Source organism: Pristis pectinata, chromosome 40 (genome assembly GCF_009764475.1).
Source record: "Pristis pectinata isolate sPriPec2 chromosome 40, sPriPec2.1.pri, whole genome shotgun sequence".
In the NCBI taxonomy this organism is placed as follows: domain Eukaryota; kingdom Metazoa; phylum Chordata; class Chondrichthyes; order Rhinopristiformes; family Pristidae; genus Pristis; species Pristis pectinata.
The window spans coordinates 8,982,596-9,126,774 of NC_067443.1; the positions used below are offsets into that span (position 1 = coordinate 8,982,596).

At 45.8% G+C, this 144,179-nt stretch overlaps 3 protein-coding genes, 1 long non-coding RNA gene and 1 other non-coding gene across 6 annotated transcripts; 2 read left to right on the top strand and 3 right to left on the bottom strand.

Moving 5' to 3' along the window:
- The first annotated feature begins 18,886 nt into the window (after positions 1-18,886).
- Positions 18,887-27,799, top strand: ssr2 (signal sequence receptor, beta). Its single transcript, XM_052045797.1, has 6 exons — positions 18,887-18,968; positions 20,445-20,602; positions 21,240-21,338; positions 23,569-23,677; positions 24,352-24,429; positions 26,703-27,799. The coding sequence occupies exons 2-6, from the start codon at positions 20,445-20,447 to the stop codon at positions 26,811-26,813; spliced, it is 555 nt and encodes a 184-aa protein (XP_051901757.1). The 5' UTR covers positions 18,887-18,968; the 3' UTR covers positions 26,814-27,799.
- Positions 27,800-34,310: 6,511 nt separating this feature from the next.
- trnag-ucc (transfer RNA glycine (anticodon UCC)) lies at positions 34,311-34,382 on the bottom strand. The gene has a single exon. It is a non-coding gene; the product is annotated as a tRNA-Gly (tRNA).
- A 10,181-nt stretch (positions 34,383-44,563) lies between these two features.
- Positions 44,564-83,674, bottom strand: gabpb2b (GA binding protein transcription factor subunit beta 2b). Its single transcript, XM_052045806.1, has 8 exons — positions 83,302-83,674; positions 71,955-72,062; positions 68,533-68,700; positions 65,960-66,154; positions 64,586-64,727; positions 55,659-55,838; positions 52,304-52,416; positions 44,564-51,103 (listed from the first exon to the last, which is right to left on the bottom strand). The coding sequence occupies exons 2-8, from the start codon at positions 72,060-72,062 to the stop codon at positions 50,801-50,803; spliced, it is 1,209 nt and encodes a 402-aa protein (XP_051901766.1). The 5' UTR covers positions 83,302-83,674; the 3' UTR covers positions 44,564-50,800.
- A 3,719-nt stretch (positions 83,675-87,393) lies between these two features.
- Positions 87,394-95,627, bottom strand: mllt11 (MLLT11 transcription factor 7 cofactor). 2 transcript variants are annotated; one of them, XM_052045807.1, is made up of 2 exons: positions 95,468-95,627; positions 87,394-90,997 (listed from the first exon to the last, which is right to left on the bottom strand). In XM_052045807.1, exon 2 carries the CDS (start codon positions 90,989-90,991, stop codon positions 90,725-90,727), a length of 267 nt encoding a protein of 88 aa, XP_051901767.1. In that variant the 5' UTR covers positions 90,992-90,997; positions 95,468-95,627; the 3' UTR covers positions 87,394-90,724. The 2 variants fall into 2 exon arrangements, with proteins under 2 accessions (XP_051901767.1, XP_051901769.1); XM_052045809.1 differs by lacking the exon at positions 95,468-95,627 and adding an exon at positions 92,832-92,935.
- Positions 95,628-106,433: 10,806 nt separating this feature from the next.
- Positions 106,434-117,687, top strand: LOC127587384 (uncharacterized). The gene is made up of 3 exons (XR_007958775.1): positions 106,434-106,612; positions 109,068-109,130; positions 117,389-117,687. It is a non-coding gene; the product is annotated as an uncharacterized LOC127587384 (long non-coding RNA).
- Positions 117,688-144,179: the final 26,492 nt, after the last annotated feature.

Here is a 144,179-nt window from a genome sequence, read left to right on the forward strand (position 1 = left end):
GATGATGAGTTTGGATGGGATGATTGTGTTGAACGTCGACCTGTAGTCGATGAACAGCAGCCTGATGTATGAGTTCCTGTTGTCCAGATGGTCCAGAGCAGAGTGAAGAGCCAGAGAAATTGCATCTGATCTTGATCTATTGTGGCGGTGGGCAAATTGGAGCGGATCCAGGTCAGATCTGAGGCAGGAGTTGGTTATCACGCCATAACCAACGTCTGGAAGCACTTCATTATGGTTGATGTAAGTGCTACCGGACGGTAGACGTTGAGGCAGGTCACCATGCTCTTCTTGGGCATTGGTACAATACATGCCTTTCAGAAGCAGGAGGGATCCTAAGACCACAGAAGCAAGAGGTTTAAGATGTCCGTAAATACTCCAACCAGTTGATCTGCACAGACTTTAGTCCTCTCTACTGTGTTCTCCAATTATGTTAAATAATCTCTTGTGTAGCACTTGTTTAAAGGTCTTCTGAAAGACCATGCACACTTCATACAGTTGTTATTTTGCTGGTTACATCCTCAAAAAGTCCTCTCAGGCTCGTCAAAGATATCCCTTCATAAATCCACATTGACTTTGCTATTTTCTAAGTGTCAACCTACCACATCCTTAACGATAGATTCCCACATTCTCCCAACTGTTGACATGAGGCTAATTGGGTTTTATTTTTCTTTTCTTTTTCTTATGCAGAAAGGCTATATCTGCTACCTTCTGATTTGTGGGAATCATTCTAGAATCTAAATCCATGGAATTTTCCAAGATGACATCCATTATATCCATAGCCCTCTTTTCAAGTGTTGGAGTGCAGGTCATTGGATCCTAGGAATTTATTCACACTCGCTCTCTTGTCTTAGATCCTCAAATAAATCTCCCCTTGCACTCCTTTCTTGCGAAGTAAATGATGCAATCCTCAATTCTCCAGTCTGGATAAATGGGAAGTATGAGATGTTGAATTTTGGAAAGTCAAATCAAGGTAGGACTTTCACAGTGAAAGGTAGGGCCCTGGGGGGTGTTGTAGAACAGAGGGCAATGCAGAATAGGCCAAGGCTTTGAAGGACTATTTTGTGTCGGTCTTCACAGTGGAGGACACGTCTAACATGCCAAAGAAAGATATTATAGATGCCATGGGAGGTGAGGACCTCAATACAATTGCTATCACTAAAGAGGTAGCGATGAGCAAACTAGTGGGCCTAAAGGTAGACAAGTCCCCTGGTCCTGATGGAATACATCCTAGGGTTCTGAAAGAAATGGCAAAAATTATAGTAGAGGCATTTGTGATAATTTACAAAAATTCTCTGGACTCTGGACAGGTGCCAGCAGAATGGGAGAGAGCGAATGTCACACCACTTTTTTAAAAAAGGATGTAGGCAAAACTATAGGCCAGTTAACTTTATGTCTGCAGTCGGGAAAATGCTTGAAGCTATTATTAAGGAAGAAATAGCGAAACATCTGGATAGAAATGGTTCCACCAGGCAGACACAGCATGGATTCAGAAAGGGCAGGTCCTGTTTGACAAACTTACTGGAGTCCTTTGAAGAGACCTTGACATTTTTGAGGATGGCGTACAACAAGCTGCGACACTATGATGATGTGAAGAAAGAGGATGTGCTGGAACCTTTGAAAAACATTAGGATAAATAAGTCACTGGGGTCGGACAGGATATATCCAGGTTATCATGGGAAGCAAGGGAAGAGATTGCTGCGCATTTGGCAATGATCTTTGTGTCATTACTGGCCACAAGAGTAGTGCCACATGGTTGGAGGGTGACAAATGTTGTTCCTTTGATCAAGAAAGGGAGTAGGGATAACCCTGGGAATTATAGGCCAGTGAGTCTTACTTCAGTGGTGGGCAAATTACTGGAGAAGATTCTTAGAGACAGGATTTATGGCCATTTGGAGAAGCAGAGACTGATTAGGGACAGTCAGCATGGCTTTGTGAGGGGCAGGTCATGCCTCAAAAGCCTGATTGAATTCTTTGAGGATGTCAAAAAGCACATTGATGAAGGTAGAGCAGTGGATGTGGTGTACATGGATTTTAGTAAGGCGTTTGATAAGGTTCTTCATGGAAAGCTTATTCAGAAAGTCAGGAGGCATGGGATCCAGGGACACTTGGTGGTATGGATTCAGAATTGGCTCATTGATAGAAGACAGAGGGTGGTGGTAGATGGAGCGTATTCTGCCTGGATGTCGGTGACCAATGGTGTCCCGCAGGGATCTTTTCTGGGACCCCTACTCTTTGTAATTTTTATAAGTGACTTGGATGAGGATTTGGAAGGGTGGGTTAGTAAGTTTGTTGATGATACAAAGGTTGGTGGTGTTGTGGATAGTGTAGAAGGTTGCTGTAGATTACAACAGGACATTGATATGATGCAGATCTGGGCTGAGGAGTGGCAGATGGAGTTCAACCTGGAAAAGTGTGAAGTGATACACTTTGGAAGATTGAATTTGAAGGCAGAATACAAGGTTAATGGCAGGACTCTTAGCAGTGTGGAGGAACAGGGGGATCTTGGGGTCCACATCCATAGATTCCTCAAGGTTGTTGCGCAGGTTTATAGGGTTGTTAAGAAGGCATATGGTGTGTTGGCCTTCATGAGTCAGTGTATTGAGTTCAAGAGCCGCAAGATAATGTTGCAGCTCTACAGGACTCTGGTTAGACCACACTTGTTCAGTTCTGGTCACCTCATTATAGGAAGGATGTGGAAGCTTTCAAGAGGGTGCAGAGGAGATTTACCAGGATGCTGCCTGGATTGGAGAGCATGTCCTATGAGGATAGGTTGAGTGAGCTAGGGCTTTTCTCTTTGGAGAGAAGGAGGATGAGAGGTGACTTGATAGAGGGTATAAGATGATAAGAGGCATAGATCAAGTGGACAGAGACTTTTTCCCAGGTTGACAATGGCTAATACGAGGGGACATAATTTTAGAGTGATTGGTGGAAGGTATAATGGGGATGTAAGGGGTAAGTCATTTTACCACGAGTGGTGGGTGTGTGGAACGCACTGCTGGCAGAGGTTGTGCAGGCAGATACAGAAGGGACATTTAAGAGACTCTTAGATAGACACGTGAATGATAGAGAAATGGAGGGCTATGTGGGAGGGAAGGGTTAGATAGAGCAGGATAAAATGTTGGCACGACGTTGTGAGCTGAAGAGCCTGTACTGTGCTGTTATGTTCTATACTCTAACATGGAGGTGTTTCCTGTACAAGCTGTTTCTGCATTTCCTCACCCACTTTTACTGTCCAGACACGCCATGGCTGTTCTGCTTTTGATCTGTGGAAACCTGCCCCTCTTTTACCGGGGTCCTGGGGTGGAGAATCCTGCACAGTGGTCTCAAGCAACACGTTCACAGTCCCAGGCTGCCTGCCATTTCTACAGTTCCATGTATATGTGGGATGCATGAAGCTGTAGCCCCTATTTGAGTATTTCAAAGGGCTGGTCCTTAACTTCAGCCCACACTCCAGGTCTTTGGGCAGCTGTTGTAAGGGGTGGGGTGGGGGGGGCCGGGGTGGGGAAACAAAAGTTGGGTGAAGGTGAAGGAAGTCCTCATCAGTGTGCTCTTGGACCTGGCCGGTGTGGCTGTTCATGGGACCAGACAGCACGTTGTGTGTGCATCTGCCCATGCTCTTTTGAGGTTCGTGTGTGCCTGGGTGTGCACTGGCTGACTGGAGGTCTGCTGGGCACCAGAGCCTGAGTGCATCCTGGACACGGTGCGAAACATTTATAATTTGTGTTTCACTTTAAAACAAGTAACAAACCCAAAAGAGCAGGTCTGATACAGAGTAAAGCTCCCTCTACACTGTCCCATCACACACTCCCAGGGTCAGACATAGGGTGAAGCTCACTCTACACTGTCCCATCACACATGCTCAGGGAAGGGACAGCACAGGTTAAACACAGTAAAACTCCTTGTATACTGTCCCTGTCAGCTTCCACTTTTGATCATTTGGCTAGAGCTCTACAGTGAAGATGGATTCTCTTTGTATCTCAGGATGTCTGTGATTTGCATGGAGTTGAACATTCACTTTTCATTCCTATGGTCCTTGACTACTTTTGGGAAATGTGAATGGTTGGTAATGTCTGTGTCTGCGTGTGCGGTATGTGTCTGCGTGTTTGGTAGATTTACCTTTTCATTGTCCTTGACATCCCAGCTCTTTACTCTCCTGAGTTGTTGATCAATCCTCTGTAGACCCCAACTCTTATCCCTCAGTTGGGCTTGGGTAGTTCTGAATGTGTGAGTTTGGGGTAGCGGAGTAGCGTATCTAAGTTTGCTGATGACGCGAAGTTGAGTGGAAAATCAAATTGTGCAGAGGATGTGAAGGAAAAATAGAAGATCAGATTATTATTTAAATGGTGAAAGATTGCAGCATGCTGTTGTGCAGAGGGACTTGGGAGTGCATGTGCATGAATCGCAAAAGGTTGGTTTGCTGGTGCAACAGGTTATCAAGAAGGCAAATGGAATGTTGACCTTCATTGCTGGAGGGATTGAATTTAAGAGCAGGGAGGTTGTGCTGCAACTGTACAGGGTACTGGTGAGGTTAGACCTGGAGTACTTGCATGTATTTCTGGTCTCCTTACTTGAGGAAAGATATACTGGCTTTGGAGGCGGTGCAGAGGACGTCCACCAGGTTGATACTGGAAATGAGGGGGTTAGCCTGTGAAATTGAGTCACCTGGGACTATACTCACTGGAATTCAGAAGAATGAGAGGGAATATTATAGAAACATATAAAGTTATGAAAAGGATAGATAAGACAGAGGCAAGAATGTTGTTTCCACTAGTAGGTGAGACTAGAACTAGGGAACATAGCCTCAAGGTTCGGGGGAATAGATTTTGATGGAGATAAGGAGAAACTGTTTTTCTCAGAGTAGTGAATCTGTGGAATTCTCTGCCCAGGGAAGCAGTAGAAGCTAGGTTATTAAATATATTTAAGATAGCTATATTTTTGCATAGTAGGGGAATTAAGGGTTATGGGGAAAAGGCAGGTAGGTCGATCTGAGTCCACGGTCTGATCAGCCATGATCTTATTGGATGGCGGAGCAGCCTGGACAGGCCAGATGACCGACTCCTGCTCCTATTTCTTCTGTTCTTATGAGGGACCTTGGGAGTACAAGCACATGGTTCACTGAAAGTGGTGTCACAGGTAGACAGGATGGTGAAGAAGTATTTTGGCACGCTGGCGTTTGAGATCATGGTCTTTTACAATGCTGATGAGGCTGCACTTGGAGTTTTGTGTTCAGTTTTGGTCGCCCTGCTATAGGAAAGACATTATTAAACGGGAAAGTGTGCAGAAAAGATTTACAAGGATGTTGCCAGGACTTGAGGGATTGACTTATGGGGAGAGGTCAGGCCAGGACTTTATTCATTAGAGCATAGGAGACTGAGAACTTGAAGCAATGCTCTCTAGTTCTTGATTCCCCAACCCCGGGGAAAACACTGCGCATTCACCCTATCTATACCCATCATATTGGCTGTTTTACTCCCTGAGAGTACAGCCTGACCTCTCGGTGTGTCTCACATCCCTGCTCCTCGCAACACGTAACACATCTGGACAACTGTGAGGCACGGTAACTGGCCAGCCCGCTCCTGCTTCACCCGTGCAGACCCGGTACCGCACCTCACATCTCCTCGCCGGGTCCGTACGTTGCCCCGTCCACTTCCAATCACACCGTCCACCCTTCCACCCGTCCCTGAAGCGCACTGCTCATCCCTGCTGCCCGCGCCCGCTGCACTCTGCCTCCACAGCCCGTTGCTTCTTCACCCTCACTCCCTACGACCCGCTCCCCATGTATCATCCTGCGGGCGGATACTGTTCTCTGTTCGCTCTTCACCCTACACGGTCCGCCATGCGTACTCCCTCCAGGTCCGCTTCAGCTTCGTTCTGTCCGGTCCGCACCCCATTTCATTCTATCCGGTCCGCTCCTAATCACCCGTCTCGGTCCCCGCGCATCCCCGCGGCGTTCGTGTCGGGTGGCTTCCTTTTTGCTCTTCCTCCACAGCCTGGTCCCGCTTCACCTCGTCTGGTGCTTCACGTTACCAGTTCACCCACTTCGCCTGCCGGATCCACTTCACCCTGCCCTCTCCGCATTGCGCGGCGCCACCTCCAATCACCCGTCCGTTCCCGCTTCATCCCGAAGCATGTTAACACCGCGCAGTCTTGCTCCGCCGCCGCCCCGACCGTGATTGACCCTACACGGTCCGCATTGGTTGCATTCTGCCGCGTCCCCATGTATTTCATCGCGTCTGACCTTTTCCTTCCACGTGTGGCCCTGCTAGGTTCTGGTCGGATCGCTTCTCCTTCACTCTGCTTCCACAGCCAATTGCTACTTCGGTTCGCTTGGTGCGTCGCCGATTCACCCCACCCCTTATGTGCCAAACAACCTTTCAAACAGCCCGCTCCGCCTGCGGACCCTTCCTGCTGTTCGCCACCGCTTTGTTCTGTCCAATCAGCTTCTGATTGACCCTGCACGGTCTGCATTAGCATATTCCTTTCAGGTCCGCTTTAACTACATCCTTCCGCATGCGCACCGAGTTGGCCAGAGCCACTCCTTATCACCGTTTTTATTCTTTTATTTTAGAATACAACTTAATTGCACGCAATTACAACAGAGCGATGAAGGCATTCCACCTTATTTACAATGTCAAAATGGACGTAGGTTTTAAAAAAACTTGCAACTAATTTGCAAAAATCCCCAGCAAGCGTCACACGGCCGGTCGATACCCACCTGGGTCGCTACACTTCACTCTACAGAACCGCGTCCACTTCACCACGCCTGGAGCGCTCGGTCGTCCGCTCAGGCCCCATCTTATCTTCCTATATTACACTATTCCGACCACTTCTGCTTCCCTCTGCACCCACCTGCTCCACAACCACTTCACTTGTTTCGTCCTCTCCTAACCGCCCTCTTCAGTCCCCGCGCATCCCTGCTGCCCCCGCCCTCTGGTCAGATCGCTCCCGCTTTGCTCTGCCATCTCCGTAACCTCTTCACATTGCACGGTCCACCTCCGATCACCCTTTTCTCGCCGCTTCACCTTGCAGCTGACTACTGCTACGCGCTCTTGGTCCGCCGCCGCCTTACCTCGTCCACCTTGTCCGATGTTCACCCTACACGGTCCGCACTGCCGCATTCCTTTCAGGTCCGCCCCGGCTTCATTCTGCCGCGTCCGCAGCTACTTCATTCTATCCGGTCCGTTCCTAATCCCCCCTCCCGCATTCCCTCTGCCGTCAAACGCTGCCCTCATCGGATCGCTCCGGCTTCGCTCTGCCTGTTCTCTACCTCGGCTGGTGCTCTGGCTTTTAACGTTGACAGGTCAACATTGTCTCTGCATTTCCAGATTGCGCGGTCCCTGGTTCACCCAGAGGCATTTTACCATTGCGCCCTTATGGTTTTACCGCCGCTCTGCCCTGCACCGCCTGTTCTAGCCGGTGAATATTGCGCGCTCTTGGTCCGCCGCATCTTTCTTCTGTCCACCCTACCCGCGGTTCACCCTGCACGGTCCGCGGTGCCGTTTCCCTTTCAGGTTCGCTTCAGCTTCACTCTGCCGCGTCCGCTCCGGGCCCATCCCCGCCGCCCGAGCCGCTGCGCTCCAGCCGGATCTCAGCCGCTTCGCTCTGCTTGGCCCTCTCCTGCTCGCCTGATTCAGCCCGTTCCCGTTCACAACTTCTGAGGTCGGTGCCGGTCCACCCATTTCCCGCTTGTCCCTCTGTGCAGGAGGCGTTCCTTTTTACCGGAACCTGGCGAGTGTTGCGCCGTGCGGTGCCGCACAGAGCCGGTCGCCCGCCGACTCTGAGCTCTCAGGTCGTTCAGGTCGCTTTGTTCTGTCCAATCAGCTTCTCATTGACCCTACACGGTCCGCATTAACATATTCCTTTCAGGTCCGCTTTAACTACATCCTTCCGCATGTGCACCGCGTTGGCCAGGTAGGTCTCCGTGGGTAGAGTAATGGTGAGAGGTTGCTGCCCCTCTCTGAGCGTCTGAAGCGGCTCATCCTCCGTTTCTGGTGACACTTCTGCCCCACTCTCCTGATCTGTGGGCACCCGGTGCAGAGGGGGTGGAGCAGGTCGGTCGGGGCTTCTCCTCGTTGGGATGTTTCTGGGCCTGGCTAAATCTTTTATCCTATACCCGAAACTAGTGCCATGTATCTCATAACTGTGTACACTTCTATTCGCCTCCCTTCGCCCCAACGAAAAAAGAACACCCATCCCACCCCTCCTCACAGCTGAATATCTCCACCAGTGAATCTCCTCTGCACCCTCCGCAGTAGTGTCACGTCATTCCTAAAATGGTGACCAAAACCAAACACATTACTCCAGTAGTGGCCTGAGCAATGATTTCTAAAGCTGTACCATAGCACCCCTGTCCTGGCTCATGAAGGCTGGTGTCCTGTACACCTTCTTCACCGTCTTATCGACCTTTGCCACCAGCTGCAGTGATCTTTGGGCTTATCCCAGTTGCCCTTCTTGAGGAAAGATCTGTTTGTTGTCTTTCAGTCACCTGGCATCACAGCTGTGGCCGGTGAAGAGTTAAAATTCTCAGTCAGTGCCCCAGTAATCTCCTCCCTTCAGCAGCCTGGGATACACGTGATCAGGAGATGTATCTGAGATATAGCTTTAATCCTGCTGAAACATCTAATCCCTTCTCCTTTACAATGCAAATGTGTTCCAGAATCTCACTGACCCCCTCCCTCAATTCTCCAGCTGCAGTGTCAGGTGCCACACTGGTGCCCCTGACCTCATAGTCAAAGAGCCATACAGAAGGGAAACAGGCCCTTCGGCCCAACTTGTCAATGCCGACTGTGTAGGTCAGTAAACTAGTCCCAGCTGCCCATAGCTCTCTAAACCTCTCCTGTCCATGTACTTATCTAGCTTGCTTTTAAATGTTGATAATGTGTCCACCTCAACCACTATTTCTGGTAGCTAATTCCAAATACGCACCAGCCTTTGTGTGAAGAAATTGCCCCCAAAGTCCCTTTTACATCTCTCATCTCAAACCTGTGCCCTCTTGTTTTTAGCACCCCCTTTCCTGGGAAAAGGACTGTGTGCTCTCACCCTGTCTATGTCCCTCATGATCTTATACACTCTATCATGACACCTCTTCGTTCCAAGGAATAAAGTGCTAGTCTACACAACTTCTTCTTGTAACTCCGACCCCCAAACCAGGCAACATCCTTGTAAATATTTTCTGAATTCTTTCTAGTTTCATAATATCTTTCCTACAGCAGGGTGACCAAAACTGTACACAGTACTCCAAGTGTGGCCCTGACTGATGAAGGCCAGCGTGCCAAATGCCTTCTTCACCACCCTCTATACCTGTGATGCTGCTTCAGTGAACTATGCACTTATACCCTTAGGTCTCTCTGTTCCATAACACTCCCCAGGGCCCTACCATTTACTGCACGAGTCCTACCCTGGTTTGATCTCCCAAAATGTAATACCTCACATTTATCTGGATTGAAAGCCATTTGCCAATCCTCAGTCCACATACCCAGCTGATCTAGATCCCCCTGTAATTTTTCATAATCTGCACCACCAGCTATTTTAGTATCATCTGCAAACTTACTAACCATGACTTGTGCACTCACATCCAAATGTTTATATAAATTACAAACAACAAAGGTCCCCGCGCTGACCCCTGCGGTACACCACTACACGCTGCCCTCCAGTCCAAGAAACAAACCTCGACTGTCACCCTCTGCTTCCCAGCACTGATCCAACTATGTGATTTTTATATATAACTTGGATGAGGATGTGGAAGGGTGGCTCAGTAAGTTTGCTGATGATACAAAGGTTGGTGGTGTTGTGGATAGTGTAGAAGGTTATTGTAGATCACAACAGGATATTGATGGGATGCAGAGCTGTGCTGAGAAGTGGCAGATGGAGTTCAACCCAAAAAGTGTGAAGTGATACACTTTGGAAGATCTAATCTGAAGGCAGAATACGAGGTTAAAGGCAGGACTCTTTGCAGTGTGGACGCACAGAGGGATCTTTGGGTCCAAGTCTATAGATCCCTCAAGGTTGTCGTGCAGGTCGATAGCATTGTTAAAACGGCGTATGGTGTGTTGGCCTTCATTAGTCAGGGATTGAGTTCAAGAGCTGCCAGGTAACGTTGCAGCTCTATAAGATTCTGGTTAGACCACACTTGGAGTATTGAGTTCAGTTCTGTCCGCCTCATTATAGAAAGGATGTGGAAGCTTTCGAAAGGGTGCAGGGGAGATTTACCAGGATGCTGCCTGGATTGGAGAGCATGTCTTATGAGAATAGGTTGAGTGAGCTAGGGCTTTTCTCTTTGGAGTGTTATGAGCCAGGTTGCTACTTGGTGAATGTCCCTTTAAGGCACCTGGACAGTAGTGTGTGTGTGTGTGTGTGGTGTTATCTAAGGACCGCAAGACTATAACTGGAGCGTACTGGCTGTTTGCACAGAGTCGGGGAGAGAGAGAGAGAGAGAGAGAGAGAGAATCCCTGTATCTATTGATGAAGGAAAATAGCTGTGACTGTCACTATATATTCCATGTGTGCATCTTTGGACCAATCTGTGGAGTCCAGTTTGTCGTTAACCTGTACTGGAAAGCAGGTATTTCTTGGGCGGCTATGAATCGAGTGCCCTCAGTGTGGCAGATACTTCGGAACAAAGCAACGGAGATCATCGGTGATTGAGGTGCCGTATGGGTTCCATCGTGGAACATGTGGATTTCGTAAATTCTCTCTACATTTTCTCTACAATCCACTGTGGTTTTGCAAAAGCCTTTGCTCATCATTCTACCTTATGACTTGCTGAACTGAACCTTGAGAAGTATTCCTAGACTTGGGGTTAGGGAATTTGACACACACACACAGAGTATATTTTTGGGGTCAATGTTTAATATCGAACATTTTCATTTCTCTTATCATTACAAGTAGTTATTAATAAATAGATTCTAACATTTATACTTGGCTCGTTGTGTTTCTATTGTTGCTGGTATGTAACAGGAGAGAAGGAGGATTAGTGGTGACTTGATAGAGGTGTACAAGATGATAAGAGGCATAGATCGAGTGGACAGTCAGAGACTTTTTCCCAGGTTGAAAATGGCTCACATCAGGGGGCATAATTTTAAGGTGATTGGAGGAAGGTATGGGGTGAATGTCACAGGCAAGTTCTTTACACAGAGAGTGGTGGGTGCATGGAATGCACTGCCGGCAGAGGTTGTGGGGGCAGATACATTAGAAGCATTTAAGAGACTCTTAGATAGACACATGAATGATAGAGAAATGGAGGGCTATGTGGGAGGGAAGGTTTAGATAAATCTTAGAGCAGGATAAAATGTTGGCACAACATCGTAGGCTGAAGGGCCTGTACTGTGCTGTAATGTTCTATGTTTTATATAATGAGCACAGTGGATAGAGGGGAACAAGTGGATGTTGTATACTTGGATTTTCAGAAGGTGTTTGATAAGGTGCCACATAAAAGATTTATCCATAAGATAAGGATGCACGGAGTTGGGGGGTAATGTATTAGCATGGATAGAGGATTGGTTAACCAATAGAAGGCAGAGAGTTGGGATAAATGGATGCTTCTCTGGTTGGCAATCAATGGTAAGCAGCGTGCCGCGGGTGTCGGTGCTGGGCCCACATCTGATCACAATATATATTAACGATTTGGAAGAGGGGACCGAGTGTAGTGTATCTAAGTTTGCTGATGACCCTAAATTGAGTGGAAAAGCAAATTGTGCAGAGGATGCGGAGAGTCTGCAGAGAGATATAGATAGGTTAAGTGAGTGGACAAGGGTCTGGCAGATGGAGTACAATGTTGGTAAATGTGAGGTCATCCACTTTGGAAGGAAAAATAGAAGATCAGATTATTTAAATGGTGAAAGGTCGCAGCATGCAGTTGTGCAGAGGGACCTGGGAGAGCTTGTGCATGAATCACAAAAGGTTGGTTTGCAGGTGCAACAGGTTATCAAGAAGGCAAATGGAATATTGGCCTTCATTGCTGGAGGGATTGAATTTAAGAGCAGGGAGGTTATGCTGTAACTGGTGAGGCCACACCTGGAGTATTTCATGCATTTCTGGTCTCCTTACTTGAGGAAAGACATACTGGCTTTGGACGTGGTGCAGAGGAGGTTCACCAGGTTGATTCTGGAGATGAGGGGGTTAGCCTATGAGGAGAGATTGAGTCACTTAGGGCTATACTTGCCGGAATTCAGAAGAATGAGAGGGAATCTTCTATAAGATTATGAAAGGAATAGATAAGACAGAGGCAGAAAGGTTGTTTCCACTGGTAGATGAGACTAGAACTAGGGGACATAGCCTCAAGATTAGGGGGAATAGATTTAGGATGGAGATAACGAGAAACTGCTTTTCTCAGAGTAGTGAATCTGTGGAATTCTCTGCCCAGGGAAGCAGTAGAAGCTACCTTATTAACTATATTTAAGACAGCTGGATTTTTGCATAGTAGGGGAAGTAAGGGTTATGGGGAAAAGGGAGGTAGGTCAATCTGAGTCCACGGTTTGATCAGCCATGATCTTATTGGTTGGCGGAGCAGCCTGGACAGGCCAGATGACCGACTCCTGCTCCTATTTCTTCTGTTCTTATGAGGGACCTTGGGAGTACAGGTACATAGTTTACTGAAAGTGGAGTCACAGGCAGACAGGATGGTGAAGAAGGCTTTTGGCAGGCTGGCCTTCATAAGTCAGGGCATTGAGTATAAAAGCTGGGAGATCATGGTCCTGTACAATGCTGGTGAGGCTGCACTTGGAGTTTTGTGTTCAGTTTTGGTCGCCCTGCTATAGGAAAGACGTTATTAAACGGGAAAGTGTGCAGAAAAGATTTACAAGGATGTTGCCAGGTCTTGAGGGATTGACTTATGGGGAGAGGTCAGGCCAGGACTTTATTCATTAGAGCACAGGAGACTGAGAACTTGAAGCAATGCTCTCTAGTTCTTGATTCCCCAACCTTGGGGAAAACACTGCGCATTCACCCTATGTCCATCATATTGGCTGTTTTACTCCCTGAGAGTACAGCCTGACCTCTCGGTGTGTCTCACATCCCTGCTCCTCGCAACACGTAACACATTTGGACAACTGTGAGGCACGGTAACTGGCCAGCCCGCTCCTGCTTCACCCGTGCAGACCCGGTACCGCACCTCACATCTCCTCGCCGGGTCCGTACGTTGCCCCGTCCACTTCCAATCACACCGTCCACCCTTCCACCCGTCCCTGAAGCGCACTGCTCATCCCTGCTGCCCGCGCCCGCTGCACTCTGCCTCCACAGCCCGTTGCTTCTTCACCCTCACTCCCTACGACCCGCTCCCCATGTATCATCCTGCGGGCGGATACTGCTCTCTGTTCGCTCTTCACCCTACACGGTCCGCCATGCGTACTCCCTCCAGGTCCGCTTCAGCTTCGTTCTGTCCGGTCCGCACCCCATTTCATTCTATCCGGTCCGCTCCTAATCACCCGTCTCGGTCCCCGCGCATCCCCGCGGCGTTCGTGTCGGGTGGCTTCCTTTTTGCTCTTCCTCCACAGCCTGGTCCCGCTTCACCTCGTCTGGGGCTTCACGTTACCAGTTCACCCATTTCCCCTGCCGGATCCACTTCACCCTGCCCTCTCCGCATTGCGCGGCGCCACCTCCAATCACCCGTCCGTTCCCGCTTCATCCCGAGGCATATTACCACCGCGCGCTCTTGGTTCGCTGCCTCTCTGCTCCGTCCACCCTACACGGTCCGCATTGCCGTACTCGTCTCAGGTCTGCTTGATCTACACCTCCTTGTTCGACACCAAGTTGACCAAAGCCGCTCCAGGTAAAAGGTCCCAATCCGAACAATCGACTGTCTACTTCCCTCCACAGCGCGCTGACCAGCATATTATTTGTTGCTCCAAATTCCAGAATCTGTAGTCTCGTGTGTCCCCGTTCCTGGTCACTACCAGTGTTTATTGCGGAATAAATTGAATCGCAAAGTGTTACAAAATATACAACTACAGAACATTCAAGTTATTCCATTTTACTTACAAAATTAAAAAAAGAGCTCGTAGGTTTTAACACAATAAACAAATAATTTGTGCATCCTGGCGAGGCCCCAATACAACGTCGGGCGATACCTTCTTGGGTCGCTTCGCTTTGCCCATCCTCGTCCACTTGCTCCATGCCTGGAGCGCTCCAACATCCCTACTCACATTATCCGATCAGGGCTTCACCTGGTCCGCATCCACTTCGCTTTATCCGGTTACTGTTGCGCGCTTCTGGTCTGCCGCCGCCCCGTCCTGTCCAGCCTGACCGCGATTGATCCTACACGGTCCGCCCTGAGCGTCCCTTTCAGGTCCGCTTCCGTTTCGTTCTGCCGCGTCCGCGCGTATTTTATTCTGTCCGTCCCTTTCCTTCCCCCCTAGCCCTACTTGGTTCTGGTCCGATCGCTTCTCCTTCACTCTGCATCCACAGCCTATTCTTACTTCTGTTCGCTTGGTGCGTCGCCGCTTCACCCCACCCCTCATGTTCCAAACAACCTTTCAAACAGCCCGCTCCGCCTGCGGACCCTTCCTGCTGTTCACCGCCGCTTTGTTCCGTCCAATCAGCTTCTGATTGACCCTACAAGGTCCGCATTGCCATATTCCTTTCAGGTCCGCTTAAGCTACATCCTTCCGTATGTGCAACGAGTTGGCCAGAGTCACTCCTTATCACCGTTTTTATTCTTTTATTTTAGAATACAACTTAATTGCACGCAATTACAACAGAGCGATGAAGTAATTCCACCTTATTTACAACCCTAACCCTAAAGCAACTTGCAACTAATTTGCAAAAATCCCCAGCAAGCGTCACACGGCCGGTCGATACCCAGCTGGGTCGCTTCACTTCACTCTACAGAACCGCGTCCACTTCGCCACACCTGGAGCGCTCGGTCGTCCGCTCAGGCCCCATCTTATCTTCCTATATTACACTATTCCGACCACTTCTGCTTCCCTCTGCACCCACCTGCTCCACAACCACTTCACTTGTTTCGTCCTCTCCTAACCGCCCTCTTCAGTCCCCGCGCATCCCTGCTGCCCCCGCCCTCTGGTCAGATCGCTCCCGCTTTGCTCTTCACATCGCGCGGTCCACCTCCGATCGCCCTTTTCTCGCTGCTTCACCTTGCAGCCGGCTACTACAGCGCGCTCCTGGTCCGCCGCCGCCTTGCCCGTGGTTCACCCTACACGGTCCGCACTGCCGCATTCCTTTCAGGTCCGCCCCGGCTTCATTCTGCCGCGTCCGCAGCCACTTCATTCTATCCGGTCCGTTCCTAATCCCCCCTCCCGCATTCCCTCTGCCGCCAACCGCTGCCCTTGTCGGATCGCTGCCGCTTCGCTCTGCCTGTTCCTGCTTCGCCTCGGCTGGTGCTCTGGCGTTCAACGTTGCCAGGTCAACATCGTCTCTGCATCTCCAGATTGCGCGGTCCCTGCTTCACCCAGAAGCATTTTACTATTGCTTTCTTTTGGTTTTACTGCCAAACTTTCGGAACAGCCTAACAATGGAGCTTGTCAAAAGTCCATGTAAACCACGTCTATTCCACTGCCTTCATCACTCAGTATTCTCCTCAAAAACAATCAGATCTGTGAGACAGGATCTCCCTGCACAGACCGTGCTGACTCCTTTTAATCAGTCCCCAGCTTTCCAAGTGAACATAAATCCTGAACCTCAGAACCCTTTCAAACAATTTCCCTACCACTGACGTCAGGCTCACTGGCCCATACTTTCCAGGCTTCTACCCACCGCCCTTTATAAATAAGAGGACAACATTAGTTATCCTCGAGTCATCTGCAACCTCACCCATGGCTAACGTAACTGCAAAAATATCTGTCAGATCCCCAGCAATCTCCTCTCTTGATTACCTTTGCATCCTGGGACAGATCTTGTTGGAGACTTATCCATTCTGATGTGCTCTGATATTTCTAACACTTCCTCCTTCTTGATGCAGACATGCTCCAGAATATCAACATACTCCTCCTCTAACTCTCCTGTCTCTGCATCCTTTACCCTGGTGAGTACCTATGAGAGTATTCATTTAGGACCGTGGTCATATCCACTGACTCCACACTTAGATTAACAACTTTAGTCCCTGAACAAACCTACTCTTTCTTTAGATACCTGTTTGATTCTAATATACCTGTAAAAGGTTTTAGGATTCTCCTTAATCCTATTTGCCAAGGTCACTTCATGGTCCTGAGTGAAAAGGGTTAAATGCAGAGTATATAGCTAATGTGATTTATGTAAAAGAAACCACTGTGCAGACTTTAGAGCTTTTTCAGCAAAGATATCATTTGATATAAATATGTTAACTTGACATTACTTAGAACATGTGCTTAATTACTTAATTTAATTTTATCTTGTTTCTGAATATTTCTTCCTCTGAAATGAATGCTTTGAACCAGTGTGTACCAAGGGACCATTAAAGTTAAACCATTATTCTTTAAACATCTGCAGCTGTAACCATCAGTCTTTTTTGTAACTGAGAAACTTAGACAAGACAGGATGAGATGCTGTAACTCTTTGCAAAGAGAAGGTCATGAATCTTCATACTCACAGTCTTTCATTGTTCAAAGTACTTTCTTGTCTGGTTCTTGTCTGTGATACTTAACTCACAATGTATTAAAGGCAGCTTTGAATTACCATCAGGGAAGAGATGATTAGTGATCTCTCCTAATAGCCATTGTCTCAGTACTAATAAAGTATTATGTACTCTTTTCTATTGTCTTAGTTATTCATTTTCTTTAACAGTCCCTTTCTTGCCCTTCTAATTTTCTTCTCAATTATATCTCTCAAATTTCACTCTCAAGTGTATGTCAGTATTTGACATACACTTCCTTCTTTTTCCTGATCAAACCTTCATCATCCCTTGCTAACCAAGTTTCCCTGATCTTACCACCCTTGGTCCTCACCCTTACAGGACATGCTGACCCTGAAATCTTACTATTTCGCTTTTAAACACCTTCCATTTACCGGATATTGTCTTCCCCTCCAGCTGCTGCTCCCAATCTACTTACACCTGGTCCTGTCTTGCACAATTGAAATGCAGTTTTCCTCCAACTTAGGGAACTATCTCGAGGACCAGACTTAACATTTTCCATGACTACCTCGACTCACTGTTCCCAAAGGATTATTGCTTGGACATTTCTACCACTTGCCCATCCTCATTCCCTAAGATATAACAGAGCACCCTCCCTGGTATTTCTCTCCACATAAAGCTTCAAAAAACCATCTTAGATGCATATTACAAACTCCACCTATCTGAACCCCTTGCACCAAGGCAATCCCAGTCAATAATGGGAAAATTAAACTGCCCACTGCTTTTGGACCTTTCTGCAATCTGCCTACATATCTGTTCTTCCAATTCTTACAGACTATTGGGAGGCCTACAGTATAACCCCGATAAAGTGATAACCCAATTCTTATTCTTTAGTTCTACCCATGTTCCCTCATTGCCCAATCCCTCCAGGACACCCTCTCTGAGCACTGCCGGATTGGTCTCCCTGATCAGCAGTGCTACACCTGCTCCCCTTTTGCACTCCCCTCTGACACAGCTGAAACATATTTACCACAGCCCATGGAGCTGCCAGTCCTGCCCTTCCCTCAACCATGTCTCTGTGATTGCAGCTAATCATAATCTCCTGTGCAGATCCACGTTCTCAGCTCATCCACCTCACCTGTGAGGCTCCTTGCATTAAAGTAAATGCATTTAAGCCAAATGGCCCTCTCGTGCTTCCTCGCCAGTCTTTATCTGCTCTTCCCACTGGACTTACTGTTCTATTTCCTACATATGGATCAGCCTCCCCACCTGCAAACCTCCCTGCAAGGTTATTGGTCCCCCCTTCAGTTCAGGTACAACCTATCCCTCTTGTACAGGGTACCCCTGCCCCAGAAGAGACTCCAATGATCCAAGAACCTGAAGCCCTCCCTCCTGCACCAGCTCTTTAACCACATACAGGTCCTCCCCACGTCACGGCAGGTTCCTGAGAAATGTTTGTAACCCAAATGCTGTTTTGCGCTCGTCACTGTATTTATTATCACCATGTGTGCTGTTTACTCCACGAGCTTCACCAGAGCAAGGAATTTCATTGCACCCTGGTGTATGTGACAATAAACTAACCCAATCTGAGTTCACAAGTCAGGAAGGCGGCCATGAACCGGGTTCCCACACGACAGAAGATGTCTGCAGCCCCACAGCAGCCGGCAAATCCATCCCAATGGTCTCCCAACGCTGGTTGGTATGTATGGCCTGCACAAAAGCCGAGCATTCATAAGCTGGGGAGGAGCTGTATTATTGTCAGAAGCATTCAATGCAGACATCTCCTTCCACTGGAAGACCAACAGGTTTGGGGCAGTGCATGAGCAGATGATCTTCCAGCAGCATTTGATGTCTGTCTGTCTCAGTCTGTGTCCCGGTGATCACAGGCTCCTCTGTTCTGCAGCTGCTTGGGACGATTTTTGTATGATAGATTTTATGTTTTTGCACTGCACTGCTGCTGGAAAACAAATTTCACGTCACATGTCAGTGATAATAAATCTGATTCTGGACCAAGACCCTTGCATCCTTCTCCAGACCTTCCCGACCCTGTTTCACCCCGCCGGCCTTGGGTCATCTGCCCGCCCAGCGCCACGTCAAGAGCATCTGCGGCCGCAGCCCCGGAGCTGCCGCGTCCCGGGCGTCTCAGCTCAGCTGTCAATCAACCCGCCCTCCGGCGCGGCTCATTCATTGAGAAACAAGGAAGGGACACGTAGCGCCTTTTGATTGGAGCGTGTTCCGCCCCGCCCCTCAGCAAAGCATTTCGGGAACTGTAGTTCCTTTTGCGCCACGTCCGGCGCTGAGGGAGCCGGCCATGAACTACATCTCCCAAGAATCATCACGGCCCGAGCATGCGCAAGAGTACCGGTCAGCAACTCGGGCGGGCCTGATTGGAGGAAATGTCGCGGGAGGGCGTCATGACGCGGGTCGGTCGGCGCAGGCGCAGTGCCGCGTCCTTTGTGGAGCGAGAAGGGTGAGTGGCGGCGGTGCCGGGGGTCGGTGGGTCCCCGGCGGGAGGCTCCAGCTCACCGGGGGGTGAGGGGAGAGGAGGGGCGAGGCGGGGTAGGCCTGGGTTCCAGCGGGTTCACTTCCCCCGTCCGGCTGCACCGGGCGGACACTCAGCGGGTCCGGCGGCCTCCGTGGGGCGAGGACCCGGTCCTGCGGCCGCGGGCTGGGCCGGGGCTGCTCCCCGCTTCTGTCTCCACAGGCGCTGCCCGACCTGCCGAGTGTTCCCGGCATCTACGCAGTCGGTCATGCAGCGGAGAAACGGCCCTTCGGCCCCAGTGGTCCATGCTGACCGAGGTGCCCACCTGAAGTTGCCCGCGTTTACAGAGTGTTTGTGACCAGCCGGCCAACGAGTGAGGGAGTTCTAGTGAGGAGTCAGGATCAGGTTTATTATCACTGACGTGTCGTGAAACGTATTTTGTGGCAGCAGTACAGTGCAATGAGCCAGGGAAGACAACAGCCCGTCTTTGTGACGAAAAGCAGGTTTTCAACCGTTAATGGAGCAGGAGAACATTTGTTGTCACTTTCCTGTCTGACTTCTCCCAAACCTTTAACAGTTTCCTGGATAATGATCACTGCATTGCAAATCAATTTATTATGAAAACTCTTACACAATTGAAGCAGCCCCTCAGTACCACTGCACTGGTCAATAACCCCCTCCAACAAGAATTGAGCCATCTACTCCTTAAAGACTTTGTCCTCCACTGTTATCATCCTGGGGTTCCCATTGACAGAAACTCAACTGGACTGACTACATACATATCGTAGTTACAAGAGCAGTTCAGAGGCTGAGCAGCTGACACTCCAAGCCAGCCACAAAGCACAAGTCAGGAGTGTGATGGAACACTCCACAGGCTAGGTGAGTGCAGCTTGACACCATCTAGTACAAAGCAGCCTGATATGCCATTCCCCCCACCAAAGGCTGCAGTGCATACCATTGATAAAATGCACTGCAGTTAAGTGCCCAGGCTACTGCCAAACTCATAGCCTCTACCAGCCACAGAGCAATAGGGAAGGATCACCACCTGGAGACTCTCCCTCTAGTTGTGCACCATCCGGACTTGGAAATGTATCACTGTTCCTTCATCTTCACTTGCACCAAATTCTGGAACTCGCTCCCCAACAGCGTTGCGGGAGTACCTTCACCAGAAGGACTGCAGCAGCTGAAGATGAGGCACCAACGTCTTCTCAAGGGCACTTAGGGATGGGCAGTAGATGACTCCGAAAATGAACAAAAAACAAGTGACCCTCAATGAGGTTGGAGGCAGTTGGAGACAGTTGCGTGAATCCATGATGGGTGCAAGAGTGTACTAAGGGCTTTGGTGCTGGTAAGAGCTTGGGTGTAGTGTACATTCCATCATGGATATGTGGGACTGAATGGTTTGTGCACTCATCTATGTCCCTACCCTCGATAACTGATGTTCTTCCCTGGTTTCTTCCATAGATGAGGTTGCTGTTGATCACTGTGTGTACTGTGCTCCTCACTGCCGCCGGAGCTGAGGAAGGTGCAAGGCTTCTGGCTTCCAAGTCCCTGTTGAATAAGTATGCAGTGGAGGGTCGAGACTTAACGCTGCAGTACAGCATCTACAACGTAGGGTCCAGGTAGGAAGCGCGAGTCTGCCTTGCCTCATCCTGTCAGGGTCAACAATGAGACTGCAACCAACGTTGTCATCAATGAAAACTTGTGTTATCTGGCACCTTCAACACAAAATGTCCCAGACTGCTTCACTGAAGGGCATTAGACAAAAATTCAGCAACATGTTAGACATTAGGGCAGCTGACCAAAAACTTCGTCAAAGAGGGAAATTTCGTGGAATATCTGAAGGGTGAGGAGTGGAGGTGGTTCCAGAGCATGGGCCCTGGCAATACTGAGGGATGTGGCCCCGTGGGAGGGGTGGCGCTGGGGGGTGCTGCTGTGGGAGGGGTGGCGCCGTGGTGGCTGTGGACGATCAGTACTGTTTTTTTCTGACAAAAAGTGAAACCATTTGTCCTCTTGGGTAGTGTGAAAGATCCCGTTGGGAGACAAGTGAAGAATAGCTCCCTGGTGTTCAGTGCCAATATTTAATATTTCTCCCTCGCTAATAAAAAAGATGACCTGGTAATTGTCTGTGTGCCATCCGAGCATGCTAATGTTTTAAATGTTGTCTGGGTAAGAAGTGGGTGTGGGATAGAAGGGAAGGCTATCTGCCCCCAGCCACCGTCTCAATGTAACCCCTTTAACTGCGTCCATCCCTGACAGTGCTGCGTTGGACGTGGAGCTCAGCGATGACTCCTTCCCACCTGAGGACTTTGGAATCGTATCGGGAATGCTGACTGTGAAATGGGACCGGATTGCTCCGTATCCTTTCCACAGCCGTAGTGTGAATACAGTGTTCTCTCGTTAGCCACGTGAAGTTCCAAAAGACCAGCAGGTGGCTGATGTCGTACGTGGTTTAAGGTAGCAAAGACAAGCCAGGGAACTACAGACTAGTAGGCCTGACGTCAGTAGTGGGGAAGTTACTGAAGGGAATTCTGAGGGACAGGATCTACCAGCATTTGGATAGACAGAGTCTGATTAGGAGGAGTCAGCATGGCTTTGTGCGTGGAAAGTCGTGCTTGACAAACTTTTTAAAGAGGTAACTATCAAGGTAAATGAGGGTAGGGCAGTGGATGTTGTCTATTTGGACTTTAGCAAGGCCTTTGACAAGGTCCCACAGGGCAGGCTGGTCTGGTTTGGGTCTCATAGAATCCAGAGAAAGCTAGTTAGGTGGATTAAAAATTGGCTCTGAGGTAGGAAGCAGAGGGTGGTGGTTGAAGGTTGTTTCTCAGAATGGAGGCTGGTGACTAGTGGTGTGGCAAATGGATTTCAATACAGATAAGTGTGAAGTAATGCATTTTTGAAAGTCAAACCAGCGTAGAACTGTGAATGGTAGGGCACTAGGGAGTGTAATGGAACAGAGGGACTCAGGAGTACAAGTATATAGTTCATTGAAGGCAGCATCACAGGTAGACAGGGTGGTGAAAAAGGCATTTAGCGTGCTGCCTTCATCAGTCAGAGCATTGAGTGTAGGAGTTGGGACATTATGTTGCAGTTGTATAAGTCGTCGGTGAGGCCGCACTTGGAGTACTGTCTACAGTTTTGGCCACCCCATTATAGGAAAGACGTGGTTAAACTGGAAAGAGCGCAGAGAAGGTTTACAAGGATGTTGCCAGGACTAGAGGGCCTGAATTGTAGGGAGAGGTTGGCCAGGCTAGGTTTTTATTCCTTGGAATGTAGGAGAATGAGGGGTGATCTTACAGAGGTTTGCAAAATCATCAGGGGCATAGATAAGGTGGACAGTAACAGTCTCTTCCCCAGGGTAGGGAATAGGTTTAGCATGAGAGGGGAAATATTTAAAAGGGACCTGAGGGGCAACTTTTTCCACGCAGAGGGTGGTGAGTATATGGAATGAGCTGCCAGAGGAAGTGGGTGAGGCAGGTACAACAGTATCATTCAAGAACCACTTGAATAGGTACATGGAGGGGCGGGGCTTGGAGGGATATGGGCAGAACGCAGGAAATTGGGACTAGTCGGGTGGATACCGTGGTCGGCATGGACTGGTTGGGCCGAAGGGCCTGTATCTGCGCTCTTTTGCTCTATGATTCTAATGTCTATCCTTTAAGCTCTTCCCGTGTGTGAGGCAGTCCTGGTCTGCTCAGTGTGGCTCTGAATCTGGTAACCCATGGCCACCGTGGAAGGGAGAACAGGAGGGTTCTCCCTGGGACTGAGGATTACTTGATTCCACCCGGTTCGTTCCCCACCTGGGAAGGTAATTAGTGAAGTGGTCTTCTCTGCAGTTTATGCCAGGCTTCTGTGTGCTCCTGGTGCATTGCGGTTCTCAATATCATCCCAAGCATTCCTTCTGCCCTTGCAGAGGTTGTGGGGTAGAGATTGGATGTTGAACTTCTTCAAGGAGCTTTTGAGAATGATCTTAAATCTTTTCCTCTGTCCACCTGGTGATCTTTACCCATGACAGAGGTTGGATAGTTACAAACTATCTGCTGGAGGAACCCAGCGTGTCCAGCATCAGTCCTGATGCAGGGTTTCGACCTGAAACGTCGACAATTCCTTCCCCTGCCGCAGATGCTACTCAACCCGCTGAGTTCCTCCAGCAGATTGTTTGTTGCTTCAGATTCCAGCATCTGCAGTCTCTGGTGTCTCCTTGGGACAGAGTGTTTTTTTTCAGGAGTCTGTCAGGCATTCATGTAATGTGTCCTGTCCAGTGTAACTGAGTGTAACCAGGGCCTTGATATTGGAGTTTTGGCCCAGGAGAGGACACCCCATTAATTCACCCATTCTCATTTGTTGAAAAACATTACGAACCTGAATATGGAAGCTTCCTGTGCACAAGATGTTTGGCAATCACACTAGAAGGTATCTCTTTGATTGAAGTGTTTAGAATGCACTGAGGTGTTGTCTGGTGCTATGTAAATGCAAGTCCTTTAAGCCAGCACAGAGGAGAAAATTGCTGCTGTCTTTTTAAAATTTCTATTAAAAGACTCTTGCCCAGTACCCTGTGTGTCCAATTCCTTAACACATTTCCCCTCAGAGCCAGTAATGTTACCCACACCGTGGTGCTGCGTCCATTAAAGGCTGGCTACTTCAACTTCACCTCCGCAACCGTTTCCTACCTGGCCCAGGAAGGGGGTCCTGTGGTGGTAAGTGCAGTGTCTCATTCTCACTTCCACACTTTGATAAGGATGGTCTAAATCTTGGGGAAGGTACAGCTGAAATTTATTAGAGTGACACCCAGGGTGAAAATTGGGGATTGTTCTTCACGGAGCAGAGAAGATTCAGTAGAGGCTTTCAAAGTCCTGAGGTTCACAAGACGACTATCTGGTTCATGCTTCAGAATTAAGAATTAATGATCGAACTTCTATGTATCCTGGTAATGTGTGGTTTTCTCATAGATGCTGGGAGGTTTATGCTTTTTGCTTCCCCCTCCACTCTCCGTTACCTATGTGAAAGGCTGAACTGTTGTTCATGGAGGTTGCCAGCATGTGATCAGAAAGTCTTACTGAAAGCAAATAGTTTTGCAATTAGCAGCTACAATAGTCTCCATACACAGACTGTTTGGGAAATGTATCTTTTTGTGCAGACAATGGATTCCTCCAAATTAATCCGGTTCCAATTCACTCAGAATGGCTTCATACTTTTTATTCACGTGAAGTGGGTGTAGGTAGTTTTAAAGCAGATAAGATATGCAGGAGCAAGTGTCTAGTTAGGCTGGTGTGTCCACACACTCAAGTATCTCAGCCGTACTCGAACTGCCTGGTCGTGTGGGTTTAATAACTCCCAGCCTGTAATGATCTCCTTGTGTCTTTACCTTCAGATGGGTTATACAAGTGCTCCTGGACAGGGTGGCATCCTGGCACAAAGAGAGTTCGACAGGCGCTTCTCTCCTCACTATGTGAGTGTCTGGATTTTCTGTGATTCATTGAGGCGGGTAAATCTTCCTTTGGTACAAATGGTTAGTCAAAGGAGTGGAGCTTGGTGGTAGCACTGCCTCATTTTCCACCCCGCTCCAGCAAGTGACCTGAACTGATGCCCCCAGCTCAGTGTTGAGGACCAGTGCCCTGTCACAACTACAGTGGCGTGCAAAAGTTTGGGCACCCCTGGTCAAAATTTCTGTTACTGTGAATAGCTAAGTGATTAAAAGATGACCTGATTTCCAAAAGGCATAAAGTTAAAGATGACACATTTCTTCAATATCTTAAGCAAGATTACTTTTTTATTTCCATCTTTTACAGTTTCAAAATAACAAAAAAGGAAAAGGGCCCAAAGCAAAGGTTTGGGCACCCTGCGTAGTCAGTACCTACTAACACCCCCTTTGGCAAGTATCACAGCTTGTAAACACTTTCTGTAGCCAACTAAGAGTCTTTCAATTGTTGTTTGGGGGATTTTCTCCCATTCTTCCTTGCAGAAGGCTTCTAGTTCTATGAGATTCTTGGGCCGTCTTGCATGCACTGCTCTTTTGATGTCTATCCTCAGATTTTTGATGAGGTTTAGGTCGGGTGACCGTGAGGGCCATGGCAAAACCTTCAGCTTGTGCCTCTTGAGGTAGTCTATTGTGGATTTTGAGGCATGTTTAGGATCACTATCCTGTTGTAGAGGCCGTCCTCTTTTCACCTTCAGCTTTTTTTTTTACAGACGGTGTGATGTTTGCTTCCAGAATTTGCTGGTATTGAATTCTTTCTTAGAGGGAAGTGTTCCCCGTGCCACTGGCTGCAACACAAGCCCAAAGCATGCTCGATCCACCCCCGTGCTTAACAGTTGGAGAGGTGCTCTTTTCATTAAATTCTGCACCCTTCTTTCTCCAAACATAAATTTGCTCATTGCAGTTAAAATTCTATTTTAACTTCATCAGTCCACAGGACTTGTTTCCAAAATGCAGCAGACTTGTTTAGATGTTCCTTTGCAAACTTCTGACGCTGAATTTGTGGTGAGGACGCAGGAAAGGTTTTCTTCTGATGGCTCTTCCATGAAGGTCATTTGTGCAGGTGTCATTGCACAGTAGAACAGTGCTCCACCACTCCAGAGTCTGCTAAATATTCCTGAAGGTCTTTTGCAGTCAAACGGGGGTTTTGATTTGCCTTTCTAGCAATCCTACAAGCAGTTCTCTCAGAAAGTTTTCTTGGTCTTCCAGACCTCAACTTGACCTCCACCATTCCTGTTAACTGACATTTCTTAATTACATTACGAACTGAGGAAATGGCTACCTGAAAACACTTTGCTATCTTCTTATAGCCTTCTCCTGCTTTGTGGACATCATTTATTTTCATTTTCAGAGTGCTAGGCAGCTGCTTAGAGAAGCCCATGGTTGCTGATCGTTGACAAGGTTTGAGGAGTCAGGGTATTTATAAAGCTGTGAAATTTGCATCAGCTGGCCTTTCCTGATGATGACTGTGAACACGCCATAGCCCTAACAAGCTAATGAAGGTCTGTGACCTTGGTAAAAGTTATCTGAGAGCTCAAAGCTCTTGGGGTGCCCAAATTTTTGCATGGTGCTGCTTTCCTTTTTTCACTCTAAAATTGTACAAAATAAAAATAATACACTAATCTTGCTTAAAATGTTGACAAGTAATGTTTCATCTTTAACTGTATGACTTTTGGAGACCAGTTCATCTTCTACTCACTTAGCTATTCACAGTAACAGAAATTTTGACCAGGGGTGCTCAAACTTTTGCATGCCACTGTACCTCCTTCAGAATGTTGAATCCCTTTGACTTTACAGATTAAGGATCCCCCGTCTCCAGAACATGCAGATGAGGGCGTTGTTGCAGTGCCCAGGCTAACCAACACGACAATTCAGCCCCTTGAACATACTGAACCTCCGGCACACACTATAGACTAAAGAGTGAGCCAGGAACTGGACCATCAGAATTTCCCAGCAGTTGGATTATGGAAGTGTGGGATGGGAAGGGGCTGGAAGTTACAATACGTCCAGGTAGCTGGAAAAGCCACAAGCAAACAGCCTGTGCAACAGCACAAGCTTATTGTCCAAATGATTCAGTTCCGGTGTTGATTCTGAGTCAGCTTAATGCAATTGTACCTATTATCCTGCCCTCCTACCAGTGAAAGTGCAATATCTCCCCACCACTGCACACTGGCCATCCCTGCATACAATCTCCACTTTAGTTGCCTGAGTTTCCTTGAAGTAACTCTGATTTTTTTCTGAACCAGTTGGACTGGGCAGCCTTTGGGGTCATGACTCTCCCTTCCATCGGTATCCCTCTGCTGCTGTGGTACTCGAGCAAGAGGAAGTACGACACAGCCAAGTCCAAGAAGAACTGAGGTTAACTGGATCATTGGAAGAGTCTCGTCTCCCTGTTGTACACTGGAGCTGTGATAGATTGGATCTACTATATATTGACCTCCTTACTTAATCTCCAACTCTTTCAGAATTACAGTGGTAGACTGGTTGGCTTACTTTTAACATGAATGTTAATCAAATATTTTAACAGAAGTTTCTCAAAACAAGGAATGTTGGGAATCTGAGGTGGAAAGAGCACACAGCAGGTCCACAGCATCCTACAAAGGCCATTTCCTATGTAAACGTCACACTGTAGTTACACCTCTTGCCAGTGGTGGTGATGTGCCTTGGTTGTTCTGCTGAAATGCTTCACAGCTCCAACCAGCTTTGTTTCCCAGAGTTCTGCTGTTGATGAAGGTGGGACTTCATTTACAAATTTCCACTTCAGTTAGAATGAGCAGCCTTGAGATCCATCAATATTCTCTACTGCATTGGTCAAGAATAAACACTGATTGGGCTCTATAGTCAAATCACTTGTCTTCCTTCTCACACATGCGAACTGATACATTTCCAACAACATCCATCTTCCTGCCACTTGTGGTCCTTTTCCAAAAACTGATGCATCCAGACAACTGGTGATTCCCTTCTGTTCATCCCTTGTTCATTCTGTTTCAGAGGGAGATGCTGTGGTCACCACATCAAATCTTTTCTCCCCATCCAGTTTAGTTAGATCACTTTCCATTCCATAGTCATGTGATACTAGCTGCCTTTAGACCATTTCACTCGGGTTGCCTTATGTTTTGATTTTAAGAAAGTTTTGTAGCAGCAAATGGCACATTTATTTTTTTAAGCAGGAGAAGACTGCAGGACCACAAAAGAATTAATCTCATCCAAAGACAAACTGAAGGATGGGGTTGTAGTACATTGCTTTGGAGGTCAAACATTTTGCTCAATTTGTACAACAGGGTTACGTATATGTTCATTGTAAATTTGAGTTTTTTTTTAATAAAACCACTTTAAAATGAAACTGTCTTGAAATTCTCTTTTTAGGAAGAGAAGTCACATACTGAAGCAAATTTCCTACATTAGCCCAATAAGCCTATTTAAATTTAATATAACTGGGATTAAAAGCCAAGTATATCCATAGGACCTTTTGATTTCCACCCGAAAAACAAAAGTGTCTGTGGAGAAGGATGCACTAGTTGTCATCTGCCAATACTTCGTAGAATCTAGAATGGTTCCCACAGATTGGAACATAGCAAAAGTAACTTTACTGCTTAACAAAGGAGGGAGAGAGAGAAAATTGTGGAAAAACAAGTTAGCTCATCCCAAGGTGTAGGGAAATGCTGAAATATGTTGCAAAGGAAGTAGGCACTTAGAAAATAACAGAGTCGACATGAATGGGAATTGGTGTTTGATAAGATCCTTTACGTGAGGGCTGATTATTTGATGTGTATTTGGACTTTCTGAAGGGTTTTGATGAGTTGTCACACAAAAGTTATTTAATGATGGAGAATTAGTTAATAGGCCGAAAATAGTGGAACAAATGGGTCATTTTTGAGTAGGGAAGGTGTGACAAGTAATGTGCCACAGGGATCAGTGCAGGCCCCCAGCTGTTTACAATCTGCAGTAATGATTTGAATTCAGGGACCAAGTGGAACACATCTTAATGATACTAAGCTGGTTGGCAGTCTGGTTTATGAGAGGCTTCAAGGGGATTTAGGCCTTGGGAGTGGACAAGCACCTGCTGGAGAGAATATGTTGTGAAACGAGTATGATATCATCGACTATTTCAAAAAAATAGAAATGTTTTTAAATGACAACAGATAGAAAGATGTTGGTTTAGAAGGGCCTGGATGTCCTTGTACATAAACCATTTAATGTGCAGATACAGCAGGTAATTAGGAAGTTTGGGCTGTGTTATAGGAGGATTTGACTGTATGAATCAGTAGGCCAGGTGAAATGAACCAGCCATAAGTTGAGTCCTGGTGCTTTGCCCTTACTTGGTGTCAGTCATGTTAAGCCAAGGTCTGTAGGTCTAACAAACCCCTTACTTATGCCCCTTTTATATCAAATGAAAAAATTGACTTCTGGCCAGATAGAGAACTAGGCTTAGTCATCCAGTACAGAATCAGGCCATTCGGCCCACACGTCCATGCCAGCCACTTGGACCCATATATTTACAAATCCCATTTTCCAACCCTTGTCATGTACTCTTCTGTGCAATGGCATATCAAGTGTCAAAGTCAAGCTTATTGTCAGATGCACAAATCCATATTATGCACAGGTGCAGTGAGAAGCTTACTTGCAGCAGCATCACAGGCACAGCATCAGATACGCATAATTCACGAGAAAAACAAATTAATTATACATATCTAAATATGTAATATGTTCTGAAAGTAACTGCCTTCCCTGCAGCCCTCCTCCCCCCACATACATCTCAGGCAATGCTTTCAAGATTTCAATCACCCTCCGAGTGAACAAGAATCTTTCTCAAGTTCCTTTCAAACCTCCTTTTCCTTGCCTTAACCTATGCCCTATGGTTTTAGGCATCTAGTCTGTGGGGAAAGGATGTTATTATCAACCTTATCTTCGCCCCTTATAATTTTATATATCATAGAGTCACACAGCACAGAAACAGGCCCTTCGGCCCAACTTGTCCATGCAGACCAAATGCCCATCCATATCCATCTAAACCTTTCTGATCCATGTACCTGAACAAGCGTCTTTTGAAAGTTGTTACTGTACCTGCCTCAACCATTTCCTCTGGCAGCTCGTTTCATATACCCACCACCCTCTGTGTAACCAAGTTGCCTCTCACATTCTTATTAAATCTTTCCCCTCTCACCGTAAACCTATGTCCATCAGCCTGCTCTGCTCCAAGGAAAACAAACCCAGCCCATTCAGTCTCACCTCATAACTGAAATGCTCCATCCCAGGCAATGCTCTGGCAAATCTCCTCTGCAGCCTCTCCAGTGCAATCACATCATTCCCGCCATGTGGCAACCAGAACTACCCATGTTACTCCAGCTGTGGCTCAACCAAATATTTTTATTAAGTTTTGCATCATAACATTTCTGCTCTTAACTACCTTATCTGTCTGTGCTGCTCCCTTGCTTGGACTTGTGCACCAAGGTCTCTCAGTTTCTCAATACTCCCTAGGGCGTATTACAACCAGTAAGGGTCCCAGCAATAGGCATGTAATTACGTGGCTTATCTCTGCTGCCCTTCTTGAATAAAAATATGGCATTCGCTGTCTTCCAGTCATCTGGCACCTCACCTGTGGCCAGTGAAAATATAAAAATCAGGTTCTCAGCAATTTTCTTCCTTGCTTCCAGCAACAAAAGAAACACTCCGAGTCATGTATGTGTTTAAAACTACTTTATTAATAACTACTTATGATAATAAGAAAAATAAAAGTAAGAATGTTAGATTGTTAGAAGTAAAAATGTTACATCTTAAACATTAACCCCAAAAACTAAACTCGTCATGTGTGTGTGTGGCGAATTCCCAAACTCCAAGTCCAGGAATGGTTCTTAAAGTTCAGTTCCGCAAGCCATAAGGTGAAACATGAGCAAGGGCTTCTTCAACAACCACCGTTGTCTGAAGACAAACCGTAGATGTAGAGAGAAAATAGAGAGTAATTACGAAATCCAAATGCTCCACGATGGAACCCATACGACACCTCAGTGTTTACTCAGCAGTGACCACTCCACCACATCTTCCTCACCCCAAAAGGCACTCAAATCGTGGCTGTCCACACAAATACCTGTTTCCTTCTACAGGTCAACAACAAAGTGAACTCCACTGCTTCATTCTGAAGTATCTGTCACCCCGAAAAGCATCCAAGATGTGGCCGTCCACACAAATACCTGTTTCCCTCTACAGGTTAACGACAAAGTGGACTCCACCGGATTACTCCAAAAATCCATATGTGGATTGTAGTGACAGGCACAGTTACTGTTTTTCATCCATCGATAGGGACTAGCAAGCTGGTGTCGCGTGCTCGCTCTCTCTCTCTCTTTCTCTCTCCCCCCCCTTCAGACTGACTCCAACTGACTTCTTCAAAAACGTCATTACGTTCTTTATCTTCTGTCGTAACCACGCCAACACACACACACACACACACACACACACACACACACACACACACACACACACACACACACACACACACACACACACACACACACACACACACACACACACACACACACACACACACACACACACTATGCTCTATCTTTAAGGGACATTCACCAATAGTAACCCAGTTCATAATAGCTTCTCATAGCCTGGATATATCTCAACAGATGCTGAGGATTTATCAGCCCTTATCCCCTCCTCCTCTTTAGTGGCAACTTGATCTAGAAATTCACTATCCCCCACCCCCCAAATTCTCCATCTACAATGTCCTTCTCCTTGGTGAATATAGATAACAGATATTCATTTAATACCTCATTTAAGTGCTCTGGTCCATGCATTCATTGCTCCTTAATCTCCCCTATTCTTTCCCTGGTTACCCACTTACACTTAATGTACTTATAAATACCTTGGAATTTTTCTCAATCTTGTCCACCAGTATTTGGTTTCCCCTCTTTGCCCTGCTACTTTATTTTTTAATTTCCCCCACGCTTTCTATATTCCTGAAGCGTTTCTCCCATTTTCATTCCTCATATGCTCCATTCCTCCATATTACACCCACCATATGCTTCCTTTTTGTTTAGCCATCCCTCGAGATTTCTTGACATCCAGGGTTCCTTGGACTTGTCCTTACTTTTCATCCTTATCAGAACAGGTTTGGCCTGAACTTTCGTCACTTCACTTCCGAATGACTCCCACTTGTCCAATGTAGACTTAACTGTAAGTGGCTGCTCCCAGTCTACTTTTTTTTAACAAAATAAACTTTATTCATAATAAAAGAAACTATATACAATAATAAAACTGTTCAAACCTTTACATTCATGTACAGTTCCATTCTTAGCATTACCTTTTTATATATAAAAAACACAGCACCGATGCCACACGCATGGCTCCCTGGGGTGATACCCCAATCCCATATTTACCACATTTGAGGGGCTTCCTTGACTGACCCCGCCCCTCCTTTTCCTGTGGCAGAAGAACCCTAAACTGTCGTCCTCCCCCACCGAACCCTCGCGCTGGCTGCACCCAGCTTCAGTGCGTCCCTCAGCACGTACTCCTGCAGCCTGGAATGTACCAGTCGGCAGCATTCCCCTACGGACATCTCGCAGTGCTGGGAGACCAACAAGTTTCGGGCAGACCAAAGGGCGTCTTTCACCGAGCTGATGACCTTCCAGTAGCAGTTAATGTCCGTCTCTGTGTGTGTCCCTGGGAACAGCCCGTAGATCAGAGAATCCTCTGTTACACCGCTGCTGGGGATGAAACGTGACAAGGACCCCTGCATCTTTCACCACACCCTCCTCGCAAACCCACAGCCTGCAAAGAGGTGGGCGACCGTCTCGTCCCCAGCGCAGTCCTCCCGGGGGCAGCGCGCGCTGGGGGTGATGCCCCAAGCATGCAGGATGGATCTGACTGGGAGGGCCCCTCTCAATGCCAGCCAAGCGAGGTCTTGGTGCTTGTTGGTGAGTTCTGGCGATGAGCATTCTGCCAGATGGTCTGGACAGTCTGCTCAGGGAACCACACTAAGGCATCCATCGAGTCCGTCTCCTGCAGTGTCTGCAGGATGTTCCATGTTGACCACTTCCTGATGGACTTGTGGTCCAAGGGATTGGTCCGGAAGAACTTTTCCACGAAGGTAGTGCGGCAACGTCCAGCTGACTGGGACGCCGTGTGGCCACGGGGCCAGGCCCATCCTTCGCAACAGCCAGGACAGGTAGAACCTCGGTACGTAGTGACACTTGGTGCCCATGTACTTGGGTTCCACGCAGAGCCTGATGCAGCCACAGATGAAGGTGGTCATCAGGATGAGGGTGACATTGGGGACAACTTTACCCCCATTGTCCAGGGACTTGTGCATGGTGACCCATCGGACCCGCTCCATCTTGGATCCCCAGATGAACTGGAAAATGGTGTGGGCAATTTCCAAGCCGGAGGAGCGAGGAACAGGTCACACCTGCACCAAGTACAGCAGCCCTGAGAGCACCTCACACCTGATGACCAGGTTCTTCCCAGTTAGCGATAGGGAGCGCTGTTCCCACAGTCCCAGTTTCTGCTTCACCTTCCTAATCCACTCCCACCAATTTTTGTTGCACGCCCCGACCCCTCCGAACCAGATCCCCAGCACTTTCAGATAGTCAGGCCTGACAGTGAAGGGGACGTTGGATCGGTCGGGCCACTTGCCGAAGAGCATGGCCTCACTCTTCGCGCGGTTGACTCTGGCCCCTGATGCCAACTCAAACTGGGCGCAGATGCTGATCAATCTGCCAAATGACCTCGGGTCTGAGCAGAAGACGGCGACGTCATCCATGTACAAGGAGGTATTCACCTGGGTGCCCCCATGCAATGAGAGGGCATATCACCCCAGGGGGTCACATGAGTGGTTTTAAAAATTAACACTACTTAATGTATTGACCATGATTGTAAAAGCTTTGCACGATTTCTTCTTTTGTTTTTTTTTAGTACGAATAAAGTTTATTTTTGAAATAAAAATTAAAAAAAGCCCTGATGCCATATAATGAAGGGATCAATGCATTTACTGGGGCGAATTATCAGGTTAACAAAAATATAAACATTGGTCAATATACCATTTCTATTTCTCTTTTCTAGGGTTATTTTTACAGTTCCCTTCTGATAAAATTGCCCGTTCCCAAATTTCCCAAACTTGGAACATAGAAGAATGAGGGGTGACCTTATAGAAGTATTTAAAATTATGAGGCACAGATAAGGCAGATGGTAACAGCCTTTTCGCCAGGGTAGGGAGTCCAAAACTAGGGGGCATAGGTTCAGGGTGAGAGGGGAAAGATTTAAAAGGGGTCTGAGGAGCAATTTTTCCACGCAGAGGGTGGTGAGTATATGGAACGAGCTGCCAGAGGAAGTGGGTGAGGCAGGTACAACAGTATCATTTAAGAAGCACCTGGATAGGTACATGGAGGGGCGGGGCTTGGAGGGATATGGGCCGAACGCAGGAAATTGGGACTAGCTGCGTGGGCAGGGACTGGAAGGGCCGAAGGGTCTGTATCGGTGCTGTATTGCTCTACGAGTCTGGTCACCAATGCCATTCACTCACCTGTGTCGTCTCCAGACTCACCTGTAACATCCTTAACTTACGCCTTTTGCGTTCTTTGATTGGTCCACCAATTCACCAATTGGAAACACGAGACGGCTCACAGTCCCGGCCACCCTACCTGTCAATCATAACAGATATGCAAGCTGATTGGCGAATGCAGCTGAGTCAGTAAAACTTGCGAATGCTGGTAACAAAAAGTTCAAAGCTGACCTGAGTGAGGAAAACAGTAAGATCACTTTGTAAAGTAATCGGAGATAGGATAAAGGTGAGATCTTTCTGTAACTACATTACTATTCCTGAAATGCATAAAGTAGATAAATAAAAAAAAAGTTGCGATGGCCGGGAATCGAACCCGGGTCAACTGCTTGGAAGGCAGCTATGCTCACCACTATACCACCATCGCACTGCTGGTTCAGGAGCGACAGTACTTCCTACAACTGTCAACTCGCAGCAACTGCTTTGTGTAGTGTCTGTTCCAAGCCAATGGACAATAATGTAGGTTTATTATTTGCCTGAAATACATTTTATTCCAGCGCATAAGTTTCTCAAGTTCATATTTAAGAACATTTGCAATTTTTTAAAAAAGTTCTGCTGTCAAATATCTGAAAAACTCTGCCCGTTAGCAGTTGCCCTGTATACGCAGCTAAATTCTGGCACACATTTTAATCAAATGTTTACTTTTAAACATTTTTTGCAAAAAAAGCCATGGTCAAATATCTGGAAATTTTGCAATTAGTATTCGTCTTCCTTATGCAGTTAATTATGGCACATTTTTAAGAAATCAAATGTTCAGTTTAATTTTTTTAGTTTGTCAAATATCTGGAAAGGTCCGTTTTTATTTAGCGCCTTCTTCCTCTTTCGTACCGCGGGAACGGTAATGGCAGAACGATTTGGTGTCCTTAAACTTCTCTCCTCTTTCAAGATGCTCCCCAACTCCTACCTCTGTGCCTGAGCTTGTGGTGACATCTCGACATCTCCAACTCTGCTCAATGACTTGTGGAGAGTAAATCAGGTCAACGATTCTTCATCAGAAGAATCTTCAAGTACTGAGCCCACCGTCAGAGGGGCAGCGTTGGGGGAGCACCGCACTGTTAGAGGGTCAGTACTGAGGGAGTGCTGCACTGTCGGCGGATGAAGCGAAGTTAAGTGTTGCACAGTGCTGAGGATGAGCTACACTAACAGAAGTACAGTACTGAGGGAGGCTCATACCGAGGGAGGGTCACACCGAGGGAGGGGCGGCACTGAGGGAGGGGCGGCACTGTGGCAGGGGCAGCACTGAGGGAGGGGGCAGTACTGAGGGAGTGTTACTGTGGGAGAGGCAGAACAGGGAGGGTCATACTGTTGGGAGGGGCAGTACTGAGGGAGCGCCGCACAGTGGGTGGGGCAGTACTGAGGGAGCGCCGCACAGTGGGTGGGGCAGTACTGAGGGAGCGCCGCACAGTGGGTGGGGCAGTACTGAGGGAGCGCCGCACAGTGGGTGGGGCAGTAGTGAGGGAGCGCCGCACAGTGGGTGGGGCAGTAGTGAGGGAGCGCCGCACAGTGGGTGGGGCAGTAGTGAGGGAGCGCCGCACAGTGGGTGGGGCAGTAGTGAGGGAGCGCCGCACAGTGGGTGGGGCAGTAGTGAGGGAGCGCCGCACAGTGGGTGGGGCAGTAGTGAGGGAGCGCCGCAGAACACCCAGAACATGCTGAACTGTAAGCAGGTGCGGCCATTCACTCGGGTGGACGTCAGTGGTCCGGGGCCACGGAAAGTGCCTGGAGGTTATTATTAGGAATTCCGAAGAAAACATTACCTGGGTGGTCACTGCTGTCTGTGGGATCCTGCTGTGCGGGATCTGCCCGCCTCATTCCTCACGGTACAACACCCGCAGGGCAGCGACCTCGTTGGCTGTGAAGTGCTTCAGGACAGCCTGAAGATGCGACAGGGGCTGCACAAATGCAGGGCTGGCCCCTTGTCTTTGTTGGAGCCTGCCCGACAGATAGTTCATCCGGCCCCCCCCCCCCCGGCCCGCCCCCTCCTGTCCAGGAGCCAATGGCAAAGGGAGCTGGCGTTTGCCCGGAGACCGGAGTCTTTCTCTCGCCGGCTGCCAGGTCCGAGTGGGAAATTGACAGGGAATGAACAGCAGGCGCAGTTACCAGGACAACCAGTAACCACAGTGCAGCTGATGCAGGCATCTGGAGAACAGGTACATCCCTGCACTGATGTATTACGGTTTGCAAAGAATAAACGTTTCCATTCGGTTACAGTTTGCTCATCTTCAACTAATGTTCCTGATTCAGCGGCGTCTGTTTTTCATTTCAGTCCGGGACAAGCAAAAGAAAAACGTCTGTTCTTTTCTCTCTCATAAAATGTCTCTGATCGAAAATTTGTAATTTGTTGCTTCTTACTGCCGAGGGAATGAATGGAACGCAGGACGGCCTGATGCAATTATGTTTGTTCCCTCTCGGGACAAAGCGAGTGCACTGTGTGTGTGACAAGTGTGTGAGAGAGAAGGCAGCCTGCATTTATATAGCGCCTTCAGCATAGCAAACTGTCCAGCACGTTGTTAGGAAGGATGGCCAACGTCTCGGTCAAGGTGGGAGGTGTTAAGGAAGAGAGAGGAAGGCAAAGAGGTTGAAGGAAGGGTTCCCAGTACAACGGGGCCCAGGCAACCGCAGGCACGGGCGCCAGTGGTGGAGCGATGGAGGCTGAAGATGGTCAGCAGGCCGGGGAATGGAGGGGCAAGAGATCACTGAGGGACTGTGGGGCTGGGGGTGATTATGGGGGCAGGGAGGCGCCAAACCATCAGAAAAACAAGAGTGAGGGTTTAAAACTCTCAGTCAGTGAGTTGACATATTCCCAGTCCACCTCGTGGCTCAAAGGCTTTCTTTGCCTGGTGCTGCCTGAAACTACTCCAAGGTCAAAGGAACAAAGTTCGTATGATTGGGAATTATAAATCCTTCAACCGGGTGGGAAAGAAAACTTTCTATTTCTTCAGCTGCTCTCCCTGTCACATGCCTCCAAAGTAGCCAGTACCATTATCACATTTGGACATGGATAGGAAAGGTTTAGAGGGATATGGGCCAAACGCGGCCAAATGGGACTGGCTTAAGGTGGGCATCTTGGTCGGCACGGACGAGTTGGACCGAAGGGCCTGTTTCCGTGCTGTATAATTTTGTGGCTCTGCCGGTGGGCTGTTCAACTGTGATGTTTAGCGATCGATAAGGGGCCGCTCAGAGAAGGGGCGCAACTCATCAACGTGCTGAAACAACAATCTGCTAGAGGAACTCAGCGGGTCGAGCAGCGCGTCTCCAATATGCCGAAACAGGCTGAGATCACAGAGCAAACTCAAATGTGAGATTTAGAGCTGGCTCAGATAATTGTGAGGCCCAAGTAAAAAAAATAAACAAAATGCTGGAGGAACTCAGGGGGTCAGGCAGCATCTGTGGGGGGAAATGAACGGTCAACGTTTCAAGTCGAGATCCCTGATCTGGACTGAAAGAGGGGAAACAGCCGGTAGAAAGAGGTGGAGGAGAAGGGGTGGAACAAGGGCTGGCAACTGATAGATGGATCCAGGTGAGGAGGGGGGATAGGCAGATGGAGGAGGGGAGAGTGGGAATAGTGACAGAGGCGGGGCGGTGACACGTGGAGGCGACAAAGGGCTTCAGATGGTGGAATCTGATAGCAAAGGAAGGTTGATCATGGGACCAAATAAAGGGAGGTGGGGAACAGACGGGAACGGCAGGGAGCAGAGAGGCAGGAGAAGAGAGTGTGGGTGATGGGCAGATGGAACGAGTTAGTCCCATATCCCGCTAAACCTGTCCTAGCCATCTACCTGTCCAAATGCCTTTTAAATGTTGTAATCATACCTGCCTCAACCACTACCTCTGGCAGCTCGTTCCACAAACCCACCACCCTTTGTGTGAAAAAGTTGCCCCTCAGGTCCTCTTTAAATCTTTCCCCTCTAGTTTTAGAAGACTGTGACCATTCACCTTATCTCTGCCCCTCATGATTTTATAAATCTTTGTAAGGTCACCCCTCAGCCTCCTCAGGTCCAGGAAGAAAAGCCCCAACCGATCCAGCCTTTCCTTATAACCTAAGCCCTCCAGTCTCGGTAATAGCCTCATGAATCTTTTCTGCTGTAACCTTCTTCACTGTCCACTGCACCACCAATGTTAGTGTCATCTAGAAACCTACTAACCATGTTAAAAACATTGCATCCAAATCGTTAATATAAACAAGGGGACCCCATACTGATCCTGATGACACACCACTGGTCACAGAATAACTACCCTCCACTACCACCTGCTGGCTCCTTCCACCAAGCTAATTTTGTATCTAATCACTATTTTATGCTGGTTCCCATGTGATATAATCTTCTAGACTAGCCTACCATGCGGGACCTTGTCAAAGGCCTTGCTAAAGTACTCAGCCAATAGGGACTGTATGACTTTTTTCTGTGATGTGGGTACACTTATTTCATCAGGGTGCAAGCAGAAGTGTAGAGACAGCAAGGATTCTGATACTAGACAAACAAGCAAATCATAAAATGTGTCCTAACTCACATTTTTTATATATTATACATTTCAAAGTTATATATAAGAGAAAAGTTCTAATGAAACAAATTATTTATTAACTTCCATTCCAGGGTCACCAAAACAGTCACAGTAGAGAAGCTCAGATGATGGGCAGGCAGTAAACCAAGTGGTCAGAAATGACGGAAGACCTTTGGAGCACCATCCTTCCAGAGGCAGCCGCTGGATCACCCATCCATGCTGTGTCCCTGGAGCAGAAGACCACCTTTGTTTTGGTTTTCTTCCTCTTCATCTTCCTGTGCCTCCTGATTGTTCGCTGCTGCCGGATCCTGCTGGACCCCTATCGGAGCATGTCCTCTTCAACGTGGACAGACTACATGGAGAAAGAGGCACTGGACTACAGGATGGCATGAGCAAGGAAGGAAAGGGAAGAGGAAGAACAGTGAACATGGAGAAGAACGTGACATTAATTCAGCTTTGGGCCACGGATTGACTCTATGGTAGATAAGCCCCTTAGTCTATATTGGGACATTGGTTGATCCCACATGGATTAGCCTTCTGGTCTATAGCAGATCACCAATTATCGACTGTAGATCTACTGATATCTGTCAGCTATGTATCAGTCCACTGATTGAATCTACAGTAGATAAACTTACTGGTCTTCCTTATGCACCATTTATTCCACAGGCAGTCATCAGACCATTAACACTCTGCTTATGGGATAAATGTACCATGTTCAGGAAATGACAGTGAACTTTAAGAGAATGATTGAGTTTTGAGACCAGGTTTGACAAGAAGGTTGGAGTAATTGAAGGCCCATTCCAGTGAAATGTCCAGCAATGATTGTCCAAATTAAGTAATGAAACCTCAAAATAGGTGTCATATATATGTTTAAATGTTGGATGGAAAACATCAGAAAGTTGCAGAACTTGTTCATCAAATGTTAAAGGCTATCACTACAAGTGGAGGCATCAATCATTGGTGTGTGGAGCTCCCAATGTGAATACCATTCAGTCCTGAAACAGCAGGAAACAGGGACTAATGTGAATGAGGTGAAAATATTCTCTGTTCCACCCGAATTCAAAATAAATCGGAAAGTTATTTGTATTTATTTTCTTTTCCAATGGCTTTGATTTTTCTTCTCCCACCTAAAAAAGAAAACCACTGAAAGATCTTTGGTCTTCCTCCATTTCCTGAACTTCTGCTCCCCCCTCCCCACCTTTCAGCCCACCAGCCTCAGCATCCAGCACACCACCTTTCATCATTTCTGCCAGCTGCTCATCATCACCATCAAGGACCCAAACAGCCCTTCCAGAGATTCACATGCACCTCATCCACTGCTCCTGATATGTCCTTCTCTACATCAGTGAGACCAAGCACAGATTAGGTGACCACTTTGCAGAACGTCCACTTTCTGTGTGAAACAGCAATCCCAAGTTCCCGCTTGCCACTTCAACTCTCCTTCCCATTCCCACACCAACCTGTCTTTTCTTGGCTGCCTCCACCACCAGGGTGAGGCCAAACACAAACTAAAGGAACAGCCTCTTATTTCACATGGTTAGTCTACAACCCAATGGTATGAACTTTGAATTTTCCATTCTCAGGTGACCCGCACCCTCTGTGCTGCTTTCTCTCTCCTTCTGGTCTGCCAATGGTGCAGCAATTGACATCAGTAGGTGGTCAAAAGGCTCAAACTGGAGGAGCTCAGAGATCTGGAAGTGCAAGATCCCACTATCTCAGCAGATTACCCAGATAGGGCTGTAGAATAGTGTGGATTATTGGCACGCAAATAGGTGACAGCAACTGCAAATATGGATCTAGAACATAGAACAGTACAGCCTTGCAGCCCATGATGTCTGTTCCGACCATGATGCCTGTTCCGACCATGATGCCAAATTAAACTGCACATCTGCCTGCACATGGTCTATATCTCTCCATTCCCTGCTTGTTCATGTACTTGTCTAAATGCCTCTTAAACTTTGTTATCATATCTCCTTCTTCCACCTACCCTGGAAGTGCATTCCAGACACCTACCAATCTCTTTTGTAAAAAAACTTGCTTTGCACATTTCCTTTAAACTTTCCCCCTCTCACCATAAGACTATGTCCTCTAGTATTCGACATTTCCACCCTGAGAAAAAGACTTTTTACCCTATCTATACCTCTTGTAATTTTATATACTTCTATCAGGTCCCCCTTCAGCCTCCAACACTTCAGAGAAAACAATCCAAGTTTTTCCACCCTCTCCTTGTAGCTAATATATAACATATAACACACAGAATGAGTTGTCCAGTGATTAATGAAACAGCTCAGTCTCAGTAGCTCACAGTAAAGGTGGTCTTCTTTTTCCCTTTGTTTATCACCTCAGTCAACTCTAAATCTAGCACAGACCTCAACCTCAAAAGCTTTAAAGTGCCTGCTATCCCTTTGGAGGTTTTGCTTTGCACTCCATGCTTCTATGAATAATGTCTGGGGGCTGGGAACACTCCCAAATCAATCACCAACCTAGATACACCCCTTGATTCAATTATCCAATAGTGAGGAGGCAGCAAGGTGGTCTTTGTAGCCCAGAGAATCTGCCCAGGAGACTACCGTCTTATTTAGGGATCTTGAAAATACAGAAGTGAGTGTATTAGGAGGAGGCATAATCAAGATTTAGACATAGAGGAATTTGGGTTGAGAAGTGGTGGGAGGCAGGAAATAAACAGGTTCAAATCCAAAGATGGGAAGGGTGGGGGAGGTGGGGTTAAACAAAAAAGTTCAATGCAGAGACTGTGGGAGGAAAGTAGTGAAGATATCTGTGAGGAAACTTGAATTAAAATTGGGTGACCCAAATTACCATACCCACTATCACAGAGCAAGGCTGATGGACACCATGGCAACAATAAGGGGGAAACATTTCAAAGGCAAGACCTTTAGGGTGAAACACTGCTGGTAGGTAAAGTAACAAACAGTAGGAAGAAAGGCATTTTGGTGATCACAGTCACACCTCTAGAGAGCCAACCTGAGAGGGAATGTGTGGAAGCCATTGCTGGATCACTCAGAGCAAAGGAGTCATCACATCTCAGCCAGGTTTCCAACAAAGTTCTGATGTTGATGCAGTCATCCAGAATAAGGCCACAGCCAATGACTTGGGATGTAGAGGAGAGCGATGACAGCCAATCCTTTCACTGAGGCCATAGAGTTAGCACAGGGTAGCAACCCATGAGAGGGTGGAATGACAAGTTAGAGTCCAGGATCTGAGGGGTGACCCTTTAAAACTGAGATGAGGAGGAATTTCTTCAGCCAGCTGGTGAATCTGTGGAATTCATTGCCACAGAGGGCTGTCCAGGCCAAGACATTGGGTGTATTTAAAGCAGAGATTGATGGGTTCCTAATTGGTAAAGCAGGTTAAGGGTTACAGGGAGAAGGCAGGAGAATGGGGGTTAAAAAACAAACAGCATAGACTCGATGGGCCAAATAGTCTAATTCCACTTTTATATCTTACAACTCACAGACATTTCATTTTAAAAGTGAAGTCTTCCAGGTGAGTCAGTAGACAGAGGTCCCATCTAGCAGCTGGTGGTGAATACAGAAGGTCTCACGGGCACAACCAGGGAGTTCTGAATTCCTCCAGTGCCTGACCCAGAATTTTTCACCAAACATTATCAGGAGAAAAACAGGAGCTGAGAGACCAAGGAGCAGCAGGTCCCTCACAGGTACGGTCTCAAACCCTTTAAAAAGATTGTTTTATCGCGGGCTTTTTGCTGAGGAGAGAAACAGGAGCTGAGAGACCAAGGAGCAGTGGGTCCCTCACAGGTCTGGGCTAATTTAGAAGGGGCAATAAAAAGGTCAAGCCAGGTGGAGCGGCCATTTTGGAACAGCCAGAATTAGAGTGAGTGGCTTTGGCAACAAGAGGCGGAGGCCATCGGCAACAACACTGGTGAGTAGCTGGTAAGGAAAGGTAAGGTTTACTGTTATTGTTATAACTTTTAAGTAGACTACAGCTAGGTAAGAAAAAAATAATTCAGATGGAGGGCAAGGGAATGTACTGCAGCTGCATGATGTGGAAGCTAGTGGACCCGGGCCAGCATGGCTTTGTGAAGGGCAGATCATGTCTCACAAGCCTGATAGTGTTCTTTGAGGAGATGACTAGACAGATTGATGAGGGTAGTGCAGTAGATGTGGTCTACATGCATTTTAGTAAGGCATTTGACAAGGTTCCACATGGTAGGCTTCTTCAGAAGGTCAGAGGGCATGGGATCTAGGGAAGCTTGGCCATTTGGATTCAGAATTGGCTTGCCTGTAGAAAGCAGAGGGTTGTGGTGGAGGGAGTGCATTCAGATTGGAGGGCTGTGACTAACAGTGTACCACAAGGATCGGTTCTGGGACCTCTGCTTTTCGTGATTTTTACTAATGACTTGGATGGGGGTTAGAAAGGTGGGTTGGCAAGTTTGCAGACTACACAAAGGTTGGTGGTGTTGTGGATAGTGTAGAGGATTGTCAGAGATTGCAGAGGGACATTGATAGAATGCAGAACTGGGCTGAGAAGTGGCAGATGGAGTTCAATCTGGAGAAGTGTGAGGTGGTACACTTTAGAAGGACAAGGCAGAGTACAAAGTTAATGGCAGGATTCTGGGCAGTGTGGAGGAGCAGAGGGATATGGGAATCCATATCCACAGATCCCTGAAAGTTGCTTCACAGATGGATAGGGTAGTTAAGAAAGCTTATGGGATGTTAGCTTTCATAAGTCGAGGGATCAAGTTTAAGAGCTGCGAAGTAACGATGCAGCTCTATAAAACTCTGGTTAGACCACACAGAGTACAGTATCCAGTTCTGGTTACCTCATTATAGGAAGGATGTGGAAGCATTGGATAGGGTGCAGAGATTTACCAGGATGCTGCCTGGTTTGGAGGGTATGCATTAATGAGGAGACACTAAAGGAGCTAGGGCTTTACTCTTTGGTGAGGAGGAGGATGAGAGGAGACATGATAGAGGTGTACAAAATATTAAGAGGAATAGATAGAGTGGATAGCCAGCACCTCTTTCCCAGGGCACTGATGCTCAATACAAGAGGGCATCTCCCTTGAACTTCCCACCCAAAGTAATGGGTGGGAAGTTCAAGGGAGATAGCAGAGGAAGGTTTTTTTTTACCCAGAGAGTAGTTGGGGCATGTACATTGGTCAAATTCAAGAGATTACAAGATAAGCATATGGAAGAATTTTAATCGAGGGATATGTGGGAGGAAGGGGTTAGATAGTCTTAGGCGAGGTTTAGAGGTTGGCACAACATTATGGGCCAAAGGGCCTGTATTGTGCTGTACTGTTCTATGTCAAATTACACATTCTATGTTACTAATACAGGAATCTAGATCTTTATCAAGGTAACTAAAATTACATGTTTTTATTCTAAGGAAGTGATCAAATATCCTGAAATATCTCCAATCGGTGTTGATAACTCTAGGTTCAGCTCCTGATTTGAGGTAGAGGAGGAGGAGGACGGTGGTGGTGAAACACTGCAGCCAAGCCTCCTGCTCATAGTTGCTTCAAGTAGGGTGTCAAGGAGAAAAGGGATCAAACCCACTGAGAGCAGCCCTGCTGTTGAGTGAACTGACAAGTAATGCAATGATCACTTGGTTATGATAGATTAAAAAAATTGCTGGAGGAGCACATGGGATAGGCAGCATCTGGGGAAAATGGATAGTTGACATTTCAGGTCGAAACCTTTCCCCTGGTTGTGGTGGTGTTTAATTGGCCATGGTACTTAATGATATATTAGAATGCAAAAAAAGATTTCAAAGCAAAATCCATTTACTCAGCTTATTTCAACAGCAAACTACTGTGGTCTACAAAGCCTACTTAAGCAGCACCCCTCCCAAAAGTGTTTTAGTGGAGATTAATTCCAGAATGGAAGTGTATTTTTGACACGCATAATATTCGTCCCAGGCACGTTCAGTGTGCAATCCTGGCAAGATCGATGGTCTGAGCAGAAAGAATAATGCCATGTTGTTGCCAGTACCAGGGGAAGGATTGTTCAATAACATTATATTCAAACATACAACAAAACACATGCAATAAAACAAGTTTTTTTTCGCATTTTATTAGGAAAGGTATGCCTTTAATAATGGTACAAAATGTATATACAAGATTTATTTAACAATCTGTATCATTTTCTAAAAACACGGCTAGTTCTAAAGGAATCCTGTACACAAGATACTGAAAATCTGTAACAGTACACGGTACTAAAGGCGCACCAGGTATAATTCAAGGCTTCCTCACAACCACAGGCAATGAGAATTCATTCCCTTATTGGGCCACCGATAATCTTAAAGAAAAGGTCACCAAAAACTGCAAGCTTTCTAATTGGTAAACAGAGGTCAGGATAAAACCCTAGGAAAACAAATACAGATATAGATGCCTTTCCTGAGCAATGTTGTCTGGTAAAGCAGGATTAAAATCATCCAGACACAAAGTGGATAAGACCATGGCTGAAGCCACTTATGCTAGAAATGCAATGGGTGGATGGAGGATGGTAAATGGGGAGGAGAGAGCTGCTGAGAGAATGCATCTGCCCCAAAGGTTTGAGGACACTTGCTTCAATCCACTGATCTTTCAACTATATTTAAAAGCAATCAGCCCAGTCACTAAACCTCACAGATCATTGAACACTGTTGAACACTGCAGTAAGATATTTACAAAACTAGGTAAAAGGTTGAATTTTACTGGAGTAGCATGGGGAAAGTAATTCATGTGTCTATAATATATCTGGGAGGTGCGGACAGTCTTGGGACACATTTGGACACTGTTATTGCCCACTTTCACACCCTCTTTCTGCAGTGAAATACGCAACTCCTATTCTGATGAACATTAGAGGAAATGCTTCCAGGCATCAACACTGCTTTCACTGAAAATCATCGCCCTCCCCAACCATAAATGCAATTAAGAACATGATCCTTGAGGATTGCTAGTTACTTATTCTCCCATCTAAACCCTACCCCTTCCACCATCCTGAACCAGAAAGGAGATTATGGAGTCTCAATTTTTGAAAATCTTCCTGTGTTCTGAAGCCTCCTCACAGCCTGCTCTTTACCCACATTAATAATGACCAGGCAACAATGACCTGGTGAGAGCCCTTCCTCAAACACTGTAACCGCATAATCCTTTTTCTTCCCTCTGCCATGCCTCAACTCCAAGCCCTTCCAAAACCCACAGTCAATGACATTTTTGTAATATGCATTGGAACCAATTGAATGGGTGTTTCAGACAATCCTGGCAGTACTTTGATATAGCAGTGCTTGCATATAGCAAATTTGTATTTTCAGCAACATTTTGTTTTGAACCACACCAGCTACTGGGCCCACACACACCCACCCTATGTTTTATGACTGAAGGATTATAAGCTAATGAAGACCAGCTGGCTTTCCCACTGCTACAGTATCCCACTGACCATGATGCAGATAATTTTCATTACACAAGGGTAGTCAGAGTCATGGCCCTAAGGCAGGTAAGGTGCAGCTTGGTCATCATCTAAATAGGCCAGAGGAACATATGAGGCAACTGTAACATACATGTAACATTCTTCTGAGTCAGAGACAGTTCTCTAATTGGACACAGGCTGCTGTGTCCCATTTTCTGCACTTGGAACATCTAACCTTGGCAAGTTACAGTCCCAAGTTACTCAGCAGGCAACTGAAGCAGGTCCCAGCTTTACTCTAAAGTGGTACTGAATGAGTTCATCTTGGCCAGGCTCCATCCCAGCTTTGGTGTATTTGGCTAATGCCTGTTTTATTTACCCCTTCAACCCTACCCCTAACTCCTCTGGGTGCTGGGCAAGTTGATCTCAGCTCAGCCGCCAAGTGTAGGAGGGGAGAATTCTCTAGGGTTGTTCCCGAACACTGGCTGGAAAACTGCTTGTTAAAGATGATTGGGAGGGTTGAGGGGTGGGAAGAAAGGGGCAGGGTAAAAGAACTTTAAGTATCAGTCAACGACAGGACTAGGACATGTATTATAGTCACTGGTCTTCACATAGGAAGATGATTTGCAGCACAAAGTACAGCAGGATTTTAAATCCTCCAAAGTGTCCCAAATACAAAGAGAAATATTTTCACAAATGGAAATACAAATCACACACGTTATGCTGGAGCTCCTGACCTTGGGGAACATAATAAACCTATCTCCCCATATGATAAAGGTTTCATTACTGCCGAATAACACAGCACATCCTGTAGTTCCTTGGTTATCAACTATAATGAAGCAATTGCCCCCTTTCATATTCTAGCAGTCTATGACTGTAACTTACACAATAATTTCTAGCTTCTACTATGTGACACACACCCGAAACCTAATGTGTGATGAACATGCACAGAGCACTGTGCAAGGCACCTATTTGTCTCTCTCTGGCTTTCAAAATTGTTTCACCTGGACCAGTGCAATTAATGTTTCAATGCTATATGGGCACAGGAAACAAGCAAACTATTCAAACACTGGGAGCAGGATATGAAACCACTCCTAGACTGGCTGCTAACATTAGGAGAATGAGGAGTGGATTGGATTCTCACCCGGAAAGTTAGCAGAAGACATGTGACCAAAAAGACCTTAATGAGGTAGGAAAGGTATTCAAAGGTGAACTAAAGCTTCAAGTGCAACATCCTTGAGCATTTAGATTCACTGGACTGAGAGGTTCATTGGTGAGAGGGTGGCAAAAAAGGAAAACAAACAAGAAAGAGAGAGAGCAAATGGGGACCATCTCCTGCTGCTGCCAGTATTATAATAACAGCATTAGTGCGCATCAGAATGGCTCTGTCAAATACAACTAAAACTGTGGCTGTATGCTCTGTAGTGCCCAACAACTTGGTTCTTCCACTAGTCCAACAGCACCCTCTATTAGGAGAAGAGAACACAATTATGTAAAGAATAACTTGGCAGTAAACACTCAAGGGAGTAATAGGTAGCCTGGATTTTGAATGTCAGCTGCTCACTATGTATTCTACAGTAGCCAATATCTCTCTTGCCCAGTTACTGTGCTCTTTTGGTTTGAACACCTAACTCTAGCACCTTGCTGTATTCAGATATTTCTCATGATGACCAGGTCCAGTCTGACCTGGGTAACAAGACAGACAACTAAGCTGATATATGGCCAGACTGATTGCTTCTTGGAACCTAAGAGCTCAGAGGATTGAAGATTACCAGAGCGGTGAGCATCCAGTCACTATTTATCCCCTCCAGAGACACCACTTAAAAAGCAATAGACAAATGAAGCTCATTCTCCCAATCATTTTACACAACACTCACAGCAGCAATAATTAGTTAACAACTGAAAGCCAAAAACCAGAAAGCATAATCATACATTACCAAGGAGGAACTCCAGTTATCACAAGACCAGGTAGGAAGAGAATGGGGACCACTAAGGGAGAGTGGACGAGGCCATATCTGCCCTATGATCTTTCCTGTTAGAATGAGCAACGAAGCTGCCAGAATAGGACGAGTGGGAGCTGAGTATCCTCAATGATCCAAAGACTGTTGATCTGGATGGTGTAGCTCCTTAATAATTTATTAACGGTGGCAAAATTTTTCAGTGTTTAGCGCAGCCTTTTTACAAAAATATATACACTGTGGCCACCTTCATATCTGGTTTGAGCAACTGGATAACATGTCTGAACAGGGATTTTTCTCGGTGGGTAGGGATAGCGGGTCAACACTGGAGCAGCAGCAGCAAGATGGATCATGCACTGGTAAGTCGACATTCACTAGTTAAATGTACAAGCAGCCAGCTTGAGCAACGATGTAGTCGGATCCCAATGGCAGATTGAAACAGCCCACTAAGCCTGTAAGAACAATCCCCCACTTTACAAAATTCACCAATCTTGCCCGATACCAAAACCAGAGGATAACCCTAAATTTACATTGGATAAAGAATAGGCACCATTTTAAATGGTGCTTTAATACCAACAATCAGGTAAACTGAATATTCAGTTTTAAAATAAGTAAACCAGGCACCTTAGATGACAATAAAAATAATTAAAAAAATACAGTTCTTTTCAAATTATAAAAAAGGGCTAAGGAAATGAATCAAGACCCTGGTTGTACAGCTAATATCCTGAACACTTCTGCTAATAAGAAAAGCAAACCTGTCCACAGCAGGTTCATTAGAAAATGAATAATCAAAAAGTCAGCACCCTCTTGAATGAAATGATACTAAGTATCTGAAGTGCAGTTGTTATTTAGCCTTTGAATAGGAAGTGCTTTGGGAAAGCACTTTATAATGTTTAAATAATCCACTCTGTCAGCAAGTGTGTTACTGATTAACTCTGTGGTTCATTTTACTGATGGATATCTGTTAAAAGCAGACCTTGGAATTGGGGGTAGTGTGGGCGCAGCAGGTAGAAAAGTGGGAATTTCTCTCAAAAGGTCCCCCTCCTTAGGGGAAACTGCTTTGAGGGAATCACCCACTTTCCTGCACCTCGTGTGCATAAACATTCTGTGGACTATTCCACCACCTGGCCAACACAGCACAGTGGAATCTCATTCTTTGGGACTGTGGGGATCCCTGCAACTTTATTTCTACAGCAGGGTTGACATTTACCTCCAAATCACTGAGAAACTTGCAGTCTACAAGCTCAAGGATGAAGCTAGCCTGGATGTGAGGGGACTTTTCTGCAAATGAAACAAGCATGCATAAAAAGTTCTGATAAAATGAATCCCAACTTCCAATTCTACAAGCAGTCTTCAGATTCCCTGGCCTTGTTCCTGACCTCATCACCTCCATTCAGTCAATTGGGATCTTTGGAGATAAAGGTGCCCAGCTGGCAAAGCCAACTAGCAAGGGCTTCTACAATGACCGTCTTCTGTGGTCCAACAAGAATTGGATCACAGGTACCAAGGACTAATGGCTGCAAGCAACACCTTGAAGAATAAAAGTATTAAAGACATTAAAAGTGTTTTCCAATTTTTTTTAAGACAAATCTTCAAATTAGTTTTAGACTTTCTGCAGGCAGTGTGTGAATGTAAGTTCATATGACTGGATAAAGTGGTTAGAAAGGTGAATTTTCTAGGCATAATTGGCATTTGTAAGAAGCTCAACTATAGAGTCATACACCATTCACCTATCTAACAAGAGGATGGGTTCCTCCCAGAGCTGTGCCAGAATTAAAAAGGTTAAGCTTGAAAACAAACATCAGGAGATGTGAAAAATGAACAGGATTGGGGACAAGACACTACACATAAACCTTGCCCTGCATCTCCTCCACTTTACAGTTTCCCAGAAAGGAAACTTTCTGTGAGACCAACTCCTTCCTCTTTTCTATTCATAAAGATTAGAAACACTGGCTCAAAGAGGACCAGGCAGTATCCAAGCACCATATTTTACTGGTCAAACATTGCCTTCATAACAAAAGTAATCACTACAGTTGGTGTCCTTCAAGACATTTCTGAGCAGTGTCAGAAACCAATATAAAAATACAGATCAAGGGTGCTTTATAAACTTTTCCAGAAAGAATAACAGGAAATAAAAAGTTTGTTTCCTACCCATATTCTAGGAGGAAAGTACATTTAGAACACAGACAGCTCTGAGGATATCAACAAACAAACATGTCTTTGAAACAACCAAATACCATTCCAAAAACATTTGTTTAAAAAAAAGACTAACACTGAACTCTTTCCCCGATCTCCCCCATCTCCCAAATAATATCTCCCTCCCAAATGACTGCATCCTGTACAGTGGAAGATTTTGCATTTGAAAATAATTTAAAATTATCCACCCACTTTTCTCCATAATTGAGGCAAGAAATTTCTGCATTTTTGGTTTGAAATACTTAAAAAGGAAAACACATGCTCACATTACAGCTGACGCTGAGAGAAGCCTGTTCCTGGTGACCAGGAGTATGGGCACATTAGTTGTGGCTGGGCTCGGCAACATTTCCTTGGCCTTCGCTTCAAGAGCTTCCACAACTAAAAGAAAAATCACTGGCCACAGTGAAGAGGTTTCCCTCCCCCACCTGCTTTCCAGCTCCTGGATTTTTCTCCGCACAAACAGGAATTGTGGATTAGACTTCATGAAATGCTGGTCCCTTTTTTTATTCCCAAACCATTTATGGCAGAACTGTTCCTGCTAGTGTTCAGATTTCCTGGCATGGAACTCCCAAAGGGGTTCCTGTACAATCAGAAAATGAACGTCTCTGTGCGGCATGGCAGTTAGCAACAGCCTGACCCCGAGCTGCTTTTGCTTTGCTCATGTGTCTGAGAATGTCTTAGAGTGTGCGTGCATCTTAGAGTGTGTGTGTCCACGTGCACACAAGAAACAGGGCGTCAGGAAAAGAGTGCGAGGCAAAGGGTTTTTATGAAGTCACTGTTTCGGTTGCCATGTCAAGGGGCTGCTCCATCGTTTCTATTGTGGTCTCGGGACCCTCTACCTCTGTCGCCATAGTGATGACTGGGACAGTCCCATCGTCTGTGACCTCCTCCACGACAGTGACTTCCTCAGCTGTGGTGTGGAGTCGGGCAATGGCCTCCAGTCTCATACGGTATTCCTCTGCTTCCTGCTCCTTTTTCAGCAGCTGCTGCCGATACTCCTGGGCCTTCCTGTTTGCTTCATGGAGCTGCTTCTGAAGTAGTTCCCTCTCCATGCAGTCATTGGCATCCTGCAACAACAGACCAGAACCCACGAGGGTAGCTTACAACTAGATTCGCTTAAACTAGAGTTAACTAATCCCCTCTGCAGATGGTTTTCACCATTTGAGGCCTGCCCAGCTCAGTCAACAATTGAGACATGAAACAATTAAGGTTCTAAGTGTCCACCGAACATAGGGCTTGGAGTTTTTATTTAAAAAGCACCAGTATGCCCCCAATTGGAGTATTGTCCCCAAATCCAAATGCCACTCTTTGGAAAGATTATTGGGAAGGTGCAAAAAACCACTTACAGATGTCACTCCAGAAATATCAAGTTAATTGAAAGCAGCGATTTCTGGTTGTAGGGAATTGCCCAGCTGGGCTCCTCCCAATGCTCATCTCCATCCATTCCTTCATCCTTCCATTCCCGTCTCACTTGTGTTTTTCCAGCCTCACCTTCAATGCGTTTTAACTGCCTCAACTGCTTCTTTACAAACATTATGAATTCCCCACAGGACGTATTTAGGATCACCATATCTTTATGCTCATGGTCGAGTCAACTCCTGCCACCAACGCACCTGACTCTACAAGTGGAGATATTTCCTCTGCACTTTCTCAAAGCCTTTTGTAACCTTCAACACCTCTCAACCTCAGAACTTTGAAGATTCAGGACACTGGAGGAAATTATTCCCCCCCACAGCATCCACACTGGCTGTAAAAGAGTTATCCATCTAATCTACATTTCCCAGCTCTTGGTCTGAAACTTTGTAGGTTATGGAACTTCAAGTGCTTGTCCCAGTGAAGCTAGGCCAAACTTGGACCCAAATTCTCCTAAAAGGTAGACTCCCTCAGCTTTGGTATCTATGTTAATATTTATTTGTACCCTCTCTGTGGGTTGCACCAGTTATTGTAGAAAGGAGACTAGAATCGTCACCTAATCAAGTTTCTATCCACTTTAACATCTTCTGGAGCTTTTAATTTGATAGCTTGCAAACTGATCCCAGGTGCTTTCCCTTCTTTTAATGACCTCATTAACCTGCATCTCTACTTTTAGATAATTAGTATCATCGGTTTGCAGCAAAGACAGCCATTAATTTAGTTTTATGCGTCCCACTGCATCAGCTCCAATCATTCCTGCAGAATTTTAAGCTTAAAGTTCCAATTGTATCTGTTAAGCTGTAGATATTGGGAAAATTTTCTTCCAAGATCAGATCAAGGGGACCTTACGCTACCTTCTCCATTGGCTCCGAGTGGTTGAGGACCGCCTCCAGACACTGCTTCTTTGTCGGCATTTCTTCCGTGATGATGGTCTCTTCTTCCACATGGGAAGTTGGGACTGTCAGAACTAAGGAAAGCACAGGATTTGGTAAACCATTGTCCCTGCCATTAGAACACAGATCAGATATATCCACATGCACTCATTTCAGTCTCATTATAAAGTTCTCAAGCACATTTTCACTAGTACACTGATAACACCCAGTCCTCACCACTTCATTCATCCCCACTAGTCTTCAGACTGTCAACTGTCTGTGCAACATCGAATACTGATGGAGCAGATTGGGAAGACTAAAGCCATCATCTTTGTCCCTATCACAAACTCCATGTCCTAGTTCCTGATACTGACTGTCTTCTTGTGGATCTTCAGATGCTTGTCCAGGCGAAGCTAGGCCAATCCTGAACCTGAACTTTTCTTATACTCCCTCAGCTTTGGTCTCTTCCGGTTAATATTTATTTGTGCCTTCTCTACACCTTACACCCTTTATTGTAAACCTAATCAAGTTTCTAACCATTTAACACAATCAGCTGTTTGCAATATTGTTGTAATATACCTCTGACCACAAATCCATGCCATGCTTTAAAAGCCCAAATTTCAACTTCTGTAACATTGCCAGACTTTTCACCTGCCTCAGCTCACTAGCCACTGAAATCATCTGTTTCTTTGCCAGCTTTAGACTTGACATACTCCTGGGCTGCTCTCCCACATTCTGCCCTCAGTAAACTTGAGGGTGTCCATTTTCTGTTACCTAATCCCATCTTGCACAAGGCAGTGGGTGAACTGGATTCACAGTTCACAGTTAAACCATCCCTTCAATTTGTAATGTTTACCCTTTTCAAGAGCCTTGCTGGGTCTCTTCCTTTCCCATCAACGTAACTTCCTCCATCTCGATAATCTTAGTCATCGAGTCCTGAGTACTACAGCAAAGAAACAGGTCCTTCGGCCCATCTAGTTCATGCCGCCTGATCTTCTGCCTAGTTCAATCTATCTGCACCTGGAGATATCCCTCCAAACCCCGCCCATCCATGTACCTATCCAAATTTTCCTTAAATGTTCCAATTGAGCCCGCATCCACTATTTCCGCTGGCAGCCCTTTCCACACTAGCACCACCTCAGATTCCCCTTAAATATTTCACCTTTCACCCTAACCTAGGTCCTCGTTCTAGTCTCACGCAACCTTAGGGGAAAAGCCTGCATGCAATCATCCTATCTGTACCCCTCATAATTTTGTATATCTTTATGATTTCTCCTCATTCTCCTGCACTCCAGGAAATAAAGTCCTAACCTATTTAACCTTTCCCTATAACTCAGGTCTTCAAGTCCCAGCAACATCCTTGTAAATTTTCTTTGCACTCTTTCAAGCTTATTGATATCTTTCCTGTAGGTAGGTGAACAGAACTGCACACAGTACTCTAAATACGGCCTCACCAACATCTTGTACAATTTCAACATAACATCCCCTGTACTCAATGCCCTGATTTATGAAGGCCAAAATGTCAAAAGCTCTCTTTATGATCCTATCTACATATGATGCCACTTTCAAGGAATTATGTATTCCTAGGTCCCTTTGTTCTACTGCACACCTCAGAGTCCTACCATTCACTGTATAAGTCCTACGCTGGTTTGTCCTCCCAAATGCAATAACTCACACTTGTCTGTATTAAATTCCATTTTTCAGCTCATTTTCCTAGCTGGTCAAGATCACACTGCAAGTTTTGATAGCCTTCCTCGCTGCCCACTATGTCCCCAATCTTGGTGTCATCTGCAAACTTGCTGATCCAGTTTACCACGTTATCATCTAAATCATTAATATAGATGATAAGCAACAATGGACCCAGCACCGATCCCTGAGGCACATCACAAGTCACAGGCCTCCAATCAGAGAGACAACCACCTACTGCCACTCTCGGGCTTCTCCCGCTAATCCAAAGTTGAATCCAATTGGCTTCTTCACCCTGAACGCCACATGACTGATGTCAGGCTCAGTGGCCTATAATTTCCCGGCTTATTCTTAGAGCCTTTCTTGAACAACAGAATAACATTAGCTATCCTCCGGTCCTCCACCTCACCTGTGGCTAAGGAAGTTTTAAATATCTCTGCCAGGGGTCCTGCAATTTCTGTACTAGCCTCCCACAAGGTCCAAGGGGACACCCTGTCAGGCCCTAGGGATTTATCCACCTTAATTCGCCTCAAGACAGCAAGCACCTCCTCTTCCGTAATCCAGATACGGTCCATGACCTCACTACTCTTTTGCTATGTTCTATAGTCTGTCTGTCTCCAGAATAAATATGGATGCAAAACATTCATTTACGATCTCCCTCATCTATTTTGGCTCCAGGCATAGATGACCACGCTCATCTTCAAGAGGACCGATTTTGTTCCTTGCTACCCTTTTGCTCTTAATATAGCTATAGAAACCCTTGGAATTCTCTTTCACGCCGTCTGCCAGAGCAACCTCATGTCCTCTTTATACCCTCCTGATTTCTCTTTTAAGTGTTCTCTTGCATTTTTATACTCCTCAAGCGCCTCATTTGATCCTAACTGCCTACATTTGATATGCACAACCTTCTTTTTCTTTACCAGGGCCTCAATATCCCTCAATAACCAAGGTTCCGTAAACCTGCCATGTTCTCAAGACCTCTAATGCCCTTTCTGATTCTGCTTCTAGAACACCTGAAGCTGCGACTTTATATACTGATAGGGAAGAGCTACAACCCCTGCATATTATCAGAAGGGAGATCATGAAATGGGATTGTGATGAAGCAGGGCACAGTACTGGATGTCCTCTCAGCCTTTGTGCTTTTATTAACTGTACTTTAGAGAATTGGATTGGCCATTCATGTAAATTACTGAGCGTTCAATTTTTCCCACAAACTCTGGGACCATACTTGTTTCTTTATAATCCTGGAAGTTCAGCAGCTCTTTGTATTCCAAGTTACATAGAACATGGAATAGTACAGCACAGGAACAGGCCCTTCAGCCCACGGGAGCTATGGACTCTAAGATCCCTCTGTACATCAATTCTGTTAAGGGTTCTGGCTTTAACTTTATGCTTTTCCCTTACATGTGCGCTCCCAAAGTGCAACAATTCACAATGGCTCGAAGCTGTGATATTGAGCTGGATGGACTAGGGAAGTTTGTAGCTTTGTCGCATTGCTGGTGCCCTCCAGCAAGAGAGACTGAGGGTTACAAACTGCATATTTAACTGGCTGAAAAGAGGAACACTTCATTCCAAGCTGTCCAGAATGCCCAAATACCCCCAATAAAACCCAACCTTGGGCTGATTTCATTTTTAGCTTGAGCAGACTTACCTTGCTGCCCATCTTGCATGGTCACAATGAATGGCTGACCAGTACTTAGGCCGGCCTGAAGGTTACCCAGCTGTACGCCACCATCAGTCACTATGGTGATGACCCTCTGACCTCCACTCCCTACAACTTGTTGAATGGCGGAGTCGACAGAGTCTGCAGTTACTACCTCCTCTGTCACAGCTGAAATGGAGAAAACAAAAAAGTCAGTTAATAAGATATTTATTTATTAGTCACATGTACATCGAAACACACAGTGAAATGCTTCTTTCTGCGTTACTGAGAATGTGCTGGGGGCAGCCCACAAGTGTCACCACTCTTCTGGCACCAACATAGCATGTCCACAGCTCCTAACTTGTATGTCTTTGGAATGTGGGATGAAACCGGAGCACCCGGAGGAAACCCGTACAGACACACGGGGAGAACGTACAAACTCCTTACAGACAGTGGCGGGAATTGAACCCGGGTCACTGGCACTGTAATAGCATACAGAAGTACGCTCCTGGGGAACGTAGCATAGCAGGACACTAGATAGCAAAAGCAGACTGTAAGTTGTCAAAACAACAAAAAATGGAAAAGCTGGGAACCAGAATTAAAAAACAACACTGTTAGAAACACACAATGGTGACATGCATCTTAAAAGAAGCAATTCCAAGTGAAGGGCTCATAGATGAGTCTTTAATGCAATCTCCCTCTTTTGTTTTTTAGGTACTACCAATGGGACTCAAACATTCCAGTACAGATGATGACAGGTCACACTGCTGCAATGAGACATTGTCCAGAAATAAAACAAACATTAGGTCAAAACAGGAAGGTTGGATCACCAACACTTGCTTTGACTGACCCAAGAATGCTGTCAACTATTATAAAATTCTTCATCTTGATCATAAATTTTGAAATATTGAAATGGTGCAGGATAAACTTTATAATGAGTGGACTTCCTCCTAAATTGAAGAACAGTCTTAGTTCCACACCTAAACATCTCCCAGAATAATACATAGTATATCCTGTTCTTACAAGGTGATAAAGGCAGGGAGCATTACAATAATGACCCTAGTAGATTACAACTGTTATGGTCCAACAGACACTTGCAGCCACATGAGGAGGCATGTGGAACCATTCATTTAAAGGGTTTGCAGGGTTTGAAGCTTCAATACATTGATCACAAAGTGGGCTTGTGGTTTCAACACCAGTCCTTGCAGAATTGATATCAGCTGCAGCACTTGGTGGACCAAGGAAGCAAATAGCTTGTGAAATTAATGGCAGCATAAGAAAATACTGCATGGAACAATGCAAATAAAGGGCAAGATACCACACAAGCCACAATTTATTAAACATAACTAAAAGTAGAGACCCCAACCTGGGAAGAGCCCAAGTTCATAATGGAAACATTCAATTTCTGACTGCTACCTTGCAAACAAAAAAGCACATTAAGAAACAATTTTCATAAATACATCCAGCAATATTAAAATCAAAACAAAATATTTTCATAATTCTAGATAAAGATTCTTCCAACTGAAAATGCTTCCCATACCCTGCCATAATACTAGATACAGCATTTACAAAGGTACAGCTCAGGACAAAACTTCAGTCAGACAGCATTCCAAATGAGAAGGCTGCAGATGATACTGGACTGGAGGACGTGCACTATTAAAACAGCTTCAACATTCACAAATGTAATTCCTCTGCCAGTCCAATATTCTATTCCTTGCATTATTCCCTCTCACCCCCACACAAACCACTGAGTGAATATAGTAGCGGAGTGTAAAAGAAAATAATCTGAGATGCAGTTCTCAAGACACCAAATGTCCTCTGGTATCTCACCTTGGAGGCTATGTTCTGTATGTTACAGCTGACTACTAGTATCAATAGATTAGCCTACTACAGAGGGCACCTCTACATGTTAAGTCCATATCCCAACAATGTCAACACTTAGGTCACCCCAAGCTGGGGCTGTAGAGGCAAGCTGTCACTCTAGAAATCATCTGGATGGAGCAGAACTATGGACTGAAGCTAGGGCTTATGCTGGTTAGACTTCATTTCCACAGGGTTTTAAGGCCCTATCACTTTCACAGGATGTGAACTTAAAATGTATACTGCAGCATTTCAGTATCAATAAGGCACCCACAATGGGCAACATTTACAAGCAGTGTGATAACAAAAGTTCAGGTTGCACACTTTCAAACTAAAGTGTGGAGCTACCTCATTAATTTTATCAGTTCCCTGAGCCAATCAGTTTTGTTTGTCCTCAACTCTCACAGTGCAATCGCAGTACAATAAACAAATAACCACTTGGGCATTAAGAAACTATAGCTCACAAGTAAAGCCAGAAAGACTTTGAAAAGCTCTGGTACAATGTTACTCAGCTCCTGGGAGAGAAACCCAAGTGCCCATATGAGGCATAGATTGGGTAAATGCACTCTGTCTTTGTCCCCCCAAAGTTGGGGAATCCAGAACATTCTTCTCCAGCATGATGGGTAACAAGAAAAAGAACCTCTTTAATAAAGGGGACGTTTCAAAGTTGTCAAAATATGATAGGCACATGCTTGAACCCAACTATCATCACCAAATTTTTTCCACTCGGGGGTGATTATAATCTGGAACCCACTGACAGAGTTGGTGGAGGCAGAGACTTTCACAAAATTTAAGAACTTGGATGAACATTTGAATCGCCAAGGTATCGTAGGCTACAAAGTGCTAGATTAGTATAGATAGGTACTTAATGGTTGGCGTAGACATGGTAGGCTGAAGGGCCTATTTCTGTACGACTCTATGACTCCATAACTTCTTTGTTTAAAAACAAAGAATCCAAGCCACTGATTATGCTCTGTCCAGAAACTTTTTAAGTTTGAACAGTGACTGCAGAGAATACTAACAGAGCGGGACTGGGAAGGAAACAAGGATAATGGAAGTGGGTGGAGGGATGGGAGTGGGTGGAGGGGGGTTGGGGGTGGTGGTGATGATATTTATTTAGCAAATTTTTTTTTATTTTACTTTTTATTGGCAAACCACAGAAATAAAATCGGTCCCTCTTGCCTGCATGTAACCTAACACATATGGAGATAGCTGGTGGAACTCCCCTACACAAAGCGTTGGCATCACCGTTTTTTGTTTAATCACAGGTTTGCTACATTCAGCCCCATCTGGTTTTGCTAGTGGCTCTCACCATTTAAGTAAAGAAACTGCAGAAATAAAGATAATGGGAGAACGAATTCCTTATAGCTCAAGAATGGCAGCATCCAAACCATGTGGCTGAAGTAAATCACAAGTGTTTGAGCATCCCTCCAGTGATCCTGGTTTCAGACCATGAATGTGAAACAGTTTGCACCATGGTCGGCATGAGCTCATTGGAATGAAGGGCCTGTATCCGTGCTGTATTGCTCTATGACTCCAAGACTCTATATGTGAAAATACCATTAGCTCGTGTGTGTGTGTGTGTGTGTGTGTGTGTGTGTGTGTGTGTGTGGGTGTGTGTGTGTGCGCGCGCCTATGTGTTGAATTAAAATCCACACACTACAACATTTCAGTGAAATTACCTGCAGTTCCGGTTGAGTTTGATTGTGGCCCTGAAGCTTCTGCTAAAGCAGCCAACATAGCCAGTACTGAGGTTGTGGAGTTACCACACTCCACTAAGGAGATATCAGATACACCTGCAGAGGCAACGAGGTGTTAAACTCAGTGCCGAGGAAAAAAAAGGTGCTCAAATCCAAAGGACATAGATCTGAATCGAAACCACATCTCCTCCTTTAAAGCTGCAGCTGTGTATATTGTGCCACCTTGTGGGAATAATATTAACCCAGTACCAGGGCCTCACAAAGAACATGTATAGAAACAGAAGCTGGCCACTCAGTCCCTGATATCTGCTCCATTCAATAAGACTATGGATGGTCTTTTATATCAATGTCACTTTACTGCATGAACCTCATATCTCTTCATTCTCTTAATATCCAAAAATCTATTAGTCTCCATTTTGAATACACTCAGTGATCAAGATTTACTGTGCTCTGAATGAAGAAGTTTTTTCTCATCTCAATCCTGAAAAGCCAATCCCTTATTTTGAGTCACCTCTAGGGAACATAAATATCTCAATCTTAATTATTCTGTTAGTTGCACCCTCCAAAACTCAAAGTTTGTCAAACCTGATTTTCCCTTCATTCATCCACAATGACCCTTCCCAACTCTATTACTGTACAGTATCCCAACTGTACTGTTAACACTTCATTAGAAATATATTCTAGCAATTTCCCTACTATTGAAGGCAGGCTAACTGACTGTGGTTCACAGTTTTCATTCTTCCTCTGTCCTTCAACAGTGGGGGTTACTTTTGCCACCCTTCAGTATGCGAAACCGTTCTAAGGTCTGTGTTATTTTGGAAGCAGATATTATCTCCATAGTCACTTCTCAAAACCCTTTTATGTGCAGACCATCAGATATATCAAAAATGTTATTTCTGCACCATGTTTTTTTTAACTAATGTTAATTTCTTTCAACTCCTCATTACAGTTCTCCACTATTTTCATGAAGATGGTCACAAAATAATTTATCTGCTATTTTCTTGCTTCTCAATACAAAACCTGTCTCAGCCTCTAAAGGCATCTCTAAGGCTTTAGCTAATCCTTTACCTTTTTACTCACTTACCCATGCTCTAAGTCAAGTAACATCATATTGTATCTCCTTTTCAATTTTAGTAAATAGATTTTTAATAAGGACAAATGACAATTTAAAGCTAGACATTTCCAACTCCAGGCAGTTTTTATTTCTTTCTGCTTTCCAAAAGAAAGGCATTTCAGGCCTTTTTTTTAAAAAGAAAAGCAAAACTCTGTATGGCCATAACTCAGACTCTTGGTCTGAAGTGAGCTGGAACAAGTGACAGCGCTCCAGGCCAAATGATGGGGCGCTCTTTTAAAAAAAGCTCTATCATTAGTCTACAGAAAATACTGGACATACTCAGCAGGGCAGGGAGTACCTGCAGAAAGAAAATCAGAGTTAACCCTTCATCAGACCAGGTGCGAGTTTGTTTTGTTTTCCAATTTTCAGCACCTGCAGTGTTTAATTTTTATCTATCATTGTCTCAATGCCAATGCATTATTCCACCAGCCCATCACACATAAATACTAGGGTTTTGTTTGAGGAACAGAATTGAAAAGTAGGGAAGTTGTGCTCAAGCTGTAACAAATATTAGTTGTACTATACTTAAAGAGCACTGCACACAGCTTGGCCTTCATATGATAAACAGGCATTAGAATGAGTGTAGAGAAAATTTACAATGATAATACCCGAAATGCATGGGTATATACATCAGAAAAGGATGAACAGACTAGATCTCTTTTTCATTTTGAATAAGGGCAGACCCAATAGTCTCTAAAATTATGAACAGTTTTCTTTACTGGATGCAGAGGGGAGATTTCTACTTGTGGGAAACAGTAGAAGGAAAGCCTTTTACTGTAAGATAGCCACCAAAAAATCTGATAGGGACTTCAGGAGACACTTCTTTAACTAGAGTGTTGAGAATGTGGATGCTCTACCAATGGAAGTGGTTGAACAGTGCGGATACATTTAAGGGAGGCTGGATAGGCACACAAGGGAGAAAATAAAGGGTCACATTGATCAGAATTTAGATGAGGAAATCTGGGAGGATGCTCAAGTGAAGCCCAAATAGCCTGTTTCTGTGAGTGTACCCTATTTGATCTGATGTCCTCACCCACCCCCCCCACCTTTGTTCAAAAATTTTAATAATACCTTTTCAGCCTATGAGGTGGTAACTAGCCATGTAACAAGGCACCTTTGAAACCCTACCCCACTAAGGATCAGCATCCTTCGCAATGGAGATAGAGAGGAAATGTACCACTACAGAGTTAGGCACCTATGGAGGCAACTGATGAATGCTGCCTCGACTGCAGCAGTTTAGAAAGTATCAGGGAGCACTCTGGATACCCATCCCATCCAAGGCACATTTAGATTTTAATCAGAGGTTTTTTTTCACATTTCACTCATTGCTTTACGTAGCAAGAAACACTGCATGGCAAAGCAATTCACTGCAGGCACAAGTTAACCTACACCAGGACACTTGAAAAATTACTTAACAACACTGCTGAGTGAAAAGCCATGTTAAATAGAAGCAAAAAAAAAGACACAAACTAAAATAAATTTACCAGCAGCTACTAAATGTAGTCTAGCTAACATTATGAACAACGCCGAGCATTAATCACATGTGCAACCTATTAACCCACATGGTCTAGAAATTGCTTCACTACATTCTAGTGGCATCAAAAGAGCAATTGTCACACCACCTAAACCTTATCTTTAAGTAAAATAAAGATCCCAGAACAGCACTGAATTTTCCCGTGTTAATTTAATCATATGCTTTTGCTTTGAGGAACTTAGTCTAGCAGCTGTAACATCAGCAGCCAGCCCTTAAAGGGGAATAACAATAAATAGCAGTCTTCTAGCCACAGTAAAACTCCAGCATCCTTGGGACTTTGGTAGTGCTAGTCTAGCAGATTTTCCAGACTAAATGCTACTCCTATTAATACCCAAATATATCTTTGCTTCACCCTCTTTACATATTACAGTTGTTTAATAAATTTACCAGTAAACCTGGGGAAATATGAAAGCACTCAGATCCCAGCTCCAGACATAAACTTACCCATGTTCCTAACTCCTGTGTTTCAGACCCTAACCACACTTGGCCACACTTCCAGCCCACAGTCTCAACCTGGGTCCCGACAGCAGTCTGGAACCTGGCTCTGGCTGCACAAACCACTTGTACTCTGGACCCATGGCTCATATTCTGGATTAATGAGAGTGCTAGATAGCAGACCATCAGGATTTCTGAACAACTGGATGCCAAATTATCAGAGGCTTAATGTATTGGGGCAGGTGCTGCAGCAAAGGGAATTGGAGGGGTGGAAAGAGCAAGTTGGGAGTGTGCTCCTGGGTGATAAAACTATCCTAAAGAGGCTGGTAAAGAAAAATACCTACTAGAGGCCGTGGATACCCTCCAGGACTATAGCCAGGAAGATCTCCGTAATTCAGACAATGATTGCCTGCACTTTGGGAAGCCTGTAGTTTTTGCACATCCCCACGCATGCTCAGTGTGTGCTGAAAGAAAATACCTTCTCTCCTTATGGACATTAGATAGAATAGTTTGAGGTGAAACAGGGTCAGCAAAAGCTGGTTGTTCTGCGAATGCAGCTCTGAATACTGCAAAGTTGGGATGGGAAGCATGAAGAAAAAAAAATCACTGGAGCCGAAATTTGGGTGCTGCACTATTGTGGACATCGTTAAGGGAAATTTATGCTGGAAAGAAATTATTGCAAATAAAAATCCCACAAAAAGGTTAGGTATATTACTCTACGGGTTAAGGTGACTTGCCACACCTTTCTTCAGAGTTATTGAAAGAATTTCTAGGTTGATCATTCATGTTAATCACAAGTGCAGCCTGTACAACTCACAGCATCACTGTGTGTTAATCATTTACATGTGCAACTTATATAACTCACCTCACTTTTGGTAACCAGAGTACAACTGATAGAATTCACACCATCAATCTACATGAATCACATCAGCAATGAGTTTGAACCCTAGTTGGTTTTCCCTTTTTAAATGCAGGGAAACTGCGGCTAAAGCAACAGCCATTAGCACCAAACAGAATTCACTGACCAGTTCTGATGAAAGGCCTTTGAGCTGAAACGTTAAACCGGTTTATCGCCATAGAAAGTACTTGATGAACTAAGCATTTGCCACCAATTTTAGGATTTATTTCTAGCACCCTTCAGCTCTATACTGCCTAGAGATGGTAACTTGACTCGAGTATTGCAGCAGCCTCTGGAAAGCTCTCCGAATACCGACACTAATAGGGCTCCCTCACCCACTGATATCTGTGCACACAAATTAGAATATGCCACTGCCACTGCCACTGCTTTATAGTGACTGAGGAAGCTGAATGACATTATGCAGCACTGCTAAAATTATGCTGGTGGAAAACAAATGCAGTAAGCTTGATCCAAATCAGTATAAAGAGGCTAATGTACATACAATTATGTTCTACAAAATAAATTAACAATTGCCAGAATGCAAATGTTGCTGTGGAAGGGGTTGTTGCTGGCCACTTAGTTATTTCAAGGGTACAAGTTTGTTATGTTTAAGTTTGAAGCCAGATGTTCCTTGACAAATGGAAAGGCAATGATTCAGCAGTTGTGAATTTGAAGGTGCAGTTATAAGTGACTTGCAGAGATGGGGAAGAACCTTGCCAATCATCCAGACGGTTGATGCATGGAAGGTAGCAGAACTGTTCAAGTATAGGGAGGAAGATTTATAGGGTATCTTAGGATGATAGTTATCAGGAAATTTCATGGAGGCAAGAGGCATTGAAATCTGGTGTTCAGAGGAGAATAAAGTGCTAGAGAGTTAGGGAGAGCACACTTGATCATAGCAATTTGAATAGGTGAAATAGTAGAATGTGTGATTAGGTTAACAATTTTGGCAAAACATTGGCAAGGATGAATCAGATTAAGCCAGGACATCAACACATTATAAGGACAATTTTTTGGAAAATTAACATGCATTCTTGAAATAAACACAGATTGGAGTTTGATTCACTGACAAAGTAGATGGTAATAGATGGAGTGATTGAGAAAGCAATGTTGGAGAGGTCAGCATCCAGCAGGAACTCCACAGACTTCTGCCAGTCACAAGCAACATCACCTCTGCCAAAGCTCAGATCAGCAAGCTCTGTACATCTTGGGCTGAACATCTTGTTATTATACAGACTGAACCACCAAGATACAAATGTCGTAATGCAAGATTACAGAAACAACCCACCCACTAGAAAGCACTAATAACTCATGATTGCCACATTAGGTAAATTAAGGCCCACGGCTTTCCTAAATCACCCCTTCAAGCAGAATCCACAAATGTCCAATACAGACCTGAGGTCGTTTTGGTAGATGCTGAAGAAACCAACCCGGTCAGGTTCATTACTCCTGCTGGTGCGATGATGAACTGTGGTGTGGCAACAGCAGCCGAGTTTGTCCTCTCTGGATTCGTGTTCACTTGGTTCTGCATGGCTTCCTATGAATGACACAAGCTGAACCATTTACAGTGTTCCATGGCAGTGTGTTCACTGGGGGAGCACCTTCATGGATGCAAACCTACATGCTACAAATTCAAGTATAGGGTAAGCAATAAAACATTATGTGAATGGAACCCAAAGTACCTCACTGACAAATGTACCCCATGAACAACCTTACACAGAACGAGGCCACTAACTGTGGGAATGTCACACTGATTCAGTACAAGACGACAGTCTGAAATATGCAATGGAAACATATCAGAGGGTCAAGATATATGAACTGGACACGTTGGTGCATGATAGGAATTCTGCAACACCAGATCAGAGGTGGGTTTCTCCTGTGCTGAAACATGCAGGGTGAGCAATATGGAGTATTCATTCTCAGAACCAATATCCTTCACCTCCGTGACAGCAGCAAGATAAAATTTGGATTAAAACCGAGATACACCGGTATTTATGAGCATTCTCCTCCATCTTCAACAGCAGATCCCCTGGATTCCATTTTCCCTCATGTTTATTCGGCTTCCCCTTTACTCAGTCTCAACCAATCCCTGTGGGATATACTTCCACACTCTTCCCAATCCCTAGAGAGAGAGAGGTTTCTCTTAAATTCTGTTTTGGACTAATTACTGCTAATCTTATATTCATGTCTTCTGGCTCTGTCTCAACCACAAGTAGAAATAACATCAAAATTATCCTGTAATTTTAAAGTTTTCTATCAGATCAGCCCTCAGCCCTCTCTTAGGAGCCCCAGTTTATTCAAACTTTCCTAACAGACGTAACAGTGTTAGTGATGTGTAAATTCTGAGTTGCCTTATTCTTGAAATGTAGTTCCACATTTTTCCTTTTTTTGTTTTATAAGACATACAGTAATTACCAGGCTTACCAAAGGCTACTGCTCAACAGCAATACATAAGGGAGGCTATGGATCTGGACTGCAAACGTTAACACACTGATTAGATATAAAGCAATGCCACCAAATTGGAGGTAGTTTCAAAATACAGTCCGGGAACTGCAGGGTTCCAACTACAGCAATAATTTATGCCTTGATCTGATTTTGATTCTCTTGAATCTACAAAGGACTTTGGAGCATCCAAGGTACACTCCACTTTGACCCATTTATTAGTCAGAATGGTGCAATTTCCAAACTTTAAGTGAAATGGAACAACACTCTCCTAAGCAAGATGACAAATCCACACAGTCCTGCGTAGTGAAACTTATCTCCACATACCTGCAATATTGCAACCAGATCAGGATTGTGCTTGTCAAGGGCGATGTCAAAGGCATTTTTATCAAACTTGCTCAGAGCATGAACATCTGCTCCATATGTTAGTAAAATCTCCACCACCTCATGATGATTGTGCTCTACCGCCCAATGTAGAGCTGTCATCTTCAGCATGTCTTTAGCATTAATATCTGCATTGTTCTGTGTTGGAGTAGAAGAGCAGTACTTTCAGAGTCAAAGCACAAGACTGCCTACATATATAAACATCTCCACAACAGATTAAAGTTACAACACAGATGCAGCAACAAGCCATCCAGTCCTTTGAGCCTCTTCTATCCCTTCAATTAGATTATGGTTAACCCATATCTCTATTCCATTTACCTGTATCCCTCACATATCTCCACCCAAGGAAATCCATTCAACTGCTTTGAAAACAGTAATTCAGCCAGCATTCACTTCATTTTGAGAAAGTGGCTGGCAGATTTCCATTACTGTTTGTGTGGGCATCTCACCTGAAAGGCCTGGCACTGTTTATTATGCTCTTTTGTCTTGGTGAAGTATGCCATTTCCCCATACCGTATCAAATCTTGCTATTATTTTAAACACACACAATCCTCCACATTCTTCTGAACTCAAGAAAACAGAAGTGTAATGAACACTTCGTAATTACTTAATTTCTTAAACTAGGTTATCACGATAGAAGATGTATGATGCTCAAACACATCTTTTCTCAGATATGGCACTCAAAACTGAATGGATCACCACAAATCTTTGCACAAGGATTATTTTCTTGCTTCCTTATTCAAATTCCCAAGATAAATGGCTAAATTTCACCAACCTTATTGACTTTTTTTGACATGCATAACATTTTTCACAATTTATGCACGAATCTATTTGCTCCTCCGTGATTGTAATCCCTCAAAACTTAAAGTTCTGCCTCGCTCAGATCCAAAGATCCTTCTCACAATAAAGCCCATTCAGAGCAGTATAACATCGTCTTTCAACTGGAATCTCAATTTTGCACTGCAGAATTTCAGAAAGTGACTGGGAACGAAGGGACACTAAAATCAACTCATGCAAAGCTGGAGAAAATTTTGGTTTTAGAATGCTTTTCTATTCAGTAAACGAGAAGACATTTCATCCCTTTTTTGGTCTCTTCCTGGCTTTCTGAAATTACTATATACAAGCTAGAAATAGGCTATTATTTCTTCTAACAGGTCCACGATGGCATTTATAATCCATAGGAATATCCTTGAACCCCTCTTCACCTTGCCTTATTAACATACCATTCCATCCTTTTCTCCTGAGCTCATCCAGCATCTCTTTAACTACACCTCCACCATTTGCCTCAACTACTCCCTGGGCTTCTTCTTGTTCCTTGGTGGGCAACAAACTTTCGTGCAGGTTCCCTGTTGGATGTATTGGTGATCATTTCCTCGCTCTGCTGTCCCCAACTTCTGTGCATCAACTCTATCAAATCCAAATCTCAGCATCTCTATTAGATGAACCCTCAGTCTTAAAAAGTGCAGCCTGCTCATTATTTCCTGGTGGATTTAATCAAGCAGTACTGGTAATATTGTAGTAATTTTTTTTCTTTTTGTACCATTTTTCGTAATTATAGTTGATAGAACAGGGTCACAAGAGTGGTCTAACCAAAATTCTATATGTTTTAATACATCTTCTGCTTTTCAATTCTAGCATGCTAGAAAACTTACTTTGCTTTTTTTAAATGCATTTTGCTACCTACCTTTTAATTACAAGTATATCTGAATTTCAGATAATTCATTGAATATTTCCCTGTGAATGTACTTAGCGCAAACACTCTGCAGTATCACTGGAGAAGGAAGTAGTGCAAACCTTTCAGATCAGGGACCGTTCATTAGCTCCGATGAAATGTACCCAACATCTGTTCTTCTAACTTTCACTGTTGACATTTCTTTTCAGGTACATGTGATGGAGCACTTCCTAAACAGACGGAACTAGTTCTGTTCAATTGTTCAAACTGAAAAGTAACCTGACTATTTACTTGCAGATTTGCAATTGGACCCATTTTTCATATAACCCCCTTCACCACTGCCTTGAAACTGTGCAGCACTGCAATGAAATTCAACTTCAAAGACTTGTAAAAGCAGCAGGGGAATCTGAGTGTAGGGAGGAGTGAGATTAACACATCAGAGAATGAACTAAAAGATATTCGAACTTAATGCTGAACATTAGCAGCTGTGGATGAGCAAACTGATCTTTTGAATATTGGCTGATCTGACATAAAATGCAAAGCCAGTGGGATTACAACCAAAGAGCACTGCAGTTGAAAAATTTTAAAAATGCCGATACTGGAAATCTGAAAAAAGAAACAGAAAATTTTTGAAACACTCAGTTGCACCTGTGGAAACAGAAACAAAATTAATATTTCAGGTCAAAGACTTCTTCCGCTGGTGGGTATTTGACCTGAAACGTTAATTCTGCTTTTCTTTCCACAGACATTGCAGGACCTCCTCTGTATTTCCAGCGTTTTCTGCTTTTATTATTAAAAGCACAGCAGTGTTGCCATTAGGCCTCAGCGATTTTGGAGAGATTACCCTGATCAGCAGTTCTACAATGCTTGCATGGCCCTCAGCTGCTGCCATGTGTAGTGGTGTCCTGTCGACTTTGGTGCGAGCGTCTCGGCTAACTCCGGCTCTGAGAAGGACTTCTGCTGTGGAGTAATGGCCATATTGTGCTGCAAGGTGAAGAGGAGATGTGCCGAGCTGGGGAGCAAAGAGAAAGATACATCAATTTCCAGTACAGTGAGATACCCATGATAGCCCACATCTCAAAGTGTAGTTACTGTAAAGGATCAACGAGAACACTTCGCCACATGAGAAATCTCATGCAGGTCCACTCTCCCTTCACCTTCTTCCTCTTGAAAATCACCAGTATCCCCTGCCCCCATCCCACCAACTGTCCATCTTCATGCATCACCGAGAAACCTCAATAGGCTGTGCATTCACAGGGGATTACCACACCTTCCATGATCCTCCTGTGAGATGTGAGAGATCACAGAGCATTTAAGTGTCCCCAGTGACTACGTCTACAGGAAGTGTGTCCAACAGCAGCTCCTCTCAAGACCGACTGGATCGGTTGGAGCAGCAGTTGGACTCACTGAGGAGGACGCAGGGGGCAGAGAGTGTTATAGACAGGAGTTTCGGGGAGATGGTCACACCAAAGGTTCAGTCAGATAGATTTGTGACCACCAGGAGAGGCAGGCAAGTAGTGCATGATACTCCTCTGGCTGTTCACTTCTCAAACAAGTGTACAATTTTGATGAGAAAGTCTGCCTCTCAGGGGAAAATGACAGCAGCAGTCAGATCAGTGGCACCTCAACTGGCTCTGTTGTATGGCAGGGTAGGTCAAGGACCACTCAAGCAATAGTGATAGGGGCCTCTATAATAATCAGGGGCAGAGCTAAGCATTTCTGTAGATGTAAGCAAGGCTCCAGAATGGTGCGCTGCTTCCATGGTGCAAGGGTCAAGGATATGTCAGAGTGGACGAAGAACATTTTCAAAGAGGAAGGTGAGCAGTAGGAGGTTGCAGTCCATATTAAAGTAAAAAACTGGGACCTGTACGGTTGTAATCTCAGGATTACTCCCTATGCCACATGTTAGCAAGGCAAGAAATAGGAAGATAGTTCAGTTAAATGTGTGGCTAAGGAGCTGCTGCAGGTGGGAGGAATTCAGGTACATGGATCATAGGGCACTCTTCCAGGGCAGGTGGGACCTGAATGGGGGGGGGGGGGGGGGGGTGGCACTAATATCCTCAAAGGAAAGTTTTCTGGTATGTGAGGGTTTAAATTATTGTGGCAGGTTGGGGGGGGGGGGGGGGGGGGGGGGGGGGGAAGGGGCGGGATCCTCAGTAGTCAGCAAGTAAGTGGAGGGATTGAGGGGAAGGTGGAGGTTAGATCTGAAAGGAAGGACAGGCAGTGCCAGGTTAATGAGCAGGGTGGAGCTGATGGGCTGAAGTGTATTTACTTCAATGAAAGGACTATTATGGGCAAGGCAGGTGAATTTAGGGCCTGGATTAGTACATGATGGAACTACAATGATGTGGCCACTGATTGAGAAAGGGGCAGCTCAGCCTTCCGAGGTTTGGATGTTTCAGACACAAGAGAGGGATGTAAAAGAGGTCACTACTGATCACAGACTATGTTAGAGCGGCACTTAGAAAGGACATCCTGGAGGGGTCACCCAGTGAGGCAATATGTGTAGAGCTCAGGAATATGAAAGGATGATGGGATTATAACTATAGGCCTCCCAATAGCCAGTGGGAGATAGAGGAACAGATATGTAGGCAGGTTATGGAAAGGTGTAAAAGCAAAAGGGTAGTTGCAGTGGGTGAATTTCCCCAGTATTGACTAGGACTCCATTTGTATCAGAGGCTTAAATGGGGCAGAATTTGTTAGGTGCATCCAAGAGGGTTTCTTGACACAGTATGTTGAAAATGCAAACAGGGATGGGGCCACATTAGATCTTGTGCTGGGAAATGAGCCTGGCCAGGTGATTGGACTTTCAGTGGGAGAGCATTAGATTAGATGAGTTTATTGTCAGGTATACTAGGGTGCAATGAAATTCCTTGTTAGCATGAAGATTTTGGTAACAGTGATATAACTCCATGAGTTTTCAGATAGTTATGGATAAGGATATGATTGAACCTCAGGACAAATTGTGAAATTGAGGAAAGGCTAATTACAACAGTATTAGGTAAGAGCTGGGGAGAGTAGATTGGGAGCCACTATTACTGAGCAATATCTGACACGTGGGAGTCGTTTAAAGGCCAGCTGGTCTAATTCGGGATGGACATGTTCCTGTGAAGAAGACAGACAAGGATGGCAAGGTTTAGCAATCTTAGATGATAGGAGATGTTGCAAATTTAGTCAAAATGGAAAAGGTAGCATATACAAGGTTTAGGAAGTTGAAATTGGACAGGGCCTTTGAAGAATTCAAAGGAAGCAGGAAAGAACAAACAGGGAATCATTAGGGCTAAAAGGGGCAATGAAATATCCTTGGTGAGTGTCTTTATCAGTTTTACTTTCCCACTTAATTTGCATCCTTCCCACACTGCTACACCTAACCACACAAATCCAGGCATCCTGCAGGGGAATTCCTGGTTTATTTCCCCTCAAGAGTACACTCCTTTACTCTTGAAAGTGTGTGTGCAATTGCTCATGAGCGCTGTTAAAAACAGAACCTTTATTAAAAGCAGGTTAAGATATTTGGATGTAGGACACTGTCTTGTGGAAATTCTTCTGTGACGTCCTGGGACTGGGATAATTGATCTCCAATAAACAACCATTTTCGCTTGTGTCAGGTACAACTCCAACTACTGGAGCAGTTTCCCCTTGATGCCCACTGAATCAATGCTGGAGCTGTCTTAAATGTTAAGGGCAGTCACTCTCACCTCACACTGAAATTTGGCTCTCAGGACAGTATTTGGACTAAGGGTATGACAAAGTGTGGAACAAGTGATCCTGGAGAAACCCAAATTAGCACTGGTGAGCAGGATATTGAAAAGTAAGTCCCATGTGATATCAATATTGGTAAGAATATAAAAATAGGAGTAAGCCATCTGGCCCTTGCCATCTGCGTTACCACTGTCGTGTTCCCTTCTCATGTGGGACTAGAGATTTGCTGCCCACCCATTGTCTTCCTTTGGCCAGTTTTCAGCTCCTATAGTATCCAATTCAGCACCACTCCTGAACCATCCAGTTTATTTCTTGTGCCTCTGGTATTCCTGTCCTCTTTGCTGTATTCTCTCACCTCCCTAATGACTAGTTATGCATTTACTGCGCACTGCAGTACTACTAGCACTTAGACAGATTGTTGATAGATGCCACTCTTTCAGCACTCCCCTTGGCTGGATCCCATCTAGGCCACACAGGTCTGTTCCGCCTTTTAAAACCATGAGCAAGAACACAAAAAATTCCTCCCCATGCCCACCACATCCCCCTCACCAGAAGGGTACATACCCAATCCGTGGTGAAGGGAGCGCCATTTGCCATTAGTGTCCGAACTTCATCATCTTGTCCCTTTCGAGCTGCCTCCAACAACCTCTTCCCCAAATCCACCAGGGACATCTGATTGGGCAAAAGGGGAAAAAATCCATTGATCAGTAAGTACTGCAAGACAAAAAAATGAAACTCATAACACTGCAGTCTTCTGATAGCTGACATATACTTTAGTGAGGGTAAATCTTAAAACATGTGTTTTCAATCTCATAGCCTCAGTTTCGAGAACATTTTGGCTGTGATATTCCATCTAGGATTAAATAAAACTAGATGCTCAAAAATTATCAGCTCTTCCAATAGCCATTAAGTATGAAATGAACTGCCAGAGGTAGGAATAGTAACAACATTTGAGGCATCTGGACAGGTACCTGAATGAGTAAAACAGAGGGTTATGAAATTAATGCAGGCAATTGGGATTAGTAGAGATAGGCATGAAGGGTTGGCATCGATGACGTGAGCCAAATTTCTATGTTGTACAACTCTAAGACTCTATAAGGCAGAAGGACCATATTGATATATATGTACACCACACAATTCAGGACAGTCCCAGGTTTGACTCAAAGTCTGTTCTGAATTAACCAATTGAACATGCTGTTGAATGAAAGATATCATTACTCCTGCTAGAAAGTGGAAAACTAAATGAAGTTCCTTCTGCTAATTGCCATTCAAGGAAGCACACTACCTAACCCCACCCAATAAAAATGGACATGGGAGTGAAAACTCAGTTACCAACATATCATTGGGATGTGGGAGATTGGATCACTGGCAGAATCCCACAATGTCACGGTGAGAATATGCATCCTCCACATACACACCACCCCATTCTGAATTTATTTCTCAGGTTTAGATCACTGGAAAGCTTCCCATGCTCAAGTGTCACTGCTTGCATGCAAAAAATGGCCATTTTAACAAGGTACCAAAAGACTTCAGCATCTCAAGATCCAGTCTACTTTATGCAATCAGCACATACCTGGGCAATTTTTCCCATTGTCAGGAAGATACCAGTGATAGAACAGTTCAACTAGGGACACAGTTAATTCAGGATCAGATCTTCAGCATTACAGCTGAGGGTAAGGGAGCTGTTGCTGCTTCTAATGCATTCAGTTTGATATCACATAGATTGAATCAAATTGGTTAAAGACCTACTGATCCAAAAGCACGACAGCAGGAAGATGGGCCATCCACTCAGCATCCCTGACGGTATTGTGGAGGGTCGCGGTTGTCACGTGACAGCACTGCCCATTACCTGGTCGAAAGTCACACCACTGCCAATCAAGGTTTGGCTCCACCTCACCCATCAGCGCACACCTGACCACTGGTCCCTTTAAGCACCTTTGTACTTGGCCTTGGGCTATTGGCCTTTGTGATCGATTAGTCCTTGCTGGCACCAGGCCATTGGCCTTTGTAACTTACCTGGGCTGGACCACCCAGCCCTCCAGCACTATAAAGAGTGGCACATGTGCTTGGCTCTTCCTCTTTGCAACTTTCAAGGGATCACCCTGCTTCATTCCAGGCTGAGGACCGTGGGATGGCGCTGGAGAAATTGGTGAGGTGTGCACTGTTATAGGGTTGGGAATGTCTTAGTTAGTGTCCCTAGTATCATAGAGCTGTGCCTGCACTGAGTCAAGGGGTGGTGGGTATTGTATTGTCTTTCCTAGTCTATACCTAGTTTGTTGTGTGTTTATTTTACCCCCCCATTGCGATTTTCCCATGCTCGCTATAAACTGTGCATGTGTGTTATTCCCGTTACCATTTTCCCTTGTTTGGCTTTTGTAAATAAAACATTCACTGCCAGACTGTGTTCAGAGTCCTTGCCTCCTGAAACCCAAATCTGTTTCACAACATTGACCAGCTTGGTCTTTTGTACTCTTGCTGGGTTTTATAATTATCAACAATAGAAATGCTCACAGAGCCTCCTTTACACATTGCTCTGCTAATGGTCTGCAGCATCTCATGGATAGATATTTCAGCTGCTGGATGTTCTCACATCAAACCTGATGGTACTGCCACACTACATGATGGAAGGTGTGGTGATGGGACTTCATCACCGCAAGTGTTTTGTACTGGTCACTCTATCCATTATGGAAAAGTATCTGTAACAGAGCAAGTTAGGTCAGTGTTTCTTTCTGCCAGAGAATCATAAAGTTATAATGCAGGAGGTCATCCTACCCATCATGTAGTGTCACTGTACGCTGGTCACAAAGAGCTCTCCTGACTAATGACTGAGTCCACCAACTTTCATGCTGTCTGCAAACTTACTAATCCCACCTTCCAGCACTTGGCACTGGTATCCGAGCACAGATGTAAATGTTTATATGCAACAAGAGCTTCTGCCTCTACCATTCTTTCAGACAATGAGTGAAAAATTGCACCCCCACCTCCGCAACCCCCCCCCCCCCGGCTCAATCCTTCAATTGATTGGTTTAAATCTAATTCCCCTTTTCATAGAATCATACAGCACAGAAATGGGCCCTGCTGACCCTGATGCCTATCTAATCCCATTCGCCTGCATCAGGCCTATATACCTCTACCCCTTTCCTATCCAAGCACCCACCCAAATGCCTTTTAAACATTGTAATTCTATCTGCCTCTACCTCTGGCAGCTTATTCTAGGTAACCACCCTGTGTGAAAAACTTAACCCTCAGATCTCCTTTAAAATTTCTCTCCCCTTACCTTAAACCTATGCCTTTAGCTCTAGATTCCACTGCCTGGGAAAGACTCTGACTACCTATCCTATCTATGCCCTATGTGATTTTATAAGCATCTATAATCTCACCCCTTAGCCTCCTACCCTCCAGTGAGAACAAACCCAGCCTGTCCAATCTCTCCTTATAACTACAGTCCTCTATGCCAGGCAACATCCTTCTGCACTCCCTATTGCTGCCACATCCTTCCTGATGTGTGGCAACCACAACTGTACACAACTTCAAGTGAGGTCTAACTAATGTTTTGTACAGCTTCAACATGATGTCCCAACTCTTACACTCGATGCCTCAGCCTATGAAGGCAAGCATACCAAATGCCTCATTCACTCCTCTATCCAGCTGTGTCACCACTTTCAATGAGCTCTGTAAACCAATGTTCTTAAGGTCCTTACTATTTACTGTACATGTCCTACCAGAATTCAACTTCCCAAAGTGCATCACCTCACACTTGTCTAGATTAAATTCCATCTGCCACTGCACTGCCCAACTTTCCAACTGATCCACGTCCCGCTGTGCCCTTAGACGAACTTCTTTATCATCCAAGGCTCCACCAATCTCCGAGTCATCTGCAAACTTACTAATCAGACCACCTACATTCTCATCAAAGTATATGTATTACAAACAACAATTGTCCCAGCATCAATCTAATTGACTAAATACAAGGCTGTACTAGTGTCAGACTATAATCAAAAAATGTGAGAACAGTGCAGAAGGACAGATAGCACACATAACAGACTGGAATGGTTCAAAGTCTGTTGCTTTGTCCTGTACTGTGTCCAGTTCTGGTAGCCTTATTATAGGAAGGATGTGGCAGCGTTGGAGAGGGTGCAGAGGAGATTTACCAGGATGCTGCCTGGATTAGAGAGTATGGATTATGAGGAGAGACTAAAGGAGCTAGGGCTTTACTCATTGGAGAGGAGGAGGATGAGGGGAGACATGATAGAGGTATACAAAATATTAAGAGGAACAGATAGAGCGGACAGCCAGCGCCTCTTTCCCAGGGCACCAATGCTCAATACAAGAGGGCATAGCTTTAAGGAATGGGTGGGAAGTTCAAGGGAAACGTCACAGGGAGGTTTTTCCACCCAGAGAGTGGTTGGTGCATGGAATGCGCTGCCTGGGGTGGTGGTGGAGGCTGATACGTTGGTCAAGTTGAAGAGATTGTTAGATAAGCATATGGAGGAATTTAAGATAGAGGGATATGTGGGAGGAAGGGGTTAGATAGTCTTAAGAGTGGTTTGAAGGTCGGCACAGCATGGTGGGCTGAAGGGCCTGTATTGTTCTATGGTTCTATGTTAGTGTCCTGCAGCATAGAAAGGAGGCCTTTTGGCCCACTGTATCCATGCTGCCCATCAGGTACTTTAAAGGGAGAACTGATAAACTAAAAGTTTTTGTGTCGTTTGACGAACCTTCAAATCACAGCTATAAAGTGGCAGAATACATAAACATGGAAGAGTGGAAGTGCATATAATAAATGCTGAACATTTAATATTTTAATATTCACTTAGACTAGGAAAAGCAGATTAGCATATGTAATAAAGATAGTGAACAATTCTTGAATTGTTTCATAACTTTTTGCAATGGTATTTCAGAGTCATACAGCATGGAAACAGACTAGCTTGTGCCAGTCATCAGGTACGCACCTACTGTATACTCGTCTCATTTTTGAGTACTCAGCCCGTAACCACCAAATGCATAGCATTTCAGGTGCTCATCCACATACTTTTTAACGATTGTGAGAACACCCTCTCAAGAAGTGTGTTCCAGATTTCAACCATCTTCAGTGAAAATATTCTTCCCAACCATCGAGGACCCTTATAAGGGGCGATGTCTCAGGTAGGAGATATCCATCTTCAGGGGCCCCCACCACCCGGGTCACACCCTCTTCTCGATGCTGCCATCAGGCAGGAGGTACAGGAGCCTAAAGACTCACACCTCAAGGTTCAACAGCAGCTTCTTCCCTACTGCTATCAGGTTCTTGAACCCACTTGAGAAACTCCAACACTACCTCTAATAATATTTCTTTTTCTCTTTCTCTCGCTCAATTAGCACTAGTGTTGATATGTTTATTTTGTTGTGCAAGTTATTTGTAATTTATTTCGATTTGTTTATGTTAGTTTTGTTTGTAATGTAGTGCTGCTGCTGCAGAAAGCTAATTTTCATGGCATTTATACCCTATGTATGATTATGACAATAAACTTGAAATTTTACTCAAATCCCTTTAATCTCTTAATCCTTACCTTAAACCTATGCCCTCTGAATGTATTCATATTTGCTAAGAGAAAAAGTTTCTCACTATCAATCCATGCTCCTCAATTTTGTACAACTCAATTAGGTCCCCCTTCATCAGGACTGTAAACCATAAGATGGATGGCCACTTCAAAGGGGTTGGAAAAGAAACTGAATGAGAAAAATAAAGGATATCCATTCCTATCTTTGTCTTTACTAATTGTGATTAATATGTGCAGTTCAAGCATCTATAAGCTTTGGTTGAGGTACACATACTTAAGGGCACAGTCAGATGCTGTTTGGCTCTTAACAAATTTGTCCCAGACCATCTCCAATATCTTTTGGTGGAATTCCAACTGTGGTACACCTTTCATACCCCTTCAGTAAACTGACATTTTTGAGACGTGTTAGTCTTCTTATAGCTAGCATAGGAGTAATTACGAGGGGGGAGAAAAAAGACGGCAGACTATTAGGCTTTGACATAACTTTTTGCTCAGTGAGATCTACAGTTATTAAAATGCAATAAATTTGAATAAATGAGAGAACTGAAAGAAGTCATCTGCTTGCATTAATCACAGCCACAGCAAGGCTTAACGTAACAACACACCAATGGAAAAGGGCATTCTGGTCTCCCATCTGGAAACAGTCAGAGCTTCTGCTTTTACATAATCACACCATTTTCACCTTCACCACTGAAGTACACGTTACACTTCCATATTGAATCTTTGAGTCACAGAAAGAGCACAGACCTACAAATCCATGTTAACCATCGACCACCTATCTACTGAATACTGAAAGGCCTGGATAGAGTGGACATGAGAGGAAGTTACCATTTGTAGGATAGTCTAGGATACGAAGGCACAGCCTCAGAATAAAGTGACAGCCGTTTAGAACTGAAATGAGGAGGGATTTCTTCAGCCAGAGGGTAATGAATTATGGAATTCATTGCTACAGAGGGCTGTGGAGACCAAGTCATTGGGTGCATTTAAGGCAGAGATTGATGGTTCTTGATTGTTAAAGGGCTACAGGGCGAAGGCAGGGGAATAGGGTTAAGAGAAACAAAAATCAACCACAAATGGCAAAGCAGACTCGATGGGCCAAATAGCCTAATTCTGCTCCTATGTCTTCTGGTCTATTTTCACTAATCCTGCACCAATCCCAATTTTCATTCTCCACACTGCCTCCTTGCCTGTCAAGATTCAACTTGAAATGGTGGTGTGGATTTAAAACTTCCAAATACAATTAGCTCTTACTTAACTATAAAAACTTCAAGTCACTGCCTTTCAATTCCGCAAAGCCAAAATTTATATGGTTTCCCCCAACAACACTGCCCACAAACTGAGAACAAGAGCCAGAGTTATCTAGATGGGTACATTCCATCTATGTTCTTATCATTAGCAATAGAAAAGATGAAAAATAATAAATACATCTTTCCCTGTAGTGATCATTTTGTTTTAAAGTGTCTTTTGAAAATCTTTGACATGCTCAGTACGTCTCAGTACAAGTAGACGTTTAACAAGCTCAACGATATAATGACATCTTTCTTTTCTTAACCCAAGGCCCCTTGTTGCCTTGGAAAATGAACAAGCCTTAGCATATCCCTAACCAACATTCAACCTTCAGCTGATACCAATTACTCTACCGAGCCATGCATCAAGCAGCTTCATCTCAGAAAGTAATTAGCTGCATACCTGGAGAAAATAAAAAGCACTATATAAACGCCACCTTTCTTTCATCTCTGTCAAATAAATCTGACACAGGACAAGTAGCAACATAAATACTGGTAAGTAGAATTAAAGAGCATCTCAAGCCATTCTATACATACATCAAGAGGATAACTAGGGAGTGGGTAGGACCACTCAAGGATAAAGGAGGCAATGTGCTTAGAGACAGAGGATGTACGTGAGGTCCTAAATGAGTACTTTGCATCAGTATTTACCAAAAATAGGGAGAACAGTGTAGAGTCTGCTAATAGGCTATGGCACTTTGAGATAAAGGAGGTAGTGTTGGGTCTCTTAAAGAACATCAAGGTGGATAAGTCCCCAGGGCCTGATGACATATACCCCAGGCTATTGAGAGAGGCAAGATATGAGATTGCTGAGGCCTTGACCAATATCTTTGTGTCCTCTCTAGCCATGTGAGGTCCTGAAGGACTAGTGAGTAGCTAATTTTCTTCCATTATTCAAGTAGGGAAATAAGGACAATCTTGGAAACCATAGACTGGTGAGTCTCATGACAGTGGTAGGGAAATTACTGATCAAGATTCATAGGGATAGAATGAGTATTTGTAAAACCATGGCCTAATTAGGGACAATCAGCATAGATTTGCAGGGCCACTGATGTCTTACTAACTTGAATGAGCTTTCTGAGAAGGTGATTGAAGGCAGAGCTGTGGATATTATCTACATAGATTTTACTAAGGTGTTTTGACAAGGTCCCTCATGGGAGGCTTATCCAGTAGATTAAGTTGCATGGGATCCACAGTGAAATGTCTGTTTGGATTTAGAATTGGCTTGCCCATAGAAGACAGAGTAGTAGTTGAAGGTCTATAACTTGCAGTGTTATGCAGGGATCCATACTGGGACCCCTGCTGATTGTGATATGTATAAATGACCTGGATGGAAATATGGGTTATTAAATTTGAAGATGATACAAAGCTTGGTGGTGTTGTGGGTAGTGTGGAAAATTACCGAAGGATACAGTGGGCTATAGATCCCTTGAAGATAAGGACAGAGAAATTGCAGATGGCGTTTAACCTGGCCAAATACGAAGTGCTGCACTTTAGGTGATCAAATGTAAAGGGACAGTGTAATGTTGATGTGCAGAAGGATCTTCAGGTCCAAGTCCATAGCTCCCTGAAAAGTGGCTACACAGGTTGATTGGGTGGTAAAGAAGGTGTATGGCATCCTTGCCTTTTATTAGTCAAGGAATTGAGTTCAAAAGCTGGGAAGCTGTGTTGCAGCTTTATAATTAGGCTGCATCTGGAGTATTGCATTCAGTTTTGGCTGCCCCATTATAGGATGTGGAGGCTTTGGAGAGGGTGCAGAAGAGGTTTACTCGGATACTACCTGGAAAAGAAAGGTGCAATCACTGGGATTATATTACAGACCACTCCTCCCACCCCCAATAGCCATTGGGACACTGAGGAACAGATATGCAGGCAGATTAGGGAAAGGTGCAAAAACAACAGGATTGTTGTCATAGGTGACTTCAACTTCCCCAGTATAGACTGTGACCTCATTAGTAAGAGGTTTAGATGAGGCAGAATTCGTTAGGTGCATCCAGGAGGGTTTCTTAAATCAGTTCAAAGAGGAGGGGCCATACTGGATCTGGTGTTGGGAAATGTGTGGCCAGGTGACTGACTTTTCAGTGGAAGAACATTTAGGGAGCAGTGACCACAAGTTTTAAGATAGCTCTAGATAAGGATAAATATAGACCTTAAGAGTTTTAAATTGGAGCAGGGCAAATTACAAAAGTATTGGGCAGGAACTAAGAGTTAACTGGGAACAGCTGTTTTTGGCAAGGCCACATCTGACATGTAGAGGGTCTTTTAAGAACCAACTGCACAGAGTACAGGACAGGTATAGTCCAGAAAGAATGACAAGGTCTTGAACCACAGAACAATACAGCACAATACAGACCCTTCAGCCCACCAGGTTGTACTGACCTTTAAACCACACCTAAGACTATCTAACCCCTTCCTCCCACATATCCCCCTATTTTAAATTCCTTCACATGCTTATCTAACAATCTCTTGAACTTGACCAATGTATCTGCCTCCATCACTACCCCAGGCAGTGCATTCCATGCACCAACTACTCTTTGGGTGGAAAAACCTCCCTCTGGGAGCCTTGGAATGTTGAGAGAGGTTGTGAATTTAGTCAAGAAAAAGGAAGTGCATGTAAGGTTTAGGAAGCTAAAATCAAACTGAGCCCTTCAGGATTATAAAGAAGCTAGAAAAGAACTTGGAATTAGGAGAGCCAGTGGGAACCTGCTTGAAGGCAGAGGATGTGGGTGAGGTCCTAAATGAGTACTTTGCACCAGTATTTACCGAGGAGAAGTATGTGGAAGATAGTGAGACTGTGCTAATATGCTAGGGCATTGAGGTAAAAGAGGTGGTGTTGAGTCTCTTAAAGAACATTAAGGTGGACAAGTCCCCAGGGCCTAATGGATGTACCCCAGGTTACTAAGAGTCAAGAGATGATATTGCTGGGGTCTTGATCAATATCTTCACATCCTCTCTAGTCACAGGCAAGGTTCCGGAGGACTGGCAAGTAGCTAATGTTTTTCTATTATTCAAGAAGGGAAATGGGGATAATCCTGGAAACTAGAGACTGGTGAGTTTCACATCAGTGCTAGGGAATCTATTGGAGAAGATTCTTGATGAAAGGATTTGGAAAACCATGGCCTAATTAGGGACAGTCAGCATGGCTTTGTGGGGGCAACTAGTGTCTTACTGAATTGGTTGAGTTTTGAGGTGATTGAAGGTAGAACTGTGGCTATTTGCAAGGCATTTGACAAGGTTCCTCATGGGAGGCTCATCCAGTAGATTAAGATGCATGGGATCCATGGTGACTGTTTGGATTCAGAAGTTTCTTGCCCATAGAAGGCAGGGTAGTGGTCAATGGGAATTATTCTGGCTGGAGGTTTATGACCGGTGGTGTTTGGCAGAGATCCATAATGGGACCTCGTGTATATGATGTATATAAATGGCCTGGATGAAAATGTAGATGGGTGTGTTTGTAAGTCTGTAGACTACATGAAGATTGGTGACATTGTAGATAGTGTAGAAGGTTGCCAAAGAATACAGTGGGATATAGATTAGTTGCAGATATGGGCAGAAAAATGGCAGATGGAGTCTAATCTGGCCAAATGTGAGCTGTTGCACTTTGGGAGATCAAATTTAAAGGGACAGTACACTGTTTATGGCATGACCCTTGACAGTGTTGACGTACAGAGGGATCTTGGGGTTCAAGTCCATGGTTCCCTGACAGTGGCTGCACAGCTTGAAGTTATTTTGGTTCCTTTCCCTATATCACCTTTATCAAGTATTATTGGCATGTTTGAGGGGTTCTTTTAAACAAGATTATTCTTTCCTTTGTAGCTCATCCAACAATAGATGAATTAGGCAATTGTTAATATAGCATTATACCCAAGATCAGCATTGACCAAGAATTTGGTGGGAAATTGTTCTCAATTGACTATTAACGTATTGGACTTTCCTGCTTGAAATGGGTTGCAATCACCACTGGGTCTTTTCATGTGAAAGTGGAATCCTACAGTACTAGATCACTGTAGGGATAAACTGCCACAAACTTTTGTGCTATGTGAAGACACATGAATCAGAAGCAGCAATTTGTCAATAAAAACAGCATGAAAGACATGACCAATTCAAGGTCCATACCCCTGTTGCTCAGTGTAAACATACCAAGCCCATCAGGAAGCAGCCCCCCAATCCCATCTCAGTTCCAAGACCCCACTCGCCATTTGAAGTTTTGTGACAGCCTTTTTGCCAACAGCACATAAATAAGCAGACGCACATTTCGTTTAAAAACGTAATAATTGGCCCAGAAGCAAGAATAAGCCAAGGGTCTCAATGGCAAGTACGCTGGGGAAGTAAAGGCACGTTTCATTTCCCATTATCTGCAAATGAATCCTACAGCGGGAGGGGGTCCTCACACAGTCCAGGAGCGCCAGAAAACGGTCCCCACTGACACTTAATATAAGGAAATGAGTTGTAGCTGCAGAGCAAGAGAAGAAATTTACGTTGAGTGTCTGGGGCCGGTGGTGCTGGGGGGGGGGGGGGGGGGGGGGGTCCCGGTGTCTGGAAGGAGGGGGGATGCCGGGAGGGGAGGAGGGGGTCCCGGTGTCTGGGGGAGGGGGCGCCGGTGTCTTTGTGGGGGGGGGGGGGGTCACCGACTGTCAACAATCCGCCGGTCCCGGAGCACCGGGGGGGGGGGGGGAGTGGGGGAGGGGGGATAAGGGGACCCGGCGGTACTGCCTGATAGGTGTGGTCCTCCGGGATGGGGAGGATGGAGGGGATCGGTACAGAGAGGTCACCGACTGTTAGCGACCCGCTAGTCCCAGGGCTGGGGGTGGGTAGCGGCCGGGCGGGAGGGTGAGGCTGGGGGGAGGCATCGGTCCTCGGCGGGCACCGACTGTCACCGAGCCGCCGGTCCAAGAGCCCCGGGTGCTGGGGGGATGGAGCGGCGGGCGACCCCCGAGTCCGGCGGGGGACCGGGGGCGGGCGGCGGGCGGCCGGGCGGAGACAGGAAACGGGGCCTGGCGGCGGTTCCGGGGGAAGTCGCGGAATTTGCCGAGACTTCCACATCCGGTGGAGAAACCTGGAATTAAAACGCGCGCCGACATTTACCTCAGCGGGCGCCGCCCGGCCTGGCCCCCGATCCCGCGCTCACTGCCGGCCCGCGCCGCCCGCCCGGCGCTCCGCCCCGCTCCCCACACCCGCTCCGCTGCGCCCGCCGGCCGGCACCACCGCACCTTTTAAATTTTGTTTAAAAATAAAAGGCGCCCAAAATGGCGGCGGGTCGTCGCCGGAAGTGGACGGCCCCGCGGACTGATATCCCGCGGGATCGGGGTGGTGAGGCGGCGGACTGACGGTTGAAGCCGCAACTGCCGCGCTCTTCTGACGCTCTCCGGGCCTGGTCGCTGAACTTGCGCCGGGCTTCCCCCGTCCCCTCCTCAGCTCTCGGTGCGTCCGTTGGGTTCATTCCACGGCGCTCGGCCACTCTCCCGGTACTCCTTCTTTGTTCGGATGTGTTGCTCGACCCGGAAGGTGAAGCGGTCGGATGAAGTTCCGGGCGCCGGTTTTGGCGCGCGGTTTGTGCCAAGTTCCCGGGAGGGGAGGAGGGGAGGGGAGGGAGGGGAGGGGAGGAGAGGGGGGGGAGGAGAGGAGGGGAGGAGAGGGGGGGGGGGGGGAGGGGAGGGGAGGAGAGGGGGGGGGGGGGGGGAGGGGAGGGGAGGAGGAGGGGGGGGGGGGGGGGGAGGGGAGGGGAGGAGAGGGTCTGTGGGGGGGGGGGGAGGGGAGGGGAGGAGAGGGTCTGTGGGGGGGGGGGGGGAGGGGAGGGGAGGAGAGGGGGGGAGGGGAGGGGAGGGGAGGAGAGGGGGGGGGGGAGGGGAGGGGAGGGGAGGAGAGGGGGGGGGGGGGAGAGGAGGGGGGGGGAGAGGAGAGGGGGGGGAGGGGAGGGGAGGAGAGGGGGGGGGAGGGGAGGGGAGGAGGGGGGGGAGGGGAGGGGAGGGGAGGAGGGGGGGGGGGAGGGGAGGGGAGGGGAGGAGGGGGGGGGGGGAGGGGAGGAGAGGGGGGGAGGGGAGGAGAGGGGAGGGGAGGGGGAGGAGAGGGGAGGGGGAGGGGAGGGGAGGGGGGGGAGGGGAGGGGAGGGGAGGAGAGGGGGGGGGGAGGGGGGAGGAGAGGGGGGGGGGAGAGGGGAGGGGGGAGGAGGGGGGGGAGGGGGGAGGAGGGGGGAGAGGGGGGGGGGAGGGGGGGAGAGGGGGGGGGAGGGGGGGGAGGGGGGAGAGGGGAGAGGGAGGGGGGAGAGGGAGGGGAGAGGGAGGGGGGAGGAGGGGGGGGAGGGGGGAGGAGGGGGGGGAGAGGGGAGAGGGAGGGGGGAGAGGGAGGGGGGAGGAGGGGGGGGAGGGGGGGGAGAGGGGAGGGGGGGAGGGGGGAGAGGGGAGGGGGGAGGAGGGGGGAGGGGGGGGAGGGGGGAGAGAGGGGGGGAGGGGGGAGAGAGGGGGGGGGAGGGGGGAGAGGGGGGAGGGGAGGGGGGGGAGGGGGGAGGGGAGGGGGGGGAGGGGGGGAGGGGGAGGGGAGGGGGGGAAGGGGGGGAGGGGAGGGGGGGGAAGGGGAGGGGAGGGGGGGGAGGGGGGGAGGGGAGGGGGGGAGGGGGGGAGGGGAGGGGGGGGAAGGGGGAGGGGGGGAGGGGAGGGGGGAGGGGGGGAGGGGGAGGGGGAGGGGAGGGGGGGGAAGGGGGAGGGGGGAGGGGAGGGGGGGGAAGGGGGAGGGGGGAGGGGAGGGGGGGGAGGGGGGAGGGGAGGGGGGGGAAGGGGGGGGAGGGGAGGAGGGGGGGAGGGGGGAGGGGAGAGGGGGAGGGGAGGAGGGGGGGAGGGGAGGGGAGAGGGGGGGAGGGGAGGAGGGGAGAGGGGGAGGGGAGGAGGGGGAGGGAGGAGGGGGAGGGAGGGGGGAGGAGAGGAGGGGAGAGGGAGGGGAGGGGGGGGAGGAGAGGAGGGGAGAGGGGGAGGGGGGGAGGAGGGGAGGAGGGGGGGAGGGGAGGGGGGGGAGGGGAGGGGAGATTAGGCGGGGGAGGGGAGGAGGGTGAGGGGAGGGGAGGGGGGAGAGGGAAGGGATGGGAGGAGAAAGATTGTCATGGCAGGGTGAAAAGGACGAGTGCAGAGACGGAGTGATACAGCACAGTAACAGGCCCTTTGGCCCAACTGGTCTATGCCGACCACAGCAGCCTCCCTGCTTGTCCTAGTTTTTTGCGTTCAGCCCATAACCCTCCAGCCCCTCTGCTCTAAATGCCTCTTAAATGTTGCAATTGTACCCATCTTAACCACTTCCTCTGGCGGCTCATTCCAGGTGCTCACCCTCTGTGTAAAGAAGTTACCTCAGGCCGCTTTTAAACCTCGGCCCTCTTATAGTTGTGGGATGATGTAGTGATGCAAGTGTGGGTGTAGGGGCACAGAAAGTGTGTGAAGCATTGGGGTGGGATGTGAGGGTGTGATTGAGAGTAGTGGGACAGGTGATGGTGTTGGGGCTATTTGGATCTTAAATGATAGCTGGCCACTAGCCTCTTGTCTCTGTTTCCCCATTCAGCAAGATCATGAATGCTGCTCATCCTGCAACCCTACATTCTTCCCATCCCTAGGTTCCAGATTTCACACCCCTATCACCATAACCATCAAGCCTTTGGAGCTGTCCCTATTTCTGTAACTGCCCCACACCCCTCTGTAGTCTACTCCAGACCTAACACCTCTTCTATTGTATTTATTATTTTCTCATTCTGATTGGGAGAAATGCAGGAAATGGAACTGATGGCGGAAGGAGAACAATTGTGGAGAAAGGAACAGTGTGGAATGGAATCCTTACAGGACCAGGGTTGGAGAAAATGTAGTCAAGATTCGTGTAGGAATTTGGCTGGCTTGTGATACTATTGTTACCTCTCCCTGTACTCTCTCCACTTTGATTCTCACCAAACCTCTCTTTCACTCCCTACCTTCTCTCCTGCCTCTGCTCTATCCTTTCCTCCATCTCTCCCTCCCGCATCTCATATCTCACCCATTTCTCCATCCCCAGCAGCCTTGCCCTCTCATCCCCTTTGCCCACCTCCCACCCCCCACCCAAGTATCTCACCCTCCCCTCCTCTCCTTGTTGCACCTACCCTCCCTCTGCCACACAGTAGCTCGCCCTCCTCTCTTGCACTCCCACTCTCTCTCTCGTCTTCTTCCCACTGCTTAGTATTCCTTTCAAAAAGACAACCAATTCTTGAGAATAGCCAATCAAAAGCATTTTTTAAAATTATCTTGTGAGAGAAAGGAGTTTCAGACAAGTCCAGCATTTATTGCCCATCCCTAACTGACCTCAAGAAAGTGGTAAACCTTCCTGAACTGCTGCAGTCCATGTTGGCAAGGTGTTCCCACAGTGCTCTAGGTAGAGAAGCATCTCAAAGCACTGGTAAAATCCATCATCAGTGTCTCTGCAAAATCCCCCCAAACTCAGAGGAAGGGTAAGCAAAACAATGTCACTGTGCTCTCCCAGGTCAATGTCCTCAGTAGACAGTGTCCTCAGATCCTAGTTATACTCTGGACAATGTTGAGCAAGTCATGTTGTTCACATACCTGATGCCAGATTCACAAAGCAGACAGTTTATTTCCAACTGTCATGGGAAGAAATAAACAGACAGAAAAAAGATTCTAGTGTACACACACACAGCCCTCTTGGAAAAATGCAACGTCTGCACTGGCTCCTGGGAATCCCTGGATCATGATGACTCAGTGAATGAGCATTGGAATGGTGCTGATAATCAAGGCCACACATTGGCAGAGTAAATGCTGCACCACCTCACAAATACTCAGCTGCCCTCCCCATTGGCTGCCAACTGCTCCATCTGTGGAAGGGTCTACAGTTTCCAAATTGGCCTCATCAGCTAACTATGAAAGTGAGTCATCTTCAATCTCAGGAGATTACCAAAGAAGGAATAAGGCATGTGGTGATGGATTTTATGATACAGGTCAACTATGATAGATCTGAGGGGCTGAGTTATGTCCTGTTCTAATGGAGTCCCTAACCTGATAGTAATCAGTAATCCCAGGAAAATGATATTGACTACCAGTGACAGCTAACCCACGTGCTTGCAGTAAATAGGACAAAATCTCAGTAAACATTCTGCATTGCTGTGATGAAAACAAATTTTAACGGTCTGTCATCAGAAAATAAACACAAACTTAGACCATATTTCTTTAATGAGTTCAATTTATTGTTGGTTCTGTGACATTCACATGAAGCATCTACAATCAGTGGGGCAGCAGGGAGACACTAATAGGACTGTACAATCGTCTTTCAATGATTGCTTTCTCGGGATTGTTAAGAGTCAGAAGCGAGCTGTGTTTGAAGGCTACTGTGGGATATGGGAGAAGGGTAGGATCCAATGGGCTTAAGGACCTGGCTGTGGAAAGAGGGCTGTTGAGTGAATCTATTCAAAATTGATTATCAATAGACTTTTGGAGACATACTGGGATCAGGTAGGAAAGTGCTGAAGGTCCATTTAAATGTTGGAGCAGACCCGAGGGTTGAGTGGCTCCCTATATATGCACAGTTCTTGCTGTTGGCCCTGGGACACGTGCCAAAATGAGTCACACCCTAAGTCCAGTGTCTAGTCTCCAGTGCCTGGTATCAGCCCACAGAGGGAAGTCTCTTACCCTGCAGTGAAGACTTCATCTCTGTAGCATCGTTTAATTTCATTGGAGATGGGAGAACTTTCATGGCTCTTTGTATGGCAAGAATTCCACCCCGCCCCCCAAGTATTGGGGTGGGTACCCATGGGAGCAGCTGCAGCCTTTATTAATGTGTATTTGTAACTGGCAATCCCTAACCAGCATAATTCCCAGTAGAGGCAGGGGAGACAGGCCAAAGTGGACAATTCTCTCGCAAGCAATAGAAACAGGAGTGAGCCATGTGGCCCTTTGTCCCCTGCTCCGCCATTCAACAAGACAGCGACTGGCCTCAGTGTCATTTCCCTTCACTCGCCCCATATCCCTTGATTCCCTTCATGCTCAAAACTTGATACTGTCTTGAATCCAAAACAAACCTAGAAAATGCCGGAAACGCTCAGCAGGTCAAACCGCATCTGTGGGAGAGAAACAGTTAACGTTCCAGGTCAGAGACCCCTCGCCAGTTGTGACCGGACCTGTTTAGCATTTGCTTTTTTGAATGCGCTTCCATCATTCTGTGGGGTAGGAATTTCCAAATATTAGTCAACCTCTGACCAACTCCAGGTCCGAGACATCTCAGTCGGGGGCACATCACCTCTGCCTCTACATTCTCAAGCTTCTTCAATACGATCACCTTCATTCCCCCAAACCCAAGAGGACTTCATAGGACAACTACCCACTTCTCCATCCTCGCTAACCCAGAATACATGGTCAACCGAACGATGACACAGTGGGCAGCAGGTACCGCCTCATGGCTCCAGCGACTCCCATCTAGGATCCTGCCGGCGGGAGAAGTTGGTGTCAGCTCGTGTTCGCAACCTCTGGGCTGGACGAGGTACCGTGAGCGCTGAGCTCACAGGGATCCACAGGGGTAACAGACAGGGTGGGGTGATTTGCTGCACTGTCTCAGTGTGTCCCAGAAAGAGCGGCTGTGGAGCGGCAGGAATTTGTCAGCTCCCACGGGCGCCCACCCCAATACTGAGGGGGAAATCCTTGCTGTATAAAGAGCCATGAAAACTCCCCCACCTCCAATGAAATGAACCAATGCCACAGAGACTCTGGGGTTCTTACCTCCCTCGCTCCTTTCCTCCACCAGAGACCCAAGATGAACATGGGAGGGGTGCCCCTTGCTGAGGTTACCCCCTCGGCTAACCTGGCGGAACACATCCCACCCCCGGACTTGCCGGAACGTCACAGGGAAATGTTTTCCGTTTCACAGACGCCTTAAATATTTAAAAATAAATATAAATAAGTTAAATAAATAATTCATTTGAGTCACAGTTTTTTTTTAAATGCACTGACCTCCACCGCATTTGCTAATCGATATATTGATTGATAGGAGGCACAGCGCCCCATTTAACGGTTTTCAAATTCACATTTAATGTTCTGGATGGATCAACGGTGCATCAAAGCTGCGCGGGCTGGGACACGGGAGACACCAACTGCGATTCCAACCGAATAGCAAGCCGGGGCAACCCTCCAGAAGATGCAAACTTTAACCATTTCTGTCCTATCCAGGGAGGTACTGTGATCGCCCCACTTCCTCCCGTGTCATGCCATGTCCCCAAATCTATGCACCATTCAGACAACCCCCGGGCTCAGCAGCGATGACCCCCGACAGCAGAGGGCTGTCAAGAGACAACGGCTGCACATTCAAACATCGACAATGTAAATAACCAAGAAGCCACGGCAGCAGAAAGAGAAATATATCAGGGCGTGGTTGGCAGGTCAACGGGGTCTTCGATCGCCTTTGTTCTGCGAACCGCACAAGCCCCGGCACGACTGCAGCTGGGTCGCTTGTGGCCACTGCGACAGGGTGGGGCAAGTGGTTGCCCAGGGCTACTGTCACTGTCAGGCCACGAGAGGCAGTTCGACAGCATCTTTGCGGTACTCGCGGGCAATCGCTGTTGCCCGACCCCTCCCCTACTCCCGTTGCCGTGGGTTGCTTTACCTTGGTGAAGATAATTTGCTTGTATTTTCCTCACTTATGGTTAAAGAATTCTACATGACACAGAGAGAGAAAAAAAAACAAAATGCCGGAGGAACTCAGCGGATCAGGCAGCATCTGTGCGGGGAAATGGACAGAGGATGAGGGGTCTCGACCTGAAATGTCGACTGCCCATTTGCCCCCCCCCCACCACAGATGCTGCCCGATCTTTGTTTGTTGTTCCAGGTTCCAGCATCTGCAGTCTCTCGTGTCTGCTTCTGTAGGACAGAGAGTGGGCGAGAGAGAAAAATACAAGGCTATGCTCCAAAATAAAAGGGAGACCCTTAAAATCAGAGCCAGGGTAACAAAGCACTTCCTCACACAGCGGGGGTGGGGGTGTGGGGAGAGGGGAGAAGACGTGGACCTCTTCCCCAGGAAGCTGGGATCCATAGGTGATGTAAAAACTGAGGGTGACAGATATTGAAACGTTCAGATACAGATTAGCCGCGTTCTAATGGATGCGGCTAAATGGTCTTCCTTTCTCGTTAATGTCAGAGGAAAGGCGAGGGGAGTGTTTAAGCGAAAAATAGGTCAGTGGGAGCCGTTTCACCATTGACTTTCAAAAAAATGGTTAAACACTTGAAGGGGATTTTCGTAAATCTGTGTGGAAAATGGGGCAAATTAGGTGGTTGTTGAACGTGCTCTTGCGCAGCATCTTTTGATTAGGGAGCAAAAATTAATTGATAATCTACGTTGCAATGTGGACAGGGGAACCATAGCAACTCAAAATTTACCTTGCTTTTACTCCCAAAATATGCTGATCAAGGATTCAATGTAACACTAGATGGAGGCTGCTAAAGTAATTGGATCTGTTGGTACAGGAAAATTTATAAAATGCTAACAACATGTAATCAACATTGCGGGGGGATTAAAGCAGTTCCAGGTCGATTCCACTGAAGCTCGCGATAGGGGCTCTCCAGAAATTGAAGGAGTTGTACTCGGCCAAGATGTGCTCCTCCTCCTCCTCCTCTGACACGCCCTGAGACGCGGGGGATCTGGATTCTGGGGTCTGACCTCCGGAGCCTGATTTCGCGATGTTCGGCACCAGAATCTCGATTTCGGCCAGGTCGATCACAGGGATGGGGGTCCTCCAGAACAGAAAGGAATCGTACTGGGTGCTGAGCAGGTCCAACATCGTCAACTACGAAGAAGATGCACAGAGATGGTTTCATGCAACTGCAGGAGATGCAACACTTTCCCCTTCACCCCTTCCTGTCCCGCCCAGTGACCCAAACACTCCCTCCAGGTGAAACAGTGATTCCCCTGCACTTCTTCCAGTCCATGTTTCGCATTCAGTGCTCACCATGCAGTGTCATCAAGCAAACTCAGATTGGGTCCCTGCCCTGTGGAACATTCCCATTCAGTCACCAAGGATGACCCTTAACTCCCATGTCATTTTAATTCTCTGTCCTATTCCTACCCTGAGCTCTCTATCATTGGCCTCCTATGCTGTTCCAACAATGTCCAAAGCAAACGCGAGGAACAGCAGCTCATCTTGCAACCCTTGGAACTCAATATTGAATAGAATTCAATATCAGCAAAACATTGTGGGGCGAAGGGCCTGTACTGTGCTGTAAAGTTCTACATTCTAGAACAGTTTCAGATAACCAGCCTTTCCTGTTTGTGTCAGAACTGGTAGAGTCAGAATTAATACAAACTCAGGTGCTCTCTGACCTGCTGGGTCTCTCTGCCCTACCCTAACTGATTTATTCTCTCCACATTCTATCTACATTTTACTACTCACCTAAAAACTAGGGGCAATTTACAGCAGCCAATTAACCTACCATCCTGCATACTTTTGGGATCTGGGAAGAAACCAGAGCACCCAGGAAAAACCCATATGGTCACAGGGAGAAGGTGCAACTCCACACAGACAGATGTGTTGATGGATTTGTTTTAGTGTTATTTTAACACACAACGACAAGCTAAGTCATGCAAAGGTTTCCGCTATCCCACAGTTAAGAAAACCTACTGAAACAGTGGCTGAGTGTGCAGCTGAACTAAGGAATTTATCGCAAAAACTGTTACTGTGCAACACACTCACTCAGATAAAAGGGATGGATTCATGTGCAAAATAAGTGAGACCAGATTCAGAGAGAGTAGTTATCAGAGATGGATCTGAAGATCGAGAATACACTGAGAATTGCCCAAATAAAAACACTGCAAGTGAACCTGGCAGTTCTATGTAGCAGCTATTCCCAAAACAAGCTCAGTGTTGTTTTGAAAGGGTAAACAGAAGCTGTTACTTCTGTGCAGGGAAACATTTTGTCCAAGTGCTGGCTCAGGCAAGAAAAAAAAAATGACATTGCCAGAGCTGTTGAAATAAACAGAAAGTTGTACAAATAAAATGAAAGGGAGGAGGAGGAGGAGGAGGAGGAGGAGAAGGGGCTGAAATTGTCCAAGGTTTCCGCCATTCTCATCACAGAAAAGGAGCCACTGAAATAGAAGTGTTCACGAAAAGGGGCTAAATTAACTATCATTGAATGTCACTATAACAGTGAATGACATTTGAGTTTGACACTCGGTGTAACACCGGTGAACTAGGCGGGATATGCAGCTGGGTGACCAGAAAGCTTGAAAAGGGCACAGCTACTTCTGATAACCTGTACAGGTGAAAGCACTGAAGTACTTGGAGTTGGTGATGTGGAAATACCAAGGACAGGTTAAAACATTATCACTAATAGTTGTTGCAGGCTCTTGACCAAACTGTTGGGCAGAGACTGGCTGAAAGAAATACCTATGGATTGAAGGAAGATTTGCCAGGGCGGAACATTACAGGAGGTGCAGGGAGACCTGGGGGGACTTTCTATGATGTGTTGGGTGGATTAGAGGCATCCAAGCCAAAATTCACGTTCAAGGTGACGCCCCACCACAGCTCTTCAAGCCAAGGTCAGCACGTTATACAATTAAACCAAATTTGGAGGCAGGAATCAACAGACTTGTCCATGGAAAAAAAAATTGAATCTGTTAAGTACCCTGAATATTCAGCATCCATTATGCCAGTGTTGCAGCTTGAGGATCCATGAGGAATCACAAAAATTACAAGCTGTTAATTTCTTGAAACAGGATCCCATTCCTGAAATAGAAGACCTACTTGTAGTTTTATCTGGAGCACAGTAATTCATTAAGTATCATCAGTTTGTTTCAGGGGATCCGTTTAAGGGTTATTCAGATATAACCAATTACCCCACAGAGCTTCAGCTGCACCTGAATTCTTTCAGAGAACAGTGGAGGGGTTGCTGCTGTGTATTCCCACTGTCACTGTGGACTTGCATTGATATCCTGTTTACAGAAACCCTGCAAGAAGAACCCCTGCAGAATCAGGAAGGCTGGAAGAGGCAGGCCTACAGTTAAAGAGCTGAATTTCTTGTCAAATGAAGTACAGCACTGGGGCATCCCCTGCACACTGAAGAACAACACCAAGTTCAAGAGACTATTAATGCTTCTACTTCAACTGATGCAACTGAGCTGAAGGCCTATTTGGGTTTGTTGAATTCTTGAAGTGGAGGTGGGCTAAAACCACCTCCACTATTACCAAGAACTGCCACAGTCTGATGTACCAGTCCACCATTCAACAGTTCATTTTGTGATACATCACCACACGTTGTCAGATCTGTGTGGTCCCATCTGATGGAAGATAGTTCTGAAAAGCTGATAGGATTTATGTCTAGAACACTGAAAAACTCCTCTATGAATAAAGAAGGTTCAGCATCATGATTGGTGTGCATCTGCCCATAGGTACAGACGTGATGGGCTGAAGAGCCTTTTTCTGTACTGCACAGCTCTGACGTTAATGGGCATCACTTCACCATGAACTCCTGACTTCCCTGTTCCAAGAATGGAAAGCAGTGCCTCAAGTGGTTTCCCATAAGTTTGAAGATGGGCTTTGATCTTGAAAGTGTATGAATATAATATTGTTGTCAAGGCAGGGAAATTCCATAGAAATGCAGACACTCCCAGTCACCTTCCAGTGCCAGAGACTAGTCCTGACAAAGGAATAGTTGGCCACGTGCTGCTAAAGGATCAGCTGAACTACACCTATGAGTATGGTACAAATCAGACAATGGACAAAAAAGTTCCTGTACTGCCTCATGTGGAGAGAGGCAGCTCCACCCGAGAGAGATCTCCAGTGTGTTCAAAAGATTTGGTTAAATAATGTTCAACTTGATGAACTAGTGGGGAAAGGGGGAGGTGTGGTTTGCAGTAATGTATGTAATTAATGTACAGAGTTGTAGTAGTTGCCCCTAAGCTAGCAGGGTCCTGGTGCGTTTGAGAGCTGAGTACTGGTGGTCCACAATTTGGCTGCTCTCTGGGAAGGCTGCATTATAAAATGTGCACCCTGCAAGCTGGCAAAAAAAAACCCTTACACCCCAGCCTCCCCTTCTCATCCTCCACATCCCACTCCCTCTTTTGCCTTCCTCACAAATAATAAAAAAAACCTGCCAAAGTCAGTTTCCCCCAGTATCTCCTGCACTTCATTCTTATTCCACCTCATCACACCTTGCCTCAGTCCAAACCACTCCAGAGAACCTCACCCCAGACTGACCCCCCATACCATCTCACTGCCCCAACCCAGCAACCCCTCCCACCCCATTCCAACACCCCCTCCAAATCCATCCACTCCACAGCCCAGCACACATCCCCACTGGAATCCCAACCAGCTCACCCCCCCTCCTCAGCCCCCACACACCCACACCATTTCCTCACCCTCTACCCATGCCTCCTATTCCACAAACCATTCTGTCCTCACAGCCCTTGTATATCCCTTCCCCTCTCCCCAGCCCCCTCCTCCTCCTCTCTGTTCCCAACATCTATGTTGCCACCTCCCCAACCTACACTCTCCAACCCCATGCCTACCTCTCCAGCCTCCTCTGGAGCCCCACCCACTCCACTCTCCAGTCCATATACCCCACCCCCAGCTCCAGTCCCTTTCCACCTAATCCTCTCCTGACACCCCCTCTCGACCCCACACTGCCTCTTCCACCTCCCCAGAGTCACCTTCACCCACAACCCTCCTCTCCCCATCACCCTCCATCCCTACACCCCTCCGCCCTCCCTCACTCTTCCTCTTTCTGAGCAGCTCCATCCATCACCCCCATCTCCCCAACCCCTTCCACCCTTCCTGGCCCCTTAGCCCGATGTCCCCACGCCCTGAACTCCAGTCCTGACTGACCCCAGCCCACACCGCCTCCACCACCAGCTCCCACAAGCTGACCCACCCACTCATCTCCTGCCGCCCGCGGGATCCAACTGGAAAACCGCGGTGTCGAGGAGCGGGCGGGGTTCGGGTTGCGGGATCCAGTGCGGCACCGCGGGCTGTCCCACCGACCCCCTCCTCCTCCACAGATGCTCCAGTTAGACCGATGCGCAAATCCCAAAATCAGCCGCAGAGACTGAGGATCCAGAACAGACCGCGGAGAGTCCGAGTTCTTCAACCTCACGCCCAATCCCGGCTTATTTAACCCGCAGGAACAGCGTTACCCGTGTTCAATGGTTAACGGGAGGTTATCACATCTCCCGCCCCAAGGAACAGTTAACGTGCGGGAAACCTCCAGACTCGGGGAACCCTGAAATAGACAGCGGGTTAGAGGCGAGAATGGAGGACACTGACCTGTGGGTGCCGGGCGCTGACTACTGCGGACAGGCTTAATGTGGAACGGCTGCACGCCCAGTGCTCCGGGAACCAGCTGATCTGCCGCAATGCAGCCGCAGCCCAAGGTGTCACGCCTGAACTACTTCATGAGCCGCCGAGCAGCGGCGTGTGTTCCTCCGCCTTTGTCCGACCCCTCCCTCCATCCACCCACATCCCCCTCCCCCTCTCCTCCTCCCCTCTTCTCTCCCCTTCACCTCTCTAGGGAGGGAACATCTCCTGAGCCGCTTGTGGTCTGTCACAGAACGGTGCATTCGGTAGTAGCGAGGGAGCGCCGCGCTGCGGTAAGGGCACTGCAGAGGGAGCGCCGCAGTAGGGAGGTGTTCTGAGGGAGCGCCGCGCTGTCTGTGGATCGGTGCTGTCTCTGTCCTTTGGTTACTGAAGCTGATGATCTATCCCTCCTGATCTGAACCACCCCAGTAACTCTCCCCTGAGCTCGTTGCGGTTGCTGCAGCCGCCTGGACGGCCGCGGCCCCCGATACACTCCCTGGGATCCACAACCCGAGGTTGCACCTGTCAATTACACAGCCTGCCTTAGCCCAGCACTTTGCTACGATTATTCGGGTGTGTTTTTACAGAAAAGGTTCTTATTCCCTATCCGTGCATAGAACAGAGAACATTACAGCACAGTACAGGCCCTTCGGCCCACAATATTGTGCCGACATTTTATCCTGCTCTAAGATCTATCTAACCCTTCCCTCCCACAGTGCCCCCATTTTTTTTTATCATTCATGTGCCTCTCTAAGAGTCCCTTAAATGGCCCTGATGTATCTGCCCCCACAATCTCTGCCGGCAGTGCGTTCCACACACCCACCACTCTCTGTGTGTAAAAAAATACCTCTGACATCCCCCTTATACCTTCCTCCAATCACCTTAAAATTATGCCGCCTCATGTTAGCCATTTTCACCCTGGGAAAAAGTCTCTGACTGTCCACTCGATCTATGCCTCTTATTGTACACCCCTATCAAGTCACCTCTCATCCTCCTTCTCTCCAAAGAGAAAAGCCCTAGCTCACTCAACCTATCCTCATAAGACATGCTCTCCAATTCAGGCAGCATCCTGGTAAATCTTCTCTGCACCCTCTCTAAAGTTTCCACATCATTCCGATAATGAGGCAACCAGAACTGAACACAATACACCAAATGTGGTCTAACCAGAGTTTTATAGAGCTACAACATTACCTCATGGCGCTTGAACTCAATACCCTGACCAATGAAGGCCAACACACCATACGCCTTCTTAACAAACCCTATTTTCTGAAACCTTTTCAAAAGTTCCAGCACATCCTCTTTCCTCACATTGACATGTTCTAGCGTATAAGCCTGTTGTACGCCATCCTCACAAACATCAAGGTCTCTCTCACTGGTGAATACTGAAGCAAAATATTCAGTAAGGACCTCCCCTACTTCTTCTAACTCCAGGTGCATGTTCCCTCTTCTATCCCTGATCGGTCCTACCCTCACTCTAGTCATCCTCCTATGTACATAACAATTCAGTCCCTCAGTCTTACGTTAGAACTTGCCATCAGAGATTAATCACCTCAGTATACGATTTAAAATCAAACTTACTTCTGAGTCACTGTCAGTTAAAATGATGTCATATGACGTGGTGTCAGCTCCACATGACAATGCCACTCTAATGACATCAGCAATGTTGAACTTAATGATTCCATGCAGTGTGAGAATCACAGGTTGTGCCAGAACTTAATGCTCCCAAGCTAAGCCGGCCATTTCAGAAGGCAACTTTGTCAACCTTGCTGGAGATGCAAAAAGGCCAGACCAAGTCAGGAGAACAAATTTGTGAGAGACGCCCTTTGGTTTGCCCAAACCTTGTTGGTCTTCTAGCACAGCGAGATGTCTGTAAGGGAATGCTGCCGAATGACACAGTCTAAGCTGCAGGAGTATGTGCTGAGGGACACACTGAACCTTGGTGCACCAATGCTAAGGCTCTGTGGGGAAGGACCACAGTCTAGGCTCCTTCCATCACTAGATGTTGAGAGGCTTGAGTCCGGTGGGGAAGCTCCTTAAACAACATCCTCAAACAACAGAAGGGTGTATCATCCCAGGGAGCGATGTGAATGGTAATGGTGCAATGTACAAAAAAAGTGTGCTAACACTACTGAATGTATTGACCAAATGACACTAAGAATCTGAAGAGCTTTGCACTGTTTATTCCTTTGTATACATTTTTATTATGAATAGTTTACTTTTAAAATAAATCATAAACATAAAATGAATGCCCCCTGGATACAAGTAGCAACATTTGAAATCTGCCCTTTATAAACATCTCTGCCCTCCCTATCCCCAAAAGTAGGAAACATGGTGCAACTTTGAATTCAACAATCACAGAATCTTTACAGTAGGGATCCATTCAGCCCCTGCTAGCCCTCAACAACAGTAAACCAGTCAAATGGAGACACAAGAGACTGCAGAGATTGGAATCTGGAGCAAAAAAACCAACTGCTGGAGGAACTCAGCAGGTCAAGCAGCATCTGTGGAGGGAAATGGACAGTTGAGGTTTCGGGTCAAGACCCTTCACCTGGACTGAGGGGAGATAGCCAGTTTCAAGAGGTGCAGGGGAGGGGTGGGTCAAGAGCTGACACACGATAAATGGATCCAGGTGAGGAGGGGTTGATTGGCAGATGGAGTCAGGTGGGGGAGGGAGCGGGGAGCGGTGAAGAGGGGCTGAGGCAGGAGGTGATACATGGTGACAACAGATTATGGGCTATAGATGATGGAATAAGCGAGGGAAGGTGAACAGATGAGAACAGTCGGTGGGGGGGGGGGGGGGAGAAGACCCAGTGGCAGGAGAGTGTGGGTGATGGGCAGATGGAGTAGGGAACAAGGGAAAGAAACTGGGTAGTTGGGAGGGAGGTTTGATATGAAGGGTGTGTGTGAGGGAACCTGAATAGATCAGGAGAGAAAGGAACAGAGGGGGAGCAGGTTACCTGAAATTGGAGAATAATCCAGTCAGCCCTATTCTCAACTCCTACTCTGCAGCCCTGCAATTTTTCCCTTTCTGCAGTATCCATCCAATTTTCTTTTTTACACATCTCATGCATTGAACACCATTAATGCATGAAAAAAGCTCTTCAGTCAACCCTTGGCAAACGTTAAAACTGTGAGCACAGCAAGCTCCCACTGAGAGAAATGAGATAGTGACGTCTGTCCATTTTAGTGATGGAGGTGATGAGACAAGTGTTGGTCCTGGATGTCAAGAAGAAATGCCCAGTACCTCTTTAAAATGGTGTTATTTTTCCGATCCACCAGAGAGCTGACAGGAGATGAAATCAACAAATTAATACTTAATATGAAAGACAGCAACCACCAATATTGGGCTGTAGGACTCCAGATGAAGGTTTCAGACCCAAAATATTGACAGTCCATTTTCCTCCACAGATACTGCCTGACCCATTGAGTTCCTCCAGCAGTTTGTTTTTTGCTTTATACAAGTACTTGAAGGGCCAAAATATAGAGGACTAATGCAGGTAAATGGGATTAGTTCATGGACATGGTGGGCCAAAGGGTCTGTTTCTGTACTGTACAACTCTGACTCTAGGAGGTAGAGGACTGACACTGTGTGAGAAGGTGGGTGAGTTAGGCTGAATGGAAGGGCTAATGTTTGGTGGGTGTCAATTTTAGTTGGAGATGTGGAAGTCATTATGGAATCAACCTTCTCTGCATTTGTACCCAAAACAGCATGACATGCACTTACACATACTAACACATAACATAAGCACTGTATAATTACTTTCAGCTTTCCTTCTGCAAACATTGAGGAGGGAACTGTTCAGAAGCTCAGAGCTAAGACAAAGCCCACTTGTCTCATTGTGACTGTGTTGACACTTTGCCTTAGTCCCAGTCTCTGCCTCTTTCCCCAATCTGTATACATGTTCTTTCCTACCTTGGTCAGAGTGAAGAGTGGGGATGAATTTAAGGAGGAGCTGGATTAACATACAAGCCAGAAAGGAACATGAGAAAGTGAAGGTGGTGGGGGGATGGTGTGTGGAAAGAGGTCAGGCAAGGCTAGTGTGGAGTGTAAACACCGATATGAAGCTCAGGGGCCAATGGCCTGTTCCCCTGCTGTGTGTTTCACTCTAATTCTGACTTACGTTGAAAGCTCCATGTGGTTGAGCTGGTTTGTTTGTGACTTGGCCCAGTTTCAGTTCCTGACATGGGAACTCTCAGTCAGACCAGATGCACCAGGCCACATGGGAATCATTAACACCGGTGTCTCTATTAACAACCCAGCACAGAGACCATTCTCCCCATGCACTCTGGCAGAGTGACATCCTGAGGGAACTAACAGTGTTGTCTGTTGGCCCAGCTTCAATGGACCACACTGTTGTCCCATAATGTCAGAAGGTTGTGGGTTGGGGTACAACTGATTCTAGACAGCTTATTGCAGTGCAGCACCAAGGGAGCACCATATGAAGCAGGGCTGTACTGGAATGGCAGTACTCTGGGAGAGGGGCAGTACTAATGGAATATTCCATGCTGGAGTGACAAAACTCCAGGGAGCATCAATGTTAGGGGGGCAGCGCGGAGGGAGTCTCACACTGTGGGAGGAGCGGGACTGAGGGAGGGTAACATTGTAGAAGGCGCGGTACTGAGGGAGGGTCACACTGAGGGGCGTACTGAGGGAGTGTCTCACTGTGGGAGGGGTGGTACTGAGGGAGTGTCTCACTGTGGGAGGGGCAGTACTGGGGGAGGGTCACTGTGGGAGGGGCAGTACCAAGGGAGGGTCACACTGAGGGAGGAGCGGTACTGAGGGAGGGTCACACTATGGGAGGGGCAGTGCTGAGGGAGTGTCTCACTGTGGGAGGGGTAGTACTGTGGGACCTCAATACCAAATCCAGGGCATAGTACTAGGTAACACTTCATGGCTTGTTGTGCACATAGACACAGCACTGAACCGCATGAGAACATGCCAACATGCTTTCTTCACAGGCCGATTCTTACCAGAAAACTGAGCAGCCTCAGGGCTGGAAAGCAGGCAGAACTTAAACCAAGTCTTGGCAGGAGGAAGGAAAAGTTTAAGGAAAGGATTTCCATATTTAGGGATGATGCCACGGCCATGTGTGGTGCCCTTGTAAGGCTGTACCACTGGAGGGGGTTGAAGGGACAGGGAGGGGTTAGGGGCTGGATGGGGTTACAGAGAGATGGAGGGGTGTAGGGGCCAGAGAGGGTTACAGAGACAGGGAGGGGTGTAGGGGCCAGAGGGGGTTACAGGGACAGGGAGGGGTGTAGGGGCCGGAGGGGTTTACAGAGACAGGGAAGGGTGTAGGGCTGGAGGGGGTTACAGGGATAGGGAGGGGTGTAGGGGCCAGAGGGAGTTACGGGGACAGGGAGGGGTGTAGGGGTCAGAGGGGTTTACAGAGACAGGGAGGGGTGTAGGGGCTGGAGGAGGTTACAGGGACAGGGAGGGGTGTAGGGGCCAGTGGGGGTTACAGAGACAGGGAGGGGTGTAGGGGCCGGAGGGTGTTACAGAGGTAGGGAGGGGTGTCGGGGCTGGAGGGGGTTACAGAAACAGTGAGGGGTGTGTAGGGGCCAGAGGAGGTTACAGAGACAGGGAGGGGTGTAGGGGCCAGAGGGGATTACAGAGACAGGGATTGGTGTAGGGGCCAGAGGGGGTTACAGAGATAGGGAGGGGTGTAGGGGCCTGAGGTAGTTACAGAGATAAGGAGGGGTGTAGGGGTCGAAGGGGAGTTACAGAGACAGGGAGGCCCCTAAACCAGTAGGTCAGCAAGTGGGGCTGATGGGCTGAAGTGTGTTTATTTCAGTGCAAGGAATATTACAGGTAAGGCTGATGAACTTATGGTCTGGATTAGTACATGGAACTATGGTGGTGTAGCCAGCAGTGAGAGTTGGTTATGAGAAGGGCAGGACTGGCAGCTCAACCTTCCAAGATTTAGATGGTTCAAACACAAGAGAGGGATGTAAAAGAGGTGGGGAGCTGCACTACTGATTAGGGAGAATGTCACAGTGGCACTTAGAGAGGACATCATGGAGGGCTCATCCACTGAGGCAGTGTGGGTAGCGCTCAGGAGGAAAGGTCCAGTCAGTATGACAGAATTATACTGTGGGCCTCCCAACAGCCAGTGGGGGATAGAGGAACAGATACTGTATGTAGGCAGATTATGGAAAGTTGTGAAAGCAACAGGGTGGTTGCAATGCGTGACTTTTAATTTCCCCAATATTGACTGGGATTTCCTTCGTGCCAGAGGCTTAGATGGGGCAGAATTTGTTATATGTGTCCAGGAGGGTTTTTTGACATGGCATGTAGATAGTACAACCAGGGAAGGGCCATACTGGACCTTGAACTGAGAAATGTGCCTGGCCAGCTGAATGGAGTTTCAGTGGGACAGCATTTTGGGAACAGTGATCATAACTCCGTATGTTTTCAGATAGTTATGATAAGGATAAGACTGGACCCCAGGGGAAAGTGCCGCATTGAGGAAAGGCTAAATACAATGGTATTAAGTAGGAATACACAAAAAGTGCTGGAGGAACTCAGCAGGTTAGGCAGCATCTATGGATGGAAATAAACAGTCGATGTTTCAGGCCAAGACCCTTCATCAGGACTGGAAAGGAAGAGGGCAGAAGCCAGAATAAGGTGGTGGGGGAGGGGGAGGAGCACATGCAGACAAGTGATAGGTGAATCCAGGTGAGAGGGGGAAGGAGCTAGGGAGAGTAGATTGGGAGCAGCTCTTATTGGGTAAGTCCACATCTAACATGTGGAAGTTGTTTAAAGGCCAGCTGGTCAAAACTCAGGACCAACATGATCCCGTGAGGAAGAAAGACAAGGATGGCGAGGTTCGGGAACCTTGGATGACGAGAGAGATAGTAAATTTAATCAGAACGGAAAAGGAAGCATGTGTAGGGTTTAGGAAGCTGAAGTCAGACAGGGCCCTTGAGGAAAATAAAGAAAGCAGGAGAGAACAAACAGGGAATCAGGAGGGCTAAAACGGGATCATGGAATGTCCTTGGTGAGTAGGATTAAAGAGAATCCCAAAGCATTTTAAACATACATTGAAAACAGGAGGGTAACTAGGGAGAGAGTAGGACCACTCAAGGACAAGGAGGGAATTTACGCCTGGAGCCAGAGGAAGTGGGCGAGGTACTAAACAAATATTTCACATTGGTATTCACCAAGGAGAAGACCATGGAGGACAGTGAGCTCAGGGAGGGGTGTGGACAGTGAGGTCAGGGAAGGGTATGGACAGTGAGCTCAAGGAAGGGGTATGGATAGTGAGATCATATGCTGATATTCTAGGGCATGTTGATAACAAGGAGGAGGAAATGTTTGGGCTCTTGAAGAATAAGTCCCCAGGGCCTGATGGGCTCTACCTCAAGCTATTGACAGAGGCAAGAAGGGAGATTGCTGGGGCCTGAACAGAGAGATTTGTATCCTCACAGGTGAGGTCCCAGAGGACTGGCGAGTATCCAGTGTTTTTCCTCTGTTTAAGAAGGGCAATAGAGACAAACCAGGAAATTATAGGCCAGTGTGCCTTCTTCTGTGGTGACAAAATTATTGGGGAAGATTCGGAGGGGATAGGTTCTACTTGCATCTGGAAAAGCATAGACTTATTAGGGATAGTCAGCAAGGCTTTGTGCTGGGGAGTTCATGTCTTACAAACAATTCAGTTTTTTGAGGAGGTGACGAAGATGATTGATGAGGGTAGGGCAATGAATGTTGTCTACATGGACTTTAGTGAAGCTTTCAACATGGTCCCCCATGGTAGGCTGATCCAGAAGACGAAGGGATATGAAATCCATGAAGACTTGGTAGATTGGATTCAGAATGGGCTTAGCTGTGGAAGACAGGGTAGTGGTGTGGGGGGGCAGGGGGGGTGCTTCTCTGATTGGAGACCTGTGACCAGTGGTGTTCCGCAAGGGTCAGTACTGGGACCTCTGTTGCTTGTAATATATATGAAAATGTAGGGGGGCTGATTAGTAAGTATGCAATTGGCACAAAAATTGGCAGAATTAGGACATAAAAGAAAGAACATAGATAGTTGTGGATAGTGAGGAAGGTTGACAAAGGATTCAGCAGGATACAGACCAGTTGGAAATGTGGTCAGAGAAATGGCAGATCGAGTTTACTCTGGACAAGTTTGAGGTTTTGCACAATGAGAGATCAAAATGCAAGAGGAAAGTATATAGTAACTGACAGGACCCTCAGGAGCATTGATGTACAGATCCCTGTGCAAGATCCCTGAAAAGTGGTAACAAGATCCCTGAAAAGTGGTAACACATAGATAGGGTGGTAAAGAAGGCATTGGTGAGGTGCCTGAAGAAAGGAGGGTGGCTGATGATGTGCCTTTAATTAAGAAAGGCTTCAAGGAAAAGCCTGGGAACTACTGAATGGTGAGCTTATTGTCAGCGGTGGGTAAATTATTGAAGTATTCTGAGAGTCAGGATCTACATGCATTTAGAAAGGCGAGGACTAATTATGGACAGTCAACATGGCTTTGTGTGTGGGAAATCATGTCTCATGACTTTGATTGTGCTTTTTGATAGATGAGGGCAGTGCAGTAGACAATTGGTCTACATGGACTTAGCAAGGCCTTTGACAAAGTACAGCATGGTAGGCTGGTCCAGAAGGTGAACTCACCAATTGGATATAAAATTGGCTTGACAGTGCAAGACAGAGGGTGGTGGTAGAGGAACATTGTTCAGACTGGAGGCCTGTGACCAGTGGTGTGTCGCAGGGATTGGTGCTGGGTCCACTGTCATTCGTCATTTATATTAACAATTTGGATGAGAATAGGAAGTTTGCAGATGACCGTAAAATTGGTGGTATAGGGGACAGTGACAAAGGTTATCTAAGATTACCACTGGATCGTGATCAACTGGACCCATGAGCCAAGAAATGGCAGGTGGAGCTTAATTCATATAAATGCAGGGTTTTGCATTTTGGTAAGACAAACCAGGGCAAGACTTACACAGTAAATGGTAGGGCCCCAGGGAGTGTTGTAGAACAGAGAGACCTATGATTGCAGGGTGGTGAAGAAGGCATTTGGCACGCTTGCTTTCATTGGTCAGGATATTGAGTGCAGGAGTTGTGACATCATATTACAGCTGTACAAGATGTTGGTAAGGCCACATTTGGAGTATTGTGTACAGTTCTGGTCGCCCTGCTATAGGAAGGATTTCATTAAACTGGAAAGGGTACAGAAAAGGTTTATGAGGATGTTACTAGGACTGGAGGGCTTGAGCTATAAGGTGAAGCTGGATAGGCTGGGACTGTTTTCCCTGGAACATAGAAGGCTGAGGGATGACCTTATTGAAGTTTATAAAATCACAAGGGGCATAGACAAGGTGAATGTTCACAGTATTTTTCCCAGGATAGGGGAAACTAAAACTACTGGGCACAGGTTTAAGGTGAGAGGGGATTTAAAAGGGACCTGAGGGACAAGTTTTTTTTACAGAGAGGATGGTGGGTATATGGAACGAGCTGTCAGAAGAAGCTGTAGAGGTGGATACAGTTACAACATTTAAAAGACATTAGGGCAGGTTCATGGATAGGAAAGGTTTAGAGGATCTAGGCCAAATGAAGGCAAATGGGACCAGCTCAGATAGGCACCTTGGCTGGCATGGACGAGTTGGGCCGAAGGGCCTGTTTCCCTGCTGTATAAGTCTATGACTAAATTATGAGAGGCATAGTTAGGATAGATAGTCAGTGTTTGTTCCCAGGGTGGAAATGTCAAACAGTAAAAGGCAACACAAGAGATTCTGCAGATGCTGGAATCTGGAGCAACACACAAAATGTTGGAGGAACTCAGCAGGTCAGGCAGCATCTATGGAGGGAAATAAACAGGCAACATTTTAGGTGGAAACCCTTCATCAGGACTGGAAAGGAAGAGGGCAGAAGCCAAAATAAGAAGGTTGGGGAAAGGGGAGAAGCACAAGCTGGCAGGTGATAGATGAGTCCAGGTGAGAAGGGGAAGGTAGGTGGGTGGGGGAGGGGGCATGAAAGAGAGTGATGTGAGAGACTGGGAGGTGATAAGTGGAAAAGGCAAAGGGCTGAAGAAGAAAGATTCCGGTAGGAGAGGACAGTCGACCTTTATTCCATGGTATCACCTATCAGCCTGTGCTCCTCCCCCTCCCCGACATTCTAGCTTCTGCCCTCTTCTTCTCTAGTCCTGATGAAGGGTCTCCACCCGAAACATTGACTGTTTATTTCCCTTCATAGATGCTGCATGATCTACTGAGTTCCTCAAACATGACAGGGCATAGGTCTAAGGTGAAGGGGAAAGTTTAAAGGAGATTTACCAGGCAAGGTTTTCTACACAGAGTGGTGGGTGTCTGGGACACATTGCCAGGGGAGGTGGTGTAAGCAGATGGGATAGCAATGTTTAAGAGGCATTCAGACAGGTAGGATGGAGGGATATGGATCATGTGCAGACAGAAGTGATTAGATTGGGTTGGCATCTTGGCCCGCACAGATACTGTGGGCCGAAGGGCCTGTTTCCTGTACTGTTCTGTTCTATGCTTATATAGTGAAAGGCAAGGGAGCACAGGGCTTCACAGAGACGGAGGTTGCGGACAAGAGGAGATTACAGAGACAGGGAGGGGCCAGAGCGCTCCCCCCCCCCCCCCACCCATGGAGAACTTTGAAAGCACAGGTGAGAAGTTCTGGAGACGCTGCAGGACTGGGGTCAGTACTCTCAAGGTGTGGGTGGGAACGAAGTGCCTTCGGGTGATTCAGTGAGATGTGCAAGGTGTCATTTTCTCGCAGACAAGTGTCTGTGGTGATCTGTATTGCTAGTCTGTAGCATGGAGATATTTCCACAAATGCATGCATTACTGTACTGCTAACTTCTTCTCTGGGGAAGGCTGCACACCTTTCAGAGGGTGTTTTGCTCTGGCTGTGCACCAGTTGTACCCAGAGGTGGCGTTCTGCTCTCTCTCCACTCCTGAGGAATTGAGCAGAGCAAGGTCGGGCTACTGACTCACTCGCAGTGAGAGTTACAGCCACACCTCAGAGCTCAAGGAAGAATTCGGCCGAGGAAGGTCAGATGGCCTCTTTTTATACTTGTTGATCCTTACGTTAAAACGACTCTGACTTCACCCATTTAGACCCAGAGCCGTTAGTGAAAGGTAAGAGAACAGCAAAGTAAGATTACAATTCCTTTCCTTTCGTTCTTGCTTTAACGAAACTGCTTTATTGCTGAAACCAAGTTTTCCTGTTGTCGGAACTCGGAGTCGCACTGAATGACCGGTTGGTGCCGGCACATGAAATGAACCTCTCCGAGTGCGTTGGGGAAACGGAGGTAAGAAAGAGAGGGAGAAAACTGGCCTTCCTGAAGTTTATATCTTTAGTTAATTTTAATGCGAGCTGATGTTGCTTCCTTACTGTACAGGATTTTACAGATACGACCTAAATTGTGGACATAAAGACGTGCCTACATCATTTTTCTCTTTTATTTTCATTTAAACTCGCGCGCGTATGTGAGGGAGAGAGAGCCCTTTGAAAAGTGGCTGTTGGTGCGAAGGGGAGGGTTTTTTTCCACCGAACCACGGTCGGGAGTGAAGACGACCCACCCAGGCAGGCGAGCGGGTCACTGCTTGTGGTGACTTTACTTTGCGTTGTTCCATGGCGTCCAGTGAAGAAGCTGATTGACGGCGTATTCGGGAGCAGTTGGAAGTGCCCTGCTCAGAGAGAGGCTAATCGTGTTAATCATACAATGGGTCCTGTCGGGCAGCGGTTGAGCAACAGCCCTGTTGTAAGACTTGGTCGGGCTCGCTACCTTGCAACACTTGCTCCTTCCCCTTTTTGCAAATACCTCCCTGATTCTGGTTTGATTGTATTGGTTACTTTCGTACCCAAACTCGCTCTTGTTTTCCATGTTGCAGCTCTAACCAGTTCTGGATCCTGCCTCTCCCCTTCCTTCCTACTGTGTTTACACTTCAGACATGAACCAAACACTTGCCTTTCTCTAGCTCCATTCACAACACCAGGACGCCCCAAGGCATTTTTCCAAACAATGAGATGCATGTAAAATGGAATCATTGTCGATTTCCTACGTAACAACAACCAGGTAGTGCATAGCAAGCTCCCACAAACAGTAATGTGGTAATGGCCCATTTAAACAGTTTATGATGTTAGATATGCCCAGATCATTGAGGAGAATTGTCCCGAACTTCTTCAATTCACTTACTTTCTTTGATATTCATCTTAGATAGGTCTTGGTTTAACATCTCATCAGAGGCTGGATAGGTTGGGACTGTTTTTCCTGGAGTGGAGGAGGCTGAGGGGTGACCTTACAGAGCTATATAAAATCATGAGGAGTGTAGACAAGGGGGATGGTCACAGTCTTTTCCCCAGGGTAGGGGAGTCTAAAACTAGAGGGTAGAGGTTTAAGGTGAGAGGGGAAAGACTTAAAGGGGACCCGAGGGGCAGGTTTTTTTTACACAGTGGGTATATGGAAGGCGCTGCCAGTGGAAGTCGAGTCAGTGCATACAATTACAATGTTTAAAAGACATTTGGACAGGTACATGGATAGGAAAGGTTTAGAGGGATATGGGCCAAATGTAGGCAAATGGGACTGGCTTGGGTAGTCACCTTGGTCAGCATGGACAGGTTGGACCAAAGGACTGTTTCTGTGCTGTATAATTCTACGACTCCAAAACACCATTTCAACGATGCTGCGTTAATTTGGTCCTGCTCCCCCAACTGTGCAGTGCTCCCATCACAAATAGATGAAGATTCCCTCGGTCAGAGAATTCTGTATTATTTGTGGATTTTTGTGGGAATATGTGAGTGGGCAGTTCATGGCACATTTCAATTTTGCCAATTGCCTCTGAACTTTGAATGTTAATAATTAATATCAGACATTTCTCTTTCCTAGAACTTTCAGGAGCTCCTGACCTGGAGTACTCGACAGCTGATTACTGACATTACAAGTAGATTAATTGTTCAAAAGATACTGCAGGCAAGGTGGCAGCCAATTAGTGCCCAGCCTGCTCCCACAGACAACACAAATAATTGGTTCCTTGATTTGCAAATGTATTAACAACGGGGAAGTTCTCCCAATCTTCAAAGAGAGTGACTGAGTCCTCAGGATTTACTGGAGGAGTCAGATGGGTTTGTTTCATCATAAAAGTAATGCTGCATTTCCCTCAGTACTGCACCGGGACTGTCAGCTTGTCCACGGATGTGGTCTCCCCACAATCAGTGGATTCATGGTAAATGAATAAGTAGGGTCTGGGATTCGGGCAATGAATGGATCTTTATGTCTGAGCATGCTCTGACCTTTCACCCCTGGCTGTAGAACACTGGATAAGGTTTAATTGACAGCGGAGAAGAGATAGTGTGCTCTCTGAATCCCCTCACCATGCCTTCCTTGTCCACCTCTGGCATGTGGGTACCAGCCAAAAATTTGCCATCATTGAATCCTGCATCTTCCCATTTTCCCACATTATAAAGTCACGGAGTTGTGCAGTACAGAAACAGGCCTTCACTCCACTATGTCCACGCCAGCATTTTTGCCCATCTACACTAATCCTATCTGCTCACGCTACATCTATATCTTTCTATACCTTACCTATGTAGGTGGAGAAGGCCATTCAACCTGTGAAGGAGATCGCTAATCGAATGTGGACTAAAGCAGCAAAGGTATGGTTGCTAAGTTGATAATACAAAGATAGAACAGAAAGTAAGAAAGGGAATGAACGGGCTACAAAGCGATACAGGTGGGTTAAGTAAGTTGGCAAAGATCTGGCAAATGGAGTATTTTGTTGCACAAAGTGGCTGATACATGGAACTCTTTGCCAGAGGAGGTGATAGAGTCAGATACAATCGCTGCACTTAAGAGACATTTAGACTGTCACTTAAATAAACAAGGTATGGGAGGATACAGATCTAGAACATAGAACACTACAGCACAGTACAGGCCCTTCAGCCCACAATGTTGTGCTTACATTTTATCCTGCTCTAATATCTATCTAACCCTTCCCTCCCACATAGTCCCCTATTTTACTATCATTCATGTGTCTATCTAAGAGTCTCTTAAATGTCCCTAATGTATCTGCCCCCACGACATCTGCCAGCAGTGCGTTCCACGCATCCACCACTCTGTGTAAAAAAAAACTTACCCCCTGACGTTCCCCTTATACCTTCCTCCAATCACCTTAAAATGATGTCCCTTTGTGTTAGCCATTGTCGCCCTGGGAAAAAGTCTCCGACTGTCCACTCGCTCTATGCCTCTTATCATCTTGTTCACCTCTATCAAGTCACCTCTCATCCTCCTTCTCTCCAAAGAGGAAAGCCCTAGCTCACTCAACCTATCCTCATAATCCAGGCAACATCTTGGTAAATCTCCTCTGCACCCTCTCTAAAGCTTCCACATCCTTCCTATAATGAGGCGACCAGAACTAGAACACAATCTAGTGTAGGCAAATGGGATTAGTGTAGATGGGCAAAAAAATCGGCATGTTCATGGTGCACTGAAGGGTCTGTTTCTGTACTGTACAGCTCTGTGACTCCATCTATGGCTCTATAATGTGGGAAAATGTGAAATTATCCACTTTGCCAGGAAATTTTGTCTAAATGGTGAAAGAGTGTGGAGTTCCGTGATGCAGAGGAATTTGGGTATCCTAGTGCATAGTTTGCAAATGGCTAGTATCCAGGTACGGCAAGTAATTAGGAAAGCTAATAGTGTCATGATTTATTGCCAGGGTAATTGAATGTGAAGGTAGTGGGGTTGTGCTTCAGTGACATAGGACACCGGTGACACCATATCTGACTGCATTCTCCGTATCGAAGGAAGGATGATAATGAGTTGGAAGCACTTCAGAGAAGGTTTGCCAGATTCATTCAAATCAAAAAAACTGCAGAAGCTGGAAATCTGAAATAAAAGCAGCAAATGGTGGAAACACAAAGAAGACATGGCAGCTTCTGGAAAGAGAAACAGTTAACATTTTCACTTACAAATGCCTCCTCAAAACTTCTGACAAAGGGTTAGAGTTGTCACCCTGGAATATTAACTCTTGTCTTATATCCACAGATGCTGCATGCACTGCTGAGTATTTTCACAGTTTTATGTTTTTAGTAGATTGGTAACCAGAATGGGTAGAGAGATTCTTTATAAGCAAAGAGGTGAAAGGTTACCATGGGTAGATGGGAATGCTTAACTGAGGTCGGCCATGATCTCGGATTGCAACCTCAACTGAGGTTTACAGTGAGAGGGAAAAGATTTGAAGGGGATCTGAGGGGGAAGTTTTCCACACAGCTTATATGGAACAAATTGCCAGAGGTGATGCTAGAGGAAGGTACAATTACAATGTTTAAAAGACATTGGGACAGGTACATGGAGAGAAAAGGTTTAGAGGAATATGGGCCAAATGCAGGCAAATGAGATTAGCATTGATTGGCTTCTTGGTCGGCATGGACGAGTTGACCCAAAAGGCCTGATTCCGTGCTGTATAACTCTTATGAATCTATTTTCCATTTCAAATGTTTATTCAGTTCCCCTTTCTGAAGTTCCTATTATATCTGCTTCCACCTTGCACTCTTTCCTATACTGTTGTCATTTAAATACTTGTCAAATTCTGTCTTGAATATTGTGTAGGCAGAATGGTTTAGTTAGGCATTTAATTACTAGTTTAATTAGTTTGGCACAGCATCACGGGGCAAAGGGCCTGTTTCTCTGCTGTATTGTCCTCTGAATATATTCAATGATTCTGCCTCCATAGTTGTCTAGGATCACCTTACTCTGAAAGTAGGCCCACCCTAATTCTAGTTAACCTCGCAAGGGGAAACATCCTCTTGGCATCCACCCCGTCAATCCCACTTGGAATCTTTTGTTTTCAATAAGATCACATCTCATTTCTCTATGCTCCAGAACTTGCTTCCTCTCTCCACTTTTAGTAATTGTTCTTTTTTTATCAGCCTCGTGTGTTTTGATGCCATTCATTACAATACCGTGGAGGTATGATTACTGTATTGAGTGACTTTTATGTACTTTCTGACATGTGGACAAAATTGACTTGAGAACACTTGTGAAAATGGATCCCATTCATTATCCAGGAACAGCCTGTATCGAGCAAACAATATATCAATGGAACAAAAACTGTATGTAGTACTCGGGACGTGGTCTTGCCAGCATCCTGTAAAGTTGCATCAACATTTCCCTACTTTTATATTCTATAGCCCTTGTAATAAAGGCCATTAGCTATCTCAATTATCTGCTGTTTCTGCATACTACCTTTTATGCATCATGTCGGGCTCCGAGGTCAATTTGTACCACAACACGTGGTACTCTCATTTCATTTAAATTGCTTTTTCATTTTCTCTTCCAAAGTGGAGAATCTCACATTCTCCCACACTATATACCAACTTCTTGCCCATTCACTTAACCCACCTCTATGCAGGTTCTTGGTGTCCTCCTTGGAACTTGCCTACCAGCCCATCTGTGTAACCTCAGTAATTTTTGCTACAATACACTTGCTATATTCATCTGTCATTAATATAACTTGCTAATAATTGAGACCCCAGCACTGATCTCAGTGGCACCCCAATACTTACTGATTTCCAATCCACAGCTGACCTATTTATCACAATTTTTGTCTTCTAGTAGTTGGCCTGTGGAAGGGTTAGGTATCATAGAGTGGAGGAAGTGGAAGTCTGGGTGAGGATTTTTGAGGCAGAGATCAAAATTCACTTCAGACCCTGAGACGTTGTTCTGCCATTCCACCTTAGAACATTGGAAACAGAAGCAGAAGTAGTCTTCTCTGTCCTTTGTGTCTGCTTCACCATTCAATAGGTCATGGCTGATTGTTATTTTTAACCTCAGCATAACTCTTCTGCACTAACCCCTTATTTCCAGATTCCCTTAATCGATCATTTTCATGGATACACTCAGTGATTTAACCTTCAAGGTCCTCTTGGGGAGAGAATTTCAAAGAACCACTCTTCTCATCCCTGTCCTAAAAAAGTGACCCCTTATTTTGAGGCTCTGACTGCAGGTTCTAGACAATGCAGCTCAGGGAACTGTCACCCCTGCATCTATCCTGTCACATCCCATAAGAATTTTGTATGCTTCATTGATATCTCCTCATATTCTTCAATGTGTTGTACCTGGACGGTAGCCATTTGTGGGCTTCAGGGCAACTTATAAGCTGTGGAAAATTTCACATGGTACCAGTCGCAAGACTGCAGTGTAATCAGACTTCTCTCTCCTAGATTTAGTTTGTCTTTTAATGTACACGTCACACAGCAAACTGGTCTGACTGCTTTCCTCTTTGGGTGTGGTATCAAGAAATATCACCTTCCACCAATAATGTCCCAAAGATCTTTATAGTCAGTTTTGTAGTACTATTTAACACCTGTCCTATAACCACTGATTGTGTGGTTCAACACTGTTTGTGGGATCTTGCTGTTCGCACTCCCTGTCATGTATCCTACATTACAACAGTAACTGCACTTCAGAAATAATCTTGGTTGGCCAGAAAGTGCTTTGGGACCTCCTGAGGATGTGGCAACTGAAATAAAATGGCAGATCTGAATGTACAAAGACATCCATGTCATCTAGTTCTCTTTGATCCTAAGTATTTTACAGCCAATTGCAGTTACTGCTATTATTTAAGAATAACAGCAAGCTCCTACAGACAGCAAGTAAGAATGGCTAGACAATATGTGCATTGGTAATATTAGTTGAAGGATAAGTATTGACTCCGGACTCTGGCGATTGGGTGAACTCCCCTGTTATTTGCAATGGTGAGCAGGAGATCCTTGCACATCCAGCCAAGGGAGCAGATTGGTATTGGTATTGAGGTACAGTGAAAAGCTTGTCTTGCAAACCGATCGTACAGGTCAATTCATTACACAGTGCAGTTAAATTGAGTCAGTACAGAATGCATTGATGTAGTACAGGTAAAAACAACAACAGTACAGAGTAAAGTTTCACAGCTACAGAGAAAGTGCAGTGTAATAAGGTGCGAGGTCACAACAAGGTAGATCGTGAGGTCATAGTCCATCTCATTGTATAAGGGAACTGTTCAATAGTCTTATCACAGTGGGGTAGAAGCTGTCCTTAAGTCTGGTGGTACGTGCCTTCAGGCTCCTGTATCTTCTACCAAATGGAAGAGGAGAGAAGAGAGAAGATGGAGCTTTTGTTTAAAGTCTCCTCTTTAGGATGACCCCTCAAAGCGCTGTGCAGTGCTTGCTCAGCACTACCCTTCTGGCAACTGCTGAATTCATGTTTGAGTTACTACAATGGGGATTGAACCCCTAATCTCTGGGTCTTGGACATGAACATAGGAGGTAAGTCTGCAGATGACAAGAAATTGATTGTTGTTGATGAGGAGGAGAAGGGTAGCTTTAGCCTGCAGAGTGCCCACCTGCTGGTAAATTAGGCAGGGCAACAGAATTTAATTCTGGTTAAGTGTGAGGTCATGCTTTGGTGGGGGGTTGTGGGGGTTGCCTAATAAAGTTAGGATGTATACCCTGAATGGTAGGGCCCTAGGGAGCATTGAAGAAATAAGGGACCTCGGTGTAGTCTAAAGATAGTGAAGGTGACAACACAGATAGGGTGGTGAAAATACAAATGGGACCCTAACCCTAAGGCATTATTAGCTGGGGTGTAAAGAGCAGCAGGAACACAAAATAGGAGCAGGGGCAGGATTGGGCCGCCAGGCCCCTCAAGCCGACTGTGCCATTCAATGTGATCGTGGCTGATGTACTCAAGACAACTACTCCTCTGTGTCAGATCCACAGAGCCCTCAATTCATCAGACTTTCAAAAATGAATCTATACCCCACAACTCTCTGGCTGGGTTTGTTTACCTTGGAGCAGAGGAGGCTGAAGGGGGGCCTGAGAGAGGTATATAAAATTAAAAGGCATAGATAGGGTAGACTTCTTCCCCAGGTGTTTTGCACCAGAGGACGTAGGTTTAAGATGAGGTGTAAGAGATTTAGAGGTGATCTATAGAAGAATTTTTTCACCCAGTGGGTGGTTGGAAACTGGAACACATTGCTTGAAAAGGTGGTGGAGGCAGGTACTCTCACATTTAAGAAGCATCTGGATGAGCACTTGAATCGCCAGGACATGATAGGCTACAGATCAAGTGTGGGTAAGTGGGATTATATAGATAGGTAATTAATGGTCGACATGGAAATAGTGGGCCAAAGGGCCTGTTTCTGTGCTATATGATTCTGACTCAACTAACTGAATCACACCCAAGGCAGGCACAATGCTGCAAACCCACATCCTTTAATCACTGACTCTTGGTGAAACCCTTCCATCCAGACTCGCGCAGTCCTTTAGGGTCACGGAGAACTTGCTTCTATTGCAGTGAAAAGTGGAAGATGACTGATCACAATTTGGGGTGGTTGTTGCACACCAGCTGTCACCTAGTCTTGACAGAGTGAGGTCTTGGTCCAGTGTGGTGTCCAAACCTAGACCAGGGTATTCCTCACCTCACAGCGGACTTGGCAGCCACAGCCTGCTGACATTAGCCAGTGCAGGGTGGATAGGTAGAGTTTTCATCTATTCTAGAACTCATCTGGCTGGCCATCACTTTCCATCTATGAGTAAAACTGTCTGTCTTAATATGCCCCAAGGTTCTCTGACCTACAGTGGCTACTGATCTTGTTGTACCTTTTATTTGTTTTTTTACTTGGTCTCATTCAAAATTCCTCCATGATCTTCCTCATTCCCTTTCTCCTTTATCTCCTCCAGCTGTCTCACCTTCTGAGAACTCTCAAACTACATGCCACAGGGATGTGTCTTTTTCTCTTTTCACCTCACCAATTCTGGCCTTTTGCCATCCTATTGTTTCCCCCAGTGGCAGCCAGGCCTTCAACTGGCTAGGCCCCAAGTTATGGAGCTTCCTCTGTAAACCAATCTAATCACCCTCGTGTCCTTTAAGGCACCCTCTAATGTTTGGTTGTGAGTGAATTGCAAGTAAAACCTTTAAGTCAATTTGGAAAAAGTAAGCACCCAAATTTGACAAATTTTGGTGAAGGATTTAGGCCTGGTCTGAATGATTAGACCATTCTGTTCTTGTCCTGGATGAAAGGCATTGTTTCCTGGGCATGTGAATTCTGCCTTGGGTTTTGTTGCCATTCCTGCGATCAGCCAGTGCTTGGGGAGGCGGAGGGTGGGGGGATCACCAGCTAAACCTGGAGAGGATCTCTGACTGAACTTGCTAACTTGCCTTGCTGTATAATCCTGCAAGCGATTTGGTAGCAGCTAGGTTACTGGACTTGAAGCCAGGGTTCTAGACCAATGATCTAGAGATGCTAGTGTGAATTCCACCACAGGAAGTGAAAAATTTAAACTGAAATATTTACAAATAAATCAAATTAAAAGGTAGTGTTATTGATGGTAACCATGAAACTACTGGATTGTTGTAAAAACCCATATGGGAAGGGAATCTGCTATCCATGTCTGGTATAGTCTACATGTGACCCCCAGATCCACCAATGCGGCTGGCTTTTAACTGCCTTCTCAGTTCAAGGGCAATTAGGGATGGACAATAAATTCTGGTAGTTGTGAATCAGGATCTTCCACATCTCAAATACTGCAATAAGCATGACAGTTCAGAATACCTGTTCTGCAAAGATGGCCCAAGGATGGAGAGAAGCCTTTCATCTTCCTGAGCCGTGGCATTCCTCCCTATGCTGGTCCACATCCCGTAATATTTTCACTCAACAAAAATCCACAAACCTTGGCTTTGCCACTTCCAGTTGTTTCCACCAGCTTCAACAACATTTGGGGTGGTGAGATTACCGTAATTCACCCCCACCCCACCCTTTGTATGATGTTTTTTTCTGACATCCCCATGAACGATCTAGCTCTAGCTTCAAAATTATATCTCTTTGATTTTAGTTCCATCTCCCAACACCAGTGAAATCTGGTTTGAATTTTTAAAATTAAATTCTTTCTGAACACCTCTATCTCCACATGCATGGATTAACTCAAGACTGCATGCAACACAATCTCACATTTCAGCTGAAGACAACTTTAGTGGTCTCAGAATGTCAGGGGATTCATTGGATGGGAGGAATATTAACCAGGTATCCCTTCCCTTCAGATGAAGCACTGGGGCTTGTAGGAAAACATTGTACTTGCCATAGTAAAATGCCCCAAGGTGCTTCACAGTTATTATTATCAAAGGTTTCACACCGAGCCCATCAGACGACCAAACCTTGATCAAAGAGCAAGGATTTGAGTTCAGGGAGAGAATTTTCTGTACAGTGCGGAATAGGGACACTTTCCTTCAGGACTTCTGTTTGGGTTTTCACTGCAACCACTTAGTATATATTTGGTCCATTATTTCTAATTTGTTACTGGTGTTAATGGGGCAGGGAGGAAGTTCGAGTTGCTGGAGAATTGCTTGGGGGAAGGGTTATGACTGTTTCTAATCTCTCAGTCCCAATCATCCAGATGCCCTGGGATAACTGTATAAATGTCACACCTTACACCAATCAAGGCCCCAGTCAAACCCCAGCCCTTCCTCTCTTCCTCACTCAGCCAGTTGGGACACTGAAGATGGGGGCAGTAGGGTGCAATGGTCACACTGCTGACTTGAATTACTACCAAATCACCCACCTGGCATGTGTGCATTCTGGATAGTGTGGGGTTTGGAAGAGATTGGTTGATTAGTCCAATGCTCTGGGTTGGGGCTTATCAAGTTTGGCTGCTTGATGGGTCCTGACATGGGGGAGCAATCTGCTACTCCAGAAGTCAATGCCTTGGAGAGAGGATGTTAGGTGGAGGAGGGAGAAGAGTGACTCCATTCTGAGCAGCAATGAATTATCCATTCCTGCAAGAGCTAAGTGTCTTCATCTCCGGACAGAATTTTGTTAACTAGTTCCCTGCCCAGTATCCGTCCTGAGCTTGAGTTACTAACCATCTTTTCCTCAAAACAGGTTTGGATCCAAGTGCAAAGGGAAAATATTTGAGGTTCCAGGGAGCAGACTACCTGAATTTTGACTTTCATCAATTGTGGACTCCTGCCAACGGTGAAACCTGCCCCCCCCCCCCTTGCTTGGGTGTGGGCAGAAGGGGGTGAACATCGTGGTGACCCTCGGTTTCCTGTGGCCTAATTTTTTTTATGAGAAGGCTCAACAGGTGATCCAATTTGTCTGGGAAGAGTCTGTGGAGACCCGGAGAAATGAGTGAATTCTGGTTGTGTTTTGGCTGCTCAGAAGTGGAGAAGGCCCAACCGGTAGGTCTGATGTGGAAATGTTGTTTTCTACTTAATTTTTGGTATTAACTCTGGATAAAAAGTCTATAGACATCCCAAAATAATTTACATAAACCGTTGGAAAATAAGAAATGCAACAATTTTGTGTAGAAGTGCCAAACAATATGAGACTGACAAAATAATTTTGTTTTAAAGTGATGTTTAAAGGATAAATATTTGCCCAAGTCACCAGGTAGAACGACCCTCTCTTAATTGTAAACCTTTAATGGCCACCTGAGAGGGGCAGATTCGGCTTGACCTGGGATAGATGATGAGTCGACAGTATAGTTACTTTAATAGCATGTTGGAGTGTGGACCAGTTGTTATTTTTTGTCAGATTGTGATTTCAACTAATGACCTTCTGACTTGGGCCTGACTGTTATCCATGCCTGACTCTATTATAATCTAATACATAAATATGTGCTTTCCAGGTGTTAACATGGCACTCATTTGCTGGATTCTGGTGTGGGAGTGGTTTGGTAGCTGACCATATCTATGCTCAATTGCTTGCAATGTCACCTTTGAGTTGGCACTGAGTGCCCTTCAGTGTAAATTATTACATATTAAAGGTTTCAAGTTACGCCTTGTGCCAGATGTGGCTCAGTGATTTGTACTCTGACCTCTGAGTCAGGAGGTTGTGGATTGAACCCACTCCTGAGATGTAAGCATTAAGTTCTAGTGTAAGACTGAGAGTGTGTTGCATTGCTGTGGAGCAGCAGTTCACTGTCACATATGTTATTAAACTAAGGCCCCACTTGACCTCTGCGTGTGTGCATTCCATTTTAGTTTTTCTCTAATTTCCAATTTGTGATTCTGACAAAGCATCCAGTCCAAGATGGGGCACAGAGGGTGTGTCTGTTAACAGCACAGATTGGTGGATATTTGTTCAAAGTCACAATTGCTTGCCTATCATTTTAGTGTGAGTTGCAACATAGGGAACCATCTGATGAGCCTGGAGACCAAGCCTTCTATTAGCAGAAGGTGTTTGTGAGGGTGAGAGGAACTGAGCAATCTATCCTTTTTTCAGCACAGGGGGCTGGGAGTTACTCCAGGGTGCTGCTTATGCAGGCAGTTCCAGTTTAAATGTGGAGAAAGTTGACAGGAAGTGCAGAATTTTCAGTCTCTTTCACATGCAGTAATGTACAAAAGTTGTCCACCAATCCCCAGCTCAATGAGATGTGAACATTGGAAGTCAATAGGAACATTTGAAACCTAAGTGGGCAGATTTGTCAGATATGGGGGTATGTTTGAGCTAAAGGAGGGTGAATAATTGTGTGCAGTTTTGGGCCCCATATCTTAGGAAGGATGTACTGATGTTGGAGAGGGTTCAGAAGAGATTTACGAGGATGATTCCCGGAATGAAAGGGCTTACTTATGATGAGTGTTTGTCAGCTCTTGGACTGTACTGGAGTACAGGAGAATGAGAGGGGACCTCATAGAAACATTTAGAATGTTGGAAGGACTGGACAGAGTAGATGTGGTTAAGCTGTTTCCCTTGGTGGGTGAGTCCAGGACTAGAGGGCATCTTAGAATTAGAGGGTACCAGTTTAAAACAGAAATGAGGAGAAACTTCTTTAGCCAGAGGGTAGTGAAATTATGGAATTCTTTGCCTCATACAGCTGTGGAGGCCCAATCATTGGGGGTGTTTAAGGAGGAGATAGATAGGTATCTAATTAGTCATGGTATCAAGGGATATGGGGATAAGGCCGGAATTTGGGGCTAAATAGGAATAGTTTTTAGTTTAGCTCATGGAGCAGACTCGATCGGCCGAATGGCCTACTTCTGCTCCTTTGTCTTGTGATCTTGTGAAGAATTGAGATATAGGCCATATGATCTTACTGAATAGTGGACTGAATGCTATTGAAGTTTAGTCACAGTTGTAGTCCAAATGTAGGTTTCAGTAAATGTCTGTTTCTTTAAAAAAAAGATACTGAGGACAAATATTAGTCCAAGGCATCAGAAAGAACTCCCCTACTCTTCCTGTAATAGTGCCTTGGGATCCTTTTCATTTTCTCCCTTTGTTGAATGTAAACTCAGTTAAACATTTATTCCAAAAGACAGAGCCCTAAACAGATCAGTACCTCCTTGGTACTACCCTAGGTTGTGTTAGAGATTGTGTTCAGGTCATGGAGTTGATTTTGAATGCACCTCTCAACTAACATTGTTTAAGAACAGATTACCTGGCCATTATTTCAGTCCTGTTTGTGGGATTTGATGTCGGCAAATTAGTGTTTCATGTTTTCTACATTTAAAGCAGTAACAATGGGTCAAAAACAAAGTTGTTCCTCTGGTTGCAAAGCACTTTGAGGTATCCCGGGGTGGTGGAAAAATTCTATTTTGCTTCTCTATCCAGCGTCCCGATTGGGATTGGCTCACTTAGTACTGACCAGGCAGTTAATTCTTAAGGCTTTCTGCTTTCTGAAGCCCTCCTTGTCCCTATTCTAAAATAAGATCACGGTCTGAGATATGTATGACAAGTAGCAGGAAGCTATTCCTGTTCACAGATGGGTCAAGGATCAAGAGGACTTAGATACAAACATTTGCCAGAAGGTACAAGGGGGAAGAATGTGAGGAAACACTTTTCCAGAGTAGGTATGATTTAAAATTTACTGCCTGCAGGAAAGATGGAGAAAGAAAATTGGGAAGGACAGACTGGGAGAATGGAATTAAGAGGATTTCTTCATTATTAGCCAGAAAAGATGATGGGCTAAATGGCAGACTCCTATGATATTAGGAATCAATGATTTACAGCACAAAAACCAGCCACTCAGCTGTGAGAATGCTCCATATGAGTAGTAACCATTTAGTATCATCAGGGTATGTGAGACTGGGTACCACGTGGAAAAACTGGAGACTGAGAGAGATCCTTAACTCCACAGGGCCCCTAGCAATAGCCTGGTGATGATTATAGGGTGGGGAGAGGGGTGAAATTAACCACAAACAAGTGGTGCCAGCATATTACATGTGTGTATTTTCAAGGCAAGCCTACAATCAAACTGGGTGTACCTGGTTCGGTTCAATACTGCTTAGTGAAAGAGCCTGGGGTGCGAAGCATTTTATATGGGAATTATTCAGGGTTTACATGAGACGGGAAAGAAGAAGAAACAACTTTGTCAAGGCTTGTTTTCTTTGAGTGTGTAAAAGAGTTGCTCACGACCATGCTTTGTGCTCGTCAGTAGGTATGCAGTGATAACAAACAGAATTTGCATATAAATCTGTAGGAGCTGTTTATTTGTATCTGGAGATACAAATCGAAGAGGCTGAATGAGAATAAAAAAGTGGGAGAGAAAAACACTAGAAGATACAAAACACTAGCTACTGGAAATCCTAAACAAAAGAGAATCTTAAAATATTGAACACTTGTGGGCAGAGTAAAACAGAATTAACCTTGGAGATTGTTCAACTTTCATAAAAACTTGCACTCCCCAAATCGAGAAGTTGGTTATCTGAAACTGTTGAATTTAAGGTCACGTCCTGAAGGCTGGTCAGAAGATGATGCTGTTCCTCTTGCATACATCGGGTTTCATTGGAATAATGTAAGAGCTCAAAAACGGGGATAGATGATATCAAGTGTCAAGGAAGTAGAAGCTCTGAGTCATCCTTGTAGACTGAATAGAGTGATTATGCAAGCCGGTCACCCAGTGTAGAGGAGACCACATTGTGAGTACTAGATGCATACACTAAATTGGAATAAGTGTGTGAATTGCTTCTTCACCTGGAAGTGGTGTTTGGGTCCCTGGATGGCATGTATGGAAGCAGAAGGAGGGCAGGTGTTGTATATACAGAAGGTGCAATAAGAAAGGAAGTGGGTATTGGTGGAGGTGGAAAGAGTGAATCAGGGCACCATGGAGGGAATGGTCCCTCTGGAATGCTAAAAGGGGAGTGGAGCAAGTTGTGTATTGTGGCATTACATTGCAGGTGGTAGAAGTCATATTGGAAATCTGCTGAATATAATTTTCAAAGGGTAGTTGCTATGCATAATTCCTTCAGTCAAAGAGGGGGGGAGAAGCAATCCATCCTGCTCCAAACAATGATTCCTCTCAGATTCCTTTAATGCATTGGAGTGCTTGCTGTACTTGCAGGACATCCATGGGAAAGTAGATTTCGAAAGTTAAAATACACGCTGAAGGGGTTAAATTGTTTTCGTGTCTAGAAAATGATTGAAATTTCCACCTGAATATCCACTTGGTGCATTCTCCTGGGCAAGATGTCCTGTGGGAATAATGAGGGAGTGAGGAAGATTCAGTGCTCTCCATTTTGCTTCCTGTATTTACTGAGGAATAATCCCTGTACCACTGATCTAAATCTCGGTCTTGTGGCCTAAGAATAGTCAATTGGCCGCTGGAACATGGAGTTCACTCAGGCCATTGTGCTCACACATAGCATGCAGGCTGATGCTCCCATGCTGTGTTCCATTTGGGTGAGGTGACAAACCAAAACTCCACCTGCCCTCTTAGATTGAAGTTGAATGTAGCATTTTTTAAGACCGTCCTGGTGACTTGGGATTAATGTTTACCCCTCAGTTGAGATATTTTTAAAAGAATCAGATAATCTAATCGTCATCATTGCATTTTGGTTTGTGGAAGATGGTTATGCACGAGCTGTGCTGTTTCCTACACTAGGACTCAAACCACACAATGCTTTGGGAACAGTAGCTTGCATCCGTATAGCATTTTCAATGCAGTAATACGTCCCAAGGTGTTCTTCAGGAACAAGATCTACCAAACTTCCAAAAAAAAAATTCCAAACATTCCTAGCCCACATCAGGAAAAAATTGCTCATTCTCCCAATCCTAAATGCCAACCCCTTGTTCCCAACTAGAAGAACCAGACTCTTGACATTTACCATCAATCCCTCCAGGGAGGGTATTCAGGACCTAGGCAGCTGAAGGCATGGTACCAATTGTGGAACAATGGAAATTGGAAATCGGGGATGGACATGAAACAAGATAACAGCTGGAGGAGTAGTAGGTTGGAACTGGAGGAGGATAGTGCATTATTTGCAACCTGGTGAGGATTTAACTGAGTACCAGGAAGCTAGATTTCTGCAGGTGCAGTGATCACGCAACTTCACTGCTAACCTAGTTTCTTGTATTACAGAAAAAGCGGAAACGGATTGACAGAAGCATGATTGGTGAGCCCATGAACTTCGTACACTTGACGCACGTTGGTTCAGGAGATATGGCAAGCCAAGGATTTTCAATGGTAAGATGGATGTGCTTCTGAGCTAATATGACTTCCATTTTTCCTGGCATAAACTGGAGAACAAGAATCTTAATACCCTCCAGATCTCAAATGGCGAAGTGTTGGTTGAGGAAAAGAGGGGAAGTATAAATTGGGGACAAATCTCCACTCTCTTATTACCTTCACCACCTCTTTCTTCTGGCACATGTTTTTGTCTTCATGTTTTCAAGAACTCCCTTCTGACAACTCCACCTTGGACCCTCAACCCAGTAAAGTGTCAAGCTGGAACATAAGAACATAGAAATAGGAACAGAAGTAGGCAACCTGGCCCGCCAATCCTGCTCTGTAGTTCATTAAGATCATAGTTGATCTTCTCCTTTGGCACAAGTTTCTAGCACTAACCTCACAACCCCTGATTCCCTTAATACCCAGATACCTATCTATCTGTGTTTTGAATGAACATAACAACTGAATCTCCACAGCCCTCTGGGGTAATTCCATACAACTACTGCCACTTAGGGTAGGTCTTGGCACTGTTTAAAGGAGGGAATAACTCGCCTGTTCCTGCTCTCAGCTGAGTAAGAATGGGATCATGTTCACTTATGGCTGCCATCTTGAGTCAATTGTCCCATGTACTCATGACTTAGGCATCAGTTGGCCACAGTGTTCTGGGGCAGGAAAGCTAGAAATCAGCTGGAATTTCAGATGCCACATATCACCTCTACAAGGTGGGGGTGAATGTCAGCAGAGGACAGCATTAGATATGTGGACCACTCTCTAAACTGGAATGAGCAAAAGTGGAAAGAAAGGTTTTTGCGCTCCTAAGCACATACATGACGTCAGGTCATCACAGTTTACAGATAATGAAATACAGTCACTGTTGTGCCATTTGATATTTGCCCACAGAAAGCTCTCTCAATCAATAATGTTGAGATAAATTTTGGTTTGTCTGAAGAACTGCTCTGAGGTGGTGCCACTGCACATCCTCCATACCAGTCCTGGAACTGGAAGTGCCAGGCTGTCTCTGAAGTTCCCTCTCTAAACCTCTCTATGCCTGTCTTCTTTTTAGGCTATGCTTAAAGCTTTCAGTCACCTATCCCAATAAGCACAAATTGTGTCTGCAGTCAGCTTGTATTTGCAGCCTTGATCTGATATGTTCATGCATTGCTTCTACTTTAGAAGAGGCTTTTTGATCCCTCTCCTTTGAGTCCATAGAAAAGTAAGAGATTATCCTGGCCCACCCTTTACCAACACCATTCTTGTTAAAAAGAAATCTCAAATAACTCGGTGCTCTCACTCCTTGGGAACTCTGCCCAGCCATTCCTGCTGGTAATCAACACACTTGTATCTCCTCAACTCTAGACTGGGTAATATTATCAAAGTGTTTAAGATGGTTAAATTGATGGGGTGGAGTGCTCAAAACCATTTCTGGGGGAAAGTTGGGGTGTCTGGAATGGGCAGAGGGGAGAGAGAGCTTTAAAATCAGTGCCAGGCCATTCGGGAATGACGTCAGAAAGCAGTTATTCACTCAAAGGATGTGGGAAGTCAGGAACAGTTTTTCTTTCCCCCAAAAAGCTGAAATTGAATAGAAATATCAGAACTGAGAATGTTAGAATTTTGCTGGGTAGGGGATATGAAAACATTGATTTGATGGAGTTATGATAGTTGGGGGGGGGGGTGGGGAAGAGGGGGGAAAGAATGTTCCTGATATATATCAGTTGAACTCTCCACCAGGTCACTTGAATAAATAAAATGTGTTGCACTGAATACAATTATGGGTGTTGCACTGAATACAATTATGGATGTTGCTTGTTAGGCTGTGCTGGCTGTATGTGTTTCCCTCTCATTAACCAATGCCTACCAAAGTATATCAATGTAATACTGTGCTTGTTTTTGAATAGATCAAGATTCTTGAGATTCCCTGAGGGGGAAGGGAGGCGCTACTAACATGTCATATGATCAGAATGACAATGACAGCCTTGACTGTTGGGAGATATCTCTCCCTACATTTGATCTTGTGATTCCATCCCATGTCACAGTGTGGTCTCAACATATACTGAGAGGTGTACACGGCACTGTGACAGGAAATAAGTCGGCTTGTGCCCATAGTAATTCAATGAATAAACGGCCAAAAGTTCCTCCACTAATCTTATGGGCTCAACCCTAATTAATGTGCACCAGACAATTTGGTTGGAGCATATGAAAAATTTTTAGAATTAAATTGGTGTTGTTCTTCCCTTTTAGTTTTAAAGGGTTGCAGGTTCCAGTCCCAATCCAGAGACGTAATACAGGCTCACATCACCAGTGGAGTACTGAGGAAGTGCTGGACTGTTGGACCTGCCACTTTATTTAAGTCTTTATCAAGGAAGACCTAGCTAATCATTTAGAGAGGCATAATGCAATCAAACCAAGTCAAAGTAGTTTTATGAAAGGAAAATCATGTTTCACAAATTTGTCAGAACTCGTTGAGGGTTTAGCAAGTAGAGTCACTAAATGGGAACCAACAGATGTACTGTGTTTTGATATCCAGCAGGCATTCAATAAAGTGCCACATAAAAGGCAGATGTATGAGGTGAGAGCTCATGGTACTGGGGGAAATATGTTAAACGGATTGAAAACTGGTTATCACAGTGAACACACAAGAACACAAAGTAGGTGCAGGAGTAGGTCACGCGGCCCCTCCAACCTGCCCCACCATTCAATATGATCTTGGGTGATCAGGCCTCAACACCTCCTGTTCCAGAGCTCCATAGTCCTCAATCTGTGACGTTTCAAAAATTTATTTACCTCCACTTTAAATACTTTTAATGAGCTAGCCTCCACAACTCTCTGGGTAGAGTGTTTCACCACCACCTGCAAGAAGAAATTTTGACATACTTTGGATTTAAATGGCCAGCTCGTTTATCTTGAAACTATGTCTCCTTGTTTGAGATTCTCCCACCAGTGAAAACATGCTTCCTTATATTTCAATAAGGTCACCCTCATTCTTCTAAACTCCAAAGAATACAGACCTAACTGGTTTAGCACCTCTTGATAGGACAATCCTTTCATCCCAGGAATTAGCCGGGTGAATCTCTTCTTTGGACAACCTCCAATGATGTTATATACTTTATTAGGTAAGGGGACCAAAACTCTGTGCAGTACTCTAGGTGTGGCCTCACCAAGACCCTGTACAATTGTAACAAAACTTCCCAGTTTCTAAACTCCAACTGCTTTGCAATAAAGACCAATATGCCATTTACCCTCTTCACTAACTGCTGCACCTGCCTGCAAACTTTTTGTGATTTGTGACGACTCATTTGCAGTCTTCTTCCATTTAGATCTTTTGATTCCTTTCTTGTCCATTCAAGAATGTGGGCTTTGCAGACTAAGCCAGCATTTAATTACCCATCCTTAATTGCCCTTGAGAAGGTGGTGGTGATCTGCCTCCTTGAACCATTGCAGTCCTTAAGGTGTGGGTGTACGCACTGTGCTGTTAGGGAGAGTGTTCCAGGATTTTGACCCAATAACGGTGAAAGAATGGAGACATATTTCCAAGTCGGGATGGTGTGTGGCTTGGAGGGCAAGTTCCAGGTGGTGGTGTTCCCCATGCTTTTGCTGCCCTTGTCCTTCTAGCTGGTAGAGGTCGTGGATTTGGAAGATGCTGTCTAAGGACTATTGGTGAGTTGCTGCAGTGTATCCTGTAGATAGTACAAACTGCTGCTACTGTGTGTCAGTGGTGGAGTGAGTGAATAATTGTAGATGGGGTGCCTATTAAGTGGCCTGCTATGTCCTGTTTGGTGTCCAGCTTCTTGAGTGAAAGCAAACAGAGTATTACATCACACTGCAGACTCGATGCTTGTAGATGGTGGACAGGCTTTGGAGAGTTTGGAGGTGAGTTAATTGCTGCAGGATTCCTAGTGTCTGACCTGCTCTTGAGCCACATTGTGTATATGGATACTCCGGTTGAGTTTCTGGTCAATGGTAACCCCCAGGATATTCATGGTGGGGGGAGGTTCAGTGACAGTAATGCCATTGAATGTCAGGGGGCGATAGCTGGATTTTCTCTCGTTGGATACTGTCATGGCCTGGTACTTGTGTTGCACAAATGTTACTTGCCACCTATCAGCCCAGGCCTGGATGTCATCCAGGTCTTGCTGTATTTGGATGTAGACTGCTTCAGTACCTGAGTAGCAAATGGTGCTGAACATTGTGCAATCATCAGTGAACATCCCCACTTCTGACCTTATGACTTTAGGAAGGTCATTGATGAAGCAGCTGAAAATGGTTGGGCCTAGGATGCTACACTGAGGAACTCCTGCAGAGATGTCCTGTGGCTGAGATGATTGAGCTCCAACCACCACGACCATCTTCGTATGTGCTTGCTATGATTCCAACCAACAGAGGGTTATCTCCCAATTCCCACTTGACTCCAGTTTAGCTAGGACTCCATGATGCCATACTTGGATCAAATCCTACCTTGATGTCAAGGGCAGTTACTCTCACTTCACCTCTGGAGTTCAGCTTTTGTCCATGTTTGGACCAAGGCTGTACTGAGGTCAGGAGCTGAGTGACTTTGGCAGAATCCAAACTGAGCTTCTGTGACAGGTTGTTGCTAGGCAAGTGCCACTTGGTAGCACTATCGGTTATCCCTTCCATCACTTTGATGATTGAGAGTAATTAATGGAGTGGTAACTGGCTGGGTTGGATTTGTCCTGCTTCTTGTGGGCAGGGCATACCTGGGCAATTTTCCACATTCCCGGGTAGATACCTGTGTTGTAGCTGCACTGGAACAGCTTGGCCAAGGAAGCAGCAAGTTCTGGAACACACCTTCAGTACTATTGCCAGAATGTTGTCAGGGCACATAGCGTTTGCTGTATCCAATATCTTTAGCCATTCCTTGATATCACATGGAGTGAAATGAATTGACTGATGACTGGCATCTATCATGCTGGGACCACTGGAAGAGACTGAGATGGACATCCACGCAGCACTTCTGGCTGAAGGTTCTTGCAAATGCTTCAGCTTTCTCTTTTGTACTGATGTGCTGAGCTCCCCCATCGTTGAGAATGGGGATATTTGTGAAGCCTTGTCCTACAGTGAGATGGTTAATTGCCCATCAGGGACTGCAGAGCTTAGATCTGATCTGTTGGCTACTTAAGTGCATGACCTCATACTTTCCCACATTAAACACTTGCCCTGTTTTCCCTCACTCACCCAATCTATCCATATCCCTTTGCATGGTCACAATATCCTCATCACAACTTGCCAATGACACAAAGGGCAAACTTTGATACCTTGCATTCTGCCCCCTCCTCCAGGTCATTAATATGCATAGTAAATAACTGAATGCCAAGAACTGATCCTGGGGTACTCCACTAGTTACATCCTTCCAACCTAAAAAAGACCCATTTATTCTAACTTCATTTTGCTATGTGATGACCAATTTTCAATCCATGCTAACACACTTCCTCTAATACCATGAGCTCCTCATGTGGCATTTTGTCAAATTCCTTTTGTAAGTCCAAATACACCACATCTACAGCTTCCCCTCCATCTACTAAATCAAAATAAATGTTTTTTTTGCAGACTGGAAAGATGCAACTATGGAGTGCTCCAAGGATCATTTCTTGACCCTCAATTATTTGTATATTAATGATTTGAAGGAGAGGGCAGTGTAATGTATCCAAGTTTGATGATGACACAAATATAGGTGTGGGGTGGGCATGCTGTGATGAGGATATTTGGACTCTAACAGGATATAGGTTGATGTTGTGGCCACAACAGAGACTTAGCCAGGGCAGGATTGGCTGATTGATGTTCTGGGGTTTAGATGTTTCAAAAGGAATAGGGAGGAAAGAGTGGCATAACTAATAAGGGGAAATATCACAGCTGCAGAAAGTGAGGACATCATAGAGGGATCATCTACTGAGTCCATGTGGGTGTAAGTCAGAAGGGAGCAATCACTCTATTGGGAGTATTCTATAGACAACCACCTCCCCCCCCCCCCCCCCCCCCCCCACCAAGTAGCCAAGGGAGATTGAGGAGCAGATGAATAGGCAGACTGGAAAAGTGCAAAAATGACAGGGCTGTTGTCATGGGTGACTTCAACTTCCCTAATACTGATTGGCACCTCCTTAGTGCAAAAGGTTTAGATGGGGCAGAACATGTTAGGTGTGTCCAGGAAGGATTCCTTGCACAGTATCTAGACAGGCCGACTAGAGGAGAGGCCATATTGGATCTAGAACTAGGCAATGAAACTGGTCAGGTGATAGACCTCTCAGTGGGCGAGCATTTCGAAGAGAGTGACCACAACTCTGACCTTCAGCGTAGCTATGGACAAGATTAGCTGCAGACGATATTGGGGATGGCTAATTATGACAGTATCAGGCAGGAGCTTGGGGGTGTAAATTGGGAACAGGTGATCTCAGGGAAATGCACAGCAGAAATGTGGAGGCTGTTTAGGGAACATTTGCATGGGGTTCTGAATAGGTTTGCCCCACTGAGACAGGGAAAGAATGGTAAGGTGAAGGAGTTATGGTTGACAAGAGAAGTGAAACATTTAGAAGGTTTAGGAAACAAAATTCAGACAGGGCTCTTGAGAATTATTAGGTAGCCAGGAAGGAGCTTAAGAAGGGACTTAGGAGAGCTAGAAGAGGAGATGAGAAGGCCTTAGCGAGTAGAATTTAAGGAAAACCACAAGGCGTTCTAGATGTACATGAAGAACAGGAGGATGACTCAAGTGAGGGTAGGACCGCTCAGGGATACAGGGGGAAACGTGCTTGGAGGAGGTAGAGGAAGTTCTAGACTTGACTTAATCTGGAATGTAATTGAGAAGGTGGCACTGGTTGATAATGGAGGTTTCCAGGCTCTGCCCCTTGCTATACCACCAATTAATCCCTCTATGCCATTGCTTATATATGTGGCTCTTCTAGTGGTTCTTTTAGACCTCGCCTTACAGGTCTATTCCCCAACTATTCTGTCTTAGACCCAACCATAAAGTCAATATGAACAGAGTTAGTGAAATAATAACAGAATGCTGCAAGTAGACAGAATCTGTGGCATGAAAAACAGAGTGCAAATTTCTGTGTCATAGGCTTTTTGGCTGACTTGATGAGCAGTTCTGGCATTTTCTGGTTTTATTTTAGTTTTCCAGGAATTGTGCTAAATTGTTTGTCATGTTAAATATGTTGGATGTGAGATAAATGTTGAGATCCTTTTGAAATCAGTTGTGAAAAATTGACCTCAAGTCTGGTGTGAAAGTTAATACCTTTGATAGTACAGCACTCCCTCAATACCCCACAGGGGTTTCAGCCTGAATTTATGCACCTAAATCTTATGTTGGGATTTGAACATGCAAACTTCCAATTACTTTAGTTGAACCACATAATACTTTTTTTCACCAGTCAATTGTAAAAGGAGAAATACCACAACAGGAATTAAGAATCCAAACAAAAATGCAGATGCTGGAAATCTGAAATAAAACAGAGTGCCGGAAGCACTCAGCAGATCTGTGGAAAGTACAGCAGAGTTGGCCATTTCAGGTCAAAAACTCTTCATCAGACCAAGGATATATCACCTGAACCGCTAACTCTGTTTCTCTTTTCCTAGATGTTGGCTGACCTGCTGAGTGTTTCCAGCAGTTTTTACAACAGCAGTAATGTTAATGATAACACCAGTGTTATCTAATTGGGTTCAGTTGTGGAAATGCTTACCACCAGTTTTTCTTATCTTGTACAATCTAGATATTTTGACACATGTATTTCAGTTCCTCTTCTGGGTCCAGACACCTTATAATAACAAATAGAACCTTGCTGCATAATAGCTGTAGGTCTATTTGAGAGTAGTGGAGACCAGTTGCAAGATCTCCAGAAGAGTTAAAAATCTGTCTAGGAAATGGGATGATGTCAGCTGGTGGAGTCATTCTCCACAGAGGTATGAGAGATCAGAAAATTAACATTCAACCTCCAAGTTCACAAAACATCTTCAGGTTTCCACATCAGGAATAATATGTGCAAGGATAAAAATAATTTGAATGTAATAATGCTGTGCAGGAGAGATTAAGATTTGACTCTTGTAATCTGTGCTGAAATCTAATTGATGTTTTATCATGCTCCAGGGAAGTGTCTTGGACATTTCTACTATGTCAGTAGTCATTATACGATATGTCAGTTGTTTACTTTCTGTTTTAGGTCAAGAGGAACTTTTCCTTATTTACCCCATTAACTGCGCCGCCCCCTTTTTTTTTTCAGTTGCTAGCATTTCCATTCAATTCCACTATTCTAAAAATTAGAAATGGCAGGCTGTTGTACCTATCCATACCAGGGGTTCTGCTGGAGGTTTGAGGCTTACAGGTTACTGCCTTGAGTCAATTCTGGAAGGGACGAATATTAATCTCATCAGAAGAGGGCAACTCCAAGAACGTAGAACAGTACAGCACGGTAGAGGCCCTTTAGTCCAAGATTTGTGCCGCCCTATCTAAACACCTACTCCATGATCAATCTAACCCTTCCTTCCTACACAGCCCATAACCTTCCATTTTTCTTATATCCATGAGCCTATCTAAATCTTTTAAATGTATATTGTATCAGCCTGTATCACAACCCCCAGCAGTGTGTTCCAGGCACCCACCACTCTCTGTAAAAAAAAACATCTCCCCTAAACTTTCCGCCTCTGACCTTAAAATGATGTCCTCTGGTATTGGCCATTGCCGCCCTGGGGAAAAGGTGCTGGCTATCCACTCTATGCCCCTCAATCTTATACACATCTATCAAGTCACCTCTCATCCAGTGTCGCTCCAAAGAGAAAAGCCCTAGCTTGCTCAACCTTTCCTCATAAAGCATGTTCTCTAATCCAGGCAGCATCCTGGTAAATCTCCTCTGCACCCTCTCTAAAGCTTCCACATCCTTCCTACAATGAGGTGACCAGAACTGAACACAATACTTTAAGTGTGGTCTAACCAGAGTTTTATAGAGGTGCAACATTACCTCGTGGCTCTTGAACTCAATCCCTGACTAATGACGGCCAACACACCATACGCCTTCTTATCCACCCTACCAACTTATGCGGAAACTTTGAAGGACCTATGGACTTGGACTCAAGATCCCTCTGTTCCTCCACACTGCTAAGAGTTCTCCCATTAACCTTGTACTCTGCATTCAAGTTCGTTCTTCAAAAGTGTATCACTTCACACTTTTCTGGATTGAACTCCATCTGCCACTTCTCTGCCCAACTCTGCATCCTGTCTATATCCTGTTGTGATCTATAACCTTATACACTATCCACAATACCTCCAACCTTGGTGTCATCTGCAAACTTACTAACCCATCCCTCCACTTCCTCATCCAAGTCATTTATAAAAATCACAAACAGCAAGGGTCCCAGAATAAATCCCTGTGGAACACCACTAGTCACTGAGTTCCAGGTAGAATACTCTCCATCTACTACCACCCTCTGCCTTCTGTGGGCAAGCCAATTCTGAATCCACACAGCCAATTCTCCATGGATCCCATGCCTCATGAATTTCTGTATGAGCCTACCATGGGGAACTTTGTCAAACGCCTTACTGAAGTCCATATACACCACATCCAGTGCTCTACCTTCAATTTGTTTTGTCACCTCCTTGGAAAACTCAATTAGGCTCATGAGGCATGACCTGCCCCTCACAAAGCCATGCTGACTGTCCCTAATAAGACTATGCTTCTCCAAATGCTCGTAAATCCTGTCTCTAAGAATCCTCTTCAATAGCTTGCCCACCACTGATATAAGACTCACTGGTCTGTAAATCCCAGCATTATCCCTATGACCTTTCTTGAACAATGAAACAACATTTACAGTCCTCTGGTACCACTCCTGTGGCTGTTGAGGATGCAAGTATGCCAGCAATCTCTTCCCTGACTTCCCATAGTAACCTGGGGTATATCCCGTCCATTCCCAGGCACTTATCTATTCTAATATTTTTCAGAAGCTCCAAAACTACCTTTTTCTTAACCTCAACATGCTCCAGCACATTAGCCTGTTCTACGCTGACCTCACATTCATCAAAGTCCCTCTCCCTATTGAACACTGAAGCAAACTATTCATTTAAGGAACTCCCCTACCTCCTCCACCTCCAAGCACATGTTTCCCCCTTTTTATCCCTGAGCAGTCTGACCCTCACTCTAGTCATCCTCCTGTTCTTCACCTACGTGTAGGATGTCTTGGAGTTTTCCTTAATTCTACTTGCCGAGGCCTTCTCATGTCCACTCCGAGCTCTCCTAAGTCCCTTCTTAAGCTCCTTCCTGGCTACCTTATAATTCTCAAGAGCCCTGTCTGATTTATGCTTCCTAAACTTTAAGTATGCTTCCTTCTTCCTCTTAATTAAATGTTTTTCCGTCTTATCATCCATGGTTCCATCACCCTACCATCCTTTCCCTGTCTCAGTGGGACAAACCTATCCAGAACTCCATGCAAGTGTTCCCTGCTGTGCATTCCCCTGAGAGCATCTGTTCCCAATTTACGCTCCCAAGTTCCTGCCTGATACCGTCATAATTAGCCCTCCCCCAATTAAATTTTTTTCCGTATAGTCAGCTCCTAATCTTGTCCGTGGCTATGCTAAAGATCAGAGAGTTGTGGTCACTATCTCCAAAATGCTCGCCCACTGAGAGGTCTGTCACCTGACCAGGTTCATTGCCTAGTACTAGATCCAGTATGGCCTCTCCTCTAGTCTGCCTGTCCAATACTGTGTCAGGAATCCTTCCTGGACACACCTAACAAATTCTGCCCCATCTAAACCTTTTGCATTAAGGAGGTACCAATCAATATTGGGGAAGTTGAAGTCTACAATGACAACAACCCTATTATTTTTTTTGCACCTTTCCATACTTATCTGCTCCTTGGTGTTCTGGTGGTTATTGAGAGGGCCCTATAGAATACTCCCAGTACAGTGATTGCTCCCTTCCTGTTTCTGACTTTCACCCACACTGACTCAGTAATGATCCCTCCCTTTCTGCAGCTGTGATACTATTCCTGATCAGCAATACGCACTGCCCCCTCCCCTTTTACCTCCCTCCCTGTCCCTTTTGAAACATCTAAACCCTGGAACATCAAGTAGTCAATCCTGCCCTTGTGACAGCCAATTTTCTGTAATGGCCACAACATCGTAATTCCACGTACTGATCTATGTACTAAGTTCTTCCTTGTTCTTAATACTTCTCGCATTAAACGCATTCCAACCCATCTGACTGACTGTGTTTATGCCCTATCCACTGTCTATCCTTCCTCACAGTCTGTCTGCACCTACTTTGCATCTACTTTTACACCAACTGCTCCATCATCTGACCTAATACTCTGGTTTCCATCCCCCTGCTAACCTAGGTTAAACCCTCTCCAACAGCTTTAGGAAACCTACCCGCCAGGATGTTGGTTCCTCTTGAGTTCAGGTGTAACCTGCCCCTTTTGTACTCCTCTTCTGACTTATAAGATGATCTTAACAATACATTTATGCATCACTTTTGTAAGAGGAAATAAAGGTGGTCATCAATCAAACTCTTCCATCAAGCCACTAAAAAGTTTTGCAAGACATTTTGAAACTAAAAGAAGGATTGATCTTTGCAGAACACATGTTGGGATGAACACATTGTTGTGAGTGAGGAAACAGATTTGGGGTCTCAAAGGCAAGGACTCTGAACACAGTCTGGCAGGCAAGGATTTATTTACAAAATTCAAGCGTGGGAAAATGGTAATGGGAGTAACATATGCACATGGTTTTTGCGAGTGTGGGAAAATCGCACTGGGGATAACACACACACACACACACACACATACACACACACACAGAAAATCAAGGAAAAACATTACCCACCACCCATTGACTCAGTGCAGGCACGGCTCTATGTTACTAGGGACACTAACTAAAACGCTCCCAACTCTTAAACAGTGCACACCTCACCAATGATTTCTCCAGCACCATTCCACGGTACTCGGCCTGGAGTGCGGTGCCCTTTATAGCGCTGGAGGGCTGAAAGGACAATGGCTCTGTGCCAGCAGGGACTAATCGATTACAAAGGCCAAGTACAAAGGTACTTAAAGGGACCAATGGTCAGGTGTGTGCTGATGGGTGGGGCGGGGCCAAACCTTGATTGGCAGTGGTGTGTCTTACCACCAGGTAGTGGGCAGTGCTGTCATGTGACAGCCACAACCCTCCACAATACACACATGTAGATAAATGACTTAAGGAATAGTTCCCATAATGTATTCTCATATTATATATTCATTTCCATGGCCATTTTTCCAAACTGTTCATCCAGATGTGATTTAATCAAAAGAGGATGTCTTAAATTTTACTTTTTGTAGCAGTTTACGAAAGGTCCTGGATAGGAATTACTTTATCTATAAAATGACTTAGCCATTTGGGGTTCCTAATATTATATGTATAAATAATTGGCAATCTTTTGCTAGTACTCTGTGAAGGATACAGATTTCTGTCTGCTATTTCTAAATTGACAGATAACCTACAATCTATGACCATCAGTCGGCTCAGTAGTAGTTTAGTTTTTTGGATAATAGTCCCTCATCTGTTAAATTGATTTCAAGTTCCATTCCAGAGCATGAGCACCAAATCCAGGCTATCTTGAAGCAATGCTGCATTGCTATCTGCCTTTTTTTTAACTAGGCAGTGGTAGAGATGAAAGATCCCATAACCACCATTTGTAGGAGCATTTGAGTTTTCCTGTGTCATGCACAATATTATCCCTTAACCACACATGGGTTATTTCACAATTTATTTGTCTCTGTGCAATCCAGCTGGCATATTTTCTGCAATGCAATGGCGACTGCACTTTAAATGCATTTTATTGCACAAGTACTTTGGTAGGTCTGAAATCATGTAAAAATGCAACTTTATTATTTCCTTATAAAGTAATTGACCCCAATTGTTCTTCAAGTGATTGACATCTTGCAAGAGTTGAGCCCATTAGACTGATCAAAGATCTAGTCAAACTATTAAATAACCAATACTGGATTATGTATGTTCTGAGGCTGGTGTAGAACAGGCAACTTCCTACTCCAGGTTCCAATAACTGGTCTGCCCAGCATGGGGTCCTGTTAGGTATTGTTCTAACAGATCCAGGGGTGGGGTAACTGAAATTACCTGGGTTTTCCTGTTCCAATCACCATGGAGGATCATGTTTTGGGGGGATTTATATAGGATGGTGTGATTACATAGTGAAATCGGAGATGGAAAGGAGAAACATTCAAAACTAATTGCAAAAGCTGCAGTAATAGTTTATGCATTCTGGGATCTGTGATTGGAGCTATTAGTGAAATGAAATGACATGACTAAGAGTCAGATGAGTTTGGGACAGATTTGGAAATGATCACTACATCATGTGGTTTGGATTGAAGCTCTGGGTATTTGCCACATAGCCCAGGGTAACATGCCAACTCCTCCCAGTCTGGGTGTGGCCATAGCCAGATACGTCAGTTCCTCCAACAGAAGGTCTGATGCTGGCAAACACACTGCTTCTCTTGACACATGGGGCATAATGCCTACCAGATGTAGCCATTACTGACACTGAATTAGAAGGGGAGAGGGGATGACACTTGTTTAAAGCCTTTGTAAAGGTAAACTGTGTTTACATAATTATTTAATCAAAAATGTAAGATACCCTAACTAGTAAATGAATTTGGATGATAGAAAAACATTAAAAGCTATTCTTAACAATGTTATACAGGTCACATTTTAAAACAAAAATCAAGGTAATCACGTTAAGTCAACATAGTACGACAGGGATCCGTGCTGGGGCATTGCATTTTACAGTTCACGTAAATGAAGGCACCAAAGTTATGGCTGCTAAATTTGCTGGTGTAGGAAATTAAATTGTGAAAGGGCCTAAGAATGCTATCAAAAGCAATATAGATACTACTAAGTGACTGGGGAAAGATCTGCCAGAGGAATATTAAGTGGGAAGATGGGAAACTGTCCATTTTGGCAGGAAAAATAAATGAAAATTTCTAAATAATGGGGGATTACAAAGGGATCAGGGTGTCTCAATGTATGATTGCAAAAGGTTAGTATCTAAGTACAGCAAGTAATTAGCAGAGGTAACAATGTTATCGCTTATTGCTAAAGGATCTGAATGTTAAAGTTGGGAAGTTGTACTTGGTTATACTGGCCACTGCTGAGACCCCATCTGGAGTACTGCTCTCCTTAGTTAAGGAAAAAAGCTAGTGCATTGGAAGCAGTTGTAAGAACATAAGAAACAGGAGAAGGAGTAGGCCATCTGGCCCTTGGAGCCTGTTTCACTGTTCATTCGGAACAGGTTTACTTCTGTGAAGTTTTTCATCATTGTCCCTGTATCTTTTGAATTCCTCAATATTTGGAAACGAAGAGATCTCTGTTCTGAATAAACACGTGACTGAGCCTCTAGGGCCCTGTGGGTATGGAATTTCAACAGTTCACTACTCTTTGGAAAAATTTCTCCTTATTTTAGTCTAACTAGCCTATTCCTATTCTGAAACCATGTCTTCTGGTCTTAAACTCCTCAGCCAAAGAAAACACCCTTCCAGTTTGTCATGCACTTGAAAAAATGTTGTATGTTTTAATGAGATCTCCTCTCATTCCTTAACACTACAGAATACAGGCCTAACCTACTCAGTATCTCCTCATCCGGAAAATTCACCATCCCTGGAACTAGTCCAGGAAAGCTTTGCTGCATTCTCTTGATGGCAAGTACATCATTTCTTAGACAAGAAAACCAAAAATACACACAGTGCCCTACATAATATCTTATACAATTGTGATAAGACCTTCCTATTCCTGTTCAAATCCTCCTGAATTTGTTGCACCTGCATGTTGGCCATCTACAATGTGTGCAGGCACATTGACGTCTCTTTGAACATCAACACTACCTAATCTTTCACCATTTAATAAATACCGTTTTTCTGTTATGTATACCAAAGTATTAACCACATTATATTTCAACTATCATGTCCTTGCCTACTCACTCAGCTTGTATATGTTCTTCTGAAGTCTCTTTACATCCTCTGTACTCACTATCAGCTTGTATATGTCCTTCTGAAGCCTCTTTACATCCTCTGTACTCACTATCATCAGCAAACTTGGGAATAGTCTCCTCACCCAAATCATTGACGTAGATTGTGGAAAATCGTGGGCCCAACTAATGATCTTTGCAGTACCCCACTAATCACAGCCTGCAGACCTGAGAATGATTCGCTTATTCCCACTCTTTGCTTTCTGTCCAATGACCAATTCTCAATCCATGTCAATTTTTTGTGCTCTAACCTTGTTGACCAACTTCTGTGTGAGACCTTCTCAAATGCCTTCCAAAAATCCAAATAAATCACATCCGCTGCTTCCCCCTTATCAATTCTATTAGTCATATCCTCAAAGAACTTCAGATTAGTCAAATGTTTTTCTTTCACCAATCCATGTGGTCTCTGCTCATTCCTACTATCCTTTTTAAGCTGCTCTGTTATTACATTCTTAATCTTTGATAGTGTCAGAGCAATACAGCATGGATACAAGCCCAACAAGCCTATGACGACCAGGATTCCTATCCAGCTAGTCCCAATTTCCTGCGTTCTGCCCATATCCCTCCAAGCCCCACTCCTCCATGTACCTATCCAAGTGCTTCTTAAATGATACTATTGTACTTGCCTCAACCACTTCCTCTGGCTGCTCATTCCATATATTCACCACCCTGTGCATGAAAAAGTTGCTCCTCAGGTCCCTAGTAAACCTTTTTCCTCTCACCCTAAATCTATGCCCCCTAGTTTTGGACTACCCTACCCTGGGAAAAAGGCTACCATCCAGCTGATGGTTGTTGCTTGTTACCAACAGCATTTCCTTCCCTACTAAGGCTAACAGGTCAATGTTTCTTCTCTCCATGTCTCTAATGGAGTCATATTGATAACTTCTAATTCGTTTTGCTTTCTTTATCAATTTCCTGAGCTTTTACAGAGCTCTAAAATGTTCCCAATTATCATACCCAGTGTTATTTCTTGCAACTTTATAGGCCTCTTCCTTGGGTCTAACGCTATCTTTAACTTTTTGTCAGACACGGATGAACTGATTTTCTTTGTGGCTTTTGTGCCTTGAGCAATTTTTTTTGCATCATTTCTTTAAATTCTAACCATTGTTCATCAGTGTTCCTTTCAATGTATTCTCTCAATTATTCACAGCAAGCTCTCCTCTTGTACTTTCATAGTTTATTTTGATTAAGACCCCAGTTTTGTGTTGAATTGCATCACTTTCAAACAATATCAAATTCTGTCATATTATGGTCATTTTTCCCCAAAAGCCCCATAGCAACAATATTGCTGTTGTCCAATGGAAATCCAAAATAGCCTCTTCCCTAGTTAGTTCGCCAACATATTAATTTAGAAAGGCATCTTATATACGTTCCATGAAGACGTTCACCTTATTAGTGCGTTTGATTTGTTCATGCTACACATTAAAGTCTCTTAAATTTATATAGCCTCAGTTAAATGCACCTCTAATTTCCTGATTTATGCCATGCGTAATATTTGATGTCCTGTAAATAACTCTTGCCAATGTTTTTTGCCCGTATCTATTTTTTATCTTGCCTAAATTGATTCTAGTTGAACATACCTGGAATGAGTGGGTTGTCTTAATGAAGAAAGTTTGGACAGGTTAAGCTTGGATCTACTGGAGTTTAGAAGAATAAGATGGGACTTGACTAAAACATACAAAGATCTTGCAGGGTTCTGATGATGTGAGTGAGGAGAGGATGTTCCCTTTTGTTAATCAATCTAAAATTAAGGGGTTACTGTTTAAAAATAGAGTTGCACATTTAAGACAAAGTTGAGGTGATATTTTTTCTGAAGGCTGTGAGCCTTTGGAGTTCTCAGCTTCAAAAGATGATAGGAAGAGAGCTTTTGAATTTTGAGGTTGAAGTAGATAAATTCCTGATAAGCAAGGCGGTGAAAGTTCACTGGGTGGATAGGAATGCAAAGTTGAGCTTACAACCAAATCAGCCATGATCTTATTAAATAGCGGAGCAGGCTTGAGAGGGCCAAGTGGTCTACTCCTGCTCCCAATCTGTTTGTTTGTATGTATGTGTATATATTCGTGTATGATTCAGTAATACTGCAATTTGCATTAAAAGATGTACTTGCATTTGCATTAGCAAACTTGTTGAGTGTGTTACCTTTTGTAGTTCAGGAACTGTGGTTATGGGACTGTAGCAGTTAGTGTGCAGTAACAGAGATTAATGATCCCCAGTTACGTTGGTTACAGGAGGAAGACTGGACGGGATATTGAGCACACTTCCTCAATTGTATATACTATGGTATTGTTTGACTTCCCACCTGAACCTTGGTTTAACACCTTGTCCAAATGACTGCAATGCTGAAGGTTCTTCCGGTGGTCATCCACTTCAATTCCACATCCCACTCCCATACTAACATGTCTATCCACAGCCTCCTCTACTGCCATGTTGAGGCCAGACATAGGTTGGAGGAACACCACCTCATATTTCGCCTTAAGTGATCTCCAACCTGACGGCCTCAACATTGATTTCTCTAACTTCCGGTAACCCCTCCACTCTTCTCCCCCCCCCCCCCCCCCCACTTTTTTTCTTCACCTTTTTATCTCCTTTGTCTTCCTGTGGCCTCCCTTTCCCTTCTCTTTCCCCTTTCCCCCTGTTGTGAAACAGGTTTGGGGTCTCAGAAGGTGAGGACTCTGAACACAGTCTTAGAGATAAATGATTTATTTACAGAAGACAAACACGGGGAAAGGGTAATGGGAATAACACACGCACACAGTTGATAGTGAGTATGGGAAAATCGCAATGGGGGTAAAATACACACACACACAACGGACTCAGTACAGACAATCCAAGAAAAATAATACGACACCTGCCACCCCTTGACTTAGTGCAGGCACGGCTCTATGCTACCAGGGATACTAACTAAGATGCTCCCAACCCTTTTAAGAGTGCACACCTCACCAACGATTTCTCCAGTGCCGTTTCACAGTGCTTGGCCTGGAGTGAAGCAGGGTAATCCCTTGGAGACAAAAAGAGAGAGAGCCGAGCTCATGTGGCACACTTTATTGCACTGGAGGGCTGGGAGGGGGGTCCAGCCCAGGTAATTTAAAAAGGCCAATGGCCTGGTGCCAGGAAGGACTAATCGATCACAAAGGCCAATGGTCAGGTGTGCATTGATGGATGGGACGGGGCCAAACCTTGATTGGCAGTGGTGTGTCTTCCGACCAGGTAGGGCAGTACTGTAATCTGACCGGGTAGGAGCAGTGCTGTCACGTGACAGCCATGACCCTCCACAATACAATCCACCCCTCGGAAGTCATGCCACTCGCCAATCATGGTAATAACTATTTCTAAGCCTAAAACTATATGTCAGTATACAGTAGTAATGAAAGGCAGATGTGTTCTTGATAACCTGGCAAGCACAGCATAATATACAGACAGCAATAACAACAAGAGTGAGAGCAGTCGCCCATTGGATGACAGTTACCCACCATCCCCCCAGAGGCCCAAATGGCCACCAGTTTCCCCATGAGGTGTCTTGCTGGAGGAGCTGGTCCCTTACTTTTGGAATTTTAGCCACCAAGTCCCAAATGTGAGCAACCAAGTGGGTGATGTTCCTTGACTCATCAGGGATAAACGTGCAGCATTCCTTGCCAATCACTGCACAGGTACCACCATCTGCAGCGAGCAGGTAATCCAGGGCCATTCGATTCTGCAGGGCAACCATCCTGACAGCCATCAGCTCTGCCGCCGTCCGCGTTAGGGTGTCTTAGGTGTGTTGCAGTGCCACTGCCATTTCATTGGCCAGCGCCTCAAGCATACTGGCCATCTGGATGACCTCACAGGACAATCGGGCCATGCCATATGTGGGAAAGGCTATCATCCAAAACCTCTCTGCCTCCGTGATAGCCCTCTTGTCCCGGTGGCTGCTGGATGCTGCCCAAGGTCATCTAGGGCATGGATATAGGGCATGACAAACGCTGGGAAGCAGCAACCGTACCAGCTCGTGGGGAGCCATGGGTAGGCACGGTGGCCGCAAATCCAGTAGGTCCCATTCAAAGTCCAGGGAGCCCCCAGCTTAGCGGCACCATTGGCAGTGGTCACTGGGGCACCCGGATACCAGTTTCACTCACAGTCGAAGTGGCCGACTGAAAGGGTGGAACCGTGCTCATTCGGGAGCCTGCACCAGCATTCCTTAGGCTTGCTTACTGGCTGTGGAATGACCCTGAAAGTCAGGACTCGGGTAGCGGTCAAATTGTAGGGAGGGAAATACCAGTTCCTGAAACACCCACCACATCGGGGATCGCTGGAAGAGACGTTATGTAGTGGGAGGGGAGTGGTGGGGGACTGCCATTCGGGCCCCCAAACAGAGATGCCAAAACCCACAGGAGTGAAAAGTCTATGTAAACAGTTCATCTGAAAGTCATCCAGCGGGATCGGTGTAAGTGGCAGAGCTTCATCAGTGTGTGCTGGGGTTCGCACACAAATACAGCAGTGGGATCTATTAGTGGTGCTGGCAAATTCATAAGTGACTCTGTGCCCTTGGATCTTCTGCCAGAGGCTCCATTTGGCGACTGTGTCACTGGCCAATACTGGCCCTGCCTGGTGGGGAGCAAGTGGCAGTGCTTGTTCAATAGCTTGCTTTGCTGTTTCAAAAGCAGCCTGTTGTTTGGGTCCCCAAAAGAATGTGGCTTTCTTACGGGAGATTAAACCGTGGCAGATAGTGGGGCTATGAATATCTAAATCCACCGCTGCATACCAAGGCTTGGCTGGGCGCCCTGCAATGTCCTCCACTAAGGTGACTGTCGGGCATGGCGACAGCGATGGGGCGGGGGGGGCAGATTTGAAGAGGTGTCTATAGTCCGTCGTCATGCGCCACGTCCCATTCTTTTTGTGGACGGGCCAGACGGGACTGTTGAAGGGAGAGGCTGCGGATCTAATGACACCCTCCCGCAGTAGGGCTTGGGCGGCCTCAGTGATATCTTGGTGTCCCCCTTCCCCAATGTACAGCTGCGGGTATATGTGGCCTCAGGTTTCCCGGACAGGAGAGGGCGATGGAAGAAATGTGCCGGGACCCCTGGCCTTCATCCTGTGGGAGGGGGGTGGAGATCTGCCACCCTATGGGTGAAGGTTCCTGTTGGCGGAGATGGGCCATTTCCTGTCTCAGCAGGTCCCGGAGCTCAGCCTCGAGGGCAGGAGAGACTGTTTCGAGTGGTGGAGGGGCAGAGGCAGTGTCGGCGGGGGCAACCCGCGTGGTCCGGTGTTTGGGGTATACCCTGTGTTGGGCTTGATCCCAGGGTGGTTGTGGGTTTTCCCCGGCCAGATTTGCAAAGCTCTTTCCACAGTGCATAAATGGCGGAGGTCAGGATCCCATCTATGCTGGTGCAGTCCACCCCTGCGCGCAGCAGGTCCAAGAATAGCCATCTGCGCGTAAAACAAGGGTTGTGTCTCCAGCCCTCGTCTTCACCCTACGGACCTGGGCGGGCACCCCCCGCTGCAAGTACTCAAGCCCTTCCAGGAGGGTGATGGCATCCCGCACAGTCTTCCCATTAGCTGGTCCCATGAGGGGCAGGACCACTGGCCTCAAATCAGGGCACGCGGTGGTGAGCAGGTATCTCACTAGCACGCTGGTCACCTTGGTATCTTCTAAAAAGTTGCGATCGTGGGCTTCCTTGTCACCAGCGCCCACTCCCTAATGACCCTGGTGCCCTCGCTGACCGTGGTCCATTGCACTCGCCTGTATAAATCCCACTCGAGAAGGGTAGGGCACCGGACCCTCACAGCGGTCACTACCCGATCCCACAGGGTGGTGTCATCTCTGATTCCTTCCTGTGGTGCCCGTAGGGCATTGTTGATACTCTGCTAGTCGCACAGGCTCCCCAGGGCGCTTGCTTCCTGGTGAGAGAGGCTCATGTTGGGGGCAGCCCCAGCCCACGGAGCAGCCATGCGGTCAGGTGCTCACCCAGCCACTGGCGGTACCGATCCATCAGCTGGGTCAGCTCCTGGGCTGAGAAATCCCAGGTCTCCGTAGTCTCAGAGAGACTGTGTGGTGACAGGTCAAGCATGCAGGGGTTCGGGTGGGTAGGGGGTAGGGCGGGTGTGATGGGACCCAGGCTCCTCGGGCACCCCCTTGTCGTCATTATCCATCCATATATCCCCATTCCCCAGCCATGCATCCAGCTTGTTGCCGTGCCGGACCGGGGCTCGAATTTTGAGCAGGTCTGGCTGCCAGCCAGACCAGCGGGCTGCCTGTGCTTGCCGCATTTGGATCAGTCTACAGGCGACCTCGATACCTCGGGTC

What these genes read in the sequence shown, in the direction of transcription:
- ssr2 (XM_052045797.1), top strand. Translation starts at nt 20,445, where the DNA reads ATGAGGTTGCTGTTGATCACTGTGTGTACTGTGCTCCTCACTGCCGCC. An exon ending in AGGAAGGGGGTCCTGTGGTG is followed by an intron (nt 23,678 to 24,351) that starts GTAAGTGCAGTG and finishes CTTTACCTTCAG; the next exon opens with ATGGGTTATACAAGTGCTCC. An exon ending in GGCGCTTCTCTCCTCACTAT is followed by an intron (nt 24,430 to 26,702) that starts GTGAGTGTCTGG and finishes TTTCTGAACCAG; the next exon opens with TTGGACTGGGCAGCCTTTGG.
- mllt11 (XM_052045807.1), bottom strand. Translation starts at nt 90,991, where the DNA reads ATGTTGGACCTGCTCAGCACCCAGTACGATTCCTTTCTGTTCTGGAGG.
- gabpb2b (XM_052045806.1), bottom strand. Translation starts at nt 72,062, where the DNA reads ATGTCCCTGGTGGATTTGGGGAAGAGGTTGTTGGAGGCAGCTCGAAAG. An exon ending in TTGTAGAACTGCTGATCAGG is followed by an intron (nt 66,155 to 68,532) that starts GTAATCTCTCCA and finishes ACTCCAACACAG; the next exon opens with AACAATGCAGATATTAATGC. An exon ending in ATCTACCAAAACGACCTCAG is followed by an intron (nt 55,839 to 64,585) that starts GTCTGTATTGGA and finishes TCTCCATTTCAG; the next exon opens with CTGTGACAGAGGAGGTAGTA.